The sequence below is a fragment of the Carassius carassius genome, chromosome 5 (genome assembly GCF_963082965.1).
Source record: "Carassius carassius chromosome 5, fCarCar2.1, whole genome shotgun sequence".
In the NCBI taxonomy this organism is placed as follows: Eukaryota; Metazoa; Chordata; class Actinopteri; order Cypriniformes; family Cyprinidae; genus Carassius; species Carassius carassius.
This window is the reverse complement of record NC_081759.1, coordinates 14,371,164-14,515,342: the sequence shown is the minus strand read 5'-3', so window position 1 is coordinate 14,515,342 and position 144,179 is coordinate 14,371,164. Positions and strand designations below refer to the sequence as shown.

Genomic DNA, 144,179 nt, shown 5'->3' with positions numbered 1-144,179 from the left:
CAACTTTATGGAGATGCAGATTTCATTTTCCAACAGGACTTGGCACCTGCACACAATGCCAAAGCTTCCAGTACCTGGTTTAAGGACCATAATATCCCTGTACTTAATTGGCCAGCAAACTCATCTGACCTTAACCCCATTGAAAATCTATGGGGTATTGTGAAGAGGAAGATGCGATATGCCAGACCCAAGAATGCAGAAGAGCTGAAGGCCACTATCAGAGCAACCTGGGCTCTCATAACACCTGAGCAGTGCCACAGACTGATCAACTCCATGCCACGCCGCATTGCTGCAGTAATTCAGGCAAAAGGAGCCCCAACTAAGTATTGAGTGCTGTACATGCTCATACTTTTCATGTTCATACTTTTTAGTTGGCCAACAAAAATCCTTTCTTTGTATTGGTCTTAAATTATATTCTAATTTTCTGAGATACTGAATTTGGGATTTTCCTTAGTTGTCAGTTATAATCATCAAAATTAAAAGAAATAAACATTTGAAATATATCAGTCTGTGTGTAATGAATGAATATAATATACAAGTTTCACTTTTTGAATGGAATTAGTGAAATCACTAATAACTAATAACAGAGTTATGTTCCGTCTGCTAAATATGAAAACAAGCGTATGTGCACAGTACCTATAACTGCACTTTGTATCTGTTGATTACTGATCAAGATTTAAATGCTAAATGGCCGACTGACCCGGTATACTCTAATTAATTTTGTTCACGAATGAGAAGATCTCTCGATTTCGTTCAGACTCAAAAGAAACTCGTTCAGTGAAGGGTAAGGGCGTTATTACGGTGGCCGAGAAGTGCAAAACAAATCACAATTACAAAAACAAAATAACAAATCCAAAAACACAACGACAATTCAGAAAACAAAATAACAATTCAAAAAACACAACGACAATTCAGAAAACAAAATAACAATTCAGAAAACACAACGACAATTCAGAAAACAAAATAACAATTCAGAAAACACAACGACAATTCATACAAAACTGAAAAGGTTGGTATATTTTGAGAACGACATACTTATCGCTGATTGGATGAGACACCTGTCAATCAAAAATAAATTGTGATCAACTTTGTTGAAATCTAATGTTGAATTTTGCTAAAATGGAACACATTAAACGCTACCTTGAAGAAGGACATTCATATGCCGTGATTGTGGACATGCTGGCGACATACCACGACATTAAAATGAGCTTGCGCTCTTTAAAAACACACCTGAAGAATAATGGTATGTTCAGAAGAAAGAACTATTCGCCCATAGACGAAGTAAGGAATGCTATTAGAGCAGAGCTGCGTGGACCAGGACAGTTGTTCGGCTACCGGACAATGTGGTTAGTACTTCTGCAGAAATACAAGTTGCGTGTTAAACGTGATGACATAATGCGGCTGTTGCAAGAACTCAACCCACATGGGACAGAACAGTGGACACATCGTAGATTTGTCAGGCGAACATATCACTCAATGGGACCGAACTACATATGGCATGTTGATGGGTACGATAAACTAAAGCCATTTGGTTTCAGCATATCCGGGTGCATTGATGGTTTTTCTAGACGTGTCCTCTGGCTTACTTATGGGCATACTAACAATGACCCTGCTGTTATTGCACATAACAATACGTCCTGTGTACAACGCCTTGGCGTTGCACCCATGAGACTACGAACGGACTGTGGAACAGAAAATGGGACAATGGCAGCAATACAGTGCAATCTCCGTCATCACCACAGAGACTACTATGCTGGCTCAAGAAGTCACATGTATGGTACGTCAATGAGCAATCAACGCATCGAATCTTGGTGGTCCAGTTTTAGGAAAGCAAGGTTTGTGTTCGTTTCAAATTCTTGAGTCGTCGTTGTGTTTTCTGAATTGTCGTTGTGTTTTCTGAATTGTTATCTTGTTTTCTGAATTGTCGTTGTGTTTTCTGAATTGTCGTTGTGTTTTCTGAATTGTTATTTTGTTTTCTGAATTGTCGTTGTGTTTTCTGAATTGTTATTTTGTTTTCTGAATTGCTGTGTGTTTTTTGAATTGTTATTTTGTTTTTTGAATTGTCGTTGTGTTTTTGGATTTGTTATTTTGTTTTTGTAATTGTGATTTGTTTTGCACTTCTCGGCCACCGTACATTATCGTTCACTACATTCAACAAATCACATGTTCCGTCACATATCAAAGACTATTGGCTTAAACTTTATTCTCAAATTATTAATCTTAACAACATTAGCATTGCCTAGTGTAGATTTCAATTTCTGTACACTCTCTAATTGTCATACCATTCAAATTTCATATTAAAGGGGTCATATGATGTTGCTAAAAATACATTATTTTGTGTATTTGGTGTTAAAGAAATGTGTTTATGCAGTTTAAGGTTCAAAAAGCATTATTTTCCACATACTGTACATTATTGTTTCTCCTCTATGCCCCGTCTTTCTGAAACACGTCGATTTTGCAAAGCTCATCAGTCTGAAAAGCGAGATGTGCTTTGATTGGCCAGATATCCAGTGCGTTGTAATTGGCCATAATGGGAATGTTATGTTATGCCCGTTGCCATACTGTGATGCATGTCCCGGTCAGAACACTGCAACAAGACAAAAACAATGAAACCCATTACAAACGAGTCATTTGTTGCATCCATTCGGGACATAATTATGGATTATAATGACGTATACTGTATTTCTACGCTTTATTATCAGTGCATCAGGCCATGTAAACATAAAACCATGTCTACATTTGTGATTGGAGAAATGACAAATGACTCTACACTGCTCAAAACTCGCATTTGAATCATCTGTGGCAAATACTTTAAATATGTAAACATACTTGCAGACTGTGAGTCAGAACAACTGGCATTGTACAGTCCTCCATAAAATGCACTGCACATATCTGAATATTTGGGTTGAACTGTTCTGGAACAGTGTTGTAAATACAACTTAACCATTGCTTTCTAGTCAGGTCCTCTTTTGGAAGGCCAAACTAAGTATTTTCTCTTCCACAACGAAACAGTGTCTTCACAACATGGCACCGGAGGCAACAGCGAGAATATAAGTTAAGCTTTCTTTCTTTGAGTAAACATTTGGGCAGCATTATGCAAATTTCCAACACAGTGACGTAGACATGTGGGGGTGTGTTTAAACGAGGCATTTTACGAGGGCGTGGATGAAATTTTAACTTTCATAAAGAATATCTCTTTGGGTTTGATGAACACAGGAGGTAACTTGGAATCGCTGGAGACAGGGAAGTATAACACTGGTAGTCCTTGAAGTAAGCAGGTAGGCAAGTCCTAGATGTGAGCGAGACCGGACAGTGGCTGTGTGTGTGTGAGTGTCTTTTATGTGCCAGTAGATTGGGGTGCTGACGAGGGGCAGGTGTGTGTGATCAGTACTCAGGTGAGGGAGTGCGCTGTGATTGAATGGTGTTGGAGCCTGAAAGCTAATTATGCTCCCTTCGAACTGTTTGTCTTTAAAATACAAATCTTGTGTAATCCCAGGCTATCTGTAATCAGATGCACATTTAAAACTGGAATATAATTTAATTTCATTCACATTTGTTTCATAAACACTTTCTGGATTATAATCCATCATCAAAATTATACATTTAATTATTCCAGCTGGCTGTGAGAAAAAGGCTATAAACGATCTGCCACCTGTTGGATCCCCACATGCGATATAGCCTAGTAGCCAGGAAAACTTCCTTATGTTTACAGACGTGACGTAATGATGCAACAGCATGCTCAACATTTCCCACGAAAACCTACCTGTACCACACAAATGAGAAAACATTATTATAAGCGAACCGTCCTGCAGAATATGCTGGTTAGGTATGTTTTGACGCTGGGAGGCTGGTTTATGCTGGTCAGCATGAACCAGCATGAACCAGCATAAACCAGCCTCCCAGCGTCAAAACATACCTAACCAGCATATGCTGTTTTTTTCAACAGGGCATTGCGAGCAGTGTTGGGGAGAAACTAGTTACATGTAACGGCGTTACGTAATTTAATTACAAAATAAATGTAACAGTAATCAGTTACAGTTACTAAGAAAAAATGAGTAATTAAATTACAGTTACTTATGAAAATTGTAACGATTACAAAGAGGATTACATTTGAATATTTACACACATCCACATACAGCTTATTTCTTTCCCAAATTGCACTAAGACATATGGCCCATAATCTCCGAGAAGCGGAAAACACATTCGTAGAATCCAGTCATAAAAATGGAATTCAGCCTATAATGACGCAATATGCCACATTTTGGACGAATAAATCAAAAGTAGGTCAGTACACTTGAATCAAAACCCGATATGGACTGATGTCTGTGAATATTAAGCCGCAAAAAGACTGAATATGAATCATGCACGTTCTGCGTGTCTGTGGAAATCTGGCGCTGACTGGACATTGGGAGAACCGGGACTATTCCCGGTGGCCTGGCAGACGATTTGGCCCTCTACTTTAATATTGTTATTGTATAATTGCAGGCCGAATACACTAAAGCGATTATTTCCGAATCCGCCATTCGATAATTACATTTCTAATAAATCATGAATCGGTTAGTCGTGACTGGCAATGGTTGGGCTCGCGCGCTCTCCGCGCCTCCGCCGAACGGTTTGGATCAGACTCCGAGTAATCAATGCGAGAGAGAGAGACCGGAGTGAATTGTGTAAGCGCACAGCTGGAGCAGAGAAGCGACACTTCTGTTCAGGGTTTCAGGTGCAGGTCAGTTTCATCTGTAAATATGCTAATGTAGTTTTGTCTTTGTTTACTTAGTCAAGCAGCAGCAGCACACTGCTCACACTCACTCAAAATACTGTATAAACGACGTCATTATTATCTTTTGTAATGTTACAGTAGTAAGTTAGCAGACAAATCATCATATTTGATCATAGGTTTAGGGGGAGCTAGTGCATACAAAAACACAACCTTTAGGAAAATTAATATAGCCTATGGTATGGCACTAACCGTGGTTTAACTATGGAATTTGTAGTAAAAATAAATACAAGTGGTAATTCATTTGCCAAAAAAACAAAATTGCACTTACAAAACATGGTAAAAGTCAAATAAAAATCTTCAGTATTAAAGTCATGAGGGAGATGGATGGATAATGGAAGTGAAGGTGCAGTTCAGGAGAGAACTCTTAATTACGTTGCATGTCCCCAACCTAAGGATTCAAATCTTTTTCATGTCAGGTCCATACACAAAATAGGGTTGTCCATGTTTCAGAATGGGTTGTGGGTGTATGAGTGTGAGATTTCCCAGCCTATTTTTTTTCCCAGTCCGCCCCTCATGCAGTAATAAAGTCTGATTGTGTGGTGGATGTGTTCAAATGTGATCATCTTAATTTAAGTGATGAAGGATGGTGAAAGTCTGACAGTATTGAGCTCTACTTTAAGGTTAAACCTGCATGGTGTAAAATGGTTGAAGATGATTAACAGTTGCAAATTAACATTCATTAGAAATTTATAAAAGTAATCAAAATGTACTCAAAAGTAATTAGTTACATTACTTTATTAAAGTAATTAAAAAAGTTACACTACTATTACATTTTAAATAGGGTAACTTGTAATCTGTAACCTATTACATTTCCAAAGTAACCTTCCCAACACTGATTGCGAGTTGGGCTAAAGTAAAGTTTTGAACACTGGCTGGTTATGTAGTTTCTCAAATATTGATTTTGGATCATTTTTAACCAAAAAAAGTTACCAACTGCAGATTTAAGTATACCACAGTAAGAGATACATGTGGTTTAAACATCCCCAAGGGTGGTTTGTCCTGCTATTAATGTGTGTCCTGTTTTGTGAGGCTTCTTAAAGGTTTTTCACACGTCTCCCCTGAATGAAGAAACTCGCAGTAAGTAGATTAAGACTCTTAGATGTAAGGATTTAAACATCACTTCTAAAATACAGTTTGCAGGGGCCGCTTCAAGAATGATGACAGCATACATTTCTGCACTAGGTAAGATCTAAACCCTTGTTTACATTATATTACCAAGCACAATATAGGACTATCGTGAATTGTTCTGTCACTGTGGTTGCCTGTTTGTTTAAAAACCTATTTTGTGAGTTTGGGCAATACATGTTAACAAGTTAATGGATGATTTACACAAAAATGAAAAATAAAGCTGTCATCATCAGGTCGTTGGAAACCGATATGGCTTTCTGTTTTCATTGGCATTCAGAAATGTTGTAAACAATTTTAGTGTAAGTCAGCTATTTAGATTTTTTTCCCCCATAAAAGAAATGTTTTAATAACACGAGGAAGAATAAGCTAAAACTAAAATCTTTTTATTTTTATAAGAGTACTTACATGGAAGTACATTATTTTTAAAGCAACCTTCAGGTTCAGTGTAGACAAACTAACTTGCATTGTTATTACATCGTGTGGTGTGTATTTTCTGAAAACCTGTCTTACATCCAATCTAGATTTGAGATGTAGAACCATTTAATGAACTTTTGGAGAGTTATTGAACCTGCTTCCTTCATGGTTCGTGAGAACAGAGCAAGGACAGATACAACGAGGAGTGAAGTTGGAATAACAAGCAATGCGATGGTAAATATTGATATTATATTGTTTGTGAGAGACAGAAAATTGTATTTTTTTTTATTTATTTATTTATTTTTTGATGCACATGTTACATTATTACATAATTATTTAAAATCCATCACTCTTATTACTTGTTGCATACATTATGAATGGAGCCATATCCAATATGAGTGTGTTTTTGTCTTTTTTTCTGCTAGTGCTAATCATATAGGCATGTTATACATTATAAATATAGCAAGATATGAAAAGATGATGTAACAATGATGTAACAATGTTGGACAGTCTACTCCTATCTTAACCCCTAAAAGTTTCCTCTCTTGCAAACAGGACCATCGTCCCACTGACAGGATCTGGCTTGACTCTCTTGGCATACCAATGGGACATGTTAGTATCATTAATCAAAGTTTATTAATTATGTCATTCATTATGTAATTTGATAATTCTCACTTACCATTGTTCTATGTTTCCATTCAGGGCAGCTCTGTCTGGTCTGGTACAGTCCTGCAGCAGTGTGGATGGGAGTCTTTTAAAACATACATTATGAATGGAGCCATATCCAATATGAGTGTGTTTTTGTCTTTTTTTCTGCTAGGGCTAATCATATAGGCATGTTATACATTATAAATATAGCAAGATATGAAAAGATGATGTAACAATGATGTAACAATATTGACCATTATTATTTCCACTGATTTTAAACCTCTGAATAATTTAAATATGATGTTTGAATAATCATGGTATAAAGCATGTTTGAAGTAGAAAGGGAAAGTATTCACTGTGGCAACTTGCCCCGGCCTCCCCTACAGCAAAAGTAATTCCATCTGCTGTTGTAGGTATAGGATGTCTAAACTTGTCAATGTTGAAATTGACTAATGTAATTATAAATACTTGTACCTGTAACCACAGTGTGTTGGGGGCCTGAGGTGAGAACATATGATTTCTTAAAAAAAAAAAAAAAAATTCTAGCAGGAATCCTTTCAATTGAAATGTTAAATAGATAACAGTATGTCACTGTTTCCTGAGAATGAGCAGGTTATTTATGGTCTGTTTCAGTGAATCACCCAGTGATTAGTAGAAGTGGAAACAGTAAAACAAATAAAGGAGGAATCGCTGCTGAAGTGAAGTGAGAAGGAGGAGCTGCATGACATCTTAACTAGCCAAATACGGACTTTGCTCTCACTTCACCTGTGTTTTCATTCACTCTTTCTGCATCGCCAGAATCAAGCACAAATACAAGCTCCAGCACGATACTGCTGCAGTATGGTGAGTTTAAGTTTAAAGAATAGCTTATTTCTCTAACATTATGAGCAATATTTTGAAATGCCATTATGTGATGTTATGCAACATATTATGGCCAAACTGTTATAATCTTATGCACTTTGAAAGGGCAATGTGCTTTCACTTTTGTTCATATGTAGGCCAAACACTTGCTTATGAGTGCAATTTAAGTATTCAGTTATCAGCTGATAGTACAGATTACTGAATGCATTATTTGACCATTTGCACCTTAAGACAGCAAAATATAAATTCAATTTGTAAATATGCAGTGGCCCTGAAATGACATTTGAGCCTTATTCAAATATATGAATGTCATTCCATTTGATACAAAATAATAAACCAGATGTCATTTATTTTAAACAATGACTGCACAAAACAAAATTATTGAAATTTGATTTTGAAAAATAATTTTATTATTGAAAATTATTGCATTGCTTTATGGTTGTCAGATGTTTGCAGATCACATTTATAGCTAATATGATGTTTATATAGTGGTTATTTTGCTCATCCAAATCTATTTCTGTACACCTCTATATCATGTAATTAGTTATTTTGTATTATGTAATTTTATTCTGTCATGTATAAACAATGTTATGTTTCTAATAAACATATTAGGTTTATTATGGTTTAGGTTTATTAAATGGTTTTATGTATTAAAAGCGTCAGAGAAGCAAAATACTTATATGCAGCATGTTATATACACTAAGGAAACATGTCACCCTAGACTGTCGATAACTCTGTTTTAGGATAATATTCAAAATGCTAAGAGTGAGACAGAGGAGGTGAAAGTTACGATGCTGGAAAATGAAAATAAAGCAGAGGATTTCAAACAAAAACCTGCAAAGCCTCAGTGCACCGTAAGTACAGTGTCTCCTTAATGTATAACAGGAGTCTTGTCATTTCTAGAGTTAATATATCATCTAATAGTCATTATTTCATATGGATGTTTTTTGTTAAGTTTATTCAGAGAAATTAGGTTTGTGCCAAATGCTCAAGCATGCAAGTCTCAACAGCTTATGTCTGTTTGTGTTCATTAATGTGACAGACATGTTATTTACTAGTATAAATTGATCATATAAACATTATTACTCACAGTATCCTATGAATTCCAATTATCAACAAAGCCTTATTGTGTAAGGAGAAACTGATACACTTTTCAACTTTGTGTTAAAAGAGCTGATTCATAATCTTAATATGTTCTATTTTCATTTCAATTTTAGAGGAAAAGATGTAAGGAGTCTGCTGTGAACCAGAAGATGGAGTACCTGCGGGCTAATAAAGGACTCGTAGCCACTGTGTTGATTTCAGCTGCTCTTATTCTTGTTGTTGTAGTTGCCATGCTTGCCACTACAGATGGGCATAGTCACTCAGCGCACAACACAAAACACATTGTGCATGTGCATAATGTCACAGAAATGCCATAGCAATAGCTGCAGCAGACTAAATCAGTTTGACCCGCATTGTTATTTTCTTTATTAAAAAGTATTTTCATTTGAAACAGTTTCTGATATTGATTGTTTTATGTTATAAAGTGTCACCTGATCAAATATGACATTTTGACATTGTAGTTCAGTCAAAATTGAAAATGTGCATTTTTTACTCACCCTCATGTTGTTCCAAACCTGTATGATTTGTTTTATGTTATATGATAAATATCTTTGTCCATTCAGTGAAAGTCCAATGGGGTCCAAAACAACACTGTCTTTTTTGTGATCCACAGAACAAAGAAAGTCAGGTTTGGAATGGCTTGAGATATAATTGAGATATAATTTTTTAAGAATGCATGTTTAACTTACTGTTACTGTACCAACCTGCTGTTGTGTTCACTAAAGCTCATTTGTCGTATAAACATGACTTGGCAGGAAAGGCTATCGAGAAAAACTGATTCCCCATGAAAACTGTGCTGATAGTTTGGTATGTAAACACAAAGAGATGTGATTAAAAGCAAGGGCATTTTCTGAGGTCAACTGCACAATTTCCTTTTTATTCTACGAAGTGACAAAAGGAGCACAAATGCAATTTTAGTTTTTGCTGTGGTTGGTAGTCATTTTAAACAGATGCCTTTTGTTTGAGACAAATGATTTTAGATATAAAAAAGCACTTTCTTGTTCACAACCTTGAACCTTTTTTCGTGTTTGTTGGAAACAAACCACCTCAAGCTGTCAATGTGTTTTGCTCAGAAAATCTATATAAATTCCTCAAAAATAAATGCAAAAAACTACTATAATCTGCTGTTTTCATTGAATCAACTTTATTGCTTCATGGTCTCTTGTGGTTGTTTTTTTTTTTTTTTTTTTTTTTTTACAAACAAAGTTTACAGCAAAGTGTTGACAAATCAGTTCACATGCAAATACCTAAACGTTGAAACAAACGGATTCAGCCAGTCCAGTCTAGTTGTTTCATAAGATGCTTTCTTTACTTGAATTAAATCAAACTGAACTATTGTCATATGTGGAGCTGAATCACATAATTCAACATCAGACTGCATTGAACTGGCTATAGCTGAGTACCAGAACTGCTTAGTTAAACTGCATTTGCCTAAAAAATGGAGCTAATTCATAGTTATCATACTGAAGCAAGACTAAACTGACTTGATATGAACAATGACACAGTTGTATTTTTGAGTTGTTTTAATGCAGAATGTCTCCATAGTTGAGCTTCCATAATTGATTCTGCTATTTGTCCTATTAATCACTGTGTGACGAGTGGGGCGGGGCCGAGGGACATGGGAGCGAGGCCGGGGGAGTGATTGGAGATGAACTACACCTGTTCGTCCCACCGGTCTCGAGGCCCATGGAGGAGATGGAAGGATATAAAACTGGAGCGACGACAGGACGAGAGAGGACCAGGCCTGGGCTTTTAGTTGTGTTTTGGTTTTTATTTTATGCGCACCAGTCGTCCGTGAGGGGCTGGTGCGCTGTTTTATGTTTATTTTGTTATTAAAATGTTTTTGATTGTCCGCCGGTTCCCGCCGCCTTCTTCCGGATGAATATGAAGGTTGATATCGTTACAGTGGTGCCGAAGCCCGGGAGAAGGAGGGACGCGCTGCTGAAGATCCCTCGCCGCTGTGGTGAATCCGCGGTGCCATCGAGCTGGCGAGGAGGATGCCGCCATGGACGCTCGAGGCGGTGGACTGGAGCGAGTTGCCGGGGACGGGCGAGCTCGCTACCGGCCGCCCACGATGTGGAGAGACGGCTGCCGTCCGTGAGGGAGCGGAGGAGTCGGCGCCGTTCGCCAGGTGGCCGGAGCCTGCTGCCTCCGCCGGAACGGGGAGGAGCAGGGAACGGGGGACTCCTGCCGGCTGCCCAAAACCGGAGGAGCCGTCGCCGTCCACCGGGCGGCGGAGGAGTGTCGTGCCGTCCGCCGAGGGCCGTCCAGTGCCACCGCCAGGCACCGCGGAGGAGATCACCCAGCTGGTGGAGGGCCGAGCAGCGGTGCGTCTGGGAACCGGAATTTTTTTTTTTTTTTTTTCTCTCTCCCCTCTCTCGTCTCTGTCGCTCCTCCTTCCATCTCCTTTTCTCTCGCCTCGCCTGTCCTACCCCCAGGTTCCCGCAGGTCCCCGGGAGCGGCCCCCCCGGAGGGAGGGGGGGGTGGGGGGAGTAGAGCGCAGTCTCGGGAGTACCCCCCGGCCTGCGAGGGGCGATGGGGGTATGTGACGAGTGGGGTGGGGCCGAGGGACATGGGAGCGAGGCCGGGGGAGTGATTGGAGATGAACTACACCTGTTCGTCCCACCGGTCTCGAGGCCCATGGAGGAGATGGAAGGATATAAAACTGGAGCGACGACAGTGAAGGACGAGAGAGGACCAGGCCTGGGCTTTTAGTTGTGTTTTGGTTTTTATTTTATGCGCACCAGTCGTCCGTGAGGGGCTGGTGCGCTGTTTTGTGTTTATTTTGTTATTAAAATGTTTTTGATTGTCCGCCGGTTCCCGCCGCCTTCTTCCGGATGAATATGAAGGTTGATATCGTTACACACTGTTAAGCTGCTTTGACACAATATGTATTGTAAAAAGCAGTATGCAAATAAAGGAGACTTTACTTGACTTGAAGGAATGTGAATATTATTCTTATCATTCATCTGAATTTCTTTGGGACAGTGTAAGAAAAAAATAAATAGTAGAAGACGGATAATATCAGAAAATGCATTTTCCCTGAAGTTTACTGACGTTTCCTTCAACCCTAACGCACAACACATTTCAGCATATGGGAAAGATCTGTGAAAGAGCAGTACGGAACTTTTTTTTTTTGCTTGCAGTGTACTTTAATGCACTATATTGCTGAAAGGTAAGCTAAATGGAAATGTTTTAATATTTGTCATGTTCTGGAATGTTATGGAAATAAACAATGATATTAGTGGTCAAAATATTGATACAAAACCATGCAATATGAAATCTACATTGTCCAGAATTGTCCTGCTTCGAAATTTGATTTGTGTTGAGGAAAACACTGAACGCAAACATTCAGCTCTATTTTCTCAGTAAGCCAAACAGAGGAGGAGAATAATAAGGGCTGCTCATCCCAAACACCTTTTTGTAACCAAAGCAGAGCTTTTTCATTGTTGTGGGTGTTTTTATTTATTTGATTTTTTTACAATATTAAACATGCACTATAAGCCTAAAGCTATATCTGTTATAATGAATGTTATTGTCATTGTAACAGAATACAACCTATCTGCCCCTTTTTCACTCTGTACACTTTTTATATCCACACTTTTTTTTTTAAAGATGACAACAAAAGATTGATTTTTTTCTAACTGACATGAAAGTGGGTAGTTTGTGATATTGTAGTGTACATGTTTTCAATGTGTCTGCTAGGTTTCACACAAAGACATGTAACATCATGTTAATAGGACACTGTGAAAATTGTCCATAGTTGTGTGGTGTTTGTCTGTGTGTGAGACCTGCGATGGACTGCCCCTCTGTTCCGGGTGTCCCCTGCCCCGAGGCCCGAGACGCTGTGACAGGCTGCAGCCCCCCAGTGACCCTGCAGAGGATAAAGGAAAATGGATGGTTGGGTAAAATGTAATGTAATGTATTTTTATTTTATTTTTTTTAAAAAAATTTTGTGAAAAGAGCACATGCACAGAGCCAGAACAAACGGCGGAGGGCACCATTTAATCTGTAAAGGTATTTTAAGTTTATGTGTTTAAAATTCATAATGAGCTTTTTTACACTATATTATTATTATTATTATTATTAAACAGTTACTGTATAATTATCTGTAAAAATCATGTGTCATTTTATTTCCCTTTTATTTCCCTCTTAGTGATTTATCCTTACATATGTGATCCTGCACCACAAAACCAGTCATTATACCCAAGTAGCACAGGTATATTTTTTTTAGCAATAACCAACAATACATTGGTCAAAATTATTGACTTTTCTTTTATGCCAAAAATCATTAGGATATTAAGTAAAGATCATATTCCATGAAAATATTTTGTCAACTTTTTACGGTTAATATATCAAAACTTCATTTTTGATTAGTAATATGCATCGCTAAAACAATTTAAAAAAAATTTTGCACCCTAAGATTCCAGATTGTCTAATAGTTGTATCTCGGCCAAATATTGTCCTAACAAACCATACATCAATGAAAAGCTTATTTATTCAAAATCTCAATTTCAAAAAAATTGACCCTTATGACTGGTTTTGTCCAGGGTCACATATTCACATTTGGTCAAAGAGGTGTGACCTGTATTAGGGTTATGCAAAAATTCCAGCTTTTTAAGTGGTGTCCCATATTGTCAAAAGCAGACAATAAAAACATTTTTAGCACTATAAAACATATTCAGTCCAGTTAGCACATACTGTATGTAGCTTATTTATTTATTTAATTCATTACAGATTTTTTTAAATTGCTTAGACACTAAAAGAGATACTTGAGGCCCGCTGTGTGAAAGGGGCTTTAGTGAAACCATTCTCTTACCTCATCTTTAGACTGAGTCTGCAAAACTTAAACATTACATGCTTTACACTCAGTTTGATATTTAAAAACAAACTTTTTGCAAAACTCTAAACACAGTTCTCTACATTAAATGCATCACTAAAAACTAAAAGCTCTTTTGTTTAATTTTGGAAACTGCCATTTTAATGCCACACTCATTTACTGATGACCTACTCAAGTCAGTTCAGTATTGATTCACTTCAGTTGCATAACTGTGTAAAATTCATCAGTCATATATACTTTATATACAACCCCAAATCAGAAAAAGTTGGGACAGTATGGAAAACGCAAATAAAAAAAAAGAAGGGATTTCTAAATTTACTTTGACTTGTATTTCATTGCAGACAATATGAACAAAAAATATTTCATGTTTTCTCTGGTCAGCTTCATGTCATTTGTAAATATGCATCCTTTCCTGTCATTCAGACCTGCAACACATTTCAAAAAAAGTTGGGACCAAGGGCGTAACTTTGGGTCTACCATTGGGGGGGTTAAACTCGCGGCATATTTATTTATTTATTAATTTATTGTATTATTTTCTTGTGTAAAAGGTAACATGCTAATTTGCATAATTTAATTATGCAATCCCCCCCAAAACGGGTGACTGTATTGGAGCAAACAGCAGTTACAATTCAGTGACATTGGTTCTACACAGTCCCTGGCACCCTCTGGCTTTACCTCATAGGACACTGGCAAACGAACATCTAGCCAGCCAACTCCAGTCAACAAAACAAATCATCAGCTAACTCAGTGTTTCTCAAACTTTTCTGCCATTCCCCACTTCAGAGGTAGGAAAGGGTTCCGAGCCCCACCTGTCCCCAATCACCCCAACAAAATGTTAATAAACTAGGCTTTAAGTTTAACTGTTAAAATGTATTTTATTAACATCACATTTTAAAAACTTAACATCAAATAACAGCATTAAAAATTTTCAAATAAAGAAAATGAAAGTGCAATTATATTATCACTTTGCATGAAATAAGACTCAAAATTAGATTAAAAAATAATAATAATTGTGTTTGCATTTAGCCTCTGATAACATCAATACAAGTGTGGACTAACATTAACCTAGTTGTGCTTTGATTCATTTTGACACTTTGCAAAATCCATGCAAAAAGAACAACAAAAAAACAAACAAACAAACAAAAATAAAAATAATCTCAAATTGAACCAGAGGTGGTAAATTCCTAATAATGTACGTATTTTTTTAGGTATTTTAATAAGATAGATACCTAAAATACGTTGCGCATACAGCTCAAGTAATGCGATCGTTATAAAGGTGTTTGAACAACAAAACACATCCACTTGCACATATTTGACAATCGGAATATCAGATATATCCTGCTATAGCTAACACATTTGTGAAATTTTGAATAAAAAAGGAAATAAAAGCAGATCATCAGTCATTCAGCACTATTGTGGCTACGGTGTGACAAGCAATGAATGGCGCGTCTCCATGGGAACCATAAAGCAATACTACGATCAATAACGGTAGCCTTGAAATACTTTTAAACTTACGTGTGAAGAGGTTAAGTAACGTCAAGGCTTACATTTAAATGTGTCTTTGTTTTGAGTGTATGGTCAATAAATAAAGGAATTAAAAAGATGGGCACAAAACCTGTTTGTCATGTTTCTATTCCCCACACTTTGAGAAACGCTGAGCTAACTTAACAGCTAACTTAAGGGTACCTCCGTTTGGTCAGGATTTTTCTTTTTTCTTTTTTTTTTCTTTTTTTTTTGGCTGGTGTCGACAAACAATGAAAAATCGTTGTCTGGCTGCCTTTCAGTGTCCTTTTCATCTTTCCGTCAGCTTTCTCCAACCAGTCATCCCATCGACTGCGCAAAATAGTGAACAAACTTGGTACTGAAAGCGGGTTGGGTAATACCAGAGACTTTGGTAATACCAAATCGGTGCGGTGGGCGGGGGGTACATTACAGATTATTTAAAATATGATACTATCTTTCTTGCTGGCAAATGAAATTAATAAAGAAAATGAACAAAAGTATTCATTCTGAATATTTCATATCTATTTTAATCTGAATGATGTGATGATATTGGGGGGGTTATATTAGCTGGATCTGATTTTTGGGGGGGTCATGACCCCCGTAACCCCCGTGCAAATTACGCGCATGGTTGGGACAGTAAAGCATTTACCACTTTGTAATGTTGCCATTCCTTTTCACAACACTTAAAAGACGTTTAGGGACTGAAGACACCAAGTGATGAAGTGTTTCAGGTGTAATTTTGTCCCATTCTTCCTGCAAACAAGTCTTAAGGTGGGCAACAGTACGGGGTCTTCGTCGTCGCATTTTGCGCTTCAAAATGCGCCACACATTCTCTATTGGAGACAGGTCGGGACTGCAGGCAGGCCAGTCAAGTACCCTACCCTCTTCCACCGCAGCCAGGACTTTGTAATGTGTGCAGAATGTGGTTTTGCATTGTCTTGTTGAAATATGCATGGACGTCCCTGGAAAAGATGTCTTCTTGAAGGCAGCATATTATGCTCCAAAATCTCTATGTACTTTTCAGCATTAATGGTGCATTAACACACGGCGTCCATTCCTCCCAAAAAATACCTGAAATACTGATTCATCTGACCACAGTACACGTTTCCACTGTGTGATGGTCCATCCCAGATGCCTCCGAGCCCAGAGAAGTCGACGGCGCTTCTGGACACTGTTAACATAGGGCTTCCTTTTGGCACAGTACAGTTTTAACTGGCATTTGTGGATGTAACTATATTGTGGTACTTGACAAAGGTTTGCCAAAGTAGTCCTGAGCCCATGTGGTGATTGATATCGCTTATAGATGAATGACGATTCTTGATGCAGTGCCGCCTGAGGGATCGGAGATCCTGGTTGTTCAGCTTAGGCTTGCGCCCTTGTCCTTTACGCACTGAAATTCCTCCAGATTCCTTGAATCTTTTAATTATGTTATGCACTGTTGAATGTGAAATATCCAAATCTCTTCCTATCTTTCTTTGAGGAACATTGTTTTTAAACATTTCAATAATTTTATCACGTATTTGTTGGCAAACTGGCGATCCTCGGCCCATCTTTGCTCCTAAAGGATTAGACCTTTCTTGGATGCTGCTTTTGTACCAAATCATAATTACAATCACCTGTTGACATCACCTGTTTCAAATCACATCATTATTTAACCATTTTACCTCATTACTAGCCCTAAATTGCTCCTGTCCCAACTTTTTTTGAAATGTGTTGCAGGTCTGAATGACAGGTAAGGATGCATATTTACAAATGACATGAAGTTGACCAGACAAAACATTAAATATTTTGTGTTCATATTGTCTACAATGAAATACAAGTCAAAGTAAATTTAGAAATCACTTTTTTTTTTTTTTTTTGCATTATCCATACTGTCCCAACTTTTTCTGATTTGCGGTTGTACAGTGTGTATGTGCATATGCATGTACAGTATGTGCTATGACAAACTCTTGTTCTTCACTGCACGCTGACAAAGCAAAAGAGCGTTTTTCACATTTTAATTTATTTTAAAATCTGTGTGTAGTTGTTTGTGGCTAATTATTTTATGTGTGTGTGTAGAGTTACTAGGGCACATCTGCTGACAATATGAACAAAACATTACATTAATGAGTTTAAAAGAAATAACAATCCATTGTTATAAAATAAAATATCCCATAAAAAATGCCCTTACATCAAATTTGTTAACTGATTGTGATTAATTTGACTGAAATAGTAATCTCAGGCACTTTATGATTTGGTCAAATGGTTGATTGAAAAGCCTTTACAGATGCCTTCCCTATACTGAAAAATAAACACATACAAATGTCTTTGAAATACATTTAGTTATACTACAAATACATTCATATATTATTTACATATCACTAAAACGCTACACCTAAAGTTTGCTAAATTGGAACATCTGTATAACGTGTTTGTGGCGGGGGAAGCGTGGTTTAGCGAAGTCTGCAACGGGAGAGCGAATGAAGAGACGAGCGGTGGTAAGTGGTTCAGGTGAGAGACAAGTAACAGCTGGATCTCGTTGCAGTGATTGGCGTAGGGAACCGGTATTTAAGCCGCACGACATCCGGAGAAGGGCGAGAGAGCTGAGGACTCGTGGGGAATGCGTGCAGAGACGAGCTGGAGAAGCCTCGAAGCAGACGGCAGTAACGTAGAGTGGAAAGACGTTTGAACGTGTGCGCATGTGGCGCGACTTTATTTTCTATGTCATTTTATGTTGTTCAATAAATACCCAAGAGCCTCAGCACGTCGACCCCGGTCTCCTTCCTCTTTGATCACTGAACCTTGCTACACTGGTGCCAAAACCCGGGAGGAAGGAGAACACCTCCGCCATGGAGTTGATATGTTGAACAACACAGGCAGCGCTTCCGGTCACTGGAGCTGAGCGAAGCGGGCCGGCCCTTTGTGTTGGCACAGCAGCTCCGGGACTCATGCCGCAAGTGGCTGCTGGCCGGAGGCAGCGACGCCGAGACCATCATCAATGCGGTGGTGCTGGAGCAGTTCATCTCCCGCCTTCCAAAGAAGACCAGCCATTAAATTTAGGGGCCAAAAGCATAATGTGGAGGTGGCCGTTAGTCCACGCCTCCGGCATCCGCTAATCTTGGGGACTATATGGCCAGCGTTTCAGCAATTATTGATGTGTTTAACAGTGGATGCCGTCGGGGGGAAGAACCGGCCGGGGGGCGGGGCGAGCGCTCAGGTGGGAGAATCGGTACTAGGACCTAGCGGGCTGGTCTCAGGGGATCCGAGCGGCGTGGCGAGGCTAAACCTTTCCAGTCGCGATGACTTTCCCCTGGAACAATCCCAAGACGAGACACTCAAACATGCGTTCGAGCAGGTCCGTTCTATCGATGGGCAGGTCCTCCACCTGAGCGCCCGCTAGCCCATCCATATTTTGCCATTATCAAGGATCGGTTGTATCGAGTGACCCGCAACGCTCAGACAAAAGTAGATACAACCCAATTATTAGTACCTCGGAGCCGTCGGGAAATGCTTTTCCAGACGGCGCACTGTAATCCTATGGCGGGACACTTAGGAGTAACGGCAACACTGAATCGACTAACGACCCGATTCTTTTGGCCGGGCATTCACGAGAATGTGCGCAGGTGGTGCGCGTCTTGTCGGGAATGTCAGTTGGTAAACCCACCGGCCACCCCAAAAGCGCCTAGTGCAGGTCCCCTTCGAGCGAATTGGTATGGACCTCATCGGGCCGTTAGAACGATCGGCACGGGGACATCGCTTCGCGTTGGTCTTAGTGGACTACGCGACACGATATCCTGAGGCAGTGGTGCTCCGCAACATCTCGGCAAAGAGTGTGGTGGACGCCCTGTTTCGTTTAATCTCCCGCTTGGGAATCCCGAAGGAGATTCTCACGGATCAGGGCACCGCGTTTATGTCACGCACGTTAAACGAATTGTATGGATTGTTGGGCATTAAAGCGGTGCGTACCAGCGTCTATCACCCACAAACGGACGGCCTGGTCGAACGGTTTAATCGCACATTGAAAACCATGATCCGGAAGTTCGTAAAGGAAGACTCGAAAAATTGGGACCGGTGGCTAGAACCCCTCTTATTTGCTGTGCGTGAGGTCCCCCAAGCCTCCACAGGGTTTTCCCCCTTCGAGCTTCTTTACGGACGTCAGCCCCGAGGGGTGTTAGACATCCTGAAAGAAACTTGGGAGGACAGATGCTCAGATAGCAAGAATGAAATTCAATATGTCCTGGACCTGCGAGCAAAACTCCAAACACTGGGGCGGCTCTCTATGGAGAATTTGCTTCAGGCCCAGGACAGACAAAGCCAGCTGTATAACTGGGGGGCTAAGCTGCGAGAATTTGCAACGGGAGATAAAGTGCTCGTGTTACTACCAACCTCTAGCTCCAAATTACTAGCCAAGTGGCAAGGACCCTTTGAGGTCACACGGCGGATAGGAGATCTCAATTATGAGGTAGTACGAACAGATAGAGGCGACTCACAACAAATCTACCACCTCAACCTCCTTAAAAAATGGAGCGGGGAGGAGTCAGTGCTGCTAGCGACGGCAGTGAGTGGGGAGGAGGATCTCGGGCCAGAGGAGGATCACTGAACCTTGCTACAGTGTTACTCACTGCATTTGTTGTATCCTTTCTCCAGTCATATCCTTCGTCTATGTCTGTCTCTCCCTTCTCTGCATTCTCTTTCTTGTGGTTAAGCAGTAACTGAGTGCCTATATATCAACTCCATTAATATATATACACATATATATACTTACTGATATAAAAATTTTAATTCAACTTATTTGGACTACAGCTTGTGCACTATGCACATTTCTCAATAGTAAGCTTAAATTGTGTTTGTATCTAAATGGTCCAAAAGTGTTCATTTTTCTTAGTGTTGATGTTCCTTCCTCCCCCTGCTTTGAAGTGCAGCATCTGTGTAACCCGGCAAAAGCAACACAACTTGCATAAAAAACATTTATATTTCACAATTATTGTCCGTAATTTAATCGTTTAGAGATTAATATTAAACCTGGCATTATATTTGTATATATATATATATATATATATATATATATTGTGACGACTGGGTGAAAAAGAAGATGGAAACAAGTGCGAGTATCAACAAAGTTTTAATGAGAGACGATAACCAAACAAACTGGACCACAAACAATGCTGGGAAGATACAGTCCGAGATGGTGGAAGGAGGTGATGAATCCAGATGGCGGTGGTGAGTTGGCAGCAGGAGAAGGTGGCACAGGAACTGCGGGGAATCAAGCCGAAGGTAAGTTGTGATGCTTGTGGTGGTTGCGAAGAGTGGACGAGGTTCCGGGGGAAGACCCGGACATCCAAAACGCAGAACACAACAGAAAGCAAAGCACAGTTAACCAACATGAAACAACGCTCTCACAAACACAAGATGTAAGACAAGCCATTATATAGAGAGGGTAATGAGTGACAGCTGCTGATGAGAATTAACGCCCACAAACTAATCAGTGCAGACGCGTAACACACAGACTTCACCCACAAAGTGCGAAACCCAGAGATCATGGTTTACCAACCATGACAGTACCCCCCCCCCCCCCCTAAGAACATCTCCTGGAGTTCCCAGAAGGGCCTACCTGCTGATTGTAATCATCAATAAGGGAGTGATCCAATATGTGCCTAGCAGGTACCCAACTTCTCTCCTCTGGACCGTAACCCTCCCAGTCCACCAGGTACTGGAATCCTCGTCCCCTCCGTCTCGAGTCCAGAATACGATTAACCAAATATGTCGGTTCCCCATCTACGAGACGCGGCGGCGGGGGAACCGGAGTAGGCGGATTAATACGTGCATAAAACATGGGTTTAATTTTGGACACATGAAAGGCAGGATGTATCCTCCTGTACGCTGGAGGTAGTTTGAGGTGGACTGTCACCGGACTAATGATCTTGGTGAAAGTAAACGGGCCAATAAATTTGGGAGCTAACTTGTTAGATACGGATCGCAGAGGAATGTTAATGGTAGGAAGCCACATTTTTTGACCCACGACGTAAACGGGAGGCTTTGACCGGTGGCGATCGCCCTTGGCCTTAGTGCGCTCCCTCACCCGGAGAAGAGTCTCGCGGGCTCTGGTCCAGGTGCGGTGCCACCTCTGGACAAACGCGTGAGCAGAGGGGACCGCAACTTCAGATTCCAGACTGGGAAAAATTTGTGGCTGGTAACCTAAGCTGCACTGAAACGGAGAAAGGCCCTTGGCTGACACTGGTAACGAATTGTGAGCGTACTCCACCATAGAGAGTTGTTGGCTCCAGGAAGAAGGATTCTTGGAGACCAAACATCGCAACGTCCTCTCTAAATCTTGGTTGGCTCGCTCAGACTGCCCGTTACTCTGGGGATGATAACCCGAAAGACAGGCTAACAGACGTTCCTAGCAGCTTATAAAACTCTTTCCAAAATTTGGATATACATTGAGATCCCCTGTCAGAAACCACGTCTACCGGGAGGGCATGAAGCCGAAAGACGTGATCTAGGACAGTGACCGCTGTCTCCTTCGCTGTCGGTAATTTGGGCAAGGGAATGAAATGTGCCGCCTTCGAGAACCGGTCCACTATGGTCAAAACGACCGTCATGCCATTAGAGGGCGGAGGGCGGTAACAAAATCTAGTGCGATGTGGGACCAGGGTCTCGAAGGGACAGACAGCTGTTGAAGGAGCCCATCAGGAGGTCGGTTAGATGACTTACCACTGGCGCAAACTGAGCAAGCCAAAACAAAATCGTGGACATCACGAGCCATAAGTGGCCACCAGAATCGTTGTTTAACTAACCCATTAGTTCAACTTATCCCTGGATGACAAGCAACGTTAGAGCAGTGACCCCACTGAATGACTTCGGACCTTAACTCATCCGGCACAAATAAACGATTTGGTGGACAACCGGGCGGAGGCGTTATCCCTTCTAAGGCTGTCTTGACCTTCAACTCGACCTCCCATACGAGTGCGGCGACAACTACTTTCTCAGGTAAAATACACTCGGGAGTCACCGGGCGGGCGGAGGGATCAAAAAGATGTGATAAAGAGTCGGGTTTGACATTTTTGGAACTCGGGCGGTACGATGGAGTAAAATCAAAACGACCAAATAAAAGTGCCCACCGAGCCTGCCTGGAATTGAGTCTTTTGGCAGTTCTAATGTACTCTAAATTCTTATGATCAGTCCAAACAATGAAAGGTACCCCTGAGCCGTCCAACCAGTGACGCCACTCCTCTAAAGCTAATTTGACAGCCAACAATTCTCTGTTACCAATGTCATTATTGCGTTCAGCAGGAGATAAACGTGCATGGATGTACCTTATCGTCCGAGGCAGCACGTTTGGACAGCACTGCTCCTACCCCCACCTGATGCGTCGACCTCCACCACAAACTGCCGTGTGGGGTCAGGGGCCACAAGGATGGGAGCCGAAACAAAGCGGCTCTTGAGGTTAGTGAGCACCTGAACGGAGTACTGGGAGAGGTCAAGGCCATCAGAGGTGAGGCTAGTTGGCTGAAATTGCGTATATAACGCCGATAGAAATTGGCGAACCCCAGAAACCGCTGTAGGGCCTTACGGGAATCAGGAGAGGGCCAATCTATCACAGCCTTAACCTTGTCAGGGTCCATACGTATTCCCTCAGACGAGACGATATACCCTAGGAAGGGAACAGACTGTGCATGGAATACGCATTTCTCCACCTTGACAAAAAGCCCATTCTCAAGAAATCTCTGGAGCACTCGTCTGACGTGTTGAACGTGTTCCTGGAGAGATGAAGAAAAAATCAGTATGTCATCCAGGTAAACATATATAAACTGATCTACCATATCTCTCAACACGTCATTAACGAGTGCTTGGAAAACCCCTGGCGAGTTGGAGAGCCCGAACGGCATCACCAAGTATTGAAAGTGCCCTCTAGGGGTATTAAAGGCGGTTTTCCATTCATCCCCCTTCCTGATGAGGACCAAATGATAAGCATTACGTAAATCCAACTTTGTGAATACGGATGCTCCCTGTAACCTCTCAAAAGCTGAAAACATTAGTGGCAACGCATAGGTATTCTTTATCGTAATGTTGTTCAGCTCTCGGTAGTCAATACAAGGTCGCAGAGAACCATCCTTCTTACCCACAAAAAAGAATCCCGCCCCCGCTGGAGAAGAGGAAGGGCGGATGAACCTCGATGCCAAGGAATCAGAAATGTATTTCTCCATGGCCTCCCTCTCCGGAATAGAAAGAGAGTATAGTTTGCCTTTAGGCGGAGACTTACCTGGCACGAAGTCTATAGCACAGTCGTAGGGACGATGCGGAGGAAGAGAAGCAGCATGGGACTTACTGAACACCTCCTTCCGGTCCAGGTACTCTGCGTGAACATTTGATAATACCATGTTCTCCTTCTGAAAGACAGAAACAGGCACAACAGGACAAGCAGAAGCCAGACAAGACTCATGACAACTTTCACTCCACAATGTGACAGTCTTGGAACCCCAATCCACTCGTGGATTATGTTTGATTAACCAGGGGTGACCTAAAACAATGGGAGCCAGGGGGGAGTCCATGAGAAAAAAGGATATGGTTTCACAATGATTGCCTGATGTGAGCAGAGTGATGGGTTCAGTATAGTGGGTGACATGTGGCAGTTCCTGGCCGTTGAGTGCGGTGACATGGATGGGAAGAGACACAGGCAGGACAGGAATGTTCAGGTGACGTGCAAGGAGTGAGTCGATGAAATTACCTTCGGCTCCAGAGTCCAGAAGGGCGTGACAGTCGTGAATGTGATTCTCCCACTGCAGTCAATGATGTAGTTGAGGACTTCCCAGCGGAGATACCACCTCGATAGTAGCCTCATTTTTACTACCGGGCTGGCTCTTTTGCCGGGCAGGAATAGATGGGATGTCCTGAGCCTCCGCAGTACAAACACAATCCTTGGGACCTCCGCCGCTCTATCTCCCTCCGGGACAGCCGAGCTCTACCCACCTGCATGGGTTCGTGGTCATCGACGGGACCGACCGTGTTCTCTCGACTCGAGCAGCCCCTTTCCGGAGAGATGGGATGGCGTGTAGGACTGGTCTGTCTGCCCAGAGGGTTAATCCTTGCATCAACTCAAAGATGCTCTCCTGCTGCTGATCCATTTGATTGATGCTGTGATGGATGAAGTCAGACAAGGAAGTGGTGCTCGCTGCTTCCATGATGGTGAGAGCGTTCTGTGAAGACTGGGTGAAGGAGAAGCTGGAAACAAGTGCGAGTATCAACAAAGTTTTAATGAGAGACGATAACCAAACAAACTGGAACAAAAACAATGCTGGGAAGAAGATACAGTCCGAGATGGTGGAAGGAGGTGATGAATCCAGATGGCGGTGGTGAGTTGGCAGCAAGAGAGGGTGGCACAGGAACTGCGGGGATCGATCCAAAGGTAAGTTGTGATGCTTGTGGTGGTTGCGAAGAGTGGACGAGGTTCCGGGGGAAGAACGCAAAACACAACAGAAAGCAGAGCACGGTTAACCAACATGAAACAACACTCTCACAAACACAAGACGTAAGACAAGCCATTATATAGAGAGGGTAATGAGTGACAGCTGCTCCTGATGACAATTAACGGAGACGCCCACAAACTAATCAGTGCAGACGCGTAACACACAGACTTTACCCACAAAGTGCAAAACCCAGAGATCACGGTTTACCAACCGTGATATATATATATATATATATATATATATATATATATATATACAACCCGAATTCCGGAAAAGTTGGGACGTTTTTAAATTTTAATAAAATGAAAACTAAAAGACTTTCAAATCACATGAGCCAATATTTTATTCACAATAGAACATAGATAACGTAGCAAATGTTTAAACTGAGAAATTTTACACTTTTATCCACTTAATTATCTCATTTAAAATTTAATGCCTGCTACAGGTCTCAAAAAAGTTGGCACGGGGGGCAACAAATGGCTAAAAAAGCAAGCAGTTTTGAAAAGATTCAGCTGGGAGAACATCTAGTGATTAATTAAGTTAATTGATATCAGGTCTGTAACATGATTAGCTATAAAAGCTTTGTCTTAGAGAAGCAGAGTCTCTCAGAAGTAAAGATGGGCAGAGGCTCTCCAATCTGTGAAAGACTGCGTAAAAAAATTGTGGAAAACTTTAAAAACAATGTTCCTCAATGTCAAATTGCAAAGGCTTTGCAAATCTCATCATCTACAGTGCATAACATCATCAAAAGATTCAGAGAAACTGGAGAAATCTCTGTGCGTAAGGGACAAGGCCGGAGACCTTTATTGGATGCCCGTGGTCTTCGGGCTCTCAGACGACACTGCATCACTCATCGGCATGATTGTGTCAATGACATTACTAAATGGGCCCAGGAATACTTTTAGAAACCACTGTCGGTAAACACAATCCGCCGTGCCATCAGCAGATGCCAACTAAAGCTCTATCATGCAAAAAGGAAGCCATATGTGAACATGGTCCAGAAGCGCCGTCGTGTCCTGTGGGCCAAGGCTCATTTAAAATGGACTATTTCAAAGTGGAATAGTGTTTTATGGTCAGACGAGTCCAAATTTGACACTCTTGTTGGAAATCACGGACGCCGTGTCCTCCGGGCTAAAGAGGAGGGAGACCTTCCAGCATGTTATCAGTGTTCAGTTCAAAAGCCAGCATCTCTGATGGTATGGGGGTGCATAAGTGCATACGGTATGGGCAGCTTGCATGTTTTGGAAGGCTCTGTGAATGCCGAAAGGTATATAAAGGTTTTAGAGCAACATATGCTTCCCTCCAAACAACGTCTATTTCAGGGAAGGCCTTGTTTGTTTCAGCAGGACAATGCAAAACCACATACTGCAGCTATAACAACAGCATGGCTTCGTCGTAGGAGAGTCCGGGTGCTAACCTGGCCTGTCTGCAGTCCAGATCTTTCACCTATAGAGAACATTTGGCGCATCATTAAACGAAAAATACGTCAAAGACAACCACGAACTCTTCAGCAGCTGGAAATCTATATAAGGCAAGAATGGGACCAAATTCCAACAGCAAAACTCCAGCAACTCATAGCCTCAATGCCCAGACGTCTTCAAACTGGTTTGAAAAGAAAAGGAGATGCTACACCATGGTAAACATGCCCCGTCCCAACTATTTTGAGACCTGTAGCAGAAATCAAAATTGAAATGAGCTCATTTTGTGCATAAAATTGTAAACTTTCTCAGTTTAAACATTTGCTATGTTATCTATGTTCTATTGTGAATAAAATATTGGCTCATGTGATTTGAAAGTCTTTTAGTTTTCATTTTATTAAAATTTAAAAAACGTCCCAACTTTTCCGGAATTCGGGTTGTATATATATATAAGACCTCTAACACTAGCTTGTTGTATTCTTTTTCTATTCTATCTGTTTTCTTTTTAATTATTATATTATTTAAAAGCCCTTGCTATGTGTACTGTGTTAAGCTAACTGAGACTTGTTATAGCACTTATATATCATTGCTCTTTTTGTTGTTTTTGATTGCTTCCACTGTCCTCATTTGTAAGTCCCTTTGGATAAATGCATCTGCTAAATGAATAAATGTAATGTTCTATATATATATATATTGTGTGGCACCCAAAACTGACCATAGTTCACATCCATAAACTGTTTTATAGGATCATTGATATACCATCAAACATACACAACCCTGACACTTTAAACCCTATATGGCTAAATGATTCATGGAGGCATTGCAGAATACTTTATGGTGTGTGAAATTACTTAAATTCTATATTAAACATGACATAACTGTGATAAACTGTTTGATACCGACAGCAAACAACCTTCTCAATGAACAGTCTCTCTCAATTTAAGGTACATTTTATTTCACAAAACAAAACCCTTGTGAAAGATGAGGAAACGTGCAGAAAAGCTCATAATTAAACAGAAAGTTGCAGTATGAACCGTAACAAAGCTGATAAATGGATTTCAGTTTCCATTTCACAAGTTTATCAGACAATCTGTCTACTAAACAAAACAGTTTTTAGAAATCGCTTTCCTTTTGACAGATATCCCTTAATGGATTTTCTAAGTAACAAAAAGTAACTAAATTATTGTAGCCTAAAAGGTGATCAGGGCCTTATTCAAATTGCTGCACTGATTGTCTCATTGGATGCATATGAATAATCATATCATTGATTTGACAGCTTCATGAGACATCAGGACAGATCTACAGATGTTTGATTTTGGCCTTTCACACAAAACAGAAACAACATACAGGAAATAGCTAAAGTAACATATGTCTTAGCAGCTCCTTTAGGAAATCTGAACATCTCACCACAGTAAGGTTTTCATAGAGGTATGCTTGTTTGCAAGTACTTGAACAGAACAGTTGGACATTGCATGGATTCATTTTTCGGACATTACAACGAATAAATTATAAACAAACAGATAAAACACATAACCAACTCTCAGTGGTTTCTATAATAATTCTCAATATAACATTGCTTCCAAATTAGCAATATCTAAAAACTAAAATACTGTGCAATCAAAATACAGCTTATTATGGAGGATTTCACATTTGGGGTCCACTAAATAAAAAATACTCCAATTTCCCCTTTAGTGCACTACATCAGTTCCAACATATTATGAAAATTTCTTTTGAGTATTCTATATATTATAAAATGAAGTGTATATAACAATGGTGCGACGCTGATTAGGAAGCATTCTTCATTTCGATATTATTGACTTGACCCTAGTCTCATCACAGTACGCGTATTCTATGCAATATTATGGATTCATTTACAAGCAGCTCTGCGTAACAATACATATAATTTACAAACAGTAAATATTTTATATAATGCACTAGAAAATAAACTGATAATACCTCTGATTTTCTCTTAATGCTGAATTAATACTGAAGTGTCAGAAACTAAGCATGTTGGAGAAATAAAAATTTTGCATTATTACACAAAACTGTCTCCACATAAAAAGTAAAAACTGTCATTTAGTTTGACTACCAATTGTTTACTTGACAGTTTTAACTTTCATGTCTAATGCATATATATATATATATATATATATATACACACACACACACGGTTGCCTGCATAAACCATTTTCTGTGAATTGTGCAGGTATATTTCTTACATCCAGAACTTGAGCACGGTTTCTATGCAACACCTGAGATGTAAAAAAAATATGAAGAAAAATGTAATATCAGTGTTTTTGCATGCAAAATTTCTAAACACTTTTGTATTCTCAAAAAAAGCACTGAAATGCAGTTTCTTGGGTGAACACACACTTTTTTTTTTTTGTGGGAATGTAATGCATTCTCACTCGAGTTTTGTGATCCCCTGAGAAATGTAGCATTCGCTCACAAATATTTTGCATCCACTTGCAAAATTTCTGTATTTCCACTGTAATAATTTAACTTGCTCTCAAAATAATTAAACCAATATTATATATATATATATATATATATATATATATATATATATATATATATTTCAATGTTTCGGTGTTCAATGTTTCGGTGTTCACTCACAAAACTTTGCATTTGCTTGCAAAAACACAGAAAAAGTTTTTTTCCAGTTTCTCAAGTGAAAACACAAAATAGACAACGCAATGCAATGCAATTTTTTATGTGTGAACAATACATTCACTTGCAAAACTTTTGGGTTCCCCTGAGAGATACTTTGTATTTGCAAAAGCTTTGAAATATAATTTTCCCTTCTCTTCTCCTATTATAGTTTCTTTGGGAAATGCAAGAATTTTGCAAATGAACACAAAAGATAAGAACTAAATTTTCCCACCTACAGTACAGACAGCTTTTTTGCTTTTTTTTTTATTAATCCCAAAGTTTTTTTTACAACAGGGATCAAGAGCAAGATTAATCTCCTGAAAAGTCATATAATGTCACCTTATATTTATAAAAAAAAACTCAAAACAAAACAACTGACAAAAAGTCTTGTTCCTTGATCCTAAAATATTAGGAGTTTGTTCGCATGGTACCTGGGATGCAACTAATCAATACAGGCAGTTTTTGACGAAAGTGGCGAAAAAAACTTGGCAAAAGCACCACAATGTTCAAAAGGTTGCAAAGAGATGCTCTTAAATCTTATTTAACACAGCCACATTGTATGTAGAGCACCTGATATCATGCCAATACCATGGCACAGATCAAACTAAGCTGTGAGCACCTGGAATGAATACATAAATAAGGACCACCTGCATCTCAGGTATGAATACAAAGTATCGCTATTTGACTAAAGTAAAGTGACTAAACCTCAACCTCACTGCAACCCAACTGTTGGCAGCAATGGCTGGTGGAGCTGACGTAAAATCCTCATTGCTACAGTAATGGCTCTTGACATGTTGTGTAATCACAGTTTCTACAGATTTAACGGGTTACTAAAGGTTGGAAGGGTTTAGCCAATTATCTTCTTTGACTAGACGAGTGTCTTGGTATTGCTGGCAGTTCTGTAAGAGATTCACACTGGCAAAGTGACCAAAGTCACTGATTTTCAATAGGAGCTGGAGATTTAGGGCAACATGAGTGACAGAGTGTTGCAACAAATCATATTTGTTTTTTTACAACTATATGTAATTGAGTGGAGATACAATGCATCGACTACCAATAGAGAAATGCAGTGATGACAGCCTGGAAGTTAGCATGCCCCTGGTTTCCTCGACAAAAACCCAATAGGATTTTTTTTCATTGGCTTTTGAATTACTGAATAAAAAAAAATAAAAAAAGCTCAGTGAGCAACAAAGCTCAGAATTGATAAACGTTTTGTATATCATGATAATCTTTACAAATGACTATAAATTTGATGAACTGTAAAGCCTATTGCAATCAAAAGAAAAATCAATCTGTTTTATTTAATAATAAAAAAAAAAAAATCCCTGAGAGTCTGAGTAAAAATAAGAGAAAGAGAATGATTCTAAACAAAATGAAGCTACTTCACCCAAAAAAATGTTTATTACTCAGCCTCACGTCGTTCCAAACCTGTAAGACCTTGGTTTATCTTCGGAACACAAATGAAGATATTTCTGATGCATCCCGTGAGCTCTCTGAACCTCCATAGACTGCAAGGTTACCACCATGATCGAAGTCCAGAAACGTAGTAAAGACATCTTTAAAATAATCCATGTGACATCAGTGGTTCAACCGTAATTTTACGAAGCTACAAGAATACTTTTTGTGTAAAAATAACCACTTTATTCAACAATTCTTCCCCTCTGCATCGCCCTGGTGCCATTTTAGAGAGTATCACATGTATGCTGATCTGTGTCAGCTGCGACGCATGGATACGTTGTCTATATTGTTTATGCTTTGATCTAAACGAGGGTCAGAGAGCTCTCAGATTTCATCAAAAAATATCTTCATTTGTGTTCTGAAGATGAGCGAAGGTCTTGCGTGTTTGGAACGACATGAGGGTGAGTAATTAATGACAGAATTTAACATTTTGGGTGAACTATCCCTTTAAAAAAAATCATCACAAGGGGATATTACAGATGTATTTTGTTTTGTTACATAAAACGTTAAATACCTTGAGCCTGTGTTCACCAGGTATCTTATTTCAGGCATTTTACCAAAACCGATGGAACGAGAAGTGTTAAAATGCTAACTTCGAGTTTCCAGGCCTACATAATACATCATCCCTACAACACTCCTGAGGCAAAAATCCTTCTAGCAACCAACAATCCACTTGTTGACCCTAAACAATTTACTTGCTGTTAGTGTGAATGTGCCTTTAGAGATGGAAATTAAAACATTTCTGTCAGAGGCCCCATGAATCATGCAAAGGACTTGTCTGTGCTGGTTATAATGGCTGTACTTTGAATTATCTTACATATGAACGCAAAATATCATGCAAAATACCTTAGTTATGACTAACTGGCCATTACTGTTAGATTATAATCAGCAAGTCTGTAAACTTACTGTAACCTCACAAGTAAATCCGTATTCCTTGTACCAGTTTTTTTCCATGAGCCAGATAAAGAGTCTATGCGCTGAGGTCTGAGAGAATATTGTAGCGGTTAACCCCTAAAGCATGGCGATGCTTTCTTGTGTACAGTTGAGGTGTGTGGACGTGCTGCTGCCTCCAGGGGACTTGAGACTGCGGGCACCACATCCCATTGACACACCCTTCCCGATACCCCCCATGATGACCGCTGACCCTGGATGGTGATGTTGACTGCGCTTCATTAAGGCCACCATCATGGTATCGCTGTTGACAGTGCCAAACTCATAGGTAAAGGTGCCATAGTACACCAGGACCAAGACAGTGAAGACCCATTCACAGATGGCTGCGGCATGCTGCAATACATAACTTTCATGGACGAAGAAGATACCACCTTGAACAAGATGTTAAGGAATGGGTACAATGAACTTAAACATTAATAACATTATTCACCATGATCTGTGATGTACTATAAATGTCCTTTCTTTTTTGCTGTAATTGATCTAGTGTATTAACTGATCTATTTGCACTGTTAATGTAGTATTGGGACAGTTGTGGCTGTGGTTAGAGAGTCGGACTTGTAACCCGAAGGTTGCAGGTTCGAGTCTCAGTACTGGCAGGAAATGTAGGTGGGGGGAGTGAATGACCAGCGCTTTCTTCCACCTCCATCATTACCCACAACTGAATGTGTGTGTTCACTACTCACTGCTGTGTGGGTGTACTTCCGCTCAATTTCAGTTCGCCTCTGTACTCAATCTGAGATAGCAAACCATCTCCCAGATTTCCTCTGGCTCCAAACCTGCCGTCCAATCAGTGCTTTAAGTGGGCCGGTACGCACCGGTACTCAGTACCGCCACTTCCAAATATATCTCTTAAGCGTACCGCCACTTCTCCGTGCGCCCAGAATGTACCGGTACGCTCATTTGGACATCTGTTTTAATAGAGGTTTAATCCTTTTGCGCTGCAGCTTTTCAGAGCGCCCTTCACAATGCACGCTTCCTAATTTGTCCCACCGAGAGCAGAGACTACATTACCCATACACCATTGAGTTTAACAAGTGAAAAGCGCATGCTTGCGTCGCTTTTGCCGCTCTCAGTGTCAACCACTCAACGTGGCCGGAGAGGGTGTGTGAAACGCGCACACTCGGCTCGGTAAAAATACAAATACAGTGAACAACACTTAATATGCTCTCCTGGCTTCAAACTCAAGAGTACTAAAACAACACGGTCATAATCAGATGACTCGCTGGCTGACACCCCACCAAGCCTGAATGATATCGCTGCAGGTCAGACGCAAGCTAATGAAGTAATGCAGTAGCTCTTTCTAAGGGTATTTTTTCAAAATCCTTTTGCACATTTTATTTATGTTCAGTAGCTCTTTCTAGCTCAAGCAAATCCACAAATGAATAAAAGGATTTATTATTTTTTATAAGGTCGTCTGTTGACTGCTGTATATAAAACCTCTTCAATATAGTTGTTGTTACCTCAGGGGATGAGGGGAGTCGTCAAAAAATAAATAAATAAATAAATAAAAATTATTATATATATATATATATGCTATAATAGAGTACCGGCACCTCTTTTGGGCCACTTAAAAGCACTGCGTCCAATCAACGAACAGAGGGTGGGCTGAGAGCCGTGACATAGACGCTAAGTGTAAGCGCCGAATTTAAGATTGTAGTTTAGGTTAGGGAAAATCAAAAACGACTGTGGATATGGAGACACGGGATGCTATTCGCGCTGGTTTGGGGAATATTCCCTGCATTTGCCTAATGAAGTCTGAACAAGAGTGTTTGTTTCACATTTTGAATGGAGGTGATGTTGTGGCCCTACTCCCGACAGGTTTTGGGAAAAGTTTAATTTATCAACTGTTACCGATCGTCAGTGAGAAACTGGGGAGGCCAATGTCCGGCAAGGCAGTAATTGTGATTGTGTCTCCCTTGGTTGCTCTCATTGAGGATCAGAGGATCCGATCAGATTGCGCTTCATGGTTTTGTTTTCGCAGCATTCCTGTGTTTACAGTGGAAGTTCGAGGCGGCTGAGCTACAATTGGCTTATGGGTACACCAATGATTTTAAACTTCAGACAAGCACCCCCCCCCACACCCCACTCTTCTGTTCTCTTGTTTTAAAATGTTCTATTTCTTTCTTTCTTTTGTAGACTCTTTACTTAAAAAACTTAAAGCACTGTTAACTTATTTTTTTCTTTGTTGTATTGTTTTTATTTCGTTTCTATGTTGTTTATTGTGGACTGTTTTGCTGAAATAAATAATAATAATAAAAAAATTCAAACACTGTTTAATGTTTTCTTCGTTGTATTCGTTTTATTTTGTTTCTTTATTCTTTATCTTTATTTTGTTTATGGACTTTGAAAATTACTTCTAACTTCTAACACTGAAATACTCATTAGACTTGTAGCTTATAATTCATATTTATTTCTTTTTTTTATTTTTATAGACTAAAATATACACTTTAAAAGCTCTTGAATAATTAAAAAAAAACACTGTAACTGAAGGCTACACGGCATTATTTTAATTTGATTTATTTACCTTAACATGAAAGAATACAATGTGCTCAATTGCACATTAGTTTTTGCTGTATGGTAGTATCAAACTGGTACTGCCACTCGTGAAATTTCACTGGCATTGGTACAGACTACTAAAATATAAGTACTGTGAAAACCCTAGTAATTAAGCTTATTTACTGAACTTTGCATCTTTTATCATCCACTGTTGCTAAAAAGCAATAAGCCAATCCATGTTGTGCGTAAGTGTTTTTAAGATTTTCGCACCATGTTCAAATGTATCCATTTACATTTGATATCACAAACAATATCATATGATCATATCATGACTGATTTCCAATGTCTTCCTTCAGGTCAAACATAAAGTGTAGTAACATTCATAGTAAGGATACTGAGGACAAGTGAAACCAGAGCTCCAGCTGAGAGAGCCACACGCACATGAGCCATCCAGTAGTCCAGCGCTGTCTCTGCTATACGGTACGTCAGAACGCACTGCAGACACACAAACAGCAAGCCGGCAGGGAAAGCTACACCCGCTCCCACATAATGAAGGGTCTTAGCATGATCAACCTAAAAAAATGGAATAGAAGTTCATTTAGATTTATATAATGGGCTGAAAGCACAAGTCCATTCTCGCCTGCTCACCTGAAAGTTGCCCACCATGACCAAACCCAGGGCATTAATGCAGCCAGACACCAAAGCACTTGTGTTGGTCCAGCAGTGATGGCTGTGTTCAATCACTTGAGCATAACGCAGCATGCACACCATAACCACTGCAGAAATACATCACACACACGCACATAGAAGTATTTTAATATTGACATAAATTATACAACTTCTTTGTGGAGTTTATTTTGAATATAAACTTGGTTATTTATTAAATTTTAAACCATAATTCTTACCCATAAAAGCCCCAACATTGCCAATCAAACTGAAGAGACAGCTCTCTGGTGGATAACATCCACATTTACTGTTAAAAGATAAGAAAATCAGATATCAGGCAACCTTTCTACAAGAAGCTGGTGCGAAACAGTACTACTTAAAGGTCCCATGACATGGATTATTTCCTTTTCTTTAAATGCTTTTTAATGTTTCCTTAGGTGTACTTATATTGTTAGTATGATTTTTACATTTAAAATTTAGAAATAAAAAGCATTTTTATATCCTGATATTAGCCCTCTGGCTTGAATGCTCTATTTGAAGGGGCGTGTCTGCTGTGAGACTCCGAGTAAATGACAACTGTTGTGATTGGCTGACATCTTTGCATTCGAAATGCGTATTACATGTGGAACCCCTCTCAAATATATATATATATGTTTTTACTATTACAGCTGTCGAGATTAACGAATCATGAAAGTGTTGATTATATAATTATTTTTTCGATCTTTTCCCATCACATGAAAGGCTGCAGTGATGAGGATTGAGTAAACAGAGTCTGTTTATCGCGTGAATGCAGTGATCTCGTCATTATTGCAACACATTTTCTCTCACAAAATGCTTTCACCACAACTAACAGCAAACACATGAATGCACCACATGAATACAGTAAGAGCTTTGTTGTGCAGCATAACAGCGTCATTCATTGTAACGGCAGTTTAGGCAAGAGTGCAGATATACTCAAATGAATAGATTTGTTTCATGCTACTAAGAGAAACAACGTGAAGATGATCGTTTAGTCACTAGCTTGATTCGCTGATGCATAAACAGTATTAAACGATTTAGAAAGAAAGTCTGTGTGAACTTGAATAATTAGCTACACATCAGAAATCACTGATCACAGATCAGACAATAATGAACACTGTTACTCACTGTTTGTGGCGGTGTTGTCGAATCCATATCATAAAAGTCTGTTTGTAACGCCTGTGCTGACATTGCGACTGAATTATATGTAAATATTTGGGCGGGCAAAGCAAAGAAAGGGGAGGTAACATTTCTCCTTACAACGTCACCAGGAGGAGATTCAAGATCAGCCCGGTTGAGCTTCCATTTTCTCAAAGGCAGAGAAAGATAGCAAAATCTCGATTTACACCGATTAAAATTTCTAGAAACTTGGGGACCATATACAGGCTAGGGGAACTCACTATAATGTTAAAAAACCTCAGAAAGTGAAATTTTCATGTCATAGGACCTTTAAAGGAGGCATCTTTAAAATGGGGTCATTTTGTGGTATTCCAGATAAATTCAAAGTCTCACCTGATGAGGGGGATGTCTTGAAGAGTACAGCAGGTTTTTGGGAAGCCCCTCTTAGCCGTTTCCTCTGTACATGTCAAATTGTATGACCTATGATACAAAGAATCAAGCATGAAAGAACAGTCTAAACAGCATTTGGGTTTTTTGGATTTAACTCTGTGAAGCATGACTTGTAAAATAATGGGGTTTTTTTTGGGGGGGGGGGGGGGGGCGAGGCTCATATTTATATGGCCAAAAAGTAAATTCTGATAGCTTGCAAATAAAGAAAGAAAACATAAAATGCATTTAAATATCAGTTTTCACCCTATAAATTCTAATAGTATGTCTTAGTAAAAATCAATGATATTTAACGACTTTTTATGATCAAAGCCCTGTTGTTTTTACTGTGAGGGCAAAACTTATAATGCAATGCAAAACAGTGATGACTGATGGGTGTTCAAATCCTAAACAGCCTAATGTATCATATCTAATATGCACAAAATTTTAACATGATTCTTCGCAAAATAAATGTATGGATAATCAAGTTAACCTAAGATGCTTCAGTAATACAAAGTTTCATCTTGAAATACTACTAACAATGTACAAGTTACTTTTACTTTTATTTAATAATCAGTAAATATTTTACAGCAAAAAGACATGCGTACCCTTACTTGAAAAGGGAATATATTTATAATTATACTAAAAGTGCTATTTACTTGCTAAAAAGGGTACAAAATATCAGATGACAGAAGACATGAAGTGGATTGTGTACAACACATTTCTCAGCAAAGTTTCAATTATATTGAGAAGTTAAAGGCTAGAATAGGGTGTATCAAATATGATGCAGTAGGCTTTATAGGGATAACTTACCAGTTCTCAACAGGACAGACATGGTGGTTCATAACTGCCATAGCGTAACTAGTGAACAAAATATGTTTATTTGTTAATAAGCACATGACTTGTCTGTATACTGTAGTAAACAGTAGAGATGGGTTATATAGAATTTAATGCAAAACTTCTGGCTCAAACTATCCATTTAACATTAACACTTACACAATCCATATCCCTGTGATGGAGAAGGCGGACAGGCTGACAGGCAGAACAATCCAGGCAGTCATTGGTCAGTCTGTGAGAGGCCTGAGACCCCAACATGAGGGTGTGCAGGACTGGGGATATGGAGACGGGGTGAGAGACACCAGCAAGTGAAGCCATGCGGGGGGGTATGTGGACCAGCGGGGGCAATGTGACGCTCCTTCAACTACATCTGGAGACTCGCCGATTCCCCACAACCAACAATATCTAGTGGAAATCCAGAGACATTGTTCATAATCAAGACACAAGGATACAATATTAATGAAATACAGTTAGGAACAACTGAGACACTCTTGATTTGTCAAATTACAAACATGCAACAGTGATGACACCCAACATGTCATATTTTGTGTGACTATTTAATCTTGAAAATGTGTCATTCACTTGATTTCACTAAAATAGTACGCTGAAGGCTGTCATCAACAAAATATTTTAGTAAAAAAGGACTTAACTCGCTTCAAGTACACACCTACAATGTAAATCCCACATAAACGTTTGCTTTGAATGTGTACAGGATAAAGGCATACCTTTATGAGTGCTTTTAACTCATATTAAAGCTATAGAATGTAATCATATGATACCTACGTTGTGAGGTGAGTACTTATTTAAGTTACACTGACTTCTATTTAATTCAATATTATGATCCAGTCTAATATGTTAATGGTACGTCTACCAAAGGATGCCAGGTAGATTTGTAATCAGAGAAATGAAAGATCCTACAAAGCACAAAATCAGACCAACAACCTGCCAGCCGCACGAACTAATAATAATGTCCCCTTCAGCCCAGATCCGCCTCAATATCACAGTAAACACACAAAACTGACCACATGGATGTTTACAATTATAATTACAGGATACTTAATCATTACACCAAAGTGACAGTAAATAGTAATGAAAGATATTGTTTTTAAACATAAAACTCAACATCGTGTAGCTTGCAAGCTATCCAGCAGATGCTACTGCAAGTAAACAACTTTTTAAGACGGCAAAGATCTCCTTATCTACGTTCATACGCAACATACGTGTTTCTACAGCATTTGAACTACTGTACATTGACGTGTCATTATTGAGATATTGTGTTGTGATATATAAAAGCGTTTTGTCGTACCGCAGGCCCCGCGGCTCCTGAGCGGATGCTGCTTCTGAATCCGCTGCATCTCAACCGGTGTAAACACATTCATCAACAGAGGAGGGCGCCCACATCTCCCTCTGCTTCTGCGTGGATTATGGTATTACTATAGAGTTTTAAGAAATACATTGTGTATTTTGTTCTTAACTATAATTTGCAAAACAATGTTTTTTATGGTTTATTTATTATAGTAAACAAAGAAATACATAAATAAATATAGACTTAAAGGCGATTCAGATTAATTCACACCACAAGTGCTTTTTGAATCACTAAAAAGATAGGCCTAAGGCTCGTAAGAGTCATTTGGTCATTACTTTATATTACTTTATCATACTCGGAGGCCATGAATGCATTGTACTATCAGGGTAGCACTTGTAGGATTTTGTAATTCTTCGTATTTGTTATTAAATAGGTTATAATTTATATTTATCTGTAATTGATGCCCATCTTTATCCTAGATGTTGTATATTGTTATATTGAATGTTATTTTATACAAAATATATTTTTTATGGCTTATCTTTTACATGATAGAACACACGGTGAACACAATATGCATATGATATATTATAAATATAGTTTTGATATATTTAAGGTGGGATATTTACAAAATATCTTCATGGAACATTATCTTTACTAAATAACCCAATGCATTTTGGCCCAAAATGACCCATACAATGTATTTTTGGCTATTGCTTACAAATATATCTGTGCTACTTTTGTTCCTGTGTTTTTTATTTTTTATTTATTTGTTTACTTTTTTTCTTAAAACTGGTTTTGTGGTCAAGTGTCACATATAGGTCCCAAATAAACAGTTTCCTGTGAATTCAGGAACATTTGCATTGCACTGTTTGCTATTCGTTCTTAATAAATAATTTAATAAACTACATAACCCATAAGGCCTCATTCAAACCGGAAGTAAACTGTCAACCTCTCAGGCGGTGCTGGGTTGTTTTGCTAAAGCACTAACTATCCTTGCTAGCAGCCTCGGTCAACCAGAAATTAATTCTCGCATTTTTCGATTGTTTACGTTTTCAATGAAATTGTATCACATCTCGTAGATCATAAATCGTAAGAAGTCAGACTGAGATATATTGTAATTTCAGTGTAGTTCCCAAGCGATTCCCAGCATGACTTCTCGTCGGCCGGACAGCTTCGAAGGTTTGGGTTACAGGGGCAGGGAGGATCCGTCATTCAGCGGGGGCTATTCGGGCAGGTCATTCAATAATTCATCTAGCTCTGACCTCCAGCATTGGGTCACCACACCTCCTGATATACCTGGCAGCAGAAACCTGCATTTTGGCGATCGCACGCCCCAATTTGAGACGGCACCTGCCCCACCTGGAGCAGCAGAGGAAGCCCAATCAGCGGCTCCACCGTCCGGTAACAATGAGTACAGTTTATGATCAGTATGCATGAATTGAGACGTTAATAAAGAAGGGAGATTCGTATTCATTACACGAATAACCACAAACAGCAGTATCTCACGCAGATATTTTCTGGCATGAGCTTTAAATTGGACATGACCAGCCCCTGCAGTCTTGCTTACAGTGAAGAATGAGTGTGTTGTCACAAACTCGCTCCTTCGCCCTCCTTCTGCTGATGATATTCGATAAAAGAATCGAATAAAGCATCACCCTTGTGAATCGTTTTAATGATTCAGTTGAACTGGTTCGTAAAACGTTTGTGCATTTTGGGAGTAAAATGTCGTCGATTTATTGGAATCATAAACTATAACAGCATGTTTTTTTTTTCCTGGAACAGCTATAGCTAAGTATAGTAAGTTTATTAATGTACTATAGTATAAATTTTAGATTTTAAAGACAAGTAGCATGGCATCCAACTAAAACACCAAGGCATAGACTTTATATACAGTATAAAGTTTGGTATTTTATATTTATCATACTTGATTTTGGTATCATTGTTTAGTTTGGCACTTCACTAGAGATTGGCAGATGAAGCCTTGTGAAGCTTTTGAGGCTTTTTCCTGATTGTACCAAAAAAAGATTCAAAGCTTCAATGCCTCACAGACAGCCAGTACCTTTGACATCTAATGCTCGGCTGCAATTATAGCAGCCACTTTAAAATTATTCACACATCTTGTTGATTCATAACACAAAAGCAACATTCATATCAGCTGTGTCTTCATTCTGAGAATCATTTTCCACACATGAACATGTTACTATGAAGCAGGGAGGAAACACCAAGCATTTTGCGTATCTTTATAAGGAATGAAGCTGCACCAAGGATTCAAATCAGTCACCTCGCTTCAGGTGTTTTCATCGTGACGACATATGAAGCCTCAAACATCATTGGTTACATGATCACGGAGATTTGGTACAAACCTCGACTGTCTTTCGAACCAGTCTGCTTCAATACAATAAAACCGGCTTTGTAGCCTCAGTGGTGGCTACATTTACATGCAAACAAATAATCCATTTGTAATCAGATTGATGGCTCAATCAGACTGAAAAGCCTTCATGTAAATGCCTTAAACGAATCGACTGAGCTCGATCGAAATAAAAATTTCGATCAGATTGAAAGGGGTGGTTTATTCATTTTCTATTACGGTTGAGAGTGCATAGGTGCATTCCGATTGACAGGATCCCTACACAGTGTTCACTGCTCCCTACTCCCTAAGCATGGGATAGCCATTGAAGTGGACTTGAATATAGTCCCAGCTAGGCAACTTCCAATAAGCCTATTTCTAGGCGCTGCGTATTATCATTGCGCCTGCTGCACCCATGGTACTGCAGCAAAGTTCCTTGATTATTACGCAGGAATGAGAGTATAGTTCCTAGCCATGTCTACCTATTTCCCGTAAGTCTTCGTACACAATGTATCTACAGAAGAGTCAGGTTTTAAATAGGAAAAAATATAGAAACTCTTTGGTTATTTTTGAGTGAGATGCTAATGGTCTAATCAGAATCAATGATCTATGCTAAGCTAAGCTAAGCTAAAAGTGCTACCGCCAGATCTAGAGAGCGGCTGAATGGATTCAAAAATGGTAAAACTCAATGGTTTAACTATAGGGCAGTTGTAAAATGAGCCTATTTTCAAAAAAAAAATAATTGGAGTGTTCCTTTAAGGCAAGTTCTTTGGAGTTATTTAACATAAATATACAAATACCATTTTTCAAGTCAACATGACAGGACAGTAAAAGGACCGTATTGATAAAATGGTCATGAACTCTTCTGATGCAGCTGGCACTCATAAAAATGTATGTTATTTAAGTAAGTTATTTACTTGAACTGGGTGAAAGCAAATACATGATTCATCCAGTGACCTTTAAAATAAAAAAAATGTACAGAACCCCCCCCCCCCCCCCCCACCGCCACCCCAAATGATTCCTCTTGATTATGTCTTTCAGAACAGCTGAACAGATTTGCTGGGTTTGGGATAGGTCTTGCAAGGTAATGAAACCCCAGTAATTACTGCTTAAAGTAAAGTACTGTTGAAAGTACAATTATATTAAGATTTGCAAAATAATGTTAGTAAACTCATAATCATTTTTGCATGGTTTGAATTAGCCTCTTCACAGAAAATGTCCTGGCACATCCCTGCATTGTGTTTCGACGTCAGTGTCAGGTAGGTAGAACAACGAGTACATAAATCCTACTAGCTCTGTCTGTCATAAACTTTTAGATGCTTAAATCATAAATACTTATGTGCTGCTGAAACATACTAATTTTGCATTGCATAGTGTTGAAAAATGATGGATAATTTAAAATGAACTGTGTGTTTCAGGTGAACTACCATGCCAGGTGTTATCACTTGTCCCCACTGACTGCCATCAGCGTTATGTACAATGTCACCAAAACTCAGGTATTATATTTCAGACATTTTTGCTTTGCTGCTGCTCAGAAATGACATCTTTAAAAAAAAAAAAAAAAAAAAAAACAGTTCAAATGCAAGGCCATGGGGTACCTTAAGGTTCAGTGCTAGGACCTCTACACTTGTCCATTTAAGTTTAAATGGTTAATTTAACTTGTTCCGAAGATGAACAAGTTTGAACAGTACAGAACAGGTATCTTGATAGAGCCTAATATAATTATTAAACCTCAAAAAGCTATAATTTTATTGAATTAATGTAAACGGTGTACATTTAAAATCAAAATTCAGTGCTTTTGTACATTGTACAGACTCGCTGATCTACTGTTGATAAATCGACTATGATTGTGTTTACTTTGGTTTTTGGTGTTTATATATTGTAATATGTTAAATATGGTTGCACCAGCAAAATCTCTGAATGAGATGCATATTCACTCTCTTGACAGCAGGGGGTGCTTCTGGAACACCAGATACAGCATTTCCTTGGTTACCACTATAAGCAAAGCTGCGCTGCTAATATGAGATGAAAAGAAAATGACATGTAAACTTTTCTAAAGACAGTCAGTTCCCCTCAGAAACACATTCATAATATTTGAGGATTTTCTTCCAATAGTTCTTGCATCATGAACGGTGAGTGATCTGCCTGCTACCCTGTTTTGCATTCATTTTCAGCATCTCTGGCATGTTTTAACAGGCGTTTATTTTACAGACTTCATGTTTTCACATAATTTAATTTTGGAAAATGATTGCATTGCAACGCAGTTTGTACAAGTCCAGAAGAAAAACGAGTCACAATAAGACAAAAAACGTCCGGTTGCCAATCGTGTAAGTTCCAGTGGCAGCTCATTAAGTTCAGCCATCCTGCACACAGGTGACTGACCGCTCGCTAACACCAACAGGAGGAGGGTCATGTTACTCTACACTGCACTCAACCTGAGGGATTCCTACACTTTCAGTCTTTAAGGACACATGAAAAACAGCGCATACAGCAGGAACGGAAAATATAAGTGGTTTTGAAACTTGAAATTTTCAAATCGCGGTATACCTTGAAACCGGTAATCGGACCATGGCTATACTGAAGTGCAGAATAGACATGTAAACACCTTCATCACATTACTGTTGTGTAGGACTTTGCCACATTTTGCGACAAGATACACAGTAGTGCTCAAACGTTTGACGACAAATAAAAGAGCTTCAACAACCGCCGTCGTCTGTATGCACATAAAAATAATTAACTGCACTTGAAGCTTTCATAAAATTAAAAAATGTTTATATGTGGAATTCTGGATAGGACGTTGGATGGCGTCACGTGGGGGCGTAATGACGTGTGCCTTTTAGCAAACTATGTACTATATATAACATGTAAAATGGGAACATGAAAGGAATATTCTAAAAGTAACTCATGTAAACACCATAAACGTAATATTGTCTTATTTAGAATAAGGTAAATAATTACCGTATTTTTCGGACTATAAGTCACACATGAGTATAAGTCGCATCAGTCCAAAAATACGTCATGATGAGGAAAAAAACATATATAAGTCGCACTGGACTATAAGTCGCATTTATTTAGAACCAAGAGAAAACATTACCGTCTACAGCGCTGTAGACGGTAATGTTTTCTATTGGTTCAGGTCTCTTAGTTCATTTCTCTTGGTTCATGTCAAATTAATTTTGATAAGTCGCACCTGACTAGAAGTCGCAGGACCAGCCAAACTATGAAAAATAGTGCGACTTATAGTCCGGAAAATACGGTAGATTACTGATGTCCATGTAAACATAATCATTGTCTTCTAGTGAACCAAGTATCTGCATCTTGTCTCACCTTGTGAGCTAAGTGTATTATCACACCCCTAGTGTCTATGAGCGTGATAAAGCTCATAATTTTCCAAGTGTATGACATCATTCATTCTTCAGGTCAAGCATATATTCATGAAAAATTTGAATAAGGAAAGTGATAACTTTGCCATAGTATCCTTTCAAATAGGGCTGCAACTAAAGATTATTTTGATAATCGATTAGTTGGCCAGTTATTTTTCAGATGAATCGGACTAAAACCACTATTTTTTTATTTTAATTTACTGACAAAAACACAATGTCAAAAAAAAAAAAAAAGCCCAATGTCCTTAAAACATAAAGTGCTTAATTTATCAGACCACCAGTCATAAGACAAAACACAAATATTTGAGTAATCTGTCAAAAAAATATTCTAACAATGTCATTGTAATTTTTGGACAAATAACAAACTGAAACAACTAAATAGTATTTCACATAATAACAAAAATGGCTTCCTTTGCCTTTGATAACAGCTCACATGCTTGCTGACATTATGTACTTTTCACTAATTTGGTATCTGAATAAAAAGAAAACATTATAAAGTACTTGACTTTTTTTTCAAAGATAGCAGCAATAATTATAGCATTAAAAATAGCTTACTACTGTAACTAAAAATCATATGCATATTGGAGGTCTAACCAATACAGAAAGCTAAAAAATAATTTTGGTAATTACCAATACTGTTAGTTAATAGCAGCTGTGGCACAAACCTTACAAAGTTGTGTTTTAAGAAAGTTGTAAATCACTGTAGGCTGTATAGTGAATATAGTTTAAATCTCTAAATCAAAAATTAAGACAATGAAGACAAATAAAATCACGGTAATGCTCTGCAGGAACATGCATCGCGTGCACTTCGATCAGTCTCCTCTTACTGTCATTTCTTAATCCTGTAAAAGCGTCTGATAGCCATTTATATTCAGACAATTACACGCTGCTGTCCCTTCACCATAAATAACTCGAACTACACGTTGACTTCTAAACCAAAATATACATTTTAAACAGCATATATTCCAGCACAATGAATGTTTTTGCGCTGAATAATGTCTCCCTCTCTACTGAGTTCCGTCTGTTTAACGCCAGCGCTCTTTCAGTAAATAGTTAAACTTAACGAAGACTGTCACAGCGGGCTTTTTATGCAAAAATGGAAAGGCTTGCGGGAATGTGGGACATTTACAGATAAAGATGTACGTTTTTGCGCCAAGGATGCACACACATGTATCTGTAAAAGCGCCTGACAGGCAAGCAACAGAGCCGTGTTCAGCACTGTGAGGGGGTGGCTGAGGTGACGAAAGTGGGCGATGACATAGCACAGAGTAAAAGTATACAAAATTTTTTTTCCTTTTGTGGCCCATTGACGCAGTTGTCGGAGCGATATTACTGTAGGCTATTATGCGTGAGAACCTGCTAAAGCCCTGAGCATGGCATGGAGGTGATCAGTTTTGGCACTGCTGAGGTGGTATGGAAGCCCAGGTTTCTTTGACATTTACCTTCAGCTTATCTGCATTTTTGCATTGGGCTGGTGCTAAATCCTGCTGGAAAATGAAATCAGCATCTTAAAAAAGCTGGTGAGCAGAAGGAAGCATGAAGTGAAAAAAAAATTTCCAAAAAAAATTTTTTAAACGGGTGCAGTGACTTTGGTTTTCAAAAAACACAATGGATCAACACCAGCAGATGACATTGCACCCCAAATCATCACAGACTGTGGAAACATAACACTGGACTTCAAGCAACTTGGGCTATGAGCTTCTCTCTGTATTTTCACAAATAAAATACAAAACTTGCTCTCATCTGAAGAGAGGACTTTGGACCACTTGACAAAAGTCCAGTTCTTATTCTCCTTAGCCCGGGTAAGACGCCTCTAACGTTGTCTGTGGTTCAGGAGTGGCTTAAAAAGAGGAATACAACAACTGTAGCCAAATTCCTTGACACGTCTGTGTGCCTTGACCCCAGCCTCTGTCCATTCCTTGTGAAGTTCACTCAAATTCTTGAATTGATTTTACTTGACAATCCTCATAAGGCTGCGGTTCTCTCTGTTGTGTTGTGCGTCTTTTTCTTCCACACTTTTTCCTTCCACTCAACTTTCTGTTAACATGCTTGGATACAGCACTCTGTGAACAGCCAGCTTCTTTGGCAATGAATGTTTGTGACTTACCCTCTTTGTGAAGGATGTCAATGATTGTCTTCTGGACAATTGTCAGTTCAGCAGTCTTCCCCATTATTGTGTACCCTAGTAACCAAACTGAGAGAAGGCTTTTGAAGGCTCAGGAAACCTTTGCAGGTGTTTTGAGTTGATGAGTAAATCTGCATATTACCATATTCTAATTTGTTGGGATGGGTTTTAGTTAAATGGGAGCCAAAATCATCACAATTAAAAGAACCAAAGTCTTTGACTACTTCAGTCTGAGTGCATTGAATTTATTTAATACACAAGTTTCACAATTTGAGTTGAATTACTGAAATAAATGAACCTTTCCAATGATGTTCTAATTTATTTAGATGCACCTGTACATCTACTATATTTGATTTTTGCTTGTCACTTGTCCATTGAAGCATCTCTCTCTCTCTCCCTTTCTCTCTCTCTCTCTCTCTCTCTCTCTCACATACACACACACACACACACAGGGTCCAAAGGCTTTATGGAAAGGAATGGGCAGCACTTTTGTGGTACAGGGGGTCACGCTGGGAACAGAGGGCATCATTAGCGAATGCACACCTTTACCAAGGTACAAAACATATACAATGTAAGCAATCGCGGATAAGTGTCATTTAAAAAGGCCCTCTTTGAAGATTAATATTTTGATTTACAGCCTTATAATACACAGGAGGAATGACCTCTATATTTAGATCTATAATTTTAATAAATGATGGCAGCATGCAGTTTGCATGATTTGAATTTATTTGTTTTTCTGCCATTATTGAAGTAAATAATGTCTGTCCAACATTTTCATGTATATTCATAGGGAGTTATCACACAAGTGGAACCCTAAACAAGTTGTGGGACACTTAGTACTCAAAGGGTAAGTTAAGACATTTGCCTAATTTAGTTATTGTAACATAAGTAACATGCTATGGGAATTCATGACATAACGCAAGGTTCACACAAAACAGATTTTAGACATTTAAATAGTGCTTTTTTTGTAGAGAAGTACTGCAAATTTACTTGCATATTTGGTAATGTTTGGAAAATGCTATAAACTGCAAGTTGTTTATCTCTTGATTCTTTTATGAGTCATAATTTTACCTTATATCTGGAATCTGTTAAAAAAGCTTCTAACTAAGCTTAACATACAGGTTGCTATTTATACAACAAAGTCCCATAAAGAATACGGAAAGGGAATTCCATAGGCTTGACATTTAAATGATAGATCTTCTTATCTCTTTGATGTTTTTTTTTATTATTATCCAGTTTGACATATGTGGTTGCAATGCCGTTTTACTCAGCAAGTCTCATTGAGACCGTACAGGTAAGGCATTTTTATACACCTCTTTTTTTGGAAATAGTTTTCTTAAACATTACAGACTCTTTTCCACATTCTTGGCCTTTGTGGGAATGAGGAATACAATTAAGTATTAAATATTAAATATTAAAATATCTGCTAGTACAACAAGATAAAATACTTATATTCAAGATATATTCTGTGGAAGCTATATAACATAATTTTTTTGAAGTTTTGCTTCTCAGGGTTATGTCTTGTTTTAAGGATGTTTAAATATTTTACTGTAAAACAAAAATTTGATTGTAAACGTGATTTTTTTTTTTAATCAATTAATAACCATTTAAATAATACATTTTAATGATTAGACATCATAAATTAGACATCAAAGATATTTTTCCATCAATGAATAAAGACTTTATGACACATTGAAAAACATCTTGGTCAGGCACAATGAATAGACTCAATGCTTTAGAAAATGCAGTTTGATAAGATCTTGTGGTAAATGAGCAAATCATTTTGTAGCTTTACATTTGATGATTACTGGAAAATCTCAGGGCTTGCATTTGCTTGCAGTTGTAAAGTCTTATAATGGCATTGACTTTGCTTTCATTTTTACTTTAGCTGTTTGGAATTTGCTGTAGGAATTGTACTATTGTGAACATTACCAACCATTTATATAAAAGTAAAAGGAGAGGAGATTGTAAATTTGAAAATCAAGTTAATTTTGGTAGTTGTCTATAAAAGCTAATGTATTTTTAGTCAATGAGATCTTGTGATATATTTGTATAAGAAGAGCATGTTTATGATAGTTCAGTAAAATCAACACCATTCAAAAGTATGGAGTCAATAAGATATTAAAAAAACAAAGACTGCAGTTATTTAATAAAATAGTAAATACAGAAATGTTTTGAAATATTATTAAAACCTATAATGAAATGTATTCCTGTTATGGCAAACTGAATTATCAGAAGCCTTTATTCCAGTTTTCAATGTCATATGATCCTTGTGCTGCTTAACATTATCTTAATATTATTATTTTGCAAAAAAAAAAATACAACATTCAAGATTGTTTAATAGAAAGTGGAATTAATACAGAGAGAACAGCAGAACAAACTGTTTATTTGAAATATAAATACTTTGTCACAATTTTATGCATTCTTGATTAATATTAGTTTAAAAATAAAATAAATTAAATTAAAAATGTGTTTTAAATTAAATAAAAATACTACTGACCCCAAAACTTTTGAACAGAAGTCTAAATAGTTACATAATTAATAATATACTTAAAACTGTGTTTCATTTTCTTAATTTAACTTTAAAATATATATTAAAAAAATCTTAAATTGAATCAACAGTGGCTGTTGGTTGTCATCACAAAAAAATAATAATAATAATTAGGTGAATACATAAATGCATTTTTATATTAAATGTATCATTTTTAGCATAAAAAATAATAATAAATATCCTGAGATTGTCAAAAAGCTGTAAAATACTGAGATTTGTTGTTGTTGTTGTTGTTCTATCGCCGAGCCCAAGTTAATTTTCTGCTTTGTCTTCATGTTCTCTCACCAGAGTGAAATAATCCGAGACAACCCCGGCATCCTGGACTGTGTGAAAGAGGGTATTGGGCGTGTAATAGGAATGGGAGTGCCTCACAGCAAGCGTCTCCTTCCCCTCTGGAACCTGGTGTTCCCCACGGTTCTCCACGGTATCCTCCACTATGTTATCAGTTCCAGCGTGCAGCGGCTGGTTCTTTACCTGCTGCGGCGTCGGAACAATGGCTCACCAAAGCACTCGTCCCCTGACTCACAAACGGACGCGGTCCAGTCTATGCTGGATTCATACTTCCCTGAGCTCATGGCCAGCTTTGCTGCTAGCCTGGTTGCAGATGTGCTGCTGTTTCCTTTGGAAACGGTGTTGCACAGGCTGCATATCCAGGGAACACGCACTATCATCGACAACACTGACCTGGGTTTTGAAGTGTTGCCAATAAACACGCAGTATGAAGGAATGAGGGACTGTATTAATGCTATTCGGCATGAGGAGGGCACCATGGGCTTCTACAAAGGCTTCGGGTCCATCGTGGTGCAATACTCGCTTCACGCCTCAGTTCTGCAGATCACCAAGATGATCTACTCAATGCTGCTGCGAAACACTTAAATAGAATGATTTGGAAAACATCGATTCCTTCCTTATTCATGGAAAGGTCCTTTTTTGGTTGAGTTGGACATTCCAAAAATGTGCCCTGATATGAATTGATCATTGCAGACATTTGAGGTCCTCTCTACCTCTTCCTGTGATTTGTCAGTCTACTTGTTTCATAAAGCGCACTGGTTGTCACATTAGCACTGGATTTCAATTATCATTATGGTGACTCCCCAACTATCCATTAACATTAATCCTTTACTGTTTTCTCCATTTTGTCAATGGCCACTAAATTTCATAATGTGGTGTGTGAATGTGATGTTTATTTGGCAACATTCTGCCACGTTTTTAAATAAATTGCCATTAAATTATTATTTGCACCTTAGTGAATCTTGTGCCAGTGTTTCAAACAGTGAAAATGTTTCTATTTGTCAGGTTTAACATGATATAAGAGATAAAAAAATTAATTTCTTTGAATTGGAAGCCATTATGTACGCAGAAATGCATGTGTATAACTAATCTGGTTCCTGGGTGAGTAATCAAGTTCTAATTTATTGGGCACCATGCTTAAAATAAATGTCTAAAATCTGTTTTGTGTGAACCTTGCGTTATTATGTCATGAATTCCCATAGCATGTTACTTATGTTACAATAAAATAAAATGAAAAATAGGCTAAATATTGCAGACAAAAAAAGGTGTATATATATATATATATATATATATATATAAATTAATAGCAAGGATACATACATATGGTCAAAAATGAAGATAAAGTATTGTTACAATTATTTTATTTTGAACTTTCTATTTATTAAAGAAGCTTTACAAACGGCATCACCAAAAAATATTAAGCATGCAACATAACTTGTTTTCAACATTGATATCGATATAAAATGTTTCTTGACCACCAAATCAACAATGATTTCTGAAGGATCATGTGTCACTTAACCCCTTACCAGTCACTCCCATTTTTTGGCATGGAAACAGAAATGACATACCCAAAATAAAAAGGCTCATGATTCTTTCTGACTAGATACATAATCAACATTTGTTCACAAAGCTGACACTTCAAAGTTTACTGTTCAGGACTCAGAATCACTCAGACTGTTGATAATAGAGATATATAAGCTCAAACATAAAAATAAAAATATTAAAAACATATTTTTTAAATGTATTTAAAAAATTGTTGATGTAAGATATGAGTTTAGAAATACAGTGTAGCTAAACCACAAGTCTTCCAAACCTTCATTCGAAATCTCATAATCGAACCTGTAAAACTGTGAATTTTATGAAATATTTTCTAACGCCATGTCATGTGTGTTTTTAGAGAAGGCTAATCTGATTTATTTATGGCACTTGTCATCTCTATAAGATCTCACACGTAAACACTCCTGTGTGCTTTGTCTGTGTTTTTGTCTCTTAAATCTCCCCCATTCATGGTTCTACTTGTTCTCACGAAACGAGTCTTTCACACCTCCTCCAGGTATGACACATTATCCGCATTATTCTTTTATCATTCATTTATCATTCTTTTGCTTTTATTCCACCTTTATTAGCCTTTGTTGTGGTTATTTCAAGCTTTACAATCCACTAAACTGCTATCTCACTTAGTCTCGGTATGCATTTAGCCCTTATTAAACTGGAGTATAATGGCTGTTGAAAAATCAGTTTTGCCATCACAGGAATAAATAGAAGAATATACAGTGCTCGGAAAAAAATGTTTCATTCATCCAATTAAAAAAATGTAGGGTAATGATTCACATCTATATTTTTTAACTTTAGCCAATGAAAAATAAATAGCTTGCTCTTAGGACAATTTATATTTTTTTTCCATTGGTTCAATTTAAAAAATATAGATGTGAATCATTACCCTAATTTTTTTTTTAGTTGGTAAAATTCAGTGAGAGAGTGAAATATCAAAGTAGTTAATATATTAGTTAATATCATAGTTAAACAGTTTAGTTTAAGAAAGGAGCACTGAAGCTTAACACATATTTAACTTGCTCAAGAATTTCAGAATGCTTCAAAAGGAGAGCTCTCTTTTCGTAAAAAAATACACACATTTATAAAAATCCAATACTTTTCCATTGCATGACTGGTTTCACAATAAGCTCTGCAAATAAAGAAAACAATATTAACATACAAAATTCTTACTATACATATTTTTATTTACAAATCTTTGTGTGGAGTTCAAATATTTAATCTAAAAGCTAAAATATATAGATTATAGCAGTGCCTGTACAACACATTCAAAATAACATTACAACATATTTCAGAAAATTCTCCCTCATTCATGAAAAAACAGGGTAGCAAGTATTTTGAAAATACAAACACTTCCATGAATCTGAAAATTTAGGTCAGAACAGCTTTACAAACGATTTAAACAAAAAAAATGTTTTGCTCATCTATCATGAATGAGTCCCAATAAAAAGAAATAAAACATAAAAATGTTAATTGATTAAAAACTTGCCATCAAAGATCAGTGATGCAAGACTGTTGCGATTTTGATTAGCACAATCCATGGATGACATAATTGCGCAATTAAAAAATATGACAAACATGAGCTGACTCACCTTTCCATGTGCTTCTCCCATCAGAATTACATTGCAGATTGATTTGTGGAACTGCGCATGACCACTCAAGTCGAAAACATTAAAAATACTCATTATTTAAAGTACAGCTTACTTGAATCCATTTAGTTTACAACTTTTTGTGCTAAAACATTGAGATTACTTGGTTAAACTTAGGAAGGCCCACAAACTTATTCAAAACAAGTTAATTTCACTTAATTTTATTAGTAAGATCATCAGTTACATTTTACAGTGATGATTAGTTAAAACTACTCATAATGCACCCGCAGACAATTTTTTCAGTCATGTATTCGTCACTGACAATTTGTTTTAAAATGTGTAAAAATTTGACTTCATCTCCTTCTTGTGAACCCAGTCTCATGTCTCATCTCTAGAGTTGTGTCAGCTTAAAAATCACTCCCTGCTCTTGACAGAAAAGCATTTGTAACTTTTATGAATTTATATAGTGAAAATTGTACTCTATCAATAACATCACATTTACATTACATTTACATTTAGTATGATCTCTCTTATTTTTTGAAAATTATTCACATTTTCACAGATTCTTCAAGGGGTGCCCAAACTTTCGAGCTTTTCGAGGAAAATTATTTTGTGGTGAAGTAAATGCTACATAAAAACAAATGTAATTTCTTCATTTAATAATTAAGTTCAGGCAAGAATTTAAAAAAAAAATAAAGTAAATTCTGTATTACTAATCAGTTTAAGATTGTAGAAATTAAAGTTTGAAATTATAAACACATTTTACTTGGAATTGTTTTTGTTATGTTTACAAGGATTCTTTAAGTAAATATCAAAGTTATGATCCCGTTTTTCCCATCATGCACTGGGGCATGGATAATTAAAAGGGTAACATTTTCACTGTTTTCGAGTTGTATTTACAGTGTTTTATGGTTGGTTTTGTTGTTAAGTTTAGTAACTTACTGTTTTGTGATATCTGGAGTTAATGTTCTACTCAAAATGACCCATTTATACTCAAAAACTATATGGATAATAATTATATTGAGTGGACATATTATCTTCAAAGGATAATAAGCTGTCTACCTGCTTACGTGTATGCAAATGAACCACATGCTTGCAGGATTGTATATTTAAGAATATAACTAGATAGATATTACTCATCACACTCTAACTGTCCATGTTAAAGTCCTTTGCTAAATATTCATAACTTAGTTAAGTAGATTTTACTTAATTCAATACTTACGTTTTACTTAAAATGTATGTGTGCAAAAACTTGCAAAATAAAAATTAAGTAAACCCACTCATTGTATTTTTTTAAGTGTAGCACTAAGAGCCATATGTCATGTAGTTTAACTAAAGAATTGGTTTATGACGTGCTATCGAGCGGACAGAGCTCTCGTCGCGGGAGGATAAACCCGCGGCGGCAGGCTTTGTGTTTACATCAAACACGCGTGGTGCCGTGATGCTGTTAAGATCTGCAAACACTGAGTTTATGATTATTAAGTGCCGGCCGTTCTATCTGCCGAGGGAATATACTGCTATACTTCTCATATCGGTTTACATTCCCCCGAACAACATCATCAGCAACAGGAACGACGCACTAAATGAACTGTACCAGCACATCAGTGAGCAGCAGACAGCACACCCTGATGCTTTTCTCATCATAGCTGGGGATTTCAACCATGCTGACTTAAAGACTTAACTGACTTAAAGACTGACTTAACTTTCCAACACGAGGTAATAACATTTTGGATTTTGTTTACACCACACAGAGAGGAGCTTACAAAGCCCTCCCCCTCCCCCACCTCGGAGCCTCAGACCACATCACTGTTATGCTAATGCCTGCATACAGACCGCTCATTAAAGTCGCCAAACCAGTTTACAAACAGATTAAAGTGTGGCCAGAAGGATCATCAGAGGTTCTTCAAGACTGCTTCAACACAACTGACTGGGACATGTTTAAACAGGCTGCCACATGCAATAACACCACTGACCTCCAGGAGTACTCAGAGACTGTCACTGCCTACATCAACAAGTGTATTGATGATGTAACGGTCACAAAAACCATCACTGTCCGGGTCAATCAGAAGCCGTGGATGACAGTGCGCGATAACATTATTAAGCAAAAATACATAGTACATTAATTTTTTCCCCTCCAGTACCGAAAGCAGAACCGATACCGTCAGATCTTACTGATACAGTCTTTCATAATTTAGCCCCGGGGCCATTTTAATACCGGGTTTCGGGACCCATTTCTACCGCTCACTACCTCATTCACCATGGAACTGACGTCATTCTACCACTTCATCAGTCAGTTAAATAAAATAACTGTTCTTGAGCCCTTTGTCAATTTATCAGACTTAATAAACTTATTTTTTGCACTAAAAATCTTTTATCTGCACAGTTTGTTCACTTCACTGATTTGCACTCTATCTGCCATGTGCTGCTTTATTTAACTTTTTTTTTTTTTTTTATTATGTCTTTTTTACATTCCCTTATTGTATGTTTCTTATATTTTATATTTGATCTAGATTTTTAGGCTCTACTGTTAATGTTATCTGTATGCACCGGGGGTCTGAGAGTAACGAAATTTCGATTCTCTGAATGTATGTACTGTACATGTGGAAGAATTGACAATAAAGCAGACTTGACTTGATGTTTTGTGACATGAATAATAAACAACTTATAAAATTATCCACCCCTAACTACAGTAAAGTATTAACAAATTTTGATCCAATAAATAGGGTTTGATTTAAAAATGCTTATCCCTCCAAAATGGAGAAAATATCTTTTACATCTACATGTCTGTCTCTTTTAAAGTGACCCCCCAGCTCTGGAACCTCAATAATTTTCAACTCCTGGCTACGGCTATGGAGTTTCCCACATATGTTGCAATTTAACACACATTTAAAAATTGGACATGTTTTGATTTTAAGATTATTTTGTGGGAGAGAAATATTGATCTTTATCAAACCTGATTTGAAACACCACAACAAATACATCATAGAAATTTTGCATTGCAATATTTGTTCTTGTGGAAATTCTTAGAATTTGATCTGCACTGCTTTCTGGATGATTCTGTCACATCTGTGGAATTCGTACGAAAAGTGTGGGGTGAAGACAGGCGATGTGATTTGAGTCATCGTGTAAAATAAGTCATGTAAGCATCTTACTTGAGGTAAAACTCAGTCAGTTTGGGATATAAAAAGAGGTGTCTTTTGTGATTTGAAATAATGTTTGAAGATGGACAGCAGAAAGCTTTATGGTAAGATCTATTTCCCTTGCATTATTCTAGCGAGCATGTTTTGTAATTTTTTTCCTCATCTCTTTGACATTTTTTTTTTCTTCACAGAGTTGTTGCTTGTAGTTCTCACATTACACTTCGTCATGTCAAATCAAGAGAAAGAATGTCTTCAGGCTATTCAATATGATTCCCTTCACATAATAAATCCTCAATTGGAGGTATGCTCATTTTAATATTTCTAATGCCAAACATTTTAATGTTTAATTTTTTTTAATTCCTGTTCACTGACCTGTTTAAACCTAATATGTTTTTTTTCCCATCAGAATAAATTATCTTGTGAAGATATAGTAAGTTATTTATCAGTTCACATTCATTTTGTTTTCCCTAAAATAATAAATAAATAAAAATGGAAAGAGGGAACAGAAATTTTAATATTGCCTATATAATTTTTTACAGTTTTTAAATATTGTGAAAAGGACAATAAAACAATATAAATTATAGTATTGCTTATATTGCATTTACCTTTTGTTTTCCAGACACATACAAAAAAAGATGTAACATGCATCTTTAGCTGGACTCAAAATGAAAACTGTCCGGAGTTGCAGGAAATACAAGATATGATACGAGAAAGCAGTGTAAGAACAAATATGTCACATTAAAATTACTAATATTAACATTCAGAATAAAATAATTTCATTTCTGTACATACATATATATATATAATTTATTATTTTAGCAATGCCTTTATTGAATTGTAATTGTCAAGAAATTACATGCATGCAATTTTCTTTTTAGAACAAATGTGCCTATATACCTCCCCTGCAAAAAACAAAATGCTCTACGAATTCCTTCCTGAGATGCTGGTGTGGATTTATTTCAAAGAATTTAAGCTATTTATAAGAAAAGCCACTCACAAATTTGTTTAAAGCTGTTACTGTAATCTAAAAAGTCTCAGCTGATTGTTGGCTATACTTAATACACCATATATGACAAGCATTTGGGAAAATAAATGTATTTATGGATGATTGTACAATGTGCACTGCAGGAATTTTTTATATTAAAATATTTGTTAAACAATTAAATATTTAAAATATTTTTTTTGGGTAAATTAACTGTCACTTTTTTTTTTTTTTTTTCAGAATTTAACATTTTATATTAACAGACTCACTTTGTGTGTGTGTGTGTGTGTGTGTGTGTGCATTGTAATACAAATTTTTCCAAAAATTATAATGCGTTTAAATAAAATAAAAAAACGGCTCCTTTCAACAAAGAAAATGAAAAAAAAAAACACTTGACAATGGAATAATTAATTTTGTAAGTATGAACCTCGGTAAACCACATATAAGCTGGTTTGTCAAACTAAAACCGAAAGTAGGCCAAGTATAAGTTGGTAGGAACCTAACTTGTTGTAGAGAGTTTTCACACGAACCGTGTTTAGTGTAACACTGTTTGACAAGAGCGGCTAGTGATACAGAAATGTGGAGGAAACGGTATTAGACATTTATCAGGATTCTGTTTACACTCAGTGAAATTTAAGAATCCTCGTGTGAAAATACGCAAGCAGTATGTCTGCGGGAAAGAAAGGAAGCGCGATCTTCTCTGGATTCAGGGCGCTGGGACTTTACTCGAATCATCTGGCGCACGTGCTTCGCTTCCATCAGAAGCACAGAGAGTTCTATGTGCTCACTGCAGTCGGACAGTGCTTCCACACCTATAATGTAAGTGCAGAATAAATGAACGTAGAAGAACTTGAGAGAACCATTTGAGAACCATGGCAACTTCCCAAAAAGTAACGTTAGTAGAATACCTTTTGTTTTTGTTTTTTTGACGTGCAGTTGAACGTACCATGTAATACACTGTTACGTAAATTTCTGTGTATATATCAAAGTGTCATTTTTAAAAAGTACTGTGGTGGTACCAAGGCACAATTGATGGTATGGAGACCAAGAATACCATGGTACCACAATGTAAATGTTCAATAATACGATAGTTAGTAGTATTCCCTTGATACCACGTCCAAAAACAAAGTGACACCTTGGACCTGTACTTACCATGATTTTTTTTTCAAAGTACCCGATAGTACCACGCTTATCAACAAACTTTTGAAAGTAACAGTGTTGCCGTGTGATACCATCACTGTACCACCACATAGTAGTAGGGTGCAGTGATTAAAAGGATAGTTCACCCAAAAATGAAAATACTGTCATTAACTACTCACCCTCTTGTCTTCTAAATCTGTAATTCTGTGTTCACACTGTCTCCGTGGAGAGCATCAAAAATCGCTCTAGTCTCGCTGCCAACAATGCTGTAGAAAGATTGTAGACGCTCTGAGGAAGATCGAATACTTATCTTTTATTTAAAGTGGCCGCAAAGCAAACAAGCTTGTTGAACTTGTGCAGACTTACCACAAGGAGGGTAACGTTATAAGTTAACCTCATTTTTTAATATTGTTGTGGACAAATTATTAAGATCCTTTACCTTATAATGTATAAAGCACTAATACCACACTGTAAAGATAATCTGATACAAGTAAAAGTCCTGCACTGATAATGTTACTTAAGTATAATCAGGTATAAACATTACCTAATGTAAAAATGATTTAAAGGTTTAAAAGTGAACTGTGACTATTATACTATTATGACTATTATACTATTATTTATTATATCATTAGATTATAATTCCTATAAAGTCAATGCACATAAGCAGCTCACCAGGAACACCAAGAATCTCAGACACCATGGTCCATTAGGGCTGTCAAAATTGCTCAAAATTGACGTTCAAATATTCCCTCTAAAAAATACACGAATATTCGAACTATTCGAACATCTGGTTGGGCATGTTGTCAATGACGCGCATTACGTCAATAACAGGCAAAAATAATACAAAGAGACAACTACTTGTATAGATAGTCTATTTAAGTTTAAACATATATGACAACGTATTACCTACACAAAAACAAGGAAATCAACTAATGGCCAAGACTGCAGACCTCACGCTCTCTCACCCTCACGTTCTCTGTGCATAATGGTTTAAATGAACAAACAAATTTTTGTGCAAGCAATTTAAGGTCGTGACTGTTGTCCTAAATATAGCAGGCTTCATTCAGTGATTGAAACAAATATTATTAATATTAATTGAAGTTTTACAGCATATAGAACTGACACTGAATGCTCAGAGCGAGCTGTGCTGTGGTAAACATGGAACTTTTCCTTGACATGAAACGATAAATAATCAAACCTCGGATCCATTGCTTGACAGAACTCCCCGAAGTGTGCCCCATCCGCGATACTGATCGGTCTCATGTCCTTACAAATTAACGAAATTATTTTATCCGTTATGGCCTCTTGTCGTGTTGCAGACAAAGTGCTTGTGGCGAGCGATGCAAAGTAACGTTAAGTGTCAAGACGTGACTGTTTAGCTGGAGTTCCACACATTATGCCATGCTCATTTGGGTGCACAATTTTGAGATGTGACCTCATGTTGCTAGTGGTCGAATGGTATGCTAACTGTATCTTAAATAGCTACCATGATTAAGTTTCAGAAACTTAGCCAGAACATCAGTAAAATAGTATGTGACACCAGGGGTTGAACCGTAATTTAACGAAGCTACGAGAATACTTTTTGTGTGCAAAGAAAACACAAAGTAAGTGCACGTGTCATGATACTCCCTCCACAATGGCAGCGCCACAGCTTAAGAGATGAGGAGAATTGTTGAATAAAGTCGTTATTTTTGTTTTCTTTGCACACAAAAAAATATTTTTGTAGATTTGTAAAATTACTGTTGAAAACCTGATGTCACATGGACTGTTTTACTGATGTCCTTGCTACGTTTCTGGACCTTGATCGTGGTTGTGTCCTTGCTGTCTATGGAGGCTCTGAGAGCTCTCAGATTTTATTATATCTTATCTACGTCTTAACGTTTCCTTATAAAAAAACCATAAAAAGTCTTAAAATGTCTTCGATTCAGATTTGATGGGTCTTAAATATTTTTGGTCACATTACCGTTAAAATATCTTCAGTCTCAAGGACCTAATGACTGTTTACAATCATTGGACAGAACAAAGATTTTTTTCTTCCTTACAGACAGAATTGCATAAATGTTAGCAGAATACAGGTCGATCTCCCCTGTGTAAATAATTATAAGTCAAGCTACAGCTAGCTGTAGACTTTTAATTAGACTTCTAGATAGTTTTTTACTTGTTCGACTGGACTGGCCTGATTAAAACTTAAGTTACAAAAAATAACCAATGAATAAATATAATTTATGACAGCAATTCATTTTGACATTAAATACATAATTCAAATACATAAATACATATTATAAATATGAAATATTGCATTTATGTATATAATATGATGCGTTTTTCCACAACAGGAATGGGTTGTAAATTTTGTGGTATTAAAAAGGTCTGAAGTCTTAAATTTCACTCGCTCAAATCTGTAGAAACCCTGAATATTAGATTATGTGCTTAGTAGCTGTAATTCATAATTCTTTGAGTGCAGTATAAAATGAACCCATCTTTTTTCTGGCAGGTAAAGAAACTTGGAATCGTTGCAGTCAGTAAGTAGGATTCCATGCATTTATGTTATACAGTGCACTTTTCACAAATCCACAAATTATAGTTTCCTTATGCATTTGATTAAAACAGTTGTAATAACCACTCATACAGGTAATGCCCTCCCAGAAGACATTTCATCCCTGGCTGCAGATCGTATGCTTGTCTATGCTGCATATGGAAAACTTATCTCTGCTTTTGCAAAAAACAAAGAGGTAAAGTGTCCACAGTTTGAGATGTACTGTATTTTTAAAGATGCAAAACACTAAAGAAAATAAGACTTAAGTGAAATAAGAATTAGTTCAGTGTAATACTATATGATTTTGTCTCTTTCATCCAGGTTGTCCACACATACACAGGCCATCAAGCTGATGTGCACTTACTCTTGCCTTTCGGAGATCATCTGATTTCTGTTGACAAGGACAATGTTGTCATTATTTGGGATGTGGAGTCTGAGGGTTGGTTTTTATTGTTTTTGCTAGGTTTACATTTATTTCTTGCAAAAGAATCAAGGATATCTTCACAGTGTATGTGATATGTTCTGTCAATCTCACTGCAGACACATACCTGCAGATTTCATATGACAAAACCTCATTTGAAGTCTCTGCTCTGATGCATCCGAGCACCTACCTGAACAAAATCCTGTTTGGAAGCAGTCAAGGGAGTCTTCAGTTATGGAACATCAAATCAAAGTATGCACTTCTAATGGATTCTGAATATACTGCGACTTCCATAACATTTAAAGTTTGTGTATATACAGTTAAATCAAGGAATAATGGGATGAAAATCTGAGAGGGTGTATTCTCACCAAAACATGCCATCCAACTTACATTCCAAACATTTTTTTTACTCAAAAATTCCCATTTTTGTCCACTTCCCAGTTTTTAATTAAAAAAAAAATTCAGCCAGATTTCACTACTGTGGTGTTGCTCAACCTTACCATATAGTAAGTACATGTAGTTAACACTACTCAGTACTTCAATGTACAATAACACTGTAACAAAGACACCTTACAAATAAAGTGTAACCAAATAAATAGTAATATCTATATTTTTAAAAAGTGTGTCTAAAAATGTATTAAAATAGAAAATATTTATTTTAAATTGTAATGTTGTACTGTCTTAATGTAAATACATTTAAATGTAAGTTTGATGTATTTTTCCACATGATGATAATGATGTTAATAATCTTAATCATCATGAAAATCGCATATTTTCTTTTTGCCAATATATCAATCATTGACATTGAGAAATATGTACAGATATTTTGTCTTTTGATTTGGGTGAAAAATTACCTGTGCTGCATTTCCCAAAAGCATTTTAAGCCTAAGTTCATCGTAGCTCTATTGGTTTCAATGGGTCTACGATGTTCTTTAGCTTACAATGCTTTTGGGGAACGCAGCCCTGGACATTTCTTGATAGACATTTTGAGATTTAACCTTTATGTTAATTATGCAGTAATGTTGTACAGTAAATGTTATTTGATAATCAATTATTGAAACCGAATTCGACTTTTCTTACCCCAGCAAACTCCTGTTTACATTTCCTGGATGGGCATCTGGTGTTACTGTTCTTCAACAGGTTGGTTTTATTTCTTTCTTTATTCTGCTTTATACTTAACCCTGTATACAAAAAAAAGTAATAATAATAATTCACATATTCATAATTGTCACGTTCAAAGAGTAAAAACAGATATTCAGCAAATGAAACCTCTGTGTATTTACACAGAACTATCAAAGATGCTAACATTCTCTCCATGTTGCATCCCATTAACACGGATGTCCTAATCTGTTTTCCACCATTGCTTCTTAAAACATTAAAGATGCCATAGAATACAAAAATCACTTTTATAAGGTGTTTGAACATAGTTGTGTGGCCAAAGTGTGTGAAAACAAGCTATAATTTTATCTATAAAGGTAAAAATACACCCACTCATTGTTTTATAATCCCAATAAATCATAAACCGTTTCCCCACACTAGCAGTTCCAGATTTCACACTGCTATGACGTCATACTCTGGGACAGTCCCTCCTATTAGTGACACTCTCTGCCTTATTACCATATACACAGTGCTGAGTGAGAAGCAGCGGCCCGCCATTACTGTTTTCTTGTTGTAGTTTATGGAGACACAAAGTCAGTGCCAAAGAGCCATTAAAAGTGTTGTGTGTTGGGATGAACCAATTAGAGCTGAAACAACTAATCGATTTAATCGATTAAAATTGATTATTAAAATAGTTGTAAACTAATTTAGTCATCGATTAGTTGCTAAATAACTTTTATTTGCCGTGAGCGGCTCATTTCGTGCATATTTCAAATTTGCGGTGACCAAAGTGTGGCAGTAATAAGCCACCGGAGGTTTTACTCAGCCAGTACAGCAGGAGAAGTAGCGAATAGCCAATAGCTGGCCTCATTTTATGTCACATGCTTCCCGAACAGCGTCTCTGCAGCATTCAGCGGGATGTGGGAGTACTTTACTTTGAGCCTTCAAAAAGGAAGAGTAACCTGTAAACTCTGCACTACTGAACTGTTTAAGGGGCCGATTTTACTTTAAAATGTGAGTTCCATTCAGGTTTCATGCCATTGGCACTTTTTTCAAAGGGTTGTTTACAATTTCACAGCATAAGCTATAAAGCTGTTTCCCAGTAAATAATAAAATGCAATGTACTGCAATTTTATTCTGTTTTATCCTTATTCTTCGTGAAAATATGTTCTGAAAGACTCCTTAAGCTTTGTTCGGGATGTTAAACTACTTTAGGAGCTCTAAGGACTGCCATGGTGAAAACATTATTTGAAATCTCCTTGTGAAATTTGCTAGAGTATGGGTCAGTGTTTTGATTGCAGAAGAGTTCGACAAAGGATTACTAACACATAATAAAACAACTCCAGGTATATTTTTGATGAGGATATGACTATGCAAAATGGTTAAAATCTCTTAAAAATCTATGCTGAATAATAAAGACCCTTTATTAATAATTTACTTGGGGAAAAAATGGGCAAAACTGAAATATAAGTACATAAACCGATTAATCGTAAAAATAATCGACAGATTAATCGATAATCAAAATAATCGTTAGTTGCAGCCCTAGAACCAATGAACAAAGGAGTCTCCATAGCTTGCTGAGAACACGGCAGTTAAATTTAATTTTCGAAGGAAAACGGAAAAGTGCTATACGTTTGTGCTAACATTTTACGCCGAACTGCCTCACAAACAAGTGTCAGTTCAGCACTGGAGTTGTGGAAAGATTGCTTCTGAAAGAAGAATCAATACCAATGCTTAGTAGGCAAATGTCCAGACTCCAGGCAAAGTAAACATCAAAATCATATTTTGTTTTCCAAAAGAGCTTGTTGGTTCTCTGTAAGGCTAATGTTGCTAAAGCTACCATTGCCTGTTTTCACTAATCATAAATAAAAATTGCATTTGGAAGCAATGTGAAGTCAGTAACAAAGTCACCACCAGTTAAACCATAAAATATAAATATAAATATTGGGAAGCCATGGTTTAGTGGTTAGAGAGTTTGGCTCCTAACACTAGGGTTGTGGGTTCGAATCTCGGCCCGGCAATACCACGACTGAGGTGCCTTTGAGCAAGTCACTGAACCCCCAACTGCTCCCCGGGCGCTGCAGCATAAATGGCTGCCCACTGCTTCAGGTGTGTGTTCACAGTTTGTGTATTCACTGCTGTGTGTGTGCACTTTGGATGGGTAAAATGCAGAGCACGAATTCTGAGTATGGTTCACCATACTTGGCTGGCTGAATGTCACGTAATTTTTAAAAATATTGTATCAATGCATTCTATGGCACCTTTAAGACTAAACCAACTAGTCAGTGGATAACCCATAAACCATCACTACTTTAATAGATCATTGGTAACCAGTGTGTAATGTGTTCTGTCAAAACTATTCTCTTTAGACTCCAGCTGTAGATGTTGTGGGTGTGGGTTTAGCATCTGGGCAGATCATCATTCATAATATCAGATTTGATGAAACGCTGATGAAGTTCCAACAGGACTGGGGTCCGGTCACGGCTTTATCCTTCAGGACAGGTAATGTTGTTCCCCAGGATTCACAAAGTGTGTTATATATTTTTTGGCCCATTTTATTGCACTTACTTTGTCCTTGTCCTTGGACAGACGGACATCCAATAATGGCATCTGGCAGTCCTATCGGACACATAGGATTGTGGGATTTAGAGGAGAAGAAACTAGTCAGTCAGATGCGGGATGCTCATACAACAGCCATCGCTGGACTCACATTTCTTCAAAACGAACCCCTCCTGATCACTAATGGAGCAGACAATGCCATACGGGTTTGTGTTGTTTGCTGCGACTTGTATTTCAAGATGTGAATAATCAGATGCATTTAGGGTTGGGTGATATGGCTACATATATTATCACAATATTTTTTCCATATCATAAGAGAATGATATTTATCACAATATTTATTTACAGTTAAGGGGGAAGGAAATGCTTTCCACATGTTTGTTAGACCCTGAAAATGAATGTAAACTTAAGTAGTTTCTTCACAATTAATCTCCACACAGTAAGATGCGTTTTTTTAGGAACCCATGAAATCTATTTTATTTTCTGGAGTTTTATAATTCAGTACACATTTATCATAAAAAATGATGTCTAATAAAATGAATTAACTTTTGGAATTTAATTATTCTTTTCAAATGAAAAAAAGTTAAAAGTTAAGTTAATTTGGAACAAAATTATTTTCTATTCACTTTTATTTTTTGCCAAATAAGATGCTGTACAAAATAACAGTATAAATAAATGACAAAAAATATATATTTTTTAAGATATCCTTGAAAATATTATTATTATTGCTTTTAGAATAACATTTTATTATACAATAATTATTTTTCCATAATTTCTTCAAGTTAAATTGAACATTTAGAGACAGAGACATGCAGATATTTTAGTGCCATGCATTAACTGACTGTTACATTTATTTCTGCTGTGTGATAGGCTGTTAGATGAATCTATACAGAGTAAAGGTATCCAGTGCTTCTCATCATTGTCTACATAAATTTGATCATAATCCCGATATGATATCACTTGTCTCCCAGCCCTAAATTGAATTCCAATGTGTATTATGGCAGTAAACAATGGCTTGTGTGATTTAGGTGTGGATTTTTGATGTAGCCGGAGGGGATGGACGTCTGCTAAGGCAGCGAACTGGTCACAGCGCCCCACCAACAAAAATTAAGCACAATGACCAGAGCGGCTTAAACATTCTTAGTGCAGGTACTTTCATATAAAGCAATTATGAAGACTAGAGACAAGGGAAATCATTGTATATAAATATATTCAAGCATAATGATCTTAATATTTCTTGTAATAGGTCAAGATGGTACTTTGCAGTCATTTTCAACTGTTCATGAAAGATTCAACAAGAGTTTGGGCCACGGTAATGACTATAATTACTCAATATGTTCTTGTTAAAGCATGTAAAGCTAATGTGTGTAATGCTTGTTATCAGTCATTGTTTGATGATTGTTTTAAAAATAATATTTCTTTTTTTTTTACATTGTCTGAAATAGATTTTAACCCTGTAATACCTTATATATGATGTAATGGTCAGAATTTGGTCAGATTTATTTTCCCTAAATCTGCATATGTGTCCCTCTCGAGCTGTCTCAAGACACTGCAGTGCTACCGCTAGGGCTGTGACGGTGGCTGATTTTTACCACCGCGGTAGTCATGGACTAACAACCGCCGGTGGCGCGGTGTTGATAAAAATAAAATAAAAAATTATATATATATATATATATATATATATATATATATATATATATATATATATATATATATATATATATATATATAAAAGTGTGAAAATTTGCTCGTTAACGAAGGCGATCATTATTTTTTCCAGTTTAACGTATCAAAATATTTAACGTAGGGGCGGGGATGGCCACCCACTCACAGCTGCTGCTTCTGACACTTGACAAGAAGTGAATTTATTGAGTCCCAGAATGACTGAACAGGAGACGTTTCAGACACGCGCTGACTTCACTCTATTATCAGGTGCAAGTCGATCGAGCGTGGAAAAGGTCCTGTGCTCAAAGACGCCGGTGCGGGCTTTCTTTGTGCGTATATCAAACTGCGAAATAAACTGTGCAAGCAGTGTTGTGGTCAGTTAATTCATGGAATTACCAAAAAAGGCGATTAAAGCGGACTTAAACTGTGCATGCATGTAATATATTATATACAGGATATATATATATATATATGTATGTATGCACGTCTATGAAATCAGACCAGCACTGTCTCACTCATCTAACACATCCTATTTAACTCGTCAGTTCATGTTTATTTGAGCACTTCTGGCATTGAACGCCGCCTGCAAAACACTAAAATAAGTATCAAAGAAATAATGCAGTTAAACAAGAAAGTAGCCTAAATAAGAAAGTTAAATACCCCCTGTCTAATGGACGCGAGCGACGCAGCGCGACAAAATACTCATTATAATCAGTGCGCTACACTGGATGTAGCACAACACGACATGATAAATCCCTGCCCGGTCTGTGAGGTACTGACACAGAGTTCAAATGTCATGTATAGACACTAGACAGACAGACAGACTCAACCTGTCGCAACGCGGTTGTGTTGCGTCCGGTTTAATTTTCCGCCACCAAGCGAGCTCATTAACTCCTCATCTGCACGCGCTCTCTTTGAAATAGGAATCGTTGCCATATTTTTTGTTACCATCTTTTATTTATCGATGTCTCGTTTGTATTTGGCCAGTTTGGAGAGAAAGCCTCACCAAACCTGACCAGCCAGTGTTTGCGATCACGAGAACTTGTGCAAACGCCGATGGGTGACATGAATGCAGATGACTCCAGATCGGCGATGTGGTATTTGCTTTCCCAACAAGATCCATCGCCCAACACTAAACTAATTTGATGAATGCATGTCTTTTCCTGCACTCAAATCTGCCAATCTAAAGGAAACGCTGTGTTTGAGGTAATTTGTTAATTACCATAGACTTATAATTTGCAACTATTACAGTTATTACACGTATATATAAAAATTTGTATTATGCTTGCTATAGAGTTTGTGACGTCACGTGCACTACTGCCGGTGGCAGTAGACAACCGCGGTAGCAACCGACCACCGTGGTGAAGCGGTTGTCACGGCAACCGTCACAGCCCTAGCTACCGCTATGGGGACCTTCCCTTCTGACCTTTCCTGAAGTCTTATTGGCTCACGCCAGTCTAGTTGACTGGCCAATTGACACGCAGCATGCATCGTATGACAGTATAAAAGGCAATACTCGCATAATTGCATCAGAATCTTCTTCTTTACCTGCTGAATTCATCATGGCAGCATTCTGCAAGATCTGTGCTAGACTAATAGAGCCACCGGATGAACACGATCACTGTGTCACCTGCTTGGTCCTGGCCCACGCCACGATGTGGCTCTCAGCCAAACCCCAAAGTTTGCCCCGTTGCCCGGTCTCCTTTCTCCGGGGACTGATTCCGCCCTCTTTCCAACATCACAGAGTTTGTGTCCTTTGGCCAGGAGGAGCAGGATGTCTCTATGTCCATCTCTAGGAGAGAGAGAATTGGGGGGGGGGGGGGTCGAATCAGAAGGATAGCATGGGGCCCCCAGACCTCCAGGAGGAGCTCATGAGAGTTTTGTCAAAAGCTGTCAAGGAGTTGGAGCTTACCTTAGGGTGCTCCAGTGGAGCCTGCCAGGAGTACGCTTGAGTCCTGGTATTTTAGGCCACCGGGAAAGCTGACTGGCATCGGTCCCCTTCTTCCCCATTGTTCACGAGCAGCTTGTGAAACATGGTCTGCGCTCCAATCAGCGCAGGTCCACTATGCCACATGGGCCATCTTTTCCCAAGTCGATGGGGTAGAAGCCCAGGGGTATGTCTGTTCTCCCCTTCATAGAGGAGACCTTGCTTCCTCGCAGCCAAGACCCTAGGCTAGGACATCAGCCTCCCCTCAAAGCCAAAGTCAGAGAGCACAGATGTTCACGCAAAGAAAGGCGGCGTACCTTTTATTCTCATTGTAGCCTCCTGTTGTTGCCTCCACTGACATGTCGTATAGACGTTGTGCGTTTCACTGTGAGATCTTGGGTCTTGCCGCCATTGAGACACCTGGCGAAAAACTTGTCAAATTTCTGGACCTTTGTAAGAAAACAGCCAAGCGAACAAAACTAAGTAAATTTTGTAATAGATCAATGAAATGAGCACTGTTTTTAGTATATTCACAATTTCTGATATTTGTATAGACTTTACATTTTTATTTCAGTGTAGTAATTAGCAATTGCTTTAATTTTATCTTTGAAAAAGATTTGTTACGTCTTTCGTGACAGCATTAATTAAAGTGTCTTAAGGGTCAAGTTATCTACATCTCCTGCGCTCCATCAAGCCACTCCCATAATAGCTGTCACCACTCAAATTAATGCACGACTCTACATTGTGTACAGCATGTAAGACTCCAAGATTCAAGATTTTTATTTGTCACATACACAATTATATAGAGCATATATAACCAGCAGTGAAATGTAAGTCAGGTCCACTCCATGGACAGTGCAACTATTAAAGAATACAACACGGATGAAAATATACATAAATATAGCTATGAAAGAATGAAATATAAGTAAACAATAAAAATATAAGAATAAAATATAAAAAATATGTATACTGTAGAATTAAATATAGAATAGAGAAAAATGTGCATGAAAGTACACTGTAGTCTTAAATATTATGATACCCAGGGATGTACAAGAGGTAATGGCATATGTACATTATACTGTAGTCTTAAATATTAAGATACACAGGAATGTACAAGAGGCAAATGTGCAAACAGGTCGACACTGTCAGTGTGTCAATGTGAGGTAGTGAATGATGAAGATCTTACTGATAAAGTGAATATTAAGTGGAGATATGTAGATGTTAAGAGGCTGGTTTAGGCTGCAGAAGCGCTTACCAGAGCAAAGTGAAAAGATGGTTACTGGGGTGGATAGAGTCCTTGATGATTTTAACAGCTCTGCTTTTGCAGCATTTATAAAGTAATTATTTTGATGAAGATATCTTTCAATAAGTAAACCTGTCTATTAGCCTAAAGACAACGTGACCTGATTATATTATTTTCAAATTGATTTTTAAATTATAATTTTAAAATTATTGTCCCTTAATCAGTAGGGTACTCTTGAAATAAAGTAGCAGTGGTTGGGGCAGATTTTAATTATCAGTTCTGCTTAAAAACTTGCAATCTAATCTTAATAACTGAGTTAGCGACGTACGAAGAATGGGCCCCAGGTTTTCATCACTTAATCTACCCAGTCAATTATTTGCTAAAGTATATAAAGGTAATTCCGCCTTCAAACTCACGCCAACGGTTGGTCATGGAGAGTATCTTAATATACTTCACTTTTAATTATAAGCATTTTCACATTATGGATATTAATGTCATTTAGTTTTGCTTCGTGTAATGTTTGCTTTGTGTAATGCTTCAGTGGTTATTTTTACCAACAGGTACTCTCAACAAAACAAGAGCTAAAAAGAAAGGTGTGACACATGACACTGCAAAACTTCCAGCCATCACAACTTTTGCCTCAGGTGTGATTATTATTTTGTTTTTTTGTGATTATTATTGTTTGTCATCATTAACTTACTAAACTTTTGTTCAAGTTTGTAACCCAAATTAAGATTTAAGAATTAAGAATATTCTTTCATCAGTTTTGTCCATCCATTGAAAGTCCACGCAAGCAAAATGTCCAATCTTCAAAAAGCACCTAAAGACGTTATAAAAGTAATCCATATGATTTAAGCAATTTAATCTAAGTTTCAGTGTATATGATGGTTTTAAATTTGGCCTTTCACATAATCACTGATCAACCCACATAGAAAGACCACATCAAATATGACAAACAGAAGTGCAGTCGTGTATGTGTGTGTGTGTGCATGATGAACAAGAACAATTGTCATTGGTCCAAAGTATGCACAGTTAGGTTTCCTAAAAATATTGAAAAATGTTATATTAAAAAACATTTTTAAAAAAATCTGGATTTGTGTTCCAAAAAGGAACAAAAGTATTGTGTTTGGAATGACATGAGGGTGAGAATTAAATGTACTTTTATGTATTATCCCTTTATCTTTTAAGCTCTGTGCTTGTTGACCTCTTGATTCTAGCGAAACAAGTGTTAGAATGACCTTATAAATTTAAAATACTGAAAGCCAATGCTGTGTTTATGCTGTTGTTTTGTATAGAAACTGCTCGACAGAGTGACTGGGATGGCATTATTGCATGTCACCGTGGTTTCCTTGTGACTACGACATGGAACTACCAGAAAGGTTCGATTGGTGCCCACAAGCTGGAACCTGAACGCTTCAACAAGAACCGTAGCCTCAATGTCCATGCAACTGTAAGTCTGTAGATAATATGTGTTCACCTGACCATTCAGTCTTAGAACAGATGTTTTAAAATCCAGTTTGATCATATGTTGTCCAGGCTGTTGATGTCACACCCTGTGGGAACTTTGCAGTGATTGCACTGTCTTCAGGACATATTGATGTGTACAACATGCAGTCTGGTTTTCATCGAGGGCATTATGGAAAGGACAAGGGTAGGTTAACTTACTGAACATCAGGGGCGAAATACATGTGATTTTAAGTCTTAATTCAGCGGCGTTTTTTGTGTGTGTGCAGCACATGCAGGGCCTGTCCGTGGGGTCTCTGTGGATGCTCTCAACCAGTTGACAGTTAGTGTGGGAGCAGATCGCCTTCTGAAAATCTGGAGATTTAAATCCAAAGAGCTGTTGCATACACACAGCCTGCCAGCTTCCCCAGCATCAATTCTGCTTCACAGGGACAGGTATTAGAGACATGAATGCATTTTTCCCACATTTTCATTGTAAATGCATTTTGAATTAGTGACCAAAAGTGAATTTTCAGTTTCATCTGAAGCTGGTTTGGAGGGATGTTACATATTGCATCATATGGTTTTTGGCTAAATGAAAACTTATATTTAGTTTTTGTTAAAAAAAAAAAAGAATTGCTACATCATTTGCATGACTGTAAGCTTTAAAAATGGTTTTCCACGGCACGTAATATTAACGGTTGAGGTGTGAAACTACAAGTTGCTTAGGGAAGAATATTGTTTATGCGATTTGGGCTTTGGCTTCGCTCTTCAGCATAAATTAATATGTTGATTTGAGGCATATCATTGTATTCGTTGTTACCAACAAAAACTTGTCAATTCTTGTAAGCTTCTTGCTGAATGTATTTTTTTTTCTGTAGTGCAGTTTAAAAGGTTTAAGTCAATTGTTTGTTAGTAAATGTCTGTGTATTTTTCTTTTTTAGCCTTCAGTTAATGACAAAACATGCAATGCTTGTTTTCAACTAGATTTGTATTAAATTTTTGTTAATTTTATTTCGATTTTTATTGAAATTTAAACCATTTTGGCTACAATGGGCGTATGAGAAGGGAAATAATTTTCCAGACAGTGATTGAATGATGTCGATTTATGCTTGGTCTCTCCAAACAGCGGGATGCTCGCCATCGCTCTGGATGATTTTTCCGTTCAAATTCTGGACATGGAGACCAGGAGAGCTGTCCGCAGATTCACTGGACATCGTGGGCAGATCAATGACATGGTGAGTTTAAGGAACAAAGTTTACCTTTTCCATTTGAAATTCATGCAACTTTAAGATTAAGTTGAGAAATCCCATGAATTCTCATGAACTCTTCTTGTATTGAAGGAATACTTTGACCTAAAATTGTTCATATAATTACTCATCAAAAGACAAAATCATGTTCATTCAAATTTTCATGCTCATGGAATTTATATGGAATGTGCAATACTACACAATGCTTGACATGTCCTGGAAATATATTTTTCCTTATTATTATGTTCCATGTAAGAAAGTAAGTCAAATGTTTTTTGCATGAGGAAATTAAGTAGAAGTAATGTATAATGAGTGTTTATGAAATGTGCCTTATGATTTTTGTCCAGACATTTAGTCCAGATGGACGTTGGCTGATTACATCGTCTATGGACTGCGCCATCAGAACATGGGATCTTCCATCTGGCAGGTATAAAGATTAGAGCATTAGAGAAACGTAGCAAGAACATCAGAATAGTCCATGTAACATCAGCGGTTCAGCTGTATTTTAACGATGTCCTTGCTACGTTTCTGGACCTTGATCGTGGTAGTACCCTTGCTGTCTATGGGAGGGTCAGAGAGCTCTCAGATTTAATCAAAAATGTCTTCATTTGTTTTTGAAGATGAATGACATGAGGGTGGGTAATTAATGACAGTTTACATTTTTGGGTGAAATATCCCTTCAAGCAATAATAAATATTGTATACAGTATCTGTTTTTTTAGCATTTGAAACATGCTGTGCAAATTGTAATGTAAATTTGTGCTGGATGAGAGAGGTGCATGAGCCTATGTTAATTTGTATAGTGCATTTAATACACGTCAGTTGTTTCACTTTGAATAAAAAGAATAATAATTTAGTCTGTTATTTACAATGAGCGCCACTATAATTTATGCTTGTTTCATACCTTTTCGGTTCTATTCCGGTTCTCTGAATATCATAAAATTTAAAGGATTTGTTGAGGTGAGTGAGGCGAGCTAAAATATGCATTTGGAGTATTTATATTAGTAAATGTTTTATTTAGTTTAAATTTCATTGTTTATTATCTTCAATTGAATGCTTCTAAATATTTTTATAATGAGGTGTTTAGCTGTTGTTGTTTTTTCTTCTTTTTTGTTTATTTTTTGGACACTATGGCCCTGAAAGAATGAAGTAACTGTAGAACCCAGGCATAAATTAAATTCTTTTCGTTTGTGTCCTGTAACATGTATGTCCCATGTAATGCTTAGAGTATCATTGTTCTACTGTAACCCACAAAAGTAGCCTTTTGAAGGAGGGAAAGACCAGGCCAGTCCAGTGACACCTTTTCCTCTTTCTATGTAATTTACTGGTTAGATATTTGTGATGACCTTTTCTGTTTACTCAGTCACAGATTGTTTCAAAGTAACCAGTAAAACCAAATTTAGAGATTATTATTATCTTTCAAAGATGTGGCCGTAATGACATTTAGTACATTGGATATGTACATATCAATTTTTTCTTTTTTTCTTTTATGAAAGGGGATTCCTCTAGCAGATGAAGTCCCCTCTGGCCAAATTAAGATTGAATGATTTCCATACACACTTTCATACCTTTCCACATTTTCTTGCTGTCTTACATAGTTTGGTCGACTGTTTCCTGGTAGACGCAGCAGCCGTCAGTCTCAGTATGTCCCCTACTGGGAACTTCCTGGCCTCGTCGCACGTTGATGGCCTAGGTATTTATTTATGGTAAGAGATTGCCTTGCAGATACTGTCTCTGTGAACTCTTGTTTTTACTTTTCAGTTAGTTATTTCACACACTTGAGATGAAGATTAGAACAGTACAATTTTGGAAATGAATGTATGAATGTATGAATGGCTTATTTTAAGTTTTAGTTTATTTACTCATGCTAATGTTTTTTCCAAACCATGATTTTTTTTCATGCAACACAAAATCCATGCAAAAAAAAAAATGTTTTGAGAAATGTTCCCACTGCTCTTTTTCATGCAGTGGCCAAGTTAGAAAAAATATGAAAATGAAAAGGGCTATCTGTGAACTGTGAATATATATATATGTATATGTATATATATATATGTATGTATGTATATGTATGTGTATGTGTGTGTGTGTGTGTGTATACAGTTAGGTCCACATATATTTAGACACTGACATAATTTTCATAATTTTGGCTCTGTTTGCCACCAGAATAGAATTAAAATGAAACCATCAAGATGAAATTGAAGTGCAGACTTAAAGCTTTAATTCAAGGGGTTGAACAAAAATATTAAATGCTTAGGAATGTCAACCATTTTTATACACAGTTTGTCCTCTGTGGACATCCAGCCCTTTTTTATGTGGCTGAGCTCACAAGTGCATTTTTTTTCTCAGAATGTATCAGACTGTTATTTTGGCCCCTCCTAATGTTCCTGCTATCTATCTGATGATTTTGTTTTGTTTTTGAAGCCCAATAATTGTCTCTTTCGCCTGAAGAGCTCCTTTGACTGCGGATTCAGCACAGCTTACAAATGCAAATGGCACACTTAGAATCAACTCCAGAACTTTCACCTGCTTAATTGATGTAGAAATAATGAAGGAATAGCCCACATCTGTCCATGAAACAGCTTTTAAGTCAATTGTCCAATTACTCATGGTCCCTTGAAAAAGGGGGGAGGTACATATTAAAGAGCTGTAATTCCTTAACCTTTCCTCTAACTTTGATGAGAATACCCTCAATTAAAGCTCAAATGTGTGCACTTTAAGCCCATTTATTATATAGCTGTAACTTGAATATGTTTTGGTCAGCAGCTAAAATAATAAAAATTGTGCCTGTGTCCAAATATATATGGACCTTACTGTCTAACCCTACATAAAGCCTACTGTATCATGTTTAATGGAGAAATTTCTAAAGCCTCTATATTATCAAATGATTTAGCTTTGCAAAAAAAAAAAAAAAAAAAAAAAAAAAAAAAAAACTGTTGTACACCGTGTACTACATGCTTTCTGTTGTCTGATGGTTATGTTTAATTCTAAAAATGTCCCCTTCAGATCGTGGTACGTCTTTTTGCTATGATATATTTATTGATTTTTATGAAGTTAACAATTTTTTATTGTTCATTAAATGTCAAGATGAACACTTGAGCACTGATTTTTCTGAAAAGATATGTGTGGATAATCACGTTGGTTTTGGATATTTTCTAGGTCCAATAACACACTGTGCAGTATGGTGTCATTGCGCCCTCTTCCTGCAGACTATGAGCCGACAGTGGTCATGCTGCCAGGCACCTGTGCAAGCAAAGGTGTGACCACATTATCATATTGATAATAATTAGAAAATAATTTCACTCGAGACTAAGTCCCGTTGATTGTGTGCTTGTGAACAGATACAGAAGAGGAAGTTTTAGATGCTGACAGCTCTGAGATGCTTGAGTACATTTCACCAGCACAGCTGGATGAACATCTGGTCACACTCTCTCTGCTTCCTGACTCACGCTGGAAGAACCTGCTGCATCTGGACATCATCAAGGTATGTGCATGTAAAACATAAAAAGCGGTCTGTGCTTAACTGTGATGTATTGGAAAGGACGTTACAAACCCTGTGAAAAAATCTTCACCTACAGAAAAAGAACAAACCCAAAGAGCCCCCGAAATTGCCAAAAGCTGCGCCCTTCTTCATTCCCACCATTCCAGGACTGGTGCCCCAGTTTGCTCTACCCACCACACCCTCAGAGGACCAGGTAAACGCTCTTGATAGTGACCCTGCTGAGTATTTGTTGTTGGGAATTTATTATTGTATGTCTAAAATGAATATATTAAATTAAGTATATTTGTTATTAAGTTTGCCTGAAATATTGACTGGAAAATATTCGGTATTATATTGGTAAATAATATTTTTACCTAACCCACCTTTCGAAAATAATAATAATAATAATAATAAATATATTCAGTGAGAACTAATTAATTTAATCAAAATACTTTTTCATTGTTACAAAAAAATGTATATTTAAAACAAATTCTCCGTATTCATAATAAGAAATGTTTTTTGAGCCCCAAATCAGGATATTAGAATGATTTGAGGGATTGTGTGACACTAAATACTGCTGAAATCCAACTTAGCCATCACAGATATAAATTACATTTGAAAATATATCAAAATAGAAAAGTTATTTTAAATTGTTAATATTTTGCTGTTTTTACATGTTATTGTACATATGTAAAATGTGTTTCTATTGTATGTGTATATGTGTATGTATAATTTTAAATTAGCCTCTTTTTATTTTTTTAGTCTAAAGTTGTCAACTTGGGAGTGTTGGCACAGAAGTCTACCTTCTACCTTCAGCTTGAAAACGCTTTAGACAACAACTCATGTAAGCCCTTTATACTTGATGCTGTACTATTGAGTTTGCAATAGCTGTGATGTGAATGATCACTGTGTTAATCATCATGACAGTTGAGGAGCCAGTGAAGCTGTTGAGAGAGTTGGGCCCTTCTTCCATTGAAACAGAACTTCGGGCCCTGTCACCAGATATGGGCGGAGAGGTCAGAGTTATGCAGAGCTTCCTCAAGATGATCAGCAGCATTCTTCAGTCCAAAAGAGATTTCGACCTGGCTCAAGCCTACCTAGCATTGTTCCTTAAGGTAAGATTTGGTAATATTAAATACATTTCCATGCAATTGCAATTACCATTTTTATATCATCTTTACACAATAGCTTTGACTTTTAGTTCCATTATAAAACTTTTTTGTCTGAGCTGCTTGTTTGACAAAACTGTCGATTGCTTGGTTTCTGTTTCTTTCTAATCGTGCTGGGAAGCCCCTGTTCACCGTCAAACATCGTTGACCTAGAAATCCTGTTTCGCATTAATCGTGTATCCACATTGCAAATAAAGACTGAAATGCAGCTTTTTTTTTTATTAAACATTGAAATATTTAGTCATTATTTATCAAATTTAGATTAGATTCAACTTTATTGTCATTATGCAGAGTACAGAGCTAATGAAATGCAGTTAGTATCTAACCAAAAGTGCAAGAATATAGTGTTTTATATACATATAAGTGCAGAGTAAGTGAAGCTATGATTTACAGAAAGTACAGTGGAGTTGCTATATACAGTATTAAGCAGAGTATGTACAGAATATAAATAGGAATGCAGTGTAGGGATTATATGTACATTATGAACAGCAGCAATGTAGGGTTATATGTACATTAAGAACAGCAGTAACGTAAGAACAGTGGTAATACAGTTGGATGAGTGTGCAATAGAATTGTTAAACAATGTATTCTATACAAAATAACGGTAATGCAATAATATTTTTATAGAGATCGTTTACTGTGCTTTGTACAGTAACAACTTTAGACAGTTTACAGTGCAATACCAATGTGCAGATTGTGCAAAATATGAGTTGTACAATACATATGTGTAAAGTACTGTGACCAGTGCAGTAAGAGAGCAGGTGCAGGTTAGATTGGTGGTGTGGCGTTCAGAAGTGTCACACCCTCAGGGAAGAAGCTCTTCCTGAGCCTACTAGTGCGAGAGCGTAGGCTCCTGTAACACCTGCCGGATGGAAGGAGGGTGAAGAGTCCATGGTTAGGATGAGAGGCATCCTTGATGATGTTCCTTGCCCTGCCCAGGTAGTGCTTGTGATAAATGTTCTCAATGGAAGTTAACTGGGTGCCGGTGATCCATTGAGCAGTTTTCACCACCCGCTGGAGTGCTTTGCGGTCAGATGCAGAGCAATTGCTATACCATACTGAGATGCAGTTTGTGAGTATGCTCTCAATGGTACAGTGGTAGAATTCCACAAGGATCCTGGGATTCAGGTGAACTTTCTTAAGGCTCTGTAAGAAGTAAAGGCACTGCTGTGCCTTTTCGACCAGAGTGGAGGTGTTTAGGGACCAGGTAAGGTCATCAGAGATGTGGATGCCAAGGAACTTGAAACTGGACACATGCTCCACTACAGCCCCGTTGATGTAGATGGGTGTGTGTGCATGACTCCTAGTCCGTCTGAAGTCCACAATGATCTCCTTAGTCTTCTGGGTGTTTAGTTCCAGATTGTTGGTGGCACACCACACAGCCAGGTGCTGCACCTCAACCCTGTAGGCTGACTCATCATCATATTTGATCAGACCTATCACCGTGGTATCATCTGCAAATTTGATTAAGGTGTTGGAGCCATAAACAGGAAAGCAGTCATGGGTGAATAGGGAGTATGGGAGAGGGCTCAGTACGCAGCCCTGTGGCACGCTGGTGTTCAGGGTGATGATGGAGGATGAGAGGTTATCTAACTTAACAGACTGAGCTCTGTTAGTCAGAAATTCTAGAATCCAGTTGCAGATGGATGTGCTGATTATAAGATTAATGCAAAATATTTGATAAACATTTTAACATTTTTGATATTTACCATAAACAATGAAGGGCTTAAATTGTAGAAAATTGTTGAAACAAGTCTGCATTTACTTAATCAGAAACACAGTAAATAGAAATAACACTAAAATAACTACTATTTTAATATATTTAAAAATGTCAGTCACATGATCCTTGAGAAATCATTGTTATATATGCTGATTTTGTGCTCTAGAAACATTTCTTATTTTTATGTATTGAATACATTGTTTTTGCATATTTTATGCAAATCCTGATACACTACCATATAAATATGAAAGTGAAAAAAGTGAAAGTGACGTGACATACAGCCAAGTATGGTGACCCATACTCAGAATTGGTGCTCTGCATTTAACCCATCCAGAGTGCACACACACAGCAGTGAACACAAATCTGGAGCAGTGGGCAGCCGTTTATGCTGTGGAAATGTTATTGTTCTATATAATAAACGTGCTGTTATAAATATATAAATGTGTTCTTTAATTTTTGTAGGATGTTTCATACAATATAAACTTATAAAGTATAATAATGCCATTCATGTTATAGTATTAACAAATTACAATTTTTTACATTTATAAAAGGACTACAACCTACACATGATGTGATGATTTTGAATTTGTCTCAGTGTTTTTAGGTGCATAGATATTTTTCATGAAAGTTGTAATTTTGCTGGATATGACACACTGGATTTGTTCTGTTTTTAAACAGCAGATGGCAGCAAATGTACATGAACACTTTTCCCTTTATGGTTTATAGTTCAGCATCTTTCAGGACTGTCTCCTTTTTTCTGCACTGTAAATACTACTAAAAAATTTACTTTATATACTGTCATGTTATTACATCTAAACAATATCTAGTAACAGAACAATTTGGGGTGTTTGAGTGAAAAGAGGTCTTTTGAAGTTTTAACTCTTAACAATGTCATCTTGCTGTTCCAGCTCCATCTTCGTTTCATCGCAGACCAGCCCGAACTGATGGAGGAAGCGGAGAGTGTGTCGGCACAGCTGGAGGAGACATGGATGTCCATGCAGACACTCTTAAATCAGAACATTTGTCTATTGTCTTATATCAAGAGTGCACTACTGTAAATCACCTTTCTCCAGATTGTTGAATGTTTGTATCAGACTAAATGTTACTGCCTTATTTTGTTAATACAATTTCAAATTATCCCATATCTATGTGATTTTTTTTCTTCTTATAGTTTGGGTAAGGAGATAATGTCAGTCACATATAATACATAACGGACACTGAATGATTGACAAAATATTAAACCAAGACCTAAAAGAATAGTTCACACAAAAAAATGAAAATGTGCAGAAAATCTACTACTTCTCAGGCCGTCCAAAATGTAGTTAAATTAGAATTGATTTGGAAAAACTTAAGAATTGCATCACTTGCTCTGCTGTCTAAATGAGTGTTTAAACAACTGACTGAAACATCACAATAGTCCACATGACTCCAGTCCATTAATTAACGTCTTGAGAAGTGAAAAGTTTCTTGTTTGTAAGAATCAAATCTTTCATTAACACATTTTAACCTAAAACCATCACTTCTGGCCATAATAGTGCTGCTTCATTGCAATTTTTCATCCTCTGTTGTCCTCTCACATTAGAATCCACAGACATTTTTTAGAACTGTTTTGGACTTTTCACTTGTAAGGTTTAATTCTTACTATTGACAAACCAATACCTACGACTTTTGCCTCAAATCCTTAATTTGCCGATTATTAATGGTTGGTAAGGTAGTTAAGTTTAGGGGTTGGGTAGGATTCGTGATGTAGTATATGGTCATGCAGAATATAATAATAAGCAGCCAATATGTTAAAAATGCATGCTAATAAGCAACTAGTAAATAGTGAGAAATTGTTCCTATACTAAAGTGTCAGTACAAACTCATCTACACCTTGTATGGCCTGATTAATTCAGTACATTTTCAGTTTTGGGTGGAACTGTCCCTATAAATAAATGCTGTTTGATTTGCTATTTTGTCTTTTAAAGTTGATATTAATACATGTTATAGTGTCTAAATACCTGGACCCACTGTGCATAATCTATAGTATGTTACATATATATGCACACGTCCATTATTTTGCATACAGATGCAAAAAAAATTTTTTTGCATGACTGAGCGTCCAGGAAGTGAATATGAGATGAGAGGGATGCTGGTGGTTAGCTGGGATTGTGGTTGTTTTGTGTTGAGCAGATACTGAACAGATGGGTCTCTCTGTGTGGGAGCCCAGATCACTCCTGCACTGCTTGAGCTTTAAAGGATGACCAGTCATGCAGGCCCATTAAGTACAGATCTGGACTCGGTGTGTGTGATTTCTTTCTCTTAACACATTCAAATCTTCATTGAAAGTGACATATTTGAAAAATGATCATCAAATGCACATTAAATCAAACTTGGTAAGGGAATTGCTGTCATCCTAAAGTACATGCTTCAGATGTCGGAGGTAAAAGTTGCAGTAAAACAGTCTGGTGTTTCAGAACAACTTCACACAGCCTTTACAAAAAATACTTGGTATCAGATAGTAAAGCCTTGGTACTTTGATATAATCTACTAAAATAGATATATGTTGTACATGTTTCTTAAAGATAGATATATAGAAAATATAAGGAACAACAAATATTAATAAAATATACATTTTGACAAGCATTTAAATAGTAGTTTTTATTACCGGGATTAATGTCTATAGAAAAATACTACTAATCGTCCTTTGAATAATATTCAAAATCTTATTTTACTTTATGCCATTTTTTTTTTCATTGATTTATTTATTTTTATTTATTTATTAATTAGTAACTTGCATTATGTCAAGTCCAAACTGGGTTTCATAAAGAATAAAAAATAAAAAAGTACCCAATTGTAGTCTGAGTACCAGTATTTTAATTCAAATTACAAGTATTTAATTTTTTGTTGTAATACCCATGTCATTAAACAAATTTGTGTCCTCACAAACCACACACACACACACACATATTATATCTACACACACACACATAAGCCTATATGTCTATTTTGCGCCCCTTTTTATAATTACTGGTTATAGTTTCAAACGTTTCAAAACGCACAATGAAAGAAAAAAAGTACACGTAGCAGCCTATATTTCAATAATAATTAGTTTTGACTAGACCTAACTTTGTCGGATTCAAGCCTTAATATGATCAAATCCTCGACTTTTTGGGTGAAATATGACAGACTTAGATTGACCTAGCTAACGTTAGTTGTTTTACAGTGTGTCAGTAATGTGTTAGACAGAATGGTGTCTTTCATCAATGAAGGAAATGGATTAAATCTAGCTATAGGCCTATCTTGAAATATATCTATCATTTGCCGTAATGATATCTAGCAGTATTGCAGCTGCCAAAAAATTACCGGAGTTTTGTTATGTAATATGTGACGTCCACTGAATAGTGGTAAATCACACAGACAGAAAATCAGCGCGCCCTACATAGGCGACAGTAAGACCCAGTGGAAGCCGCGCGCTCTGTTCAGAGAGCGACATGACAACCGCGATCGACTGACGCTACACATACTCGCCACCCAACACTCATTACAGGTAATGCGAAACTCTTTCCACAAAGATCTATGTTGTTTGCCTCTCCAGACTGTGTGTTCGTTTTCTTCCATGTCATTTGGTGATGTTGTTTCGCTCCGCTGACAGTAAACTGAAGCGTTGGAGATGCTGAAAGTGACGATGCCCGCGTCTCGAGCCGCTCCTGAATACTGGATCGACGGATCAAAGAAAGAGACGCTGGCGGACTTCTACGAGCTGGAGTCTGAATTGGGACGGTAAGTGGAAGTGCAGCAGTAGCCTATGGGCATAAGCAGCTCTTCAAACGCTTACTGAAGACGATATTCACCGCTTGGACCTCTAACAAAATAGCCTTATACCAAAATATGTAACAGGGTTGCAGATTTCACCTAATTTAAGATAAAACGCTGTAGTGGCCGACGGGCATGAGACCAAATTTTTTTTAGATTTAATTAATTAACTTATGTTTCTTATGATTTTGTTTGTTTGTTTGTTTGTTTTTTAGAAGAAAAAAAAAAGATTGTGTTATTAATATTTATTTGGTAACAGGGTTGAGCTTGACCAAGATAGTCAACACTAAATTGTATGTATAGTTGATGATATTAGTAGAATACCCATCTCTAACAGCTGTCACTACAAAGAATGTGGGATTTGTTTTTATTCAGACAACTATTTGTGCCATATTCTTGGAAGTTATTTAATCAGCTGAAAAGATTTAGTTTCAATCTAGCTGTCACAGTGGCCAGCTACTTCGGAAATGTTAGTTTATTGATGGTACAGCTATAATGTTAGTTTATTGACGCTTTCCTTTGATTGAGCTTGCCAAATACAGTCAGCAATAAAAAGTTGTGTAAAAATTAACAAGACAAGAATATAACATGTTTAAAAGTACTACCTCTTTTCAGATGGATTTGTGAATTTGTTGCTTTAAAAAGTGAGCTACTAATTTATTGCATATTTGTGGATTAAGAATGGGATGGTTTAGGCAAAATTTTGTTGTCACTTGATGTCATGATCAGTTAGTTCCGAAAAAGTTATGTTTATTTGATACATAAGAAAATTTGAAATGCTAAAGAAATATTAATTTGCATATCTTTAGTTACATTAATTAGCACAGGGCTGATTTGGACCAATGTAGTTAACAATAAAATTGAGTTCAGTTTGGATGTCTCTAATTTGGGACAATGGAGTTTTTAATGGAAAGTATTAAATTTGGGAAAACAAAAACTCTTTAAATTGAATCTAATTCTGCAGAAATATAGCCTATTATTATATTTTACTACATAGTCTTTTGCTCATATATGCTTTTGCTCTTCTCTGTATTTGGTTAGGGATCTGGATATTTAGGATAGCTGGATTTCTGCTTCTTTCTCAAGCAGGGCAATTGTTGGTCATCATTATTAATTCCTGTATACGTGTCAGACTTTTGCAGTCTGTTGAAATATTTCTACGAGACTCATGGGAAATGTTACATCATTAGAAAAAAGTCTCATTAGTCTAAGACAGGTGTCATTAGTCTAAACCTGAGTGGTGTTTACATTCATTGTCACCTAGTCATTTGTCACCAGGCAATAAGTGTTATAGTAGAGGACATCCTCAAAGTACAAAGTGTTTCCAGGACACAGAGTCTGAAACATTTGGCAGTATCATTAAATCAGCAGAACTTCATAGTGCACTTTGTTTGGCAAGCAATCTAGGACAAGATGAATAAACCACTTGCTTAAGCCTAGAAACATGAGTTTTTTTGTCTTTCTCTTCCGTGCAAATAAATGCTTTTAAGATATTAGGCAGAATTTAGGCAAATGTATTTGACTATTATTTATGCATATTTTATTAAAAAAAAACAATCTGAAAAGTGTGACTCTTGTTACTTCATATTCATGTACCTTGATATTTGCATGGTATATCTAAAAAACACATAAAACATTAATATTACCATGGTGCATGTCCGAAATATATGGTTAAATCATGGTACTTTTTGTTAGTGAGTTCTTGGAAACAGGTTTAAATAACAACATATATGACTAGTTGTTCAGACACAATAGTGCTGTAGAGTAGCTATTGTTTTTGTACTGCTCCAATGCTTTCTCAAAAATAAAGGTTTTTAATGGCATTGAGGGTTCCATGAAGAACCTTTAACGTCAAACATCACAAAATTCCCACTGCTCATAAGGTTCTTTAGAGTACTAAAAAGTTCTTTCGATTATTAAAATGTTCTTTACACTATGAAAAAAATGGTGCTTTTTCTGGTTTATTACTTACTGTCAACTTAATTTAAAGGTTGGCAATGTCAAAATTCAACATATTTTACAGTATACAAATTTTCAGGTATCGATTCCGGTTCCATTTAAATGAACTATTATTTTGTTTTTTTTTATTTTACCTTCATTGAATGTAGTGTTGGTGGAAGGTAGTGAGTAATGTTGAGTAATGCTAGTCCATCAATCAGCATGTGCTTCAAAGTTGATATTTTTTACTCTATCAACAACATTTTGCTTTTCAAGCAGGAATAAGCTGGTTGGCCAAATAGTCCCTTGAGGGCTGAGACACTTGTCCATTTCCCTAAATTAAAGAACTATAAACTGTTATACTTATAACCATGTATACACACTATCCATAAAAGCCCCTATTTTACAAATAATAATGCAGTCAGGAGATGGTGTGATGCAATGAGTGGTTTCCGCATTTTTAAACATTTAAAATGCATGAAAATAAATATTTTCTATCCCTTTGTTTATCACTCTTGAAATTACCTGTACAGTAAATAATCTATCCCTCATACTTATAACAATAGCAGTCTATTTATTTAGTGGTCCAAGTTGAAGTCAGTATGTATATTAATGATAATATGGGACAAATATAATGTAATTTAGTGCCGGCAGGTGCTGCATGCTGCTGGTACATGTACAGTCAGACAAAACTACGTGCACAGTTATCAAAGGCACAAGTGCACATACAGTCATGGGAAACGTGTTCGGCAGTTAAAGACACTATGCGGTGCGACGAGTCTATGGAGTGCACGTCATTAGAAAAAAATTGTTCTCAGTAATTAAAGAGGCAGGGCGGCGTTCCTGTTATTTGGTTTGTGAAATCCTTTACGGGAAACTCAAAGTCATCAGAACATTGGGGCAAAGCTGCTCACAGTGCTTGGTCATGTGTCGCACCAGAACCATTTTTGGAATCGAAACTTAAAACTTGCTCACAGTTTCCGGTTCGTTTCAAAAACCAGAACGGTTCTCGGTTCCCAACCCTACTTGTGACTGTCCCATTAACTGCCAAGTAAATTACACTGTCAAGGTCCAGAAAAGTATGAAAGACATCATCAGAATAGTCCATCTGCCATCAGTGGTTCAACCGTAACGTTATGAATCTACAAGAATACTTTTTGTAAGCGAAGAAAACTAAAATAACGACTTTGTTTAAAAGTATTCTCCAAAATGGCACTACGGTGATGTGAAGAGATACAGAGGAGACAAATTGTATAATAATGTATGTATAATATAATAAAAATGTATAATATAATAAAGTCATTATTTTTGTTTTATTCGCGTACAAAAAGTATTTTCATCATTTCATAACATTACGATTGAACCACTGATGGCAGATGGACTATTATGACGATGTCTTTCATACTTTTCTGGACAGTGTAATTTACTTGGCAGTCAATGGGACCTTTGGGACAAAGGTGTTTTCATCCTAAATATCTTAAATTGTGTTCCGAAGATGAACAAAGCTTTTACAGGTTTGGAACGACATGGGGGTAAGTGATTAATTACAACATTTTCATTTTGGGGTGGAGTTTCCCTTTAAGAACATTACTGAAAGGTTCTTTGGGAAATCCAAAATGATTCTTCGATGGCACTGCTGCAAAACCCTCCTTTTAGAACCTTTATTTTTAAGAGTGAGCGATGATATTAGATTTTTGGCTTTTTAAAATATCTGACATGCAAGATTTTGTGTTCGTGCTGAACCTAAATTGTCTTGGATAATCAGATTGTGGTGTTTCAGCATCTCTGGACTGGGCACAGCACGGTGTGTAGGAGGGAGAACATTCATCGATCTGTGACGGGTGGGCCATGAATTGTTGCTGAATGCCCATAAATTGTTTGCCTCTCTAACAATGGCTGCCCCACACAACTATATCAGCCATGATGAGAGTTACAGTCTGTACTTTCTTGGTGTTCAGAGAGACCTGGGCCAAAGTCTAACACAGAATGGATGCTTATTAAGGTACATGAATATATGTGCTTATTGTGTTTTCCTGGATAAATTGTATAGTAAACAATATCTTTCAAGTGAATGAAATACAGTATGTATCCTACAAAAACCTTTCGTTTCATTTCTCCTTTTTTTAGAGAGTAAAAATGACATTTTGTAAAAATTAACAAGGCCTAATTATTTTATGGCAGATGCTGAACAATCGCAATCAAGGTGTCTAATTTGAGGAATGGAAACCTAGAACATGAACGAATTAGAGCACAACACCCGCATATGGAGCTGGTACAGCCTGCGGAAGCAAGACCAATCAACTTTGCCATCCGCTCAGCTGAGAGTGATGTGTATCTGCCGGCACTTAAACATAAATTCAGTTAATGCAATTAATCTTGGAATAAAATAAATCACATGCATCTGTGCTGACGGGGGTATAATATATCTGTTGATGTGATTACTTACTGGACAGCGCTGAGGCACAGCATTATAAATGAAATCAGATTTCTACATTTGCTGGAAAAATTTGAGTGGTTCTTGCCTGTGCAAAATCACTGGCAAGATGCTATTGCGTTGTGTGTGGTTTCCAGGGCAAAACAGTACGTGACAGTAACTACAGCAAAGATATCAGATAATTAACATACCATAATATTTGCATAGTACGCCAATGTTCTGAGAATACCATAGCACTAAGGTCCTTTTGGGGCCTTTTGTGTATGCCAAGGTGTTTTCCACATTTTTGCACATTTCTGTGTTTGCTAGGGTATTGTGGATGGTTGTTAGAGTCTTTCAAATAAGTGGTTACTTACTGGTCTAAAGAGCCCACTACAAATCTTTATGATATTCTGGTCTCTACTCTCTAGGTATGGCCCGGGTTCCTCAATGCATGTAATTGATAGTAATGTAGTAAACTTGGTCTGTTAGTTGAAAACAGTAAGGCTGACCTTTTTTTTTTGGCATTAAAAAAGCTTTTAGGTTTTGAGCTTGTGGCAAAGTTTAATATTACAGTTACGAGTTTGTTGAAACTCCTGGCCCTAAGTAACAGTGACGTTGGTCTTAAATGGATGGTTTACTAAAAAAAATCTAAATTAAAGATAAAGAAAATTATTTTTTGAAGAATCTTTATTAATATATTAATTTTAAACATTTTCAGTCTTAGTTTTATTTTATTTTTTTTAATTATGCTATTATGCTACACACATACATACATACATACATATACAGTATAAATATCAAAGATAAAGCACAAAGCAAAACTAATAAATAGCATAATATACCCCATAAAATAGCCCTAATATATATATATATATATATATATATATATATATATATATATATATATATATATATATATCCTAAAATGTATATTTTTGGATATATATATATCCTAAAATGGAGTCAGGAATCCGACAACCCCCAATAAGAGGTTACATGGACGACCTTACCGTGACAACCACAACCCATGTGGAGGCGAGGTGGGTGCTAACTGTTCTGGGCCACATGGCAACGTGGGCCAGAATGAAGTTTAAGCCAAAGAAATCCAGGAGTTTGGTGATCAGGAACGGGAAGTTGACCAACAGGTTCAAGATGCATGTGCAAGGGGAAGTGATTCCATCAATAGAGGAGAATCCAATCAAGTGCCTCGGAAAGTGGTTCGATGACTCACTTACTGACAGGAATAACATAGCCAGTACGGAAAAGCAGATGGAGGAATGGCTGAGGAGGATTGAAAAATCAGGGCTCCCTGGGAAGTTTAAAGCTTGGCTCTATCAACACGGACTGTTGCCAAGAATCATGTGGTTGCTGACTGTGTATGAGGTCCCGATGACATGCGTTGAAGGAGTGGAGAGGAAGATCAATAAGTACCTTCGAAAGTGGTTGGGAATCCCTCCAAGCTTCACTTCAGTAGGCCTCTACATAAGATCAGGGCAGCTCCAACTTCCTCTGTCATCTGTAGTTGAGGAATTTAAAGTCGCAAAGTGCAGAGTCGTAATGACATATAGAGACTCACAGGATGAACAAGTCAGACATGCAGGCGTCATCACAAGATCAGGTCGCAAGTGGGCAGCTGATTCGTCTGTTGCACAAGCTGAGAGCATGCTGAAGCTACGTGATGTCATTGGAGCACCATGCTCTGGAAGACAGGGTCTTGGAACCTCACATTTTCAACAGTGGAGGAAGGCAGGAACCAGTGAAAGAAGAGCCATGATTCAAGAGGAGGTAAGGGACCTGGAAGAGGAAGGACGAAGATCAAGGGCAGTGGACCTAGCTTCTCAAGGGGCCTGGACCAGATGGGATCTTCCCAAGAGGAAGATTACCTGGGCGGACCTATGGAGACTGGAACCGTTCCGAATCTCCTTCCTGCTGAGGTCAGTGTATGACACACTCCCAACCCCAACAAACTTGCACAAGTGGGGCATGAGAGAGGACCCATTGTGCAAGCTTTGTGGGGAGAGGGGCACCATGGCACACAACCTGGCCGGGTGTAAAAAAGCACTCACCCAGGGAAGGTACAGGTGGCGCCACGATAGGGTGCTCACGACACTCGCCCACACCTTAGAGCAGGAGAGGAAAAAGAAACGCCAGCCTCTTCGGAAAACAACTTCAATCCAGTTTGTAAGAGAGGGGGAAAAGCCACCAACCACAGCAACAACAAGAACCAGTCTGCTACAAAAGGCCCAGTCATGGGAAATGAAGGTCGATCTGAGAGGAAGACTGCAATTCCCCCAGTTTGTCCAGACAACCCTGAGGCCAGATGTGGTACTGTGGTCTGAAGAGGGAAAAAAGATCATCCTCATAGAACTTACAGTCCCATGGGAAGAGGGATGTGAACAGGCCTTTGAAAGAAAGAACGCCAAATACCAAGACCTGCTGCACGACTGCAGGGGGAAAGGATGGCAGGCTTGGCTGTTCGAGAGGATTCCCTGCTCAGTCAGTGTGGAGAATGCTAACAGCCATTGGAATAACAGGGAAGGAGAGAAAGGCAGCAGCTCGCAGGATGGGGGAGGCAGCAGAAAGAGCCTCTTGCTGGTTATGGAGCAAGAGGGAGGTGTTGAGCTGGAAGCCAGGAGGGGAAGATGGGCAGTGACTTGGCCACCACTGCCGACCCACCATCTGGAGGGTGTTGCGGATAAGGGTCGAAACACCCAATGAACGATGGGTACCGCCTGATGACATCAACCCCTCCTGGCCAAGGCTACATTCACTTAAGGTGAATGAAGGGGAGAAGCATTTTCGAATGTATTTGTAGCTTTTATATATATATATATATATATATATTAGGGCTATTTTATATAATACATATATATATATAATAAAAAAAAAATATATATATATATATATATATGTATATATATATATTAGGGCTATTTTATCTTTGAGATATATATATATATATATATATATATATATATATATATATATATATATATATATATATGTATATACACACATACGCAGGGCCCTATAATACACCCGGAGCAATGCAATCAGAATTAGGCTATCTATTTGCTCGCACGTCATCTCGGAGATGCGTTCTGTCTTTGTGCTTGCCAAATTTTGCCGTGTAAATAGCAAATCCGTCATGGCACGAGCACAACTGGCTCTTAAAGGGAATGGAAGATGAGACTCGGATTGGTTTATTGCACGTTACGCCCAAAAAACACCCATTACTCATTAAGAGAACAGGGGCAACCCTTTTAGACCATGCGCCTGGGTGCGCCAACCATTTTTCTGTCGTTAAAATAGCAAAAGTGGATTTGGACACGCCCTGAGTGCACCTGCGCTGTGCGCTTTACACTTTGCATTTAGATTGTTAAAATAGGGCCCACATACTTATACAGTATGCATATATATGTATATGTATATATATGTATATATATATATATGTATATATATATATATATATATATATATATATATATATATATATATATATATATATATATATGTATATATATATGTGTGTGTGTGTGTGTGTGTGTGTAATACTTTTATTATAATTTTAATACTTCAACTTAAATGTATTTATTTCATATAGTAGCCAAGTTATCATTTATATTTATATATTTTTATTATTTGAAATAATTGATAATAGCTCTAGTTTTAGTTTAACAACTTTACATTGCAAGAATTATTAATAATATTATTTGTATTATGTGTAGTAATAATAATAACAATACAAATATAAAATAAAATATAATAAATAAATAAACAATAACATACAGAGTACAGAATTAAAAAAATGCATTAACACTTTATTTTAAGCTCCAATTCTCACTATTAACAAAACATTAACTCTGACTTTTGCCTCAATAAACTATCTTGCTGCTTATGAATAGTTAGTAAGGTAGGTATTGGGTAGGATTAGGGATTATAGAATATGGTCATGCAGAATATGTGCTTCATAAGTACTAATAAACAGCCAATAAATTAATATACATGCTAAAATGCAACTAGTTAATAGTGAGAATTGTTCCCTATACATAAGTGTTACTAGAAATGCATACAGGTTTAGAACAAAAAGAGGGTAAGTAAATGATGTTAGAATGTTTAATTAATTCTGACTGATCTTTTCCTTTAGTAATATTAGTGCTTTAGATCAATCTCTAACATGAATCTGAAACCAAGAATGCCATGAATGGAGGTTTAAAGAAGTTCACACATTAGCATTATCAGCTCATAGTTGGCCAATCATTTTGGAGTGCAAGGGCATTTATGCTGGACTCTTGTAAAATGGGGCCAGATGCAAACCGCCCAGGTCCTGAAGAAGGCAGAGCGAGCTGAATAATGAAGTCTACCACACTCCCCAGAGAGCTACTCTTCCTCCCTCTCACACACTCTCTCAGTCTCTGCTGTTATTATATAATGCTCAGAAAGTAGAAAACAGAAACAGGAGCAGCTTGTTAACATATATTTCCAGACTGACTTGTGTCATTAAGTGCACAAGAACACTACTGTAATGAATCCATTTGATGGACGTGGTACAGTGAGAGAGCCACATTTATCCAAAACATTATTTACAGTCATATGCTATCATCACTACAGTTAGATCAAGAATACTTTAATCCACACAATATCTTTACGAATGGAATTGTTGCAGTTGAATGCAGTTGAATTTAGTGGAAGAAATTGAAATAGTGTTATTCAAGCAATAACATATGAGAGGTTTTCTATGTTGTGAATATTGTTCTAGCTATGTGGTGTATTTTAGCATGACTGCAATGCTGCATAAACCAGTCAGCATTCAGGACTGGAACTATCCATTTTATAAACAAAATTAAAGGGGTCATCACATGCCTTTTTCATTATTTTAAAATGTTTGTAAATTAAATATATTTAACATGTTTTTTATTTATTTATATATTTTCACTTTTTTCACTTATAATGGTACAACAGTCATATATTTGCAAAACAAGATTCAAGATTTCTGTCATGAGTCATTACAACTCTCGGAGGGATTGGCATGGTAATGTACATGAAAATGTTATTTGGTCTTGGCAGAACAGATCTGATGCTGTTGCTGCTGCTGTAGAGCAAGTAATGAGATTTTCTACTGCGAATACATCCACAGCATTTTGTTGTGAGCATGTAAGAAATACTGCTGCTGCAGGTATAACATATATGAATAACCCCCATAGCATACATGATCAGAGGGTAGCAGATCTATACTGCCGTGCAAAGAGACTGTAACTTTGATTTTTGTCGAAAATTAGTTAGTGATATTTTGGGGACATTCAAGTCATCCTTTATCATGTGTATGAGTATCTTGAGTCAATTTCGTAGTTTTTCCGAGAAAATAATGTGTCGTCTCAACCGTAACTTCAAAAAGCCCTGGAGAAACCAAGGCAGAACACTGTATATCACCAGTTACTGCTCGTTCACTTTGTTTGGAACAGTCAGATTGAATAACAGGATTCTGACTTAGTTTAGTCAGTTCTAGTTGGATGCGTGTGGACTCGAATGTCGTAGCTAGCATGATCAATCATAACATCAGTAGCCTACGAACAGTTTGCAATTAAATCCATATCCTACCTTTTCTTGTAACCCGATAAAATAAATCCATGGCGATCAACGTCTTTGGAGATGTTTAATCCACAAGCATTCTGAGCATTACATATCTTAATTTGTTGGCGTATACATCAATTCACAAGTCATTCTTTAACGTTAGGCTATTTCATACAAATTAATATAAAAGCAATTATGCTTAGTCTAGCATTATCTTACGTTACTGAGCATAGCAAATAAATTGGTGTCCATGTGTCCTTTTAGTCTGCTTGTTATGATCAATAAATATATAAATAAATACATAAAAAATAAAACCTTTATACAGTCACATTTCTATTTGCAATATCCTATATGAGACAGCCCATGATTACTTTATTCAGGTGTTATTATAATGATTTTGTAAATGGTGAATCAAATATTGATAATGTGGAAGTTACTGCCTTTTACCTTTGTGCGACTTCTCACGTTTTGCCGACAGTGCAAAGGCAGAGTACATTAACTTCAAAATAGGGGTAAAAATCAAGTTTGAGCTCAAAATTTTATGTAGATAGTTTTCATTACTAAAATATCTAACTGATAAATTTCCAGTGTCCTACCTATAATTAATTTGGCTGGACAAGTAAAAAAACCTTTTATAAAGTCGTTTTTCTCAGTTTCACACTCTAGCGAGTTAAGGTCTTTTGCTTTTGTAGGACAGTATGCAGGTGGAGCTGGGGGAGGTGAGGGGTTTCTTAAGTGCACTGTAACTGCTACAGCAAGTATTAGACAAATATTTAAATGCTGATTAGCGAGCTCATTAGCTACCAATACCAAAGAGAACCAATCAGCTGTGTGACATGTGATGATAACTTTATCTTATTTAGTTAGATCGATTGGTCTTTGATAGAGTTTCATGCCTATTCTTTGTTTTTGCTAGGGATTTACCGATATGAAAATTTTGGCAGATACCGAAAACCAATAATTCTTTAAATATGAAAGCCAATAACTGATATGTTGGCCTATAAATCTAAATCCACATTTTTACAAAATTTTTGAGAGTATGATTACCAAAAAAGTCTCATCATTAAAAGGCATTAAACACTTCAACATAAATCAAACATAAAGCAGCCTTACAAATAAATACAATTATGCTTAAATAATGGAAACAAGTTACTGGACAACATTACTTTTGTGTTTAAAAAAAGGCGATAAGACGATGGAGGGTGTTGAAAGAGGTTCAGCATGTAAGGACTATAGCCAGAGATATTGTCAAAATCATTAAATATTGTCATTATTAAGAGTATTTGGCATTTCCAATCAATGTTGACCTGTTATTTTCTGGCTATTATTATTAGGTTACTTTTATTATTAAATTAATAATACAATTAATTTGCTTCACAGCTATTTCATAGCGCATCACCGCAAAACTGATGCAAAGTTTGCACGTTGCTTGCATGATATCCACTGGCTCGCCTTGGCGGTTTAAAACAGAAGTAGCTTATTTCCAATATTCCAATGCACCCGCGCTACAACCCGAATAGTCAGATGTGTCGTGGACACGCTCTGAATGCGCTGAAACACAGCAAACAAAGCCAAATAATTCACAACTTTTTTATTATGGTAATATTGTCTGTTTATGACATTCCCAATTATTGTTATTAATGTTGTGCTGAAGCTGAAGAGCTGAATGAACAATGGTAAACTAAAGTGCTGCCATCTTATTTAACACAGGAAAACGCATCTTATATTCAGATATTTATACAACCAGGGCTTGACATTAACTTTTTTGCTCACTAGCCAATGTGCCTAATGGTTTTCCAAAGTTACTAGCCACACAGAATTTTTACTAGCCACATTTTTGTTGTTGTGAATATACTGTAATATCATATACCAGCATTCTCGACCTGACTTCCACTTTTTGTTGAAAAATCTTTTGTTTTCCTTTGTCTCTTCTTCCTTTTTGGTTCATCGTCAGGTTTTCTCTAGTGTGATGTCTGCTCACCGGGTTTTGTTACACCTTTTATATGTCACCACATAGCTCCACGGGCATCCAACGACGTAACTCCAGCAGGGCAGCTCCAATACTCGGAGCCTGAGCCTGCTGCATCTACAGTTCCGCACCCAGAGTCCCGCATTCTCAGTCCCCTCGTTTTTGGAGATTGAAACACAAAGCTATCTCATGACCAATTCGTATGTATTTAACGAGGTAGCTAACAATTTGTACGACCTCACTCGTACGATTTTATACAATTTGGCTAAACCCCTGTGTCGGTTAGGTTTAGGGGCGGGGTTAGGTGTAGGTCATTCGTACAAATTCATACGAATTGTGCAACTTGTAAAATACGTACAATTTGGCAAAAATCATATGAATTTGTACAAGTGTGGTCGTACGAATAAACCACCTCCTAAAATATGTACGAATTGCCGTGAGATCGGGTTGCAAGAGGTCTGAGAATGCGGGACTCTGGATGCGGGACTGTAGATGCAGCAGGCTCCGAGCTAGCTGTCTCTTCATTTCTGTCAGTAGCACGCAAGCGCAAGGCAATACTTTGTGCATTATGCACGGGTCATCTCATAAACATAGACTGTATAAAAACATGGACGTATTGTCCGTGACGTCACCCGTAGACTCCTGAAGAGTGTTTTTGAAGCTAAAAGTGTGCGGAGCGGGCCGTCGCCAACTTGGCAGTGGGTCACGGCGCGACTCTCCGGGACAATCGAAAATTGGCAAAAAGGCGGGAGCTGGTTGCTGAAGCCACGCCCACCTAGCTTGACAGCGGTGACAGCAGCAGCAATCCACCTGTCAGTCAAGTGGCCACACCCTTAATTATGTAAAACTTTAATGCTTAATATAATGTAAACGGATGAGTTATAAAATAACTCGGGTCTTTAAAACCAAAAACAAAAAATCCATATATGTTGTATTGTTGGGCGAAATGGTCGTTTTTCAAATCAGATCAGATCGACGATACACAATATTATCGTGCATGGGTGGATCAAGAGAGAGATTCTTTGTTCTTGTCCTAGCATAACTATTTGGTATTTTAAACCGTGCAGGTGCCTGAGAAAGAGCCTATGTAATCACCAGTAATCAAAAAATATACTTTCAAACATACTGATAAACTAACGTTAAATATGAAAATACTGTATTTAAAACAGCTAGTTCATATATAGTGGGACGCAACAGTCATATCACGCGTCCTGTGACAAATCTGCCGCATCTGCGCATGGAAGTTATCAGTCTAAATGTTCTGCAAAATCAGTCAACGGTGAAAACCAATAGTAGCTTTCATTTAAAGTCCAACAGTTTAACACTAACATTGGACATAACAAACACATTAAATATAAGGTAGGCTATTCAAAACAGGTAAGTTCATATATTTGGAGTAAAGTTCAATTGAACTGATGCATCAGTCATACAGCGCTCCGGACCGCACGCCTCATGACGAGACCGACACACCACGAAAGAAACAAGAATGAGATGCATTCTAAAATAACTGTGGGATTAAACTCAGTTAGTGAGGGCTCGTTTAAAATATTGCACATATATAAGGCCATTCAGATTACTTACAGACGATGTACGCCTGTTTGTGGCACTAGCAGTGCCAGGATTTTTATTGTAGGTGGGCCTCCAGAAAACTGGATGGGCCAGTTAAAATAATCCAGCTGTTCCTCGGAGCATTTCTTGCAGAATTTAAAATAAAATAAGCTGCTTTGTTTTGTTTTTACATTTCATATTAGCAAAACTGCCTGTGTCTGTCTTGAATCAATGAAAGTGAAAATAGCTGAAGTGAAATAGCTGGGCAGTTTGATAGCTGAATTATAATAGGTCGCCTCATAACCTGCGGGTCGGGTTGGGGCGGGTAAGGAAATGTTACTTTATTTGCAGGGCGGGCCAAATAATTTCATAAAAGCAGGACCCGCAGGCTGTAAAAAAACATCACTAACGCGCATCACTAGTGTGCATGTAATACTCATGGGAGTTGTAGTGTCGTAGTGTCACACTGCAATATGGGTTATTTCAGATGCCTTTTAAAAACACTACAATTATTCAACCTGCCAAAGTGGCTAGTTGGAGTCACTGTGTTACCCGCCACGAGCAAAATGTATATAATTTATATAATGTTATTATATATTAATGTTGTAAGCTGCTGTTTGAGCTACGTGCGCTGAGCTAAAGATGATCACCAGCAAACTATACACTCTATTAACCCTCATAGCTTAGCCAAACGCATTCTATATGAGAAAAATTTTATTTATATGAACAAAATAAACACAATATTACAATGTACAATTGCACAAAAGACTAAATGCACAAGCGAACATAACTGTGCTAGCTGTGTGGATCCGTTGTGGATGTGCTCTTCCCTTAACAACGCGCTAAAACACGGGCGAACAAAGATTCCGTTACATTATTTTACAGTAGCTAATAATCTCATTATAATATGACAGACTTGCCCCGCACATGTTGCAGTTCACTGTATTTTCATTTTTTAAGTGTTTCCAATGAACGTTAAAGAATGTGACACAAATGTCTCTGGAAATCCTGTAGAATTCAACCAATCCGATGACGCCTGACTTGTTGCCTGGACATGTCAGAGTTTCATGTGACAATCATACCTCTACGTTTTATCACATTTTGTAAATGATCTGAAAATGCCAATCATGTTGGACACATCTATATATGGTGCTGTAATGAGCTAGTCTGTGGACAGTTTCGATAATTAAGGCCCCCTGAGAGTAATTATCATAACCTTATGTGTTTTGTAATAATCTGATACCTCTGATAGCTCAACCAATGAGAGTTTGTAGACCATCTTAAAATCTAATCTAATTTGCAGGCTTTTTTTCAATTTACAGAAGTTAAAGTTTACAAAGTTTTATCAATTCACCCAGGAAACAATTAATGTTTACAAGTTCTCAGGCTGCTACAGCTTGTGGGAGGTTCTTGGCTAGAATATGTTGGAATGTGAACCAGACTTCATGCTGATAGTCAAACATTTGTTGCAAATCTCTTGTGATCTTTTTTGTGATTGAGTGATTGAGTGAGCATTTTAACTTCAATTAAATGAAAATGTGTTATTATAATTTAAATTTATATCATATGCAGTTAGCTGAACTTTAGATTGCCACTTTTGAGCCACATAGGACTTATATACTATAATTCTCTTTTCTTTAAAACATTATTCTCTTTTCTAAAAAAATAATAATAAAATACATTATATTAAGATTATGCACAATCGAAACAATTAAGCACACTTAAGTTTTTCAGAAGAGAATAGCATTAAACACATTTCTCTGATCTTAAGCTAATGCTATCGTCAGTTGTCAGCTGTTTATGTTCCTCTAGGTTTTGTGCTAGTAGTGAATGCCACAATATACATTATTTGTGTAATTTAGTTGTAAACTGCAATTTCCAAATTAGCTATCGCTTCTGGAGAACTCTGTTACAAAACTGCCTAATCACTTTACAATTAAATGCCTCTAATCTCATGCAGGTGGTTAATCAAACAATGCTAAATAGTCCAGTTGGGAGATAATGAGATGGAAATCCTTCTAGCATCTCATTCCAAGGAGTGAATGCTACAATAGAAGGAGGCTGACTTCATTAATAAAGATAGAGTGCCTTATCAGTGGAGGATTTATTAAGATCTCAACGAATCATTTATCCTGTGAAAAATATAAGACAATTTTGCATGGAATTGAAGATAAATGTATTTTCAAAACGTCTCATCAAGGACTTAAAAATAACTAAAATAAGTAAATAAAAAAATATAAAAAATAACCCTGGGTCACCATAATCCTGGATTATCTTGTTCCATTAATACTTTGTCATTGACAAAATGAAATCAAAATTGGCCCTATTTAACATTTTAAACATGTTCCTGGTATTATTTTACATATTCTACCAAAGAAAGAAAAAAACCCCCAGAATGAAGCACATTGATGGGTGTGCTTTCGCTCTCACTCTGGTTGATATGTGTGTGTCTTCCGGGAGAAGTGCCTGTACAAGGAAGTCCACCCTTTGTAATGTTATACAGGGCCACACTCTAAAAAAAGTCATAAACTTATACGAACCCTGAAGGAGTGTATTTGAGTCAGATATACTCTATTGTACGTCCAGCTCATTTTTTTTTTTTTTTTAACTTTGGCCATGTTTAGCATGAGAATCCAACTCGTTAACAGTGTAAATCAGAATGCATGAAATAGCATTAGACCTCTTTAATCAACAGCTAATAGCTTATTATAGAGTGAGGCTACTGGTGTATAATGCTGTTAATTTAAAGTCAAGTATAGTCAACCAGTCACCAAAGGTATTGTCAGGTATCTATATACTTGCGTTACTGTTATGTGAGTTGTGTTTTGAATGAGTCCATGATTAATATTTAACATCTGGAGGGGAAGTGGACAGTCCATTTCTTGTCATCACCTTGCAAGTCAAGGATCCTCATTAATATAGATCCTTCTGCCGTGTTGTTTTATTAACTTTTAATGGTTAAATGAACTGAAGCATTATGAGTCACAGGCTAAAGATCAGCGGCTTATTTTTCTATCTTTCCACTGAAAGTTCATTATAGCTAAATTCTGACGTGCCAAAGAGATCATAAATGAGTCAAGTCAGTCAAGTGAGGGGGGCGGGGGGGGTTATGGACATTTCCTTCAACTCTAAAACAAAACACAATATAACGTATAATTCAAAAATTGTGGTGTAACATACATATGGAAAATGCCTTCATATTAACAGTATATTAAACTGTATTTTTTACTCAAGTACCTAACATTTAAGTGCCAAGGATCCATAGAAAGTCTTAACAGGGTTCACTATGTACAGAGATACTTTGTTAATTGCCAGCTGATGTTGGCAGGTATATAGATATCTTCAAATGTTGTTATATAACCAACTGAAATCAATATTTTTGCGACCTGCATGGGGATTATGTGGAGCGGATTGGAGCCATAAGCCGGTCCCTACACTCTCCTGATGTCTATTCACATGTAGAGTCAGTGGGAGTTTTCGGTCAGCATAGAGAGAGAGGGAGGTGATCTATAGCTGTGTGGATCTGGCACAGGTCTCCTAATGACTACCCAGATGCTAGTTCTTGGACACTGAGGTGGCCTCTCCGCTTGAATTGCATTAGCCAAGCTGTCCACACAAATTTCATTTATTTGCATGCTGGACACTTTCCAGCTGAGATGCTTGTTTGTAACTGCTGGCTGTTGTATGCTTCCAACATATTATACTGGTCCTGTGCCAGTCAAATATCGTATTAAGTGATCTGATTATGAACCAGATATTAAGAAATTGAAAGCTCACAAAGCTAAACAACAACTTGTTTTAACAAGGGTGCTGTGGGCTCAGGTCGGTCGCAGGGGGTGTGTGAAGCCCTGTGCAAAGTTTACGTGCAAGGCCCTCTGCAGGGCTAAACTGCAGTATAAACGGAAGGTTGAGGGAAAGTTTACAATGTGCGGACGACCTGGAAAGGCCTAAATAATATGATGGGGAGGAATCAGAAGCAACATGATATTCAGTGTTTTGATTCTGCCTGTTTTATGTTCGTTTTAATTCTAATTCTGATGAGAAATGGACTCCCTTAGGGCATCCGGTATTTCCCCCTATAATAATAGAGGAAAAGACAGTGGAAAAAGTTTTATTATGAGTTGAACCCAAAAAGACAACAGGGCCTGATAGAATAAAGGGGAAGGTGCTGAGGGAATGTGCAACACAGCTGAAGGGAGTGTTGACACAGCTTTTTCAGCGATCGTTTAATTACAGTGTTGTACCTCAGGCCTGGAAGGAGTGTACCATTATTCCACTGCCAAAAAAAGGCACATGCTAAGGACCTTATAGAATACAGACCAGGGGTTTTAACATCTGTGCTTTGTAAGTGCATGGAGAGAGTGGTTTGTCAGCAGCTCTCCCAAGCAATGATTGGGAAATTGGATCCTTTGCAGTTTGCTTACAGAGTCAGGCGTGGAGTTGAAGATGTCACCCTCACTCTGATGAATAAGGTTGGAAAATACTTTGATGCAGCAGATTGTTGCGTTAGGATTTTATTTATGGATTTTCCTTCTGCTTTTAATACTGTGAACATAAACATTCTTTTGAGGAGGTTGGAGGAGTTGCAGGTGCACCAGACTTATATTTTATGGATTAACAGTTTTTTTACGGGACCGTCCACAGCATGTATTAGTAAATGGGGAAAAAAAAATCTGAGAATGTGGTTTTAAACACTGGCCTTCCTCAGGGGTGTGTTTTATTACCATTTAAATTTTTCTATTTATATTATTGAAATGACCTGTGATACTGACAATTTGACACTTATAAAATATGCAGATGATATAGCACTGGTGGGACGTGTAAAGGATTTTCAGTCATTAGATACTTACCTTAGTTTTGTTAATCTTATTACGTCTTGGACAAAGGAGAGTTCTCTTCAGCTTAACATTAGTAAAACTAAAGAAATGTGCTGTGGGGTTAACAACATATGAGCACTCTTTGAACCTTTGTTAGTTAATGGAGAGGAAGTTGAACAAGTGGGATCTTTTAAATTCTTAAGCATTGAGATTGACTCCCAATTTTCATTTGATAAGCATTAATAATGTTTTTAAAAAGACTTATCAATGTTTAGGCTTATTGAGGAAACTGAAGAGTTTTAACATTGAAAAGGATATTTTGATTGTTGTATATAAATCACTTATCGAATCTGTTCCTACTTTTAATATTGTGTCCTGTTTTAACTCTCTCTCTATTAAAAGCAAAAGTAGACTATTTAGGATTATAAATGTGGCGAGTAAAATAATTGGTTAGAGACAAACATATCTCACTGATCTTTACACTGTGGCACTAAAAAGAAAAGCCTCTGTTATTGTGGGAGACTATTCTCATCCTCTGTACAGTTCTTTTCAACTACTTCCATCTGGAAGACGGTACAAATTGCCTTTGGTGAAAAGGGCCAAGATGTTTATTCTAACTGCCATTGGTATTTTAAAAGGGATTTTAAAATGTATATATATATATATATATGTATATATATATATATATATATATATATATATATATATATATATATATATATATATATATATATATTGTTTTAGTTTTTTTTATAAGATTGTTGTTAGGATTATTTGTGCTGTTTGTGTGTTGAGCCTTTTGTCTGAAGACAATTGTTTACCCCATTGGGGATAGACAATAAAGCTTTTTGAATTGAATTGAATTAAAGGGTTAGTTCACCCAAATATTAAAATTATGTCATTAATGACTCACCCTCATGTCGTTCCAAACCCGTAAGACCTCCGTTCCTCTTCGGAACTCAGTTTAAAATATTTTAGATTTAGTCCGAGAGCTTTCTGTTCCTCCATTGAAAATGTATGTACGGTATACTGTCCATGTCCAGAACGGTAATAAAAACATCTTCAAAGTAGTCCATGTGACATCAGAGGCTCAGTTAGAATTTTTTGAATCATCGAAAATACATTTTGGTCCAAAAATAGCAAAAACTCCAACTTTATTCAGCATTGTCTTCTCTTTCGGGTCTGTTGTGAGAGCGTTCACTGCAGTGTAATGTTAGTGATATCCGGTTCGCAAACGAATCCTTCGATGTAACCGGATCTTCTTGAACCAGTTCACCAAATCGAAATTAATATAGCAAACAATTTGATAAAAATGAAAAATTATTTCCATGTTTTGTTTCCATGTTATGTTTCCATTTCCATGATATGTTTTATTATGTACAGAAGGCACATACTCTATTTCTCTCACTTTCTCTCCTGTATAAATATACACACATAGTAGAGAAAAACACACAGACAGAAACACTCGCACACTTGTCAGCGATGCTCTGACCGTTTTATCAGTAAATAAGCTTAGCAACTTAAAAGCTAATTGACATTTCCCCATAGTGAGGCAATTCGGCAATGCGGTCTGTTGAATTATTAGAAAATCATGCACAACTGAGGTGTAACCCCCTTCATGTCTTGGCTGCATCACTACCTCGGGTGTGCACTCTTCTAATAATTCAATGGCCCATCATCAATTATTCCTTAAATCTTCATCCACCTATAACAGTAACTCCAGCACATCTTAAAGGGACAATAAGTAACTTTTTAGGTATTTTATTATCTAAAATCAATATTTTTATTCATAAATATGCCCTCAATGGTGTACAAATACCTATGCCAATGTTTAAACTAATCCTCGTAAATGAAGAATTTATTATCTTTATATACATGGGACGGGTAGGTCGATGGAGGCTTCCATGTAGTTCCGCCATCTTGCAAAACTATAATAGCAGAGAGGGACAAAAAGTACTAAGCCAACGCGTTTCCACAACGCGTTTTCGGTCAGAGCCAGAAACGCAGGTGCAGAGCAGTGAGAGGCGCTTGAAACTGCACCGGCAAGTTTAAAAGGCTGGATTGCATTCTTATTATGGACCATACATATGCCGCGCCACAGGAGAAGAAAACATCGTCGCCAAAATGAAGTGCTATTAGAAGACATCCTGTCAAAGCTTTTTGGTACATATCGCCTACCGTAGATGCAACGCGCATTTGAAAAAGCGAGGCGCTGGAGAGCAAAATTAGTTTGAATGCAAAATACAATTTCACCACTAGATGGGAGTAATTCCTACTTACATTCCCTTTAAAATACCATTATTTTACGAAATAAACACATTTAATGCTTTAACAAAAATGTGAGCTGATATTCGCTAGTTATGCTGTTGTATGTGTGAAAATGTAGATCGTCTTTAGAACCAGACAGCATGTCACATGATATATGTTGTCAATACTGCGTAAATAGTTTTAAATCTAAGAGGTTGCTATTATGATAGATTAGATTTTTCAACACTTATATCAATACACACTATTGTTCAAAAGTTTGCGGTTTTCTTTTTGAAAGAAATTAATACTTTTATTATTATTGGGAGTAAATGAGCCCAATTGAATTATTTGTAGCTGAATCATTTGCTATTTTTCTCTCTTCCAGGGGAGCCACATCAGTGGTGTTCCGATGCCGTCAGAAAGGCACCCAGAAGCACTATGCTGTGAAAATGCTGAAAAAAACAGTAAGTGCACAGACACATTTCTTTGTTCTACCTTGTATAGCCAAAGAGATTCTGGTCAGGACTTACTTCCATCTGCTAAGTTCTTAAATATCTCATTGTTGTTGTTTTCCATTTCTCTACATCAGTCTGATGAATTATGGATAATAATTGCTGTCAGCACAAACTGTTTTCAGAGCAGTATATAAATTTCTATTTTACATCACCATCATTTGTGGTTTTTGGGCCCATGTAGGGAACATTAAAGCTATCTTAAGCCTCTTTAATGTGTTTGTAATTGTATTATGTTACATTTGTGCTATGATATGTAATGCATTACATTGTTAGTCACTGCATATAAATGTTGTAATCATGCAAAGTTACTGCAAGAACTACTAAAGATGGCTGACAGAGAAAACAATGTGAACTATTTTTTTTAATGAACAATTTTATATACAGTGATGTACAAAAGTCTTAGGCCAATAGTATTTTCACCAAGAATATGGTTTTAAGTCAGTTATTTCTATCATTTGCTGTAGTGTATTAGTAGGTAATATCAGTGTACATTTCCAAGCATTATTTTTGGCCAAAAATGATAAAGAACACCAGGTTTGTTGTGCTGCACAATTTAGACAAAGATTGTGTTTTTATAAATTATATACAATTATGATTCTTATTACTATAAAAAAATTAAACAAAATATGAAATAGTACTATTGTAATAACACTATTTTAATATAATATATAAAATAGAGTATTTAAGAATAAATATGAAATAATATTTATAATTAACATTGTTTTACACAAAACCTTTACTTAACTTTTTAATTTCCTCACCCTCGTATTGTTCTAACCCCATGAAAGTTGTTTTGCAGAATGTTCTGGTGCTTTTCCATACAATGTAAAGAGTGACAAAGAACATCCAGCAAATCTTGTGAAATAACTTTGTGTGTTCCATAAAAGAAAATCATACAAGTTTGATACAGAATATTCCCTTTAAATGTAGAAATGTGCTTGGGTTTCTTTATTTGTTATTTACGTTTTTCCCTTTGCACTGAGTTGATGATGCTATTACAGTTTGATCGTAATGACTTTATAATAGTGCACCTTGTTCACTACTCAGACAGTGACTTGGATGTTGTTTCAGGTTGACAAGAAGATTGTACGAACGGAGATAGGTGTATTACTGCGCCTCTCTCATCCAAATATAGTAAGTCTACTGGGGCAGTCACAGCCTAAAATATGCATAAATCTACAAGAACACTCACTTAGATGTTCATCCTGTCTCTGCAGTACTGTCTGTGTTTGATTTAGTAAGGTTATGCAAATGTTAGTCAGACATTATAGCTACCGTAGTCTACATCAATAATTAATCATGTGATGTGTTTGAATTCCGCCAGTGAACAGCTCTCTCTTTTTTCATGCCGTTTTCTGTCAGATCAAACTGAAGGAGATCTTTGAGACCCCTGCAGAGATTAGTCTCGTGTTAGAACTTGTTACCGGGGGAGAATTATTTGACAGGTTAGTCCACCATGGGGGTAAAGTGCTACATGCTAATAATGGCTGATTAAGTTGTGAACTCCATGCTGTGGGTGATGGAGATTCTCATGAAAACATTTTCATGCCATTCAGAATTCATGGAGTATATAATGATACCAACATTTTCATGACACTGAAATTAATTATAATATAATTTTCCTTTATTAAGCCTGTTTTTAGGACTATTAACATTCCTTTAACGATTTTTTGCATTGTCAGTTGGGATGTATATTTTCATTTAAATAATTTGAATACTTAAAAATACTTTTAAATTTTATATATATATATATATATATATATATATACACACATACACACACACACACACTATTGAACATTTATATATTTATTTATTTATTTTATATTTAGCTGAATTATACTAAAAGGAAAAGAGAGTGCTGAAGTTTCATAAAAATAATATTGAAATACAAGCAAATAATCTGGTCCTAAAATAGCTTGATTGACTGATTGATTGTGTAAAATATAATTAAAGTTGTGCCAGCAACTCTATTTGAACCTGCTAAAATGGCATGCTTAAAAGCACTAAAACTGAAAAAGTGGTAACCTGAAATCTAAATTAATGGGTTTTATTCAAGTCAAAATATTATTTACCATTACTGAATCAGCCTAAATGATTTTATAACAACAAAATCATTTTTTGTTGGTGGTTACTGTATATCCAGCAGAAATAGCTTTTTAAGATAACAAATGCAGGATTTTTTACATGCAACCACAAAATAATGACCTGGCGATCAGTTGTTCTTCGGGAAATGTTTAAACCTAGTTGGTTATGAGACATTAATTTACTTTCATCATTTGTTACAGAATAAAAGGTGCTTGTCTGTATCCATGAACTAATCACAGATTGAAACAACACTTTAATAGAGGAACACTTGTTATTGTGAAACCCACTGATTTTACTGTTATTCACTCCATTTTATCCTCATTCAAGGTACTCTTATTTCCCATTTTCATACAGTTGTGTCAACATGAGTCATTTAAAAGAAAAGCCTCTTCTTAAGACCAATCGATAGAAACGTCTCCATTCATCCTGTGTGCTGAGGTGTGGTTGACTCACACTAAGGCTGGAAAATAATGAAGTGAAAATTGGGTACGCTCAATATGGAGTTACAGTGGAGACCAAATGGTGCCTTCCGTCTTTCAGGGTGGTGGAGAAGGGCTACTACAGTGAGCGAGACGCCGCTGATGCAGTTAAACAAGTGTTGGAGGCAGTCGCGGTGAGTGTCTCACATTTCCTGTCAGAATATGGATTTCTTGTTCTGCTCTTTCTTTTGCTTTTCCTGAACTAGCAGGTTTGTGAATGCGATATACTAGTGCTCCTGAACTGGCTTTGCTTCAGGACCCAGATTTTACATTGTGCATTGAGTGGCAACCCAACAAAGTTCGGATTGTTGGTCAATCATATTGCCCTGTATTAAATTGTGTGTAAAATTATTATTAACAAGATGTAGCTAAATAAGAAAACTGACTATTTTGTAGATGCATAAACAACAGCAGAGGTGTGATTTACCAGCTTAACACATAAAACTAACAAATGTTGTATTATACGCTTCTGAACATGAGAAATGCACAACCAATAACTGAATAAACATATCAAGAAGGATATATGAAGAGGATTTCAGTATGTTTTTATTTCAAACTGTGTTTATTCTTATTACAGTTTTTTGTATTTTCTTTAGTGCAGTTTTTTTTAGTTTTTGAGATCAGAGCATGCCATGCAACCTGTCCATGTTGGCGTCTGGATAATTTGGCTAGCTTGCTCCAAGTGACAGATGACACTGTAGGATACTGTAGGGTTTGATTGGATGCACTACATTCGACCTCACCAACAAAAAACGTTTTTAACCAAAAAGAGCCATGAATAACCATCATAACTAGCCACTAAATACTGTTTACATTAACCAGACTCCACCCACAGGTAACCAAGTTTATTATTTTGAACTAAAATGAAAATGATTAATAATTTATTATTTAGACCAATGAATAATTAATAATAATTAAATAGACCAATTTATGAGCAGTGTGAACCGTGAAGCAAGATGTGATAAGATTTAATTTAGAAAAACCATGGGTTAACTATTTCAAGTGTGAACCGATCTTAAGAGACCGAATGCATTATTAAACTTTTGAAATTTCCCTTAGCAACTACTCTGATAAACCTAGCAACCAGTGATACTGTATATATCATGCAAATTTATTTCAGTATTTAACATTTGTGTCCATCGACCTTATATGCCTGTATTATGTCATCAGTGAAAGCATTATTATTATCAAACCATTAAGAGAGTCCTGTTTCCAGTATGAAGTCATCATAAGTGGATCTAGATTGCATATGAAGACCACAGGAGATCATTTATTGTTTTTTCATGCTGGAATGGACAAGCCGTTCTACTATATCCCTTTCTGTCTTGCTCTCCCTCTCTCCGTCCCTCCCTTACTTGTGTTTTGTTCATTAGGTCATGTATAATGAGGGTTATTTTTATCATTTTCTGTACACTTCTGTTTATATCCGTCATGAATCAATGTGCCTTAGTGATATAGCTGCCTGAATTAGAAAGTAGGCCTGTTCTTCATCTGTGTGAATGTATTTGAAAAGCATTTTCGTTTAAAGTGTGTTTTCCACCACACTGGATCTCATTTCATCAAAGATGGCGGTTGCCAAGGAGATAGTAAGAAAGTGGCCAAATTTCTCATGGGCTGGATTCAGTTGGTGGGCTGCAAAAAGGGAAAACCAGCTCTCCAGCTCCCACCGGTGCACAAAACAGAGCAGATGAACAGAAACATGAACGCTGCGAGTCCCTTTCGAAGTGGCCCACCTTTTCAGGGAGCGTTTTTTACTGTGTTATTGTGTCAAGAGTTTCATAGTGTCCCTCACAACAGCAGAATATGTGTCTGTCACATCAAAGACAGCTGGCTGTGTGGCATCCCTCTGGATCTGTGTTTTGTAGATTTCTGCCAGTCTGATCGGCTGGGACGTCCTCAGTGGCTTGGGACTTTACAATATCTTTGAAGTCTGGAGCTCTCAAAGGTGATGCATTTTTTATCGCTGGAATTGAGAATCTTTGCTGCTAAGGTTTAAAACTAGTTGATGCCACTAAGTTGATACTACCTTGTCAAGAGCCAGCATTTAACATACAGTAATACTGTTTGAAATGGTTGTTGTGGAATATTGCAGACTGTTTCACTTACTACTTCAAATCATTGTAGACAGCACACACTTTATATTATAGACAGAGCTGGATACTGATTACATGTAATCTGGATTATGTAATCAGATTCCAAAAATGTACTTGTAATTAGACTAAATTTCATTTTTAAATACTTGTAATCAGACTAGTTACTTTTTATTGATTACATGATTACATATTATTCACACAATAGCAATAAATTATTTATAATTGATTGATTCCCCCAATTCCTCTTTTTCATCTTTCAAATGTTCCTTTCTAAAACAGTATACCGCTTATACACTTTTCACAAAAAGACCAGTCACTAGTCAGGTGGTGACAGCATTTGACAACTGGGTTTACAAAAATCATTTCAGTATTAAAGGGGTTATGACATGTTTATTATTATTATTATTATTATTATTATTATTTTAATATGTTCCTTGAGGTTTACTTATAGGCCTAATGTTAGTAAATAATGTTCACAAAAAAAAAAATATGTAGAACCCTCATTCTAACACCCTCTCTCCAAAACGATCTGTTTTAAGGGGCGTGTCCTTTAAATCTTGTCAGGAATCAGCCACTGTTACGATTGGCTCATTGCACATCATTGCATAGGAAACAGTATCAACGCTAGTGATGCAGCTGTGGTCAGATATATTACAGTGTCATCTTTCAGCAAATGTTTCTTTGTGAACTCTCCATGATAGTGTGCCTCGTTTACAAAACAAAATGTTCTGATCGATCCTCTGACTCGATCCAGGTGCCATTAAAAATAAACTATCCACTTGTTCCTTCCCCTTAAGACGTGAATGAGCTGTTTAAACCAAACGTCTCAAAGCGAACATTCTTTCACTCAATTTGTCCTGTTGACGTCAGACTCAAGCCTGTGGATTTTGTCAGAAAGCGAACATGCATCTGTAAACTGTATCCAGTGCAGACAATTGATTGTAATTTCTATTCACTTTTGACACAACGCAACATTCGCATTCAGCGTAATTAAGTGTCAAGCCATTAAGCGACTAAATGGCAGTGGGCGGGGCCTATGGTGACATGATGATTCGTTGATAGCAGTGTTTATGCAAATGTTTGTGCCGAGTGACATCATCTTACACCTCAGATCAAAAAACAAGCCGTTTTTTGGAGCTTGATTAAATAAATGCTTTGTTTTTATAATGAGGAGGAAATTTTAAGCTATGAAACTTTCAGAATGTTTTAATGGTGCATAGAATACTTATATGCCAAAAGATCATGGTAATTTGATTTGTCATGTCATGACAGTGTTTCAACACTGCTTCAACTATTGCTGAACACATTCATTTTTATTTAAACTGTCACTCAGTAGGTCATTTAAAAGGATTAGTTGCTTTATAAACAGAAATGCTCGTCTTGCACAGCTCTGCAATGCGCGACCATGACTTCACGTAATGCGTAATTATAAATAATAACGGTAATGTAGGCGGAAGTACCGACTCAGTGTTTAAAAAGTCAAACCTGCAAAGACTAAGTCAAATGCCGTTTACAAAAAAATTTAATATGTGTCATTGAACGTGCAACAACTTCTGAATGGTCCTCCTTCTCCACATTTGTAAACTCTTGAGTTGGTACTTCCGCCAACGTCAAGCGGGACCTTTTCAACATAAATGCGAATTATGTGAAGTCAGGATTGCGCATGGCACGCATTTCTGTTTATAAAGCATATAAATTTTTTTAGAAAATGACAGATTGTTTTGATACATAAGACCCTAATTCCTCATCTGGTATCGTGTAGAGCCCTTTAAAGCTGCACTGAAACTGTAATTTTGACCTTCAACCATTTGGTAGCCATTGAAGTCCACTATAAGGAGAATAATCCTTGAATGTTTTCATCAAAAACCTTAATTTCTTTTTGACTGAAGAAAGAAAGGGGTAAACATCTTGGATGACATGGGGGTGAGTAAATTATCAGGAAATTTTAATTTGAAAGTGAACTAATCCTTTAAGTATTACCATAATATTTAAAATCTTGTCTTTCAAACACATTAAAATGCACAAATTCATTGTATTCCTTGCTTACATTTAATGCATTCATTCCCAAACTTTTTTGTTATCTGAACCTCTTTTTTTGCTAATATATTTACTTAAAAGTACCCCTTGGTCAATTTTCGCGTGACATGCAGGTAAACAAATATAAATTGTTTTATTTTAATTGATGTTATTTAAAAAAAAAAGTTTTTTTTTTTGTTTCAAATTTTTATGATTTAATTAATTATTAGCTTTTCATTAAATGCACGAACCCCTGCAGTTCTTTCCCAGTTTGGGAAACCTTGGCATTAATGTTCAATGCACTCCATGTTGTTAATAACAATAAATGGAATATATTTTCTTACTCTTTGTGTTTTTATATTAATATGGTAGAAGATCATCTTATTTAAATCAATTTAGGTCCAAAGTAATCTAAAAGTAATCAAAAATAGTCTATTATATTACTTAAAATGTGTAATGTAATGGATTAAGTTACTACAATTTTTGTCATGTAATTTTGAATTAAATGTCAATTACGAAATGTTAACTTTAAACTGTGAGATATAAAGTTGGAATTACAATAAATTAAGAAATAGAGAAAAAGTTGCAAATAAACTGTTTTGACAACACATTTCCATCTACATTATTAATCAGGATGTTAGGAGCATTTCATAAACGATGTTATAAAACGTATTTATGGCAAGAAAAAACAACTAGAAATTTGAAATTTCTAGTTAACTTTGTTTTCTGCTCATCATGAGACCATTTTGATTATGTACATTGTTTTTTGTTTTTTTATAATGAGATATTTATTTTAAGCAAAATATGGCCCAGACTTCAAGAGGAAACCCCTATACCTCATACATTATCTTTTAACTGTCACATGGCCCTCCTTATGCCAGATAGGTATATACATGTTAAAATAATAATAGCCTTATAAAACCTTTTAATATTCTTATCCATTTTTTCCCCGTCTTAAATGACTAATCCACCATGAAATGGAAGTTCTGCCATCATTTACTCAACCCCATGTCACTCTCAACGATGTCCATAATACTTTATTTTGCATCAGACAAAATAAGTAATCTAGGACAATGTGGTTGGTTCACATCCACTTCCACTCCTTGGTAAATATTCTGCAAGATGTCTCTTTTTTTGTTATGTGAATGAAAGATAGTAACATGAGCTTTGGACCACTTTATGGTGATTGTCATTTTTCAAACCATTAAGATTTAACTATGATTAAGCCATTTTAGGTTCCCCTGAAAAGAGCAAACACTGTGGTGCTATCAAAACATTACAGTAGTTTGTATGCATCCCGACCAGCCGTTGTGTCTAGACAACCATCCTACACAAAACTCTTATGAGATTCACGCAGAAATGAAACAATCATCTTGGGCAAAACTGTTATTTGAAACAAGTTAAAGCTAATTCACACTTCAATGACAGACGGCAACCAACACCAACATTCACCAGATTACAGTACCTCACTTCTCACACACTCCACAACCCGACAAACTCCAATTGTTCAGTCTGCGAAAACAAGCAATGACTAACAGTAACAGGCGCCAACAGGGGTAACACATTTCAACTTTTCTGTAGCCATTGGTCAGCGTTTGTCGGTACAATGTGAAATAGGCTTTACAAAGCCAGAAGCGTAAACTTTGAAAATCAATAATTCTGCAATTCCATTTGCAGCCACTAGTGGCACAGAAATGATACACTTCACCTTTAACTGTGTGGACCTACATAATGAGGCTAGTTGCTAAAATAATCTTCATGGCGTGGGGACACAGATGGCAGCAATGGCGAGCTACAGACCTCCTGCTCTTGTCAGGAAGAGAAGGAGAGAGATGATGTACTTTATGTGTGTCAGCTCCACTGAGTTTTGAACAGGATGGAAGTATTCCCTCCGGACCCCAGTAAAAGATAACACTCCTTCATGTCACCATAATAATTGGTGTTGGGAAGCTGGCATACTGTACTGCTCTTCCTCTAAGGAATCATTCTGCGGCTCTATTGCAAACAAACCAGTTGGAATGCTTTTACACTATGGACTATGGTGACTCTGCCTTTATATGGGCAGTCGTGTATACTAGTTTGACAGTTAAGAGAAGTATTTGTCAGTATAAATTTGGATTTTTCCCATGTGAATGATATATGGGAGGACATTTGAACCTGACAATCCATATTTAGTGTTGACAGATGTTGTTTGAGACTATAATAGGCCTTTTGAAAGCTTTAGCTAAGCATGCTTAATTGCAAACCAAAGTAAATACTCCAAATAATGATAAACAGATTCAAACAAAAAAATAAAAAAGAAGAAGAATGAGTGTAATATTACAGTGCCCGTAAGGTGACTTGTTCGGTTTACTTAGTTTTGTCGTGGCCACGACATAATAACTCGTGGGAACGTCATACTATGTCGTGGCCACAAGATCATTTTGTCGAGGTAACAACATCCTTATGTCGTGGCCTCGAGATGCTATGTTGAGGGAACAACAAGTTTTTCTCGTGGCCACGAGTTTAATGCGTAAACAAACCTGCGTGACCATAGCAACCTAGGATTATCAGAGATGGAATCATTAATATTTTATTTTGAATTAAGAAATTATTATAGTATTTAAACACAAAAAATGTTTGTATACGCATTAAACTCGTGGCCACGAGAATAACATGTCGTTCCCTCAACATAAGAAGTCTTGGCCACGAGAAATCGATGTTGTTCCCTCAACATAGCATCTCGAGGCCACGACATAAGGATGTCGTTACCTCGACAAAATGATCTTGTGGCCTCTACATAATATGACGTTCCCACGAGTTAATATGATGTTCCCACAAATTAATATCTCGTGGCCACGACATATTATCACGTTCCCACGAGTTATTATTTCGTGGCCACGACAAAACTAAGTAAACTGAACAAGTCACTTTACGGGCACCGTATAATACAACCCCAAATCAGAAAAAGTTGGGACAGTATGGAAAACGCAAAAAAAAAAAAAAGAAGTGATTTCTAAATTTACTTTGACTTGTATTTCATTGCAGACAATATGAACACAAAATATTTCATGTTTTGTCTGGTCAACTTCATGTCATTTGTAAAAATCCATCCTTTCCTGTCATTCAGACCTGCAACACATTTCAAAAAAAGTTGGGACAGGAGTAATGAGGTAAAATGGTTAAATAATGATGTGATTTGAAACAGGAATGCTTCCATGCCCCACAGCTCCTTCCAAGAGAGTTTACGCCTCTCCACTCCTTCCCATCTCATCCACTGCCCTTGCTTTACCTGTGAGATTGCTTTTGCACATCTCGTTGCTTGCTCCTGCTGGCACACCTCTTCAGCCACCAATTTTCGACACTGAAATGGGGTTGCCTCATGCCAGAGAGGTGACTCCAAAACCTGCTCTCCCTTGTTGTACATGACCAACAATGTTTCGATGCCTCAGAGATGACTTGGCCTGTTGTACTGCTGCCGCTTGAGTCCACGTCCTTTCAGTTTAAAGGGTCAGAGCCACTTTTTGCTGCACATGGGTCTCGGGAATCCAGCCTTACAAATATTATTTCCAGCCTTATAAATATTATAACCACATAATGGGGAAAGCAACACATGTTAATTAGTGTCGCTATATTCTACAGTCACACATGTCATGTGTTCACCTCTGATTAATAAGAGGCAACCGCCTGTGTCTATATGTCTGGTTGCAGTACCTGCATGAGAATGGTGTAGTGCACAGAGACCTGAAACCTGAGAACCTGCTGTACGCCACCTCAGCGCCAGATGCTCCGCTCAAAATAGGTAAGCCTGGATTTTCATTGGCCTGATAGGGCGACAGAAGTTTAGCTAATCTTCCCTTGTTTGTGAATTAACCTGTAAACAAGCAACCTGATCCTGTTGTAGATGTAGGGGATCATTCACTTTCAACTTTAAAGGAAGGATAATCTCTGATTATTTATGGCGTTTATTTTTATTTTTTTGCTGTAAAATATGAACTGCTCTCCACACGTCATGAGATTCACCTCATAGACTTCCATTGAAGAAGGGACTAGAGTTGTATCTGGGGACCAGAATATCATAGAGACTTGAGCAAACCCCTGGCAACCATCCAGAACACCCCATCAGCTGCTTAGCGATGCTCTACTCTGTTCTTAGCAAGGTTTGCTTTTGCTTTTTCAGAAAATGTAAAATCTGATTTTCCTTGGCATGATTTATCTTTACAGCGGATTTTGGTTTGTCGAAAATTGTAGACGATCAGGTAACAATGAAGACTGTGTGTGGGACTCCAGGCTATTGTGGTGAGTTTATTTAAGAGGAGTTTTTCTTTTTTTTAACAGAGCACCATCTGTGGCCATCAGTTGCACAAGTCTTTTTACTGCATTAGTGCAGCAGAGCGTTGCCTCCCCCTTTATTCTTTTCTTCTGATGTTCTGTCTTTCTCTCCCTCAGCTCCTGAGATTTTGCGGGGATGTGCTTATGGCCCTGAGGTTGACATGTGGTCTGTGGGAGTTATCACGTACATTTTGTGAGTGACACGACATACTTGTTTAAAGTTATTCTTTCACAAGAATGCTGTGCTTAGTCATTCAATCTCTCTGTTGTATCAATCGCTGGTTTTGTCTCAGATCAGCCTCGCTGGTGAAAAGTGTGAAGCACGTTTTGAACTTCTGGGTGTAATTCCAGGAATGGGATGTAGTATCTTTTATAAAACATAAAGTCTAATAAATTTTGACAGAAAACAAAACTAAAACTCTTTTCAAAGAATCTATCATCAGTAAATGTTGTTTTGAACCCATTTAATCCATTTGTAAGGAGCTGACTGGAATTTAAGTAATTATTCACAAAAAACGGAGCATTTTCAAACAATAGATGATAGCATATTAGAATGAAATCTAAAGGATTTAAGAATGACATTAAAGAATGAAGTAACGTGTAACTAAAAATTCAGCTCTGATATCACAGAAATAAATTGCATTTTAAAATATATTCAAATAGAAAATAATTCTCTAAAACTGTAGTTCAATGCCACTTTGTAGAGGTGAAGCTGATGTTAAAACTAGCACTGTTTTTTGTTTCTATTCTCTGTACAGGTTATGTGGTTTTGAGCCCTTTTTTGATGACAGAGGAGACCAGTACATGTTTAAACGCATCCTGAACTGTGAATATGAATTTGTCTCCCCCTGGTGGGACAATGTGTCTCTCAATGCCAAGGACCTTGTGAGTATATCAATTCACTAATAACCCTCAGTATACCCTAAGTATAAAAATATCACACACTCACACACACACACACACACTTACATTGTTGGTTTATGGGTATTTCCATTGGCATAATAGTTTTATATTGTACAAACTGTATTTTCTATCCCCTTACACTTACCTCACCCCTAAACATTTCTGCATTTTTAGATTTTCAAAAAAAGCAGGACAAAATGTCTATGTTGTAGTTACCATGACACTATATATGTACATCCTCATAAACCATATATACCAGAACACACACACACACACACAGAACATTTTGATGTCTTTTAAGTCCTTTTAATATCTGCTGTACAGTATATTGTTCTATACTTTATAATAGTTAAAACGTTAAGTTCTAATTGGAGGTCTGTGTTCGCCACTGTATGAAAAACACTCACCTGTAAGAGCACATCAGTTCAATTCTATTTCAGTACACCTAGCTGCTACATTGCTTGGCAACAGTAAACTGCCTACAGTTATGCTAATGACCTATATAACTTTGCAGAAGAATTATGTAGGCACACACACACACACACACACACACATATATCAATTTCTGCTACATATTGTGCCTAACAACACCCCTAAACCATAGTAAAATCACTATTACTTACAAAGAGAATATTGCTATATTAGACTTCTTTAGGGACTTTTAGGGTTCCACAAAGAACCTTAAAGCAAACAGGCTTTTTTGGTAACGGGAATGTTCCATGGATGTTAAAGATTCTTCATGGAACCATAGATGCAAATAAAGACTATTTTAATAATGAGAAAACCCAGACTGTATTTAGCACCGACCACTTGTGATCACCAAAAACACATATTTATGGAAACAGAAAAAAGGAGGAAAGAACATTTGGCCAGTCAGAAACATCTCTGCCTGTCAGTCATTTTGCTCGTTCAGTAACGCTGATGTTGGGTTTCAAATCTCTATTTGTAAGCTGAAAGTGTTACTGAAAGTGTTACTCATCTTTTTTGGCTTCACAGGTGAAGAAACTGGTTGTCCAGGATCCAAAGAAACGGCTGTCGACACAGCAGGCGCTGCAGCACCCCTGGGTGACTGGAAAGGCTGTTAACTTCACTCATATGGACACGGCTCAGAAGAAACTCCTGGAGTTCAATGCTCGAAGAAAACTCAAGGTATGAGGTTTTTGTCTAAATAACACATTTTTATGATACCCACATTTCTAAGGCCTCTAAACACTTAACATGATTGTCTGGGTGCAGTGCCCAGTAGCCCTGTGTATTACTCTGGTCCTGCATCTACATTTTCATGTGTATTTTGTTGTGAATTTTAATTCTTAATTAATTAATTAAGTAATTGTAAGAAATATTTTGTTAGTAAAATTTCAAGATAAACACTTAAAATTTCTTGTTTATTCATACAATTATTTTTTGAAAATGAATGTTAAAAAGTGAGGATCAAATATGATGTGCTTCTGAGAAACATTTCATTATCTCTCAATTATTACTGTATTGCATTGCATTAAAGTGAAAGTGAAAGTGACGTGACATACAGCCAAGTATGGTGAGCCATACTCAGAATTCGTGCTCTGCATTTAACACATCTCAGGCACACACACACAGCAGTGAACACACACACAACGTGAACACACACCTGGAGCTGAGGGCAATTACATGCTTTGCCCTCCACAATAAGAACTACAGAGCTTTAGTCATAAAACTAAGAAGTATCATTTAAGACTTTTTGACGGGAGAGTGACAGCTAATACTTATCTGCAATTTATGTAAGTAGTCTGCTACATCATAAATATCTCAGTAAATATCTCAGAGTTTCATCTTACATTCTGGACTAACAAATATTAGCAAGTGCACTAAATTGAATATTTTTTCTCTCTGTTTGTCCCACTGAATAAAACTGAGGTGTTTTTTTCTCTCCACAATTATGAGCTCCATATTCTTCTTTATCATACTATATGAGTATATGCATAAGTCAGGCTTTATAGGGTTGACATTGTTACATTTGTTCAGAACTTAAACATGTATAAAAAATGCCTCAAAGTATTGCTCCTGACAAAAAAGGTTCCATATACTTTAGACCATAAACCAAAGGAACCAGAATATCATAGAAATATGTACATTTGACTGGGGCCAGAATACCCTAGTAGCCACATAGAAACATATTAAAAAGGCTTTAAAAATGTTCAAACATACTGCAAAAGCAAGTACCACTCACACATCCTCAGAGATGTCAAAGTTTGATACTTCTAGTGGCTTAGAATTTACACATGTCTCCTTAAAGGAATTCTTCACCCAAAAATGAACTTTGCCGAAAGTTTACTCATCCTCAGGACATCAAAGATGTAGATGAGTTTCTTTCTTCTGTGAAACAGATTTAGAAAAATTAAGCATTATATGCTGTAACTTGCTTAACAATTGATACTGATAACGAGACAAAAGCTTCATGCATCATCCACATGACTCTATTCCATCAGTTAATGTCCTGTGAAATTAAAAGCTGCATGTTTGTATCAGAAGAGAAATAGACACAGATCAAGCACTGTATACAAGCAAAAATAGCCCAGAACAGTTTTAAACAAATATGTTGGTGGATTTTGATGTGAAAGGACAACAGGGGATTGACTTTTCTTTTTACTGGAGTCGTATGTGTGCCAGAAACAGTGTTTTAAATTTAAAACGCCTTTAAAATTGACTTATTTCTCACAAACACGCAACTCTTTTTCTTCTTAAGACATTAATTGATGTACTGGAGTCATTTGGATTACTTGTGGATTATCATGATGTTTTTATCAGCAAATAATAATCAATACAGCAGAATGTGCTTGAATATTAATGTTCTGAAATTCTTAACAATACACACCCCTGTGCTTATGTTTCCACAGGCAGCGGTCAAAGCGGTGGTAGCTTCAACTCGATTGGGCAGCGCAGGAAGCCATGGCAACCCAGACGCCAACAAAACCGACAGCAGTCCCTCCTCTATCAAAGAGAAGACAGCAGAGGATCAGCCTGACACTGAACAGCCTCAGATTCAGAACGAAGGCTCTTAGATCTCCACAGAGCCTCACTGGAACTCAAGACTTCTCCCCTTCAAGAAAGGAACGTTGCTTTTTGCAAGTGGGCCTCATAAAGGACAGAACAGATGGGCTTTGTTTGGTTCTCCTGCATGCGGACTTGTTTGTCTATAGAAACGTCCCACATTGTGACATTGTGAGCCAGTTGCCATACCATGCCAACATTTTATAAGTCCTTAACTTCGGATTTTGTACAGTGAATGAACATTATTGGATGGCAATGAGAAGAACCAAATGTCTTCAGATGATCATTATGTCTATGGCAGTTAATATTTATATTATCATGCTTTTTTTAGATAATTGCCAAATTATAATATAGTACATTCAAGGACATATTTTGCTTTTTAGATGTATAAATCACATTTGTGCAGCTTTTTATTGAAAGTGTTTTATTTGTTTATTCATTAAGGTTTTTTTTTTTTTTTTTTACATAATATTGGTCACTGGTAGAGAAAGATGTGGACACTGAACTAAACCTTTACATAAGCTTCAACTGAGAATGCCTTATCATATACCATTTTTTTTTATAATTCATTCAAATGTAACATTTTAAAATATTACTAAACAGTTTTGTCCTAAACTTAGACAATAAGCATATTGTACTTTGTTTAAATAGGGATATGCCGATTTCTTCTTTACTTTCATTTAAATCTGTGTTGAGAACATGCTACTAGGCCTATCTGACACACACACACACACACGCACGCACACACACACACACACACACAAATTGCAATGAAAAACACTCCTTTGTGCCAAAATGTTCTTCATTTTAAGTAGACTTTTTATAATCTCGTATAAAAAGTCCTGCTAATTTAAGAAATTTCCTTTAAAATAATTCAAAACTATTTGGTTTTTATCTAAATTCATCTCAAAATTCAGCGCTTTACTAATGAGTCTGTGATTTAAACACACAGAAGAACATGGAGGAGTTTTTTGAACCTATTCAATATTCTTTAAAGCATGCATGTATTGTATGGTATGAGGGAATGCTGTTTGATAATCTGATAATCACATGTACGGAATGTAATGTGGATATAAAGGAGTTTGTGTTTTGCATGTAGGAATGTTATCTTAACTGCTGCAATTGTCTTTTTAAATGCTCTGTATTTTACAGATAAAACTCGCTGTCTAATTAACAGAATGATATTGGAGGCTATTTGATGGTAACTTTGTATATGACAACTTTGTTTATCTGGCTGTTTCTTATCTAAGGAGTCAAAATGCCAATAAGATAGCACTGAAAATTACTATCAGAAATAAAGAATGCAAAAAAGAATAAAAGTTTCTGGATCACTGCATAAGTTCTGAATGGGTGTCATTAATGAATGAAATATAGGCTAATATTATTAAGTATATGTATATATAGCTGGTTGATTTAATACTCCCATTGTTCTTAACCAACATTTCTTGGAAATGCAGATTACAATTATAAATTGTTCTAGTTAAAAACTTAAATTAATATATACATTTATGCATATTCATAAAAATCCAAGTAAGTAGGCTAATATATGAAGACTTTTTTGTTTAGTTTTTATTTAATAGTTTTTATTGATTTATTAATTGTGAAGACAATTCTTCTAAATTGTAGTTTCAATCTACAGTGGCCCCAAACATTTAAGTGCAAGTTTAAGCCTGAAGAGACTAAATTTTTCTGCGATTCATTGCAATAAAATATCAAACCATCTGTAAGCAAACGTTCTAGACTTTTTCTCAGAATTGACTTTACTTTTCTGGCATTTTTAATGAAAACCTCTCAAATTCTCACACGGTTCGAAATGCTTTTTTATTATTATTTGTTTTATTAAAACCTAACAAAATTTTTGGAGCACAGCTTGTACTGTCTTAAAATAAAACCACTTGGTTTTATATTTTATTAGTATGCTTGAATTCACACGTTTATGAATTCCACATACGCTCTGCTCTACTGTATTTCTGCATTTTGAATCGTCAAAAATAGTTACAGTTACAGTAGATGGCGATGTCAACGCTAACAGAACCCCCATTCAAGAGCTACACGAGTTTACCGCATGGTTTACCCATAGGGTTTACCGCCCTTCAAACACCACAGAAGAAGAAGTAGAGGAGTGCTGCGCCCCCTGACGGCAGACCGCGTCCGCTCCGTCTCACACACACACTAGCGCTCGATGACAGACGGGGAGGGGGAAGCGGAGAGAAGTAAGCCCCGGATCTATCTTCAAGAGAGAAAATAGGAAAGAGAGACCGCGTCCCACTTTTATTTCGTTTTTAGCGGCACCTTTCCGACTCATAGACGTTAGGGAGCCCGTGGAGGGGCTGTGTCACTGTCTGTAGGATGTCCCGACATGAAGGTAGGTGCGAAAAAACCGCCGATCGCTGCGTCGTTGCCTTGAATTGTAGGCCAGTGCTGACCCGCGGCGTTGCCATGTTTTCAATTCAAAAACACTGGGAAAGACTCATCATGGCGGCCGCCGTGAATTGTGCAACCTTTTATGTGTTTACACCGCCTCGGTGGCGCAAAGGGCGTTTTCTGGGAGCCGCTTGGTGTGATATTGAGCTGGGCCTGTGTGCTAGGCCGGGCCTGCTGCGGCTCGCTCGGCCGCGGGACGGAGGGTTAAGTGTGTTCCCGCAGGTAGTCCGTGGAGAGGTCAGGGCTTCGGTTGGGCCTGATTTAAGACACTTATTTTTAAAGCTTTCTGCTTTAAGTTACCCTGCTCTGCTAGAATGCCGACCAAGGCCCTAGACTCAGCCGCTTTAGCGGTTGTGGAGCTCAGTCTGACCGCTCTGGAGCTCTTGTTAGTGTGTCTCTCTCTGTGTGTATGTGAGCCGCCTTGAGTCATGTCATGTTTCAGGCCAGTACAAGTGAATGACTTGCACGTCTGGGTTTAGCATTAGCTGGTGTCAGTGAAGCCATAACTGTGATTGCTTACCAATCTTACTCAATTATTTCTGGAAACGCGTTTATATTTCTAGCTCACTCTGTGAAGAAGATATTCAGTATTGAGTCAAACGAGCACGTTTGGATACAAGGAAGAGATTCAGAATTTCAGTACTGAATTGATCATGTGGCTTTAGAAACATTTGTCCTGTTAAAAGTCACTTTGGGTGCACTTAAGTGTACTTAAAAGTCGGCAGAACCTCAGTAAGGGCTGTCAGTTTAAAACTAATAAGATAGTAATACTTAAATGAATAACGTACCACTGACATTGCGATGAAATATCAGATTGAGTCTGTTATAGTTTATCATGAAGTCATGACCGCTGTTTTATCATAATGTTTAGGACATAGAACCATTGTAAAACTATGTTTTTGGACACTCTACACTGGAGTTTTTGAGTGTTACCATGGTATTTCCACAGTACGTTTTGGGACTCTTTACCCTCATCAAAAGTCGTGTGTTTATATAGTACAGTGATATATTAGATGGTAATAATACCGTACTTTTATATAAATGTACCATATTATACATGATACTGCAAAGAATGTTTAAGTTCATGTCCAAAACTAATCCTAGGACATAATATTAATTATATTATTTTATATAAGTCTGAATTTAACCGAATTCTTAGTAACTCAATGCGAGTTATTAAAGGTGTAATTTGTTTATACATTTAAGTGCTTAATGTTTTTTCTTTTAATCATAGTGAGCTGCCTGTCTAAGACCGCATATGTGTGCATCATATGTGCCTGTGATTCCCAAATATGCTGTCTGGGTTGTCAGTTTACTAGATTTCAAGACTGCGGCTGTCACCTGCCTGTGAATGCAGACTGCTTACATATGCGTCTAGTTTCTCTGCAAACAGCACACGGTGCTTGAGAGTATCTTTTAAGAGGCTCCTAGTGCTGTGTAACACCTCAAATAATTATTGGTATAATATCTGAATTGGTGATAGTTTGGCATCTGCTCAGCTCTTTGATTCAAGCTCAGTGGCAGAATTATTCTGACGTATCTGGATTCTGTAATTAATGCTTAAAGTTTGCTCAGATTGAAGGTATTTTATACAGTAGATATTTAAGATTTGACTAGACAAGTCCATACTTAAGGAGTTCCCCTTGGGTTATTCAAATGCCAGCTGCCAAAAATTTACACTTTTGTCTTCTATGTAGTGATTATTTTACAAAGACATAAATCTTTGTTCAGAATTGAGAAATTCTGGTTTTTTTTTTAAAATAAAGATATATATGATCCACATAGATGATGGAGGAGAGGGAGTCAATAGCACAAATATAGCAGTTAATAATACTTTTAGGATATAGGATTTAGGTCCACAAAAGTAAAAAAAAAAAAAAAATCTATATCATTACATGAAAGTATGATTTTGTATAAGCCAGAATTGTCTTGATTTGATCAAATATTTGCACCATATTTACCTGTGTTTTGGTCCCTTTGCCATCCTGGCACACTTAATAATAATTATTAATATTCAAGTTTTGCACTCTTCAAACCCGAGCCCAATTGTTTTGATCCGTTCATCCCACTCTCCAGAACAATATTTTGAAGCCTCTTATAAATGTCTTACGATTTATGCTGCAATTATTAAAACTCTGCTTGTTTTCAAACTTTTTTAGTAAAACAAACCGAGAGAGTTTATACATTCAATTAAGAATTTGAAATGACATTTATTGAAATGACATGATTTCATAAGTTTCAAGCACTCTGTTCTTCAATAAAAGCTGTATTTGTTGAGTAGAATTTCTTTATTTTTTATTTAGATAATTGACTTTAGATCTTTGACATTTAATTTATATTAAAGTAAAAAAAAATTAATATATTAATAATAATTTATTCATATGTTTAAGTAACGCCTCTTGAAAGTTTACTAAGGCCCTCTAGTGGCCCCTGACCCTTGGTTGAGAACCACAACCCTATGCTCCGTTTCCACCGCAGGAACTTTACCCAGGAACTAGGGACTTTGGCCTGGTACTCGGTGTGTTTCCAACGCAGGAACTAAATAAAGTTCCGGGTAAAAAAATGCCCCTCAGAAAGTCCCTGCTGGCGAGGTGGTACTTTTTCAAAGTTCCGGAACTTTCGGGGGGTGGGACTTGGCCGCTAAACATCCTGATTGGTTGAGTTCACGCAGCATTGGTTGAGTTCAACCACCATTTATTTGGATCAACATTTTCAAAATATTACTGTTATTGTGTCATGAAATGTAATTTTAAAAGTATTTCAGGCGTGAATGTAGTTGTTTAAAACTCAAATCTGTGGTTTATTTATAAAGACAGCGCCTATTTAAAAATGTGTTTCGCCGATCTCAGAGACGGTCAACTCGACGCGACCAGCGGGAGCTCAGTGATCATGTATCTGCCGAGAAGCAGCCTCACCTCGGCTAGACCTTCTGATATGTGCCGCTGGTTCTGATGTCTCTTTAGTGGTTAAACATAAAATATAATTCATTTTGGGTAAATCTAACAGGTTATCTTTGGTCTGTATTCAATTTATCTATATGTTCAAATGAAAATAAAAAAGGCGAATCTATAAAATATTTCGTTTCATTGTAATGGCTGTATATACACATATCCCTAAACTAAGTACATTTCTGCAGCTGTTATTATGTTTAAATGAAAACGAAAGGAGGAAGTGGTATTTGATATCCGATTTCGTTTTATTGTAAATATACTGAGAGGAAAATTGCAGTAGCCATGGTCAGCTGAGTTCAAGCAGCATTTATTCAGATCATTTTCAAAATATTAGTGTTATTGTGTCATGAAATGTAATTTTAAAAGTATTTCAGGCGAGAATGTAGTTGTTTAAAACTCAAATCTGTGGTTTATTTATAAAGACAGTGCCTATTTTCGCCGATCTCAGAGACGGTCAGCTCGACGCGACCAGCGGGAGCTCAGTGTTCATCTATCCGCCGACAAGCAGCCTCACCTCGGCTAGACCTTCTGATGTGTGCCGCTGGCTCTGATTTCTCTTTAGTGGTTAAACATAAAATATAATTCAGCTGCGGGGTAAATCTAACAGGTTTTCTTTGGTCTGTATTCAATTTATCTATATGTTAAAATGAAAATAAAAAAGGCAAATTTATATAATATTTTGTTTCATTGTAATGGCTGTGTATATATATATATATATATATATATATATATATATATATATATTACATATCCCTAAACTAAGTACATTTCTGCAGCTGTTCTTATGTTAAAATGAAAACGAAAGGAGGCAGTGGTATTTGATATCCTATTTCTTTTTATTGTAAATATACAGAGAGGAAAATTGCAGTAGCCATGGTCAGCTCACTGAAGTTATCAAGTATATGCTGCTGTTTACAGATTTACCGGACTTGCTCGTCGCGGACATCACACTCCCAAGTCGAATGCACAAAGTCTGAACTACCGAGGAGGATGCACATCCAAAATCAGCGTACTTTTTATTGAGAAACGTGCGCAGAGCTACGTCACCAGTCTATTTGCCTAATCTTCCCGGTACTTTACACCGCGGTGTAAACGCAGAAAGCAACAGGTCTGGGGGGAAAAAATTTCCTGAGGAAAAAAAGTTCCTGGTACAAATGTTCTGGGTAATTTCAATGGAAACGCGCCACTAGATGCAGTCTGGGGTCATGTCAGGCCTTATTAAAACCTTGGTACTTTTATAATAACAGAAACAGCAATTTAATAAAAAAAATATTAATTTATTATCTTTTTATATTACACAAAATTCTGAAATTTAATATGAGAGTACACAGTTTTTCTACTAGGCTATATTACAGTAGTTAGTGTGGGCTGTCTATGGATTGCTGTTATCAAGTTTTGTCAGTGTAGGAATTTTCCTGGGTACTGAACCCTGCCACTGCTGGCACTATATTCAGCTAGAGCAACTAAATCAACTTAAGGGGCATATGATGTGATTTTCCTTTCTCTTTGGAGTGTTACAAGCTGATTGTGCATGGATAAGATCCCTGAAGTTGTAAAGACTAAAGTCTCAAAACCAAAGAGATATTCTTTATTAAAGTTAAGACTCTGCCACGCCCCCCTAAAAAGGCTTATTCAAACACACCCCCACATATCTACATCTCGATGTGGAAATATTTGCGAAATGCTGCCCAAATGTTCATGCAAAGAAAGAAGGCGTGGTTTCAGTGTTAAAAGCAGCCATGTCAGGGAGATGCTGTGTGTTTCTAGGTGAAAGCACTTTATTTGGCCTCCCGAAAATAAATTGATTTAGGAATCTTGAACAGAACAGCAACTAGGGCTGTGCAAGAAATCGAATGTGATTTTCATGCGCATCTCATTAGTAAAGATGCTCCTGCAATTAGTAGTATATCCAGCATGTGCGTTCAGATCAGGGTTGCCAGGTTTTCACAACAAATCCTGCCCAGTTGCTTCTAAAAACTAGTCTAAAACTAGCCCAAACCCGTTTCCAGGAGGTTCCCCGATAACAATTGCTTCCCAGGGTTAAAAAATACATTGTTTGGAAGGGTTGCCTTGGTAAAATTCACATTTTAGGCGCTAAATATCACGTTATTGGTATTGGGGTTGCTTCAAACCACTGACATGAAAAACAACCGCAGACTTGGCAACACTGGTTCAGGTGGAGCAGCAGTTACTACACAGAGCCGTAGTCTACCGACAACTGACACAAAATCGTTTTCAAAATCGACAAGGAATCGCCTGCGATTTTAACATCGATTTTGTGTAGATTGTCAGTGAATTACGGCTGTGTAGTAAATGCCAATCAGTGTTGCCAAATCTGTGGTTGTTTTTCATGTCCACAGGTCGAAGTGACCATAACAATAACGTGATATTTAGCCCCTAAAGTGCGAATTTTACCAAGGCAACCCTGCCAAAAAACGGGGTAACCCCGGGTAGCAATTTTTATCAGAGAACCTCCTGGAAACGCGATTGGACTAGTTTTGAGAAGCAACTGGGCAGGATTTGTTGTGAAAACCTGGCAACCCTGATCCGAACGCACGTGCTGGAGATATACTTCTAATTACAGGAGCGTCTTTACTGATGAGATGTGCATGAAAATCGCATTTGATTTTTTGCACAGCCCTAACAGCAACACATTTTATGGACTACCGTTTCGTGAACCTAGGAGAGGAGTACTTCTGGTTCTCATGAATCCGATACTGTAAGTACGTTTTGTAATTAGTTTAAGTATTTGCTATTGAATGTTCAAATGCAGAGTTTTGCGCATCCTGTTTGTGTGTGCGCAGAGAGAGAGTGAGAGACAGGGTCACACAGTGGAATCAGCTGTCTTAACCGTCTGTGGCTTGTATACTGCAAACACATGAGCTTCATCACTGTGTCTGTCACAAGACTGTTTCACTTTCGAGCTTGAACAGATGGTAAAACTAAGGACATTATTAACTGTCTTTACATTCATTTTGAATGCGGTGTTCGGCCAGTCACAATGTACTGGGTCAGTTGGCCAATCAGAGCAGACTGCGCTTGTCCGATGGAGGGACTTTGCAGAAAACTATGCTTTTGAGAGAGGCAGGGCATAAAGAGGACCTACACAATAATGTACAGTATTTGAAAAAAAAGTTTTTTTTTTTCCTACATTAAAGCATCAAATACACAAAATAATGATCTTTAAAAAAAAAGCGTCATATGACCCCTTTAACACATTGATACAGAATGGAATTTTGACAGTCAGAACGTAAATTTGGAACTGTCTGTTTTATAAATGATTCATTGAAGCCTAGAGATGTCATATGATCGACCTCACTTTTGCATAAAGCAAAATTTGGATTTGTGGTATGTGGTATGTGAGGCTGAGATAGTACCCAATGAATCAAGTGTCTTGTGTTGAGTGCATAGTAAATGGTAAACTTGTTAGGATGCATTAGCTTGTTCCCATCAGGGTTTTTTGCAGGTCCTTAAAAAGTCTTAAATTTGATTTAAAACTTCCTGCAGCTACCCTGTCCAATGCTCATCACACTGCCTCATCTGGGTCATGGCACCAGTGTTACAGGCTGCATTTTGCTCCGAGTAAGAACTGAAATAAGAAAGTGAATGAAGGAAGGTCCTTGAGCTCACCTGTAGCCGTGGTGCTGTTTTGATTCTCTCGGGAGACGTGTTCACTACAGCGCAGACAGGTTCTTGGCATTACCTTTGCTCTGTTACTCTTGGGTAGGGATGGGTACCGAGAACTGGTATTTTTTTTAACCAGTACGTAATTGGATCGATACCAGTAAGTATACAGATAAGCATGTGCTGAGTGTGTTTGCATGCAATCAGTCATCGTGGCAAGAGTGAAACATTCGTAAGTGTAAGCTCACGTTACAAAACTAAGCGACAACAGTGTCAGATGAAATTAATGCAGTAGAGTAATAGTGAACAAAGGAGGGCAACACAAGTAATATAATGTAACATTTTCTAACAAAGCACAACATCTACCTCAATGCGCTGTATTATGTCACGAGGCTCCAGCTCCAACTGAAACTTGTGAGACACATTCACATAAAAATGATGATTCGGTAGAGTTACACTCACAAGACTATTCGCAATCACAAAAGTATGTTATTTCTGTGTGCTTAAAAGCCTTGTGGTTAACGGTTTCATTTGCATGCTGTTCTAATATTATTCAGATCTTATTCAGAGCGCATACACCCGAAGCGACTGTACACTAAAAGGCTGGTCAAGCAGCACCTTATTACTTAATTATCTTGGTTATCATCTGATTGCACTAATACTGTCAAAAACACACAAGGTTTACATATAAATACAGTTAATGTCTAAAGTGAAAGTAAACAGTCGAGAGAAAAACAGATGCTTGCAGCTCTTAAAAGGACCGTACTAAACATTCTGCCGCTTTTCATTAAAGGGACAGTTCACCCAAAAGGTTAAATTATCATTATTTCCTCACTCATGTTGTATCAATTATGTATTCATTTTTATTTATTCTTGTCGAACACAACAGATATTTTGAAGAATGTGGGTAACCAAACAGTTGCTAGTACCCTCTGACTTTAATAGTAGAAAAAAAGTTTAGTTTAGTTTGCCACATTCTTCAAATTAACCTTTTATGTTCAACAGAAGAAAGAAACTTATTCGGGTTTAAAACAAATTGAGTGAGTAAATGATGACACAATTTTCACTTGGGTGAACTATTCATTTAATGTTAATAAGTCAAAGTCACCTTTATTTATATAGCGCTTTAAACAAAATACATTGCGTCAAAGCAACTGAACAACATTCATTAGGAAAACAGTGTCAATAATGCAAAAATGATAGTTAAAGGCAGTTCATCATTGAATTCAGTGATGTCATCTCTGTTCAGTTAAATAGTGTCTGTGCATTTATTTGCAATCAAGTCAACGATATCGCTGTAGATGAAGTGTCCCCAACTAAGCAAGCCAGAGGTGACAGCGGCAAGGAACCGAAACTCCATCGGTGACAAAATGTAGAAAAAAACCTTGGGAGAAACCAGGCTCAGTTGGGGGGCCAGTTCTCCTCTGACCAGACGAAACCAGTAGTTCAATTCCAGACTGCAGCAAAGTCAGATTGTGCAGAAGGATCATCTGTTTCCTGTTTCCTTAATAAAATAAGACACAAAGAGTGTCACTGCTCACTGCTCTCGAATGAAGAACTTTAATACAGTTGCTAAAATTCAGCAGCAATAAAATAACTTTTTCTACTTTTCAACATTTTTTCGCTTTATATTTTTGCCCCAAATAGTATCGATAACAGTATCGATAAGTATCGGTATCTATAAGCAGTATCAGTATCAATAATGATAAAACGTAAACTATACCCATCCCTACAGATCCAATTTACTGTTACACACGTATTTATATTTCATTCACATTAACTTTTATTAAGTAAATGATGAGGGTTTGTGTGAATAATCACTAAGTGCCACATTTTGACATTTTTGCGTGTGTCTGACTGTGCAGGCACGCACCTTGAGTTACAAGATGACTTTACATGTCTCCCAAGGAGCAGCACAAGTTCTTTTTTGCACTTTTAAAAACATGAATAAATAGAATCAACTTTAATAAATCAAGAACGTCCCATTTTGCAAAAGTCATGTTACATGATTTTACTGATTTGCATGTGAAATTGGGCTTTTATGGTGGAGCGAAAGTGCATCGCTAAAGAGGTGGAATTTGGCAGAATAATTGTTTTCGATTATTGTATTTTCATAATCATTGGAGGCCAAAATCGAAATCAAAAATGTATTGCGATTAATTGCACAGCCTAATTTTGATTCAATGAGCAATCCATTTGTTACACTATTTAGCAATCTTTGTAAATGCTGGTTAATAAAAATGCAATTTTTCATAGTTAGCTAATGTTCTTAGCTCAGTCAGGTCCATTAATATTAAAACTACAACTTTTGATTTTAATAAGGTATTAGTAAAATGTTGAAATGAACATAAACTGAGATTAATAAATACTTTAGTATTTTTCATCATTAGTTTGTTAAAAAATGTAGTTAACTAATATTAAAAAAAATAACCTTATTGTACAGTGTTACTACTATAGTGAAGTTAGAACACTAGTCTAAAAGAAAACAAGACAACAGACAAAGAATGTTCAAAACGACTTTTCATAATCATCTAGCCAGTGGATTGTGTGACATGTTTTTAGAAGTTAAGCTATTTTTGCCTGTGAATCGCAGCACTGCTTCCTCGAGATGCAGTGGCCAGAGACTTGTGGCTTTGATGACAGCTGTAATGTTTTAAAGAGAATACATTTGAAGGCACAACTTCCCTGAGAGAGTTTACAGTGCTAACAGTGTGAATCAGTTCTGTAAGGTTAAAGGGCAACAGACACCCAATCATGCACAATGCTTGGCTCATTAAATATTCATACTTTGTACGGTCACAGAAACTTTCACATGCTGAATACTTTTAGCGTTTAAAGGAAAGGGGTTAAGAGTTGAACGGTGACCACAAACCTGTCTGTTTTACTTCTGTTTTTGTCTTTTCATTTCTAATGCCTGTTTCACAAATGATCTGCTTGCTGTTCTTATGCAGTCAGCATGCTGTGCGGAAGCCGCACAAACACTACATTTACCCATTATTTTGATTTCAAATCCAAATTTTGTTACAGTAAATGGTTTTTCAGCAGTGAGATTCTTTTTTTTACAGAGGACTGCAGTATCATATTTCATAGACCTATTTATGTTTAAATGCAGTAAATATAAACAATGTATTCAATGATTTTGACTTCTACTACTGAATGTAGATTTATATTTTTAATTGTTCAATATTCACATGATAGGTAAAAATTGATAGCCTAAATGCACTCTGTAGGTCGCTTTAGATAAAAGCATCTGCTAAATGCATAAATTTAATTTAAATTTTTTCAATTGTCTATAGCCTACTTTTCTTGTTGAAAGATATTCTTTCATCTAATATTTTATTTTATTTTTTTTTTTTTTCACTCCGAATTATACTTTATATCTCATAGATGTGAGATGAAAAAGTCACAATTAGTCCTAGCTTTTTTTATGTTTTATTCAGTGGCGGAAACAGGTTTCAGTAGAAATGGACGTATTGTGTTTCCAAAAATTGCAAATAACTTTGCAACATTTCCACTAATGGACAACTTTGAGAATTATTGTTGTTGTTATTAACCTTGTAAATATACAAGGTTTTACAAATTTGAGAGATGGAACAAGACAACAACCCATGACTACGAGAACCCAGGGTATAATGACTCTTGGCTAACAATTTCAAGTTTAAAAAGTTTGTAATGGAAGGTGAATTCTAGAAAGACCTTAGCAGACTTCCAAAGTAAGAAATAGGACAAAATAAACATTATCATCCCCTTAGGATTTTGAAGAGTTCCCACTATCTTTTAAGTGATTTCTAGATCTTATGTTTTGTATCTTAAAGATATGTAAATTATAGATTTGAATTAAAAAAATCTTAAAACTATCTTGTCTATATATCTTTCTACACACATATACAAACACTCTAGAGGTTGCATTAACTGAACATTTTCCATAATTTATGGATTATTTTTAGCAGTGACGGAAAAATCTGAAGGCCATCTGTCACTTTGACAGATTACACTGAGGGTGATCTGTTGTAAATTATAACTGTAATTCCAACCCAGTCCAGTTGGTGGAAAGTGCGCTCCAGTGTGGCAGCAGAGAGCGAGGGATCATCAGCCTCCAGAACAAAAATAAAACTGTCACGAGTCTTTTGCTATGCCTTTGATTATGCACAGGCGAGTACCCACTAGTAAAGCGAAAGAGATGATCAGTTCGCATGCACTGTCACTTCACTTGATTTGAGGTGTCTACAGCGGTCTATAATGCATCATTAAAAGGTATTTATTGTTTGAATTTCCTAAAGTAATGGACATAATTTGAAATCTGAAACTTTGTTTCATATCAAAAGGAACACCTCACAAAACTTACCCCATTGTGATTTATTTGATGGGAGGCACTGTATATGTACGGTTCAATTGAAAACATAAACGCCTGGGATTTAAGAATAGATATTGGTTCATAAAAATTAGAATCTATTACAATCGAGAAATCTATTTATTTATTTATTTTTTTTCAAAGCACCCTCCAAAAGCACTCTCATTTAAAGCTGTAATAATGGCATTTTGTTGCCGATTTGGCAAACTATCCAGTGCATTGCACTTTGGAGATTAGTTTCTATTTTAAAGCGTTGAGCGGTGTTTACCAGTGTAGCCAGTCACAGACATATCTGTTGATTTCTTGAACCCAACAGCCAATCAGAGGTCTTTAAGTTAAAATCCACTCACCGTTAGAATGGCTGGAGTTTTTGTTCAGGTGTTGTGTTCAGCATGAAACATCTCATTATAACAAAGTGTCAATGCAATGTAAATGAGATTTATCGTGCAGCATAGAGAACTTCATTAATTATAACAGAACTTTGTGAGATCACAATAAACTAAGTTGAGTGAGAGCTTTTAGTGATTATAAATGGACCGCTCTTTGCATCATAGCAATGGACAGCACTAAAACTTTATATATGTAAGGTTAGAGCAACCTCACTAATTTAAGAAACGCCCTCAGTGATTTGATTTTGGAGCCGGGCCTAGCTCTAGCATGTTTCCGTAGAATATATGCAATGCTGTTTTACATTTGATTACTTTATTCAATTTCTGTACCTAAAAACTTATGTTAGACCTACCTAAAAAAATTTATTGTCTATACTCTATTGTATTTATTTGTGCGGTTGCTTTTAGTTAGAATTAGATGGTTTCTTTTTTTTTTTATTTATTTTTTATTTGACAGTATAGTTTTTCCCTAAACATAGCACATACTGAACCGTACTGAAACCATGACTCTAAAACTGTGATACAAACCTAACCATGAGTAAGTTGTACCGTTCCACCCCTAACACTGAATATATATATTCAGTTATGCCAAGCTCTAAAATACTTTTTGTAAATTCATTGGTTAAACACCTGAAAAACACTTGGAATCCTCAAGTTTAATTTTACAGAAAATAGTAGTGTCGGGCCTTCAGATATTGTGGTAGACAATGGGGGAGCTTGGAGTCAGAGACGTTGGGAACATCTAAAGTTATTAGATTTTTTTACTTTGATGTTGTCAATGAAAAAAAGGAAACTAAAATGCATAGAAAGCCCATTCCACATTTTTCAGTTGGAGCAAATGGAGATCTTCCTCTTGTGGTTTAGTTTGAATCTGTAGTTTGGTTTGTTTGCAGGACTTTACTGCGAAAAGGCAGCAGAGGTCATTTGGCAGGTTAGAAAGGAAAATGCTAGTTATAACTCCCCAAACCTCATTTCTAACCCAGAGATATGTGAAACCACAATATCAGACTAACAATGTGGTCAGTACTGAACAATGAAAATCTCTTAGGCTACATATTTCCTCTTGGGAACTAAGAGGCTATCTGATTCAATTTTACATGCAAACATTTCATTATCTGAATCTGGGATTAATTCCCTGTGTTAATTTCTCCCAGCAGTACATGGCAGCAGTTAGTCAGAAGCTTTTGTCTGCTTTGCTTATGTCTCATTCTTTTGGATGCAAATAAGACTTGACGATGCACCCTAATTCACATGCTACCCATAATATAATAATTGACTAATCATTCTAAAAAAGCCCTGTATAATTTGGGGTTTGGGCTTCACCTTCAGTTGATCAGAAGCATTTCTTTAGTATGAAAAAATGATCAGACACAGTAGGTTAGAGATATTAATAATTTGAAAAAATAAATAAAGACCCATGTTGTTTATACTGTTCTGTAAAGTTGTTTGAACATCAGTAGCCAAAAGGGGGTGGAGCTATCAAACTCTCACTGTGCATAGTAAACGTATGCAAATTGTGCTGTAGCCTTTATTTGTAATCTTGCAGTATAACATTTAACTTTACTAAACAGACTTTGCCTAGTCAACACCGCAGTCTAATCTAAGGTTTAAGTGTTTTAAATCTGCTTCTGGTTACAGAAAGATTCATTCTTGCTTGTTCTAGTTCTGTAGTCATTTTGGGCATTGTGTCGATTAATATAAAGGGATGTTCTTTTAATTTGGCTATAATGAATTGGAGTTGGTTCACACCTGATGAGAATATTTGTTCAAATGTTTCAGTGTGTGTTTAGCAGCGGTCTGGTTTTCTCTTCACCAATGCTTATTTTTAATCCAACTATACCTTAAATGCTTAACTATATCCAAGTATAGCCTAGTAAAGCCCACTGCCACATAAAACTCCATGTGTTCACCTAAATACGAGCTAATGATAATGAAATCTGCTCAAACATAGTTTTATCCAGGCCAGGTGCCAATTAAATAATTAGTGTGCTTAAGAAATTAGAGATTTTTTTTTGTCCCATCTATTGCTCTTTCGAGTGTGAATCCCGCATTAATATGGAGGATTTCTTTCCCCAATTTCAGCGTGTATATAGCTGAAAAACAGATCTGAATGGATTACATATAACCTAGAAAGCACACAAAGAGCACTCCCTTTTTAATCACTAAAAAGCTGTTACTTTGATCACAACACTAGATCAGTTTCACTCAGAAGTTAATGGTAAATATCTGCTTTTTTACATTATACAGAAGGACTGGATAATAAAATTTAATAACTTATTTTTTTTTTTTAGAATGGATAGAAACTAACCAGGCAAACATTGTCTGAGATCAATGCGATCAGGGTCTTCATAGGGCCTTCTGCTGTTGTTCTGAGTTAAATGCCTCTGTGTTCTCCCACAGGTGTGAGCTGTGATGCATGTTTAAAAGGGAACTTCAGAGGGCGCCGATACAAGTGTTTAATTTGCTACGACTACGACCTTTGTGCATCTTGCTACGAAAGTGGAGCCACAACAACTAGACACACCACGGAGCACCCAATGCAGTGCATACTAACCAGGGTAGACTTTGGTAAGCTGTGATGTCCAATAATGTCATCATTTTCACTCTTTATCACTTCATTTTTTAAATGGCTCCACTGCTCTGTTATATGTATGCATACTTTGCAAAAAAAAAAAAAAAAAAAAAAAAAAAAAAAAAAAAAAGCTATATGGTTGAATGTTTAAAAAATTAAGACAAATATTTGTATTGTAATTTATGTGGTGTATTTAATTATATATTATCTTTAAAAATAAATTTTATTGAATTGTAAGAATATTTTGATACTTTTCAGAAGTTACAGCATTTACAATATATGATTTAATATATTTTGTAATAATTTATTTTAATTTATGCATTTAGCAGACGCATTTATCCAAAGTTCTGCGCACAGATTTTGAAATACTTCCACACAAATGACATAGCGAACGATTACAATATATATTTCAGAAGTTACAGCATTACAATATATGATTTAATATATTTTGTATCAATAATATAAAAAATATATATATGTATAACTATTTATATTTTGCACTATAGAACAAAATTCATTCTAGAATGGTTTATTCTAAAATTACATTCCTGTTTTATTCATATCACTATATATATATATATATATAGGTCAAAGACGAAAAAGTGTTTAAGCATAAAAAAAAGTGTAATACTGCTTTAAACTGTTGTAGTTTTTCCCCCCAAAAAATGCAAAAAGGTTTCCGTTTTATTTAATTGCAATTTTGTTTTTGTTTTTCTGAGCAAAAAATAAATATCATACATTTTGCCCTGATTTACAGAAGACCAAGTAAAATCTCATTCAGTGTAACAATCTTGTCAGGCATATTTACAACAAAAATCAATTTATGACATATTAAAAGACTAATTACTTTCACCCCAAATACTAATGCGTTGTAATTTTACATTTTTAACATTTGCCACTATCCTAGGTTTTGCCCATTTGTCAGTAAGAATTTTGTGCTAATTTAAAACACAATAAAATTTATTATGCTCCATTATTCTTTTATATATTTTAATATGTACACATCAGAATAAGCATGTTGTTTGAATTTTTGCATAAATATTGTGTTACACTGAATGACAATGTAACATTATTTCAACCAAATTTTGACATTTTATTCTCCAAAAACTTATTTGAAACCTTAAAAGTAGACATTTTACTTAAATTTTAATGTGCTTTCTATGGACACAAAATCACTTTTGTACATTTCCTTTGATGCGGACATCTTAACGTCTTTCACCCATATATATATATATGTATGTATGTGTATGTATATATGTGTATATATATATATATATATATATATATATATATATATATATATATATATATATGTATGTATGTATGTATGTGTATATATATATATGTGTATATATATATATATATATATGTTTCTCAAAAAACATTATTATAATGTTCAAAACATTACAGAATATGAATAGACCATCCTGACAGTTGAACCCTGATCTTAGTAATGCTGGTGATGGTAAATGAAGAGATTGTGATTGACTTTTATCTGAACTCTGCAGACTTGTATTATGGGGGGGAGGCATTCTCAGTAGAGCAGCCTCAGTCATTTACTTGTCCTTACTGTGCTAAAATGGGCTACACGGAAACATCTCTACAGGAGCACGTGACCTCAGAGCATGCAGAGACCTCTACAGAGGTGGTGAGTACACATGCTGTCTTTGCTAAAATCATGTGTTCTCCTAACTACATGGGATGTAATTAGGTTCCAGTGACAACACTAGATGCAGCAAAATCAACCAAAAAGAGCATGTTTGCTGTTTTGCACTAGAATATATAAATCAATAAAAACTAAACCATTTAAAAATTAACTGTACGTATTTACTGATACAGTCTTTGTATGGAGTTCACAGCTTTGACTTTCAGAGATAGTTTGAGTCATGCATAATGATATTAAAAAAATAAAACTAAACTAAAATTAAATTAAATCATTTTAATTGATGAGCATAATCCGTATGTGAGATAATAGAAACAATTTCAGAAATAGAATCCCATGATAGATCCAATAGATCCACATGATTTTAGCCCATGATTAATTTTACACTCTGTGTTTGAAAATAATGCAACCATGAAAGAGCATGTCCATCTAATGTGAGGTTACATTAATTTATTATTAATATATATCTATTCTCTGTTTCAGATTTGCCCAATCTGTGCAGCTTTGCCTGGTGGCGACCCCAATCATGTGACAGATGACTTTGCTGCTCATCTCACACTTGAACACAGAGCACCTAGAGATTTAATATCCTTTTATCTTAACCTAATGTGTATATGTATAATGGACTTCTTTCATAAAACCCTTCTATTCAGTCTTCAATTTTTTCTTTATGTAAGAACAGTTTTTCAATTTGCACACATTGGTTCTGCTCATGTATAATGACTGAGGACCGTGTGTTCAAGTCACTACAGAGATAACCTTACAAAGGTTTATTGAGGTTTTGTGTCCATACATCTTTAAGAAATGTAAAGATTCTTCTCACAGAACCTAAAATTCTGCCATTTATTCATGTCACTCCAAACCTTTGTTTTTACTTCTATGTATTACAAAAAATATTTCAAAGAGTAGTTATGGTTGCTCTTTTCTGTGCAATTGCAATGAATGGGGAAAGCTTCCAAAAGAATGCCAATGTCTGATTCATGAATGAAAATTATTTTGAATTAGATCTTTACAAAACCTTACTGAATGATTTGTTCACAAACTGAGCTGTGATTCGCACATCAAGCGTCAGTTCTTGATCTTGTTGCAGAGTATGAAAGCTCACTGGAACTGAAGATTGTCAGTGAATTTAAATTTGAGTTTTAAATCATTATTAAGCCTAAAAAAAAAAAAGTTTGGTTCCGGTTGGTTGTCAGTTGAGGTCATTGGTCGGTAGGGATTTAATTTTTTTTAAAATTTATTTATTTTTTTCTCCAGTGGCAGTTTTACACACACACACACACACACACATGCGCGCTGATTTTAAATGTGTGTACCGGTACTTTTACGACAGTGATTCTGTATTCCCGTTTAAAGTCTGTTGTTGCCATAGACACGCAAAACGCACACACACACACAAAAAGCCTTCGCGGGAGTTTGACAGGCGATCTCAGAAGTAGATTAACATGGAGGATTTGAACTTGAAAAACGGAGTGTACAGACATCTTTTTGTAGTCAAACAACATTCTTTATGATGTTCATTTATGTGGTTTATTTGATTTTGATGCTATAAATTAACTAGAAGCAAGAGACGATCAGTTAGTTTTAACTGATGATCTAACTTACAGCGATCTGTTCGACACATTCAAGAGCCACAAAACGGTATTTATTGTTTACATTTCTTTAAAAAATGACCACATTTGAAAGGTGAAATAACCAAATGAGACTTTGTTCATATTAAAAGTAAGCTGGTAATGTTAATGTCCTGTCTGTCAGCATGTTGTCAGTGCCCTCTCTGTTCCGCGATATATTGTTGACCCCCCCCCCCCCCCGTGTTTCTCTTAATGTTACGATTTCCAAACCTTAAGTTATAGCTCACTTTAGGAATTGACAGTTAAAGGGTTTTGATGCAATACTTAATGGTTTTTAACGGATTACTTAAGTGTAAAACAGCATTTAAAGGAAACTGTAATTTAATTAACGATGTGTGAAAGACCGTTCTTCCCCAGTCTCATAAAATAAATTTGGGTCGCACATAAATTGACAGGGTCGGTCGGAAACCGGAACCAAACAAATTTTTTTTTTAGGCCTTATATTACTTCAGTGGTGTCTTTTTGTCATATTTGATCTTGAACAATTCAGTCACAGCTCATCATAAATCTATAAACAATTGTGGCCAGTATAGTCAAAGTTTCTTCAAGGCAAGTCATGTTACTCGGCGGCCATCTTTGAAATACCTCTCGGTCATTTAAGTACAACTCCTATCACTTTGAATGGGGAAACATCAAATTCTCCAAAACTGTTCACTAAGCTTACGATTAAATTTTATATTTGAAATCACCAGTGAAGCTGACAACAACTGGGTCATAAACGTTGTTTCTTTTGCTCAAATAGAGTTATAAAAAGCTTTTTTTTAAAGGCTAGATCAGCATGCACAGTCCTGAACGCACATCTCAGAACAGGACTGGGACTGTTTCTATTGCTACCAGAACTTCTAACAGCAGCTGCTGTGACGCGTTGATTTTACCAATTAGCAATTGGCTCTTTTGCTCAGAAGGCGGGGTTTCCTGCAATTGAGCGAACATATTGATCGTTGCATTTTTCTGCATTCAAAACTATACAAGTGACACGTCTTGGGTATTCTATAGTCTTTGGTATAGTCCCCTAGTAGAATGTCTCCTTTTGTGTTCCATGAAAGGAAAGACCACTTTGAATTGACATTAGTGTAAGTAAATGACTAAATGAAATTTAGTTTATTATAAATTAATATAATAATTTGCTATATTATATTTACAACCTGCTTTACATTGTAATGTTGGTAGTACAATGTTTACTCCTCTGTGTTACTTTCACTAAGATACCCATATTATTTCTTAGTAAAAGTTCACCTGATGACACAAAATGCATCACTTTGCATCATCTGGCTGATTTTTGACTGCTCCAGGGTTTTTATTAAAACTACAAATTGAACTTTTCATTTTTGTATTCCTGCCCATGAATTGTTTTATTAACAGTTTTAAACTTTACTTAAAGGGATAGTTCAACCAAAAATAAAAATTCTGTCATTAATTACCCTCATGTCATTCCAAACTTGTAAGACCTTCATTCATCTTCAAACACAAATGAAGATATTTTTGATGAATTCCGAGAGCTCTCTGACCTACCCGTAGAAAGCAAGAATCCTAACAAGATCAAGGCTCAGAAACATAGCAAGGACATTGTTAAAGTAATCCATGTGACATCAGTGGTTCAACCATAGTTTTACATTGTTTACACTTTGATCTGATAGTAAACAATGTTTCCGCATGCATACGTTGCATATGTTGTTTACGTTCATTGGATACTGTCCAAAATGGCGCTATAGGTTTTTTTTCTTTGCACACAAAAAGTATTCTTGTAGCTTCATAAAATTACTGTTGAACCACTGGTGTCACATGGATTATTTGAACTATGTCATTGCTACGTTTCTAAACCTTGATCATGTAAGGATCCTGGCTGTCTAAGGAAGGGTCAGAGAGCTCCAGGGATGCATCAAAAATCTTAATCTGAGAATAAACAAAGGTCTCCCGGGATTGACATGAGTGAGTGACATGAGGGTGAGTAATTAATGACAGAAGTTTCATTTTTGGGTGAACTCTCTTTTTAACAGTGAAAGTGATTTAGTGATGGAAAAGTGTGGAGCAAAAAAGTTAAAATCACAACACCTTAAAAGACTCAAACCTTAAATTATGTTGGATGATTCAGGATGAGAGGTGATGCTTGTGTTGTGACATTCTCAACCAGTTACTCCTTAACCAGTGTGTGCACGATGAGAGCAGCGGCGTACGGCACGTTCGTCGGATGTTCCACCCTGGGCGGGGACTGGGCGGTCCGCGGGCACGCCGGACTAACATGCACTTTACCAGCAGCTCCACTGGTGGGCTCTCCTCTTCACAAAGCTCCTCCTACTCTCCAAGCAATAGGGAAGCCATGGACCCCATAGCAGGTGTGTAATACAGGCCTTAACTTAATTGGCTTATGGACTTTAATTTTGTTGATGCAAGTGCTGTTTTGAATGTCTTCTCACACACTCTTTTTTTGCCATCTTTCTCATTGTGTCTACATCACCAGAGTTGCTCTCTCAGCTGTCAGGTGTGCGGCGCTCCGCGGGAGGACAGCTCAACTCTTCTGGCCCCTCGGCCTCACAGCTGCAGCAGCTGCAAATGCAGCTTCAGCTGGAGCGCCAGCAGGCACAGGCAGCACGCCAACAACTGGAGACGGCACGTAACGCTACACGCCAACGCAGCAACCCTAGCAACATCAGCGCCAGCATCCCGCCACCCAGCACCGCCACAAACACAGCCATGACTGAGAGCAACCCGCTGGCCTCCCACAGCTCCCAGTTTCTTCTCTCACGGTATGGCTCAGACTTAACTATACACTTAAGGTTGTTTATGTATTATTAAAGGGTTAAGGCTGATTTATACTTCTGCATCGGACCTACGCCGTAGCCTATGCGTTGACGCACTCCCCTACGCCGCTAGAATCCCCCCCTCCGTGTGTACTTGAGTTTTGTGTGTGTTTATGTGCACTTTAATAAAATTTACACCTTCTTATATAAAATAAAACAAAAGGACAGAACAATTGTCTTATCATATATTATACTACATAGCATTATACATCAGTAGTAGTCTGCGACAAACAATGTTGATCTGCTGTGGTACAAGTCCTTGTGGAGATGGAAAGATTACGGCTTTTGTCACGGTACTGGAGGTTACACCATCAACATGCCCGTGTACACTGCAGACTAGTGGTTTGCATGTGTACTGCACATCGACGCGGACAACGACACAGAAGTATAAACGAAAACTGACGCATTGCCTACGGCGTAGGTCCGACGCAGAAGTATAAATCAGCCTTTACTTCACCCAAAAAAATTTACTTCACCCAATTAAAAATTGTCCTTGGTCTTCCAAGCTTTATAATTGCATGGGTGGATGTTTTGGTTCAACAGTCCAAAAGTAGTCAAATAAATTGCAGTTATGAGAAGTGAAATAAAGGTGTTTATAGAGCTTTAAATATGGATATTTTTCGTACAAAAACATATTGACCACATTCACCCCCTGGAGCCCTGGGAGGCATGTTATATTATGGATGGATGCACTTTATTTGACTACTTTTGGACTTTTAAACAAAAACACATGCCCATGCCATTATAAAGTTTGGAAGAGCAAGGACAATTTTGTAATATAACTGCGATTGGATTCATCTGAAAGAAGAAAGTCATATATACCTAGGATGCCTTGAGGGTGAGTAAAACATGGAATAATTTGAATTTTTGGATGAACTAACCCTTTAAAGTTCTGTTGACTTCTGTAATTTTCCCCCATAGAACACATTTGAGATATTTAGCAGAATGCCAAGCTGCTCTTTTCCAAACAAGTAAATATAATAGTTGCAGCTCTTACGCTTATAATGACCTGATAAAAGTACCTTAAACTTTTTCCCCCATATAATTAATTTAAAGATAATACACCTCCCTCTATGATGAGCATGTTTAAGTTCCTGAATTACAATTTATACTTGGATATTTCAGAAAAATAAAAACAAACAAATTATTATAATAATTAGATATTTTTGGTAAAAAAAAAGTCAAATTTAACATAAAATGTTAAGATTTAAAAAGGCCAGATTTTCTAAATAGCGCAAATTATGACATGCATTTTTGCAGCGTTAATTAATGGCGAAAAATACCAGTAATTTGACAAGCGCAAATGTTAGTAAATCGCGTTCCATGATTCATTTTAATACTCTCCTCCCATAAATTTTGCATCTGAAAGGGAAACTCCTACAAATGCATATTCAGTAAGGTGAGTCACAAAAATAACTTGTGTCCACGATATTCAGCGTAAATTTTTTCACTGCGAGTCTTTTAGTAAATCCTGATAGAACTATTTTAACAAGATGGTTCACGCTGGTGGCTCTTTGGCCTGCCAAAATAAAAGTTTGGTTTCATTTGAAATTATGACAGAAATATTAATTTTGTACAGTGTATGTGCTTCTCAAAATAACAATAATAAACAAGAATAAAAGTACAATTTAAAATATCATTTTAAGGAATATCACAAAAACTTTTATTAATGTTGACAGCATAATTGGACAGAAAACCTCTATTGTGCAGCACTTTCTTTGATTAAAATGTTTTTCATTTTATTACATTTTAAAAGATTAATGAAACCATTCTATGCATTCATTTGATTTTTTAAATTTTTGGTAATGTAGTTATAACCATAGAACACAAAATAGAATTTCTGAAAAGGTGAAACATATTATAGGGCACTGTATCATTAAAATTGTAATTGTTTAAATTGTATGAATTAATTGGACACAGTCTTTGGTTATTTGTATGTAATCAAACAATTAATAACGGTATTCCAGAAAAGTGAAATTAAATAGACTATTTAAAATAGTTTTTCTATCTAATTTGTCTATCTAATTTCACCAGGTTGAACGAGCCGAAAATGTCCGAGGCAGAACGGCAGTTGCTGGAGAGCGAGCGCGCGGACCGCAGCCTGTTCGTTCAGGAGCTGCTGCTGTCCACACTAATGCGAGAAGAGAGCTCGTCTTCCGACGAGGACGAAAGGCGAGACTTTGCTGACTTCGGCGCCATGGGCTGCGTGGACATCATGCCTTTAGATGTGGCTCTGGAGAGCCTCAACCTGAAGGAGAGCTCCACAGGCAAGGAGCCTCCACCACCTCCTCTTTGATGATATCCCACCACAACGCAGACAATGTCCTCTGTGCTGTAACTGCCAATGACGGTGGGCAAAAAACACAGCTCTCTCTAATTTTGTTCTTTTTTTTTTTTTTTTTTTTTTTTTTTTGGTGATTGTAATTTCAGGTCTGTCACCTTTTGTTACATTGTATAAATCCATAAAAGGAGAGCAAGAGGAAAAAAGTCCAAATACATCAGTACAGGCGTGTGAGAGAGTGAGAGAAACCGAGAGACCGATAAACGGAACGAGAGAGAGAGAGAAAATAAGACATATAAATATATAAATAAATATATCTATAAGTTGATAATCAATTCCACATAACTCATTTTTTTCCTTTAGCAGGTGAGCGTAGGTATCTATGGCAGACCTCTGCTTCCTGTGTCTTGCAAAAGGCTCTCCTTATAAATACTCCACATTCAAAAACTGAAGAGGAAACAAGAGACCTTCTCTAATGAAGCTGCTGTGTGTATTTATGAATATTAATGAATAAAAGTGCTTGGATGGTTTACCATAACTACTGCATGAGGTTATTTGCAGCGTGCATGATTTTTAATGACCTTGTCATTAAAAAGGCAAAATATCCCAAAGCTTTCTTTAACTTTTTTCCCAGGGTTACTTGAACGGAGCCCATTTGAAATGGGTGAAATATCTACCAATTTAGGATTTTACTTTCCTTTTCGTTTAATATGGAAATCAACAGCAAAATTGAAACCTGCAGTAGCTTCGCAAAAAAAAACTGCTAAATGCTTATGTCCCTCGGCTCCAATCTTCCCCTCCTCATCTGTGACACTGTAGAGCACAACAGTGACCGCACTTTTTATCAGCGACAGAGGTTTCCCATTCATTTTCTCCATAAGGATCATTTTTTTTAAGGCAAAAACTAAACTGACCAGTTCCAAGATAAATCACGACGTACCATATGCAATTTTAATTTGTATTTCAAAATAAAAACGTACTTTGAAGGTTTGAGGAGATTTAAATACTGTTTTCCAAGAATGGTTCAATTTTGCATAAGAATTTGTCTGTTTATACCAATACATCTAAATGTTGGACAGGCTAAATAAAAATGCTAATTTGAACTGTAACAGTAGTGGCTCTGGACATGTTATTACATGTGAAAATCTTATTGGTTTTTCCAGTTTTCTTCGCAGTGCAATGGAAAAGGAATAGAACACCTTTCTGTAAAACATAAATAAATTGTCGCATTGATGGTGTACGAAGGTTCATGTTGGTCTGAATGGACACATTAACAACTGTTGATTTAAAATTAAACATTTTATCGCACCAAATAGTCCCAACAAATGTTATTTTTGGTGTGAACAAGCATTTAATTGTTTGTAATATCGCAATGCTGAATGGGATTGGGTAGTCGTTACTGAACTCTTGCTGCGATTTTGTTTCCATGATAGCAGCAAAGTCTCTTGATTGGTTGAGCTCTCTTCAGAATTATGGGTAGTGTAGTTCCTCGCAGTAAATTTCTTTTTTTTTTTTTTTTTTTTTATGACATTGAAACTTAGCTCATCTTTTTCAGATGTTTTCACGTTAAAACTGGTTTCTCTATGGACTAATTAAATGGGATTTTTACTTTCAAAACCTCACTGATGTGCTCTATTGGATGTTCAAATGGTCTGCCCTAATTGGCCGAGGCAAATTAACACCTTAAAAATGTCTTGCCTATGAGAAAAAGAATATGCAGGTATCAATAAAAGATAACCTGCTTTATACCATTTTAACTAGACGTCGATGTCTTAGTGTCTGTGTAACCACCAGATGTACTCTCTAACTAATGCACTTGTACAGACAAGTTAGGCTCTCCATTGTCATCTCACTCTACTCTACTCCTCACATTTCTGCTTTATTACGCTTGTCACCCCTCTCTCTTCATTGGTAAAAGGAGGGTGCAAGATTTGCCTTGCTACGGGCTTTGTGTTAAACTTCTCAAAAGAGTGGCTTACATACTCAATGCTAATAGACAGCACCTTCTATTTATTCAGGGTTGTTTAGTTTTTTTAATCTCTTTTGGTTCTTTTAAGCTTTGTGATTGATCATGCCACCTCCATGCC

The 144,179-nt window shown here is 36.9% G+C and overlaps 5 protein-coding genes and 1 long non-coding RNA gene across 8 annotated transcripts; 5 read left to right on the top strand and 1 right to left on the bottom strand.

The window, feature by feature from the left end:
• Nucleotides 1-7,618: 7,618 nt before the first annotated feature.
• LOC132140301 (uncharacterized) lies at nt 7,619-9,382 on the top strand. The gene is made up of 3 exons (XR_009433771.1): nt 7,619-7,810; nt 8,572-8,682; nt 9,046-9,382. It is a non-coding gene; the product is annotated as an uncharacterized LOC132140301 (long non-coding RNA).
• Nucleotides 9,383-30,983: 21,601 nt separating this feature from the next.
• LOC132140823 (transmembrane protein 150A-like) lies at nt 30,984-38,189 on the bottom strand. The gene is made up of 8 exons (XM_059549825.1): nt 38,069-38,189; nt 36,922-37,167; nt 36,739-36,786; nt 35,893-35,979; nt 34,602-34,669; nt 34,345-34,472; nt 34,092-34,269; nt 30,984-31,571 (listed from the first exon to the last, which is right to left on the bottom strand). Exons 2-8 carry the CDS (start codon nt 36,984-36,986, stop codon nt 31,261-31,263), a joined length of 885 nt encoding a protein of 294 aa, XP_059405808.1. The 5' UTR covers nt 36,987-37,167; nt 38,069-38,189; the 3' UTR covers nt 30,984-31,260.
• Nucleotides 38,190-39,000: 811 nt separating this feature from the next.
• Nucleotides 39,001-49,523, top strand: LOC132140822 (mitochondrial outer membrane protein SLC25A46). Its single transcript, XM_059549824.1, has 8 exons — nt 39,001-39,469; nt 41,457-41,499; nt 41,617-41,674; nt 41,834-41,911; nt 46,376-46,476; nt 46,714-46,770; nt 47,160-47,217; nt 48,763-49,523. The coding sequence occupies exons 1-8, from the start codon at nt 39,217-39,219 to the stop codon at nt 49,348-49,350; spliced, it is 1,236 nt and encodes a 411-aa protein (XP_059405807.1). The 5' UTR covers nt 39,001-39,216; the 3' UTR covers nt 49,351-49,523.
• Nucleotides 49,524-56,537: 7,014 nt separating this feature from the next.
• On the top strand, nt 56,538-78,813 carry LOC132140821 (WD repeat-containing protein 36-like). Its single transcript, XM_059549823.1, has 23 exons — nt 56,538-56,846; nt 59,662-59,689; nt 59,799-59,899; nt 60,025-60,142; nt 60,244-60,376; nt 61,210-61,264; nt 63,592-63,724; nt 63,812-63,987; nt 64,810-64,930; nt 65,028-65,093; nt 69,177-69,260; nt 69,912-70,066; nt 70,153-70,267; nt 70,350-70,515; nt 71,189-71,297; nt 71,657-71,736; nt 72,907-73,014; nt 74,465-74,562; nt 74,647-74,789; nt 74,884-75,000; nt 75,549-75,630; nt 75,714-75,901; nt 78,584-78,813. The coding sequence occupies exons 1-23, from the start codon at nt 56,694-56,696 to the stop codon at nt 78,731-78,733; spliced, it is 2,679 nt and encodes an 892-aa protein (XP_059405806.1). The 5' UTR covers nt 56,538-56,693; the 3' UTR covers nt 78,734-78,813.
• Nucleotides 78,814-81,058: 2,245 nt separating this feature from the next.
• On the top strand, nt 81,059-118,747 carry LOC132140820 (calcium/calmodulin-dependent protein kinase type IV-like). Its single transcript, XM_059549822.1, has 12 exons — nt 81,059-81,204; nt 81,310-81,437; nt 102,362-102,440; nt 103,563-103,625; nt 103,854-103,936; nt 105,120-105,192; nt 112,858-112,948; nt 113,371-113,445; nt 113,596-113,671; nt 114,237-114,363; nt 115,378-115,530; nt 117,255-118,747. The coding sequence occupies exons 2-12, from the start codon at nt 81,328-81,330 to the stop codon at nt 117,417-117,419; spliced, it is 1,095 nt and encodes a 364-aa protein (XP_059405805.1). The 5' UTR covers nt 81,059-81,204; nt 81,310-81,327; the 3' UTR covers nt 117,420-118,747.
• Nucleotides 118,748-119,548: 801 nt separating this feature from the next.
• Nucleotides 119,549-142,630, top strand: LOC132140819 (E3 ubiquitin-protein ligase KCMF1-like). 3 transcript variants are annotated; one of them, XR_009433835.1, is made up of 8 exons: nt 119,549-119,773; nt 133,548-133,715; nt 135,228-135,367; nt 135,866-135,967; nt 139,169-139,346; nt 139,472-139,757; nt 141,846-142,161; nt 142,459-142,630. XR_009433835.1 is itself a non-coding variant. In XM_059549821.1 (7 exons), exons 1-7 carry the CDS (start codon nt 119,758-119,760, stop codon nt 142,105-142,107), a joined length of 1,152 nt encoding a protein of 383 aa, XP_059405804.1. In that variant the 5' UTR covers nt 119,550-119,757; the 3' UTR covers nt 142,108-142,630. The 3 variants fall into 3 exon arrangements, 1 of the variants encoding a protein (XP_059405804.1); XR_009433836.1 differs by having other exon boundaries at nt 142,456-142,630; XM_059549821.1 differs by having other exon boundaries at nt 119,550-119,773; nt 141,846-142,630.
• Nucleotides 142,631-144,179: the final 1,549 nt, after the last annotated feature.

What these genes read in the sequence shown, in the direction of transcription:
- LOC132140821 (XM_059549823.1), top strand. Translation starts at nt 56,694, where the DNA reads ATGTCTGCGGGAAAGAAAGGAAGCGCGATCTTCTCTGGATTCAGGGCG. An exon ending in ATTCTGCTTCACAGGGACAG is followed by an intron (nt 70,516 to 71,188) that starts GTATTAGAGACA and finishes CTCTCCAAACAG; the next exon opens with CGGGATGCTCGCCATCGCTC. An exon ending in GGCCTAGGTATTTATTTATG is followed by an intron (nt 73,015 to 74,464) that starts GTAAGAGATTGC and finishes GATATTTTCTAG; the next exon opens with GTCCAATAACACACTGTGCA.
- LOC132140823 (XM_059549825.1), bottom strand. Translation starts at nt 36,986, where the DNA reads ATGACTGCCTGGATTGTTCTGCCTGTCAGCCTGTCCGCCTTCTCCATC. An exon ending in CAATGTTGGGGCTTTTATGG is followed by an intron (nt 34,473 to 34,601) that starts GTAAGAATTATG and finishes GTATTTCTGCAG; the next exon opens with TGGTTATGGTGTGCATGCTG. An exon ending in TCATGGTGGGCAACTTTCAG is followed by an intron (nt 34,270 to 34,344) that starts GTGAGCAGGCGA and finishes CCATTTTTTTAG; the next exon opens with GTTGATCATGCTAAGACCCT.
- LOC132140822 (XM_059549824.1), top strand. Translation starts at nt 39,217, where the DNA reads ATGACTTCTCGTCGGCCGGACAGCTTCGAAGGTTTGGGTTACAGGGGC. An exon ending in ATCAGCGGCTCCACCGTCCG is followed by an intron (nt 39,470 to 41,456) that starts GTAACAATGAGT and finishes TATGTCTTTCAG; the next exon opens with AACAGCTGAACAGATTTGCT. An exon ending in GTCTCATTGAGACCGTACAG is followed by an intron (nt 47,218 to 48,762) that starts GTAAGGCATTTT and finishes TTCTCTCACCAG; the next exon opens with AGTGAAATAATCCGAGACAA.
- LOC132140819 (XM_059549821.1), top strand. An exon ending in ACAGAGCACCTAGAGATTTA is followed by an intron (nt 135,968 to 139,168) that starts ATATCCTTTTAT and finishes CAGTGTGTGCAC; the next exon opens with GATGAGAGCAGCGGCGTACG. An exon ending in AGCCATGGACCCCATAGCAG is followed by an intron (nt 139,347 to 139,471) that starts GTGTGTAATACA and finishes CTACATCACCAG; the next exon opens with AGTTGCTCTCTCAGCTGTCA.
- LOC132140820 (XM_059549822.1), top strand. Translation starts at nt 81,328, where the DNA reads ATGCTGAAAGTGACGATGCCCGCGTCTCGAGCCGCTCCTGAATACTGG. An exon ending in GCCTCTCTCATCCAAATATA is followed by an intron (nt 103,626 to 103,853) that starts GTAAGTCTACTG and finishes GTTTTCTGTCAG; the next exon opens with ATCAAACTGAAGGAGATCTT. An exon ending in TGGGACTCCAGGCTATTGTG is followed by an intron (nt 113,446 to 113,595) that starts GTGAGTTTATTT and finishes TCTCTCCCTCAG; the next exon opens with CTCCTGAGATTTTGCGGGGA.